The sequence below is a fragment of the Sceloporus undulatus genome, chromosome 1, assembly GCF_019175285.1.
Source record: "Sceloporus undulatus isolate JIND9_A2432 ecotype Alabama chromosome 1, SceUnd_v1.1, whole genome shotgun sequence".
Lineage (NCBI taxonomy): Eukaryota > Metazoa > Chordata > Lepidosauria > Squamata > Phrynosomatidae > Sceloporus > Sceloporus undulatus.
Window position 1 is genome coordinate 96,658,286 of NC_056522.1, and position 128,653 is coordinate 96,786,938.

Consider the following 128,653-nt stretch of genomic DNA (forward strand, 5'->3'; position numbering starts at 1 on the left):
GTGGATGTACTTTGGCATTTCATTCTATACATTTAGTTTAAATTGAAACTGAACATACATGTCTCATGTCCCCAAATAGTTAGAAGCCCAGTTTGGGCTGTTCCCTACTCATTGTGGACTGTACAGATGCCATTTTGGGGAACTGGCACAAGAACACTATTTCCAGCTACTTCTGTTCAGTTAGCTGAGTGACTGACAACAATTTTGGGCTAAAGAAATTCAAAACAGCATTCTAAAAAAGCATGTCCCTGTGGTCATTTTTCAGGCCAAACCTCAATATTTTTGCCCCCAAAACAAAATTATTAAATAGACAGGCACACTATTAAATAGCAAACATATATTTAATTCACCCTACCAGCTACCTAAAGGCACCAGGTCCCATCTGACCTTTAATTATCCCTGGTTATTACTGTGTGCCTGCGTCATACGCAGGCATCTCTTATGCGGCTTCCAACCAGAAAACGCAATGGTGTGCACGCTGCCGCGGGCTCAAGCCCCATTCACTTGAATGGGGCTTGAGCATCCGCATTTTTCTCTTATGCAAGGGTGTTCGGAATGGATCCCTTGCATAAGGGAAGGGCGGACTGTACTTGGATGGGAGACCGCCAATGAATACCAGGTGCTGTAGGCTATATTTCAGAGAAAGGAATTGGCAAAACCACTTCTGAGTATTCCCTAAGAAAACCCTATAAAATTCATGTAGTTGTCATAAATCTACAGATGACTTGAAGCCACATACACAAAGACCACTCCTTAACATCCAGCCATGTTCTGCAATCAGTGTTATACTTCTCACTGCCATATATAAAGCTATATGGTTATAATGCTTGGAACAAGATGTGAGGAAAAGGTATAAGTTGATGCTGTCAGGATAAGTTCTCCTAAATGCTGCAAGGATAACTGGATGTATTAAACAGGTAGGTAGTAGCAAAGATACATCTAAGTAAAAGTGTCATTCAGATAAAGTGAGAAAGAATGGCTAAGGAAAGCTTTCAACAACTGAAAAAGTTTGCAAATGTAAATAAAGATCCTTACATTATCATTCCAATCTATATTTACTACAATGCCTGTTGCTATGGTCTAGACCAGGGTGGGCACAGTATGACTCCAGGTACTGTTGGACTGCAACTCCCAGCATACTTCACCACAGGCTGTGATGACAAGATGTTGTAAGCTAGTAATTCAGTGAATTTACAAGTCTCATTCTACTGAATTACACAATGAAAGCAACTTTTTCCCCTTAAGAAATGAGTAAAAATCAGAAGTGAAAAGTAAAATGAGGCATGATCTGCATTTGGGAATTAAATCTTCCATGAAGAAAAAAACTGCTTATGCCTGATTTGTAGGAACAAGGAAATGCAAAGAAAACAAACAAAGTATTGTCTATATTGCTTCTCTGGAACACTGAATGCTGAAATAAGCTGAAAAGTCTACTGTTTTCAATGAAGGACAGAAATACCATAATCCTAAACGCAACAGGTCTAAAGTGAAATTTAATCAGCACTGGAGAAGCCACAGATCAGTTACAATTAGGGCTGCAGAATTAATGGAGTATGACACTGTTTTAACTGCCACTGCTCAATCGTATGGAATTCTGGGATCTGTAATTTTGTGAGTTATTTAGCCACCTCTGTCCGAGAGTTCTGATGCCACCGCAAACTACAAATCCCATGATTTCATGGGATGGACTCATGGCAAACTGCATTAATTCTACAGTGTGGCAAATGTAGTAAGCTCTTGCCTACTTTACAAATACAGAAAATAATCAGCCAGAGGAAGCTTGGGTACATGCATATTTCTGCAACCTCATTTTTATTCTACAGCTCAGCCAGTCAAGATTTAATGTTGTTTCTTTGTTCTAAGGCCTCCTCTCTTGGGCTCCAGAGAATGGAAACCATTTTTGGACTGAAAAAAGGTAAAGGCTTCCCCTTTGACCAGTTTGTCTAGTTGTGTCTGGCTGTAAAGGGCAGTGCTCATCTTGGTTACTAAGTTGAGGGAACCAGCATTGGTAGAGATGACTCTGGTAGTCATGTGGCCAGCATGACAGCACAGAACAGTGTTACCTTCCCACCGAAGTGGTACCTATTTCTCTGTTTGCACTTTTACATGCTTTCAAACTGTTAGGTTGGCAGAAGCTGGGAGTAGTGAAAGGAGCTAACTCCATCACACGTTGCTTGGGCCTTGAACTGCTAACCTGGTGACCTTGCGGTCATCAGAGTCAGCATCTTCACTGCTAAGCAAAAGGTTCCTGAAATGTTCCTGAGGCATGAAGGTGTGATAGCCGGTCATGGTTCTAAATCGTCATTGAGGCATCCTGCTTCACTCCCATTGTCAAAGCATTCACAGAGCAGCCATTTCTTGAATAATGGATAGAAATGGCTGCTCTGCAAGCGCTTTGACAACGGGAGAGAAGCAAGACGCCTCAATGACGATTAAGAAGCATGACCAGATATCACACTTTTGTACTTCAAGAACGCTTCAGGAACTTTTTCCCGAATGTAAGCCTCCATGTGATAAGTGCCACAGAGTTTTCTTGGTAAGATGTATTCAGAGGTTTACCATTGCTTTTCTCTGCGGCTGAGAGTATGACTTACCCAAGGTCACCCAGTGGTTTTCTATGGCTGAATGGAGATTTGAACCCTGGTTTCCAGCAGCCTGGTCCAACAGTCAAAAAATAAAAATAATCCTGTGAAAGGCACACTGAAATGTAGGGAAATGTGATATGATGGAGACAAGGATGGTCACACAGCAAAAGAATCATGTGTTTCACCTAGTTATAAACAGGTGAGTGCTTTCTTTATAATGGAAGAAGGATATATCAAAAACACTGAAGAAAAGCTAGAGGACAAAACTCACTGCATTTACAATTTGCCTGATTGTGGCAAGAATAAAAAAGCCAAAGACCCAAATGATTTGCTTAAAAATGGACAATGCCACGCTCCCTCTCTAATTGTCCCATATGAACAGTTTCACATTACCAGTGGATATAGCTCATCTTAATGAGTAGTCCCACAGTATCATCATGGTCAGTAGAAAGTCTGAATCTTTTCCTGTGGTTAAAAAGTCTTACAGAAATGACCACGTTACTGTGAAGCTGCACTGATTCATGTCATTCCCGGATCTTGTGCAAACCACACACAGGCAAGTTCACAATACCACAAACCTCAGAACAAAAATATTCTGATGTTTATAACAAGTTGGTCAAAGGTGATGAGGAGAGGCTTCAGAATCAGTGTGCAATGCCTTGAACTTGAAACAGAAAATCTACTGATAAAAGATAGGAGAATTCCACAGAATAAATAAAAGTAAAGAGGGATGTATTTCAGAATGTTTAGAACTATTCATTTTTTCAAGAGAATAAATATCAGTTAGTAAATATTCAATGAGTACCTGCTATGGCATTGCCGTCCTATTGGGAATTACAACTGTTAATGATAAGTGGCATTTCCTATAAGTGTAGTGGTGATATTCCTTTTTCTGCCAAAAATTAAAAAGAAGAATGGCAGTGCACATTGTGGAGGAGTCCAGGAGCTGCAAACTGGCCTTCATGGCCACATATGGCTCATGGCTCGTAATTCCCATTGGTGAAATATAATGTAAGACATTCTCCGGAGTGCAACTTGCTATCAGCTGAAAACTCACTCCAAAGGAGCATGTTTGGACTCCAGCATTCTGAGATGCAAAGAAAAGACAAAATGACATTACTTTGCACTTTATTTCCATATATTTCCATAAGACGTATGGAAGTATGAAAAAGAAGTAGCTCCTGGTACAAGGACTGCTTGCTTATCTCTACTAAGATGTGACAAAGAAAAGACTGCCATAAACAGTACACACTCCTAAAATGCACTGGTGACTGGTAGCTTACACATCAGTGGGGTGGTGAATCACCTCTGGGTTTTAGCCTGAATTTTAAAGAAGCTTTGCAAAGTGCTTAACTCTGTCCCCTAAATTAGGCTTAGCGCCTTGGACAGGTCCTTTTAAATTCAGACAAAAACTAGGAGCAATTTGAGTGCAATTCTTTGAGAATCCTCATTACCTCCTTGCCATTTTAACCAACTTGCCATCCCATCTTTGATAGAATCTTGCTATCCTCTCCCTAGAACTTGATAAGCAACATACAGTTGGCCCTCCCCTTATGCAGGGATCTCTCCCCATAAGGGGAAATCAACGTATGCTGGAACCCCATTGGAAGTAATGGGGCTCGCACCCACAGCGCACAACAGTACACGCGTCATTACGTTTTCTGAGACACGCAAGGGGCTTTTCCAGCGTGGCTTTCAGTGTATGCTGCACCCGCGTAAAATGCAGGTGCACTGTGTTTATAAACTGCCCACAGAAAAGGAAACTGGAAGTTGGAAGCACTTACTCCTCCTTTCCTGACCCCTCCCAACATGTATTTCCATATATTAAGGTACTCAGGCTATTTGTTGAACTTAATTAACAAGATTCAGTTTAGTTCTACTATCACTTTTTTGATTCCCTATAGCAGGGGTAGGCAACCTGCGGCCCGCGGGCCGGATGCGGCCCGGCAAGGCCTTGGGACCGGCCCCCACCCGGTCCTGCTGCTGATTGCCGCCGGAGCCTTTGGCCTTTCACATGAGGGCATGGGGCCTTTGGCCTATCAGGAGGAGGCGGACAAGGGGGGGGGCAAGCGGCAGGCAAGGGAGGCAATTGTCTATAGAAGCCTCCGAAACATGCATTTATATTAACATTTTTTTAAAAATCAGCAAATTTTTTGTGTGTCCTCCATTTGAAACTTTTGTCCTACATTTGTCCCGGTTTATTTATTTAATTAATTTTTTTTAAAAAATTATTTAATCATTTAATTTTTGGCTTCGGCCCCCCAGTTGTCTGAGGGACAGCAACCCGGCCCCTGGCTCAAAAAGCTTGCCTACCCCTGCCCTATAGGTTTAGGCTTGACTTCAGCATAAGAGGTAATCAACCAAATGACATGAGTGCAAAATTTGGCAAAGGCTTGATTTACATTGCATGGCCACTTCAGGTCAGACATCAAAAAATTGTTTTGTTTTTTTACAGTATCTTCAGCATACCTCATAAGGAAGCACTAATACTATCCAAAACCACAAAAGGCATCTACTTCTAGGTAAGAGCAATGCTTGGGAAATCTGCAACCCTAAAATAGTTTGAAATTGCTCCACTGGAATCTGTGGAGCTTTATTTCAGGTAAATGTGCTTCAAATTACATATTATCTTTCTTCCCTTAGCTTTTTGTCCAAGTCTGAATGGAAGGGGATGGGTAGAAAGAGACTTACTGTATTTTCCGGCGTATAAGACTGGGCGTATAAGACGGCCCCCAACTTTTCCAGTTAAAATATAGAGTTTGTGATATCCTCACCGTATAAGACTACCCCTCTTCCAGCACACACCAAATAAAAATTTAAAAAACCATCAGATTTGATTTCAATATGGTAATTTTATTTCAAATGACATGCAGGTACTTAGCAGGAAACCTTGTTGTATACAAAGCCTGCTTGGATTGGTCAGCTCTCCTTGCCTGTCCAGCCCTCCCTGTCTCCAAGACTATCAAAGTGGTAGCTGCTTTCATACGATCGTTGCATACGGTGGGGATGCAGCCGTGGCCGTTTTTGGCCTCCCCCCACCATATGCAGCAACCGCAGATTCTCCATTCTGGCTCAGAAGTTTCAGTACCTGCCCTATAATACAACACCCGGCGTATAAGACAACCCCCAACTTTTGAGAAGATTTTCCTGGGTTAAAAAGTAGTCTTATACGCCAGAAAATACAGTAACTCCTTGTCAGTCTTTTTTGTACAAAATCATCTTCCTCCTTTCTCTCTGTATACTGTGTTCTCCCTGCAGCTGACAAATCATTTCAGAGTGGATAATTCTGAGCTGAATAACAATGAAAATGGGGGAGAAAGCAAGTTTGCAACCTTAGTCCCCAAAGTTATACTTCCATTTAGATGTTCTGGGGTAGAAGTACAAAACTCTCTGTGACTTGTAGTTTGAGTCTGTGTTAAACCATTAGACTGTAGTTTTACTTACTGCCTGAAAAAAACAGACCTCAGATCAGCACACAAAAGAATTCTAGATAAACATTTTAAAAGGCATTTAAATAACAATGCCAAAGAAGAACCCACATTTGACACTTTAAAAGAGGCCATTTGACCATACTAAGCATGGTAGCTTTCAAGCATTCTTGATCAGGATGTCAGTACAGAATCACAATTCTACATAGCACTGGAACATATATTGTGGACTTGGTTTGTGAGCTTTGGAAGGAAAGAAGATAATGTTCTGTTTTACTGTGAAATGTATTTTTGTGCATGTTTGTATTGGAACAAAGTTCTGTATTCTAGGCATGAGTCCCTGTCCCCTTACTCCTTCCTCTCTATGTGGGAGGAAGACAAACAGTGTCAGACCGTAAAACAGTATGTCATAATTATTATGGGCAAAAAGATTACTGGGAAAACACTTTTCCATGCTACACAAAGAACACTTGGCTATTACTGCTAGACTGCTCTTTCAGATGAACACAAATTGAAGAACAAAACCATCTCAAATTTGGCCACAACTTTTTCACCCATGGTCATAATTAATGTTCCACACATAAGCATTTTCAAGGAGATCTTAAATAGCATATGAGCTGTGTATCTATACCTCCCAGGGACAGACTTATTACTAGGAAAGTAACCAGACTTCTTCAGGCAGCAGATGATATCAGCCTCCCAGCTGTTTCTCCTGAATTAACTGACTGTTCCTCTTGGTTGCAAGACAGAGTAATGTGTGCCATACAGACAGTCCTGAGGCCTTTAAACTAGCCTTTTGACTCAGGGGCTCGACAGACCGGCCATTAAGGTGGGTCTGGGAGCAGAGTCAGGGTGTGGCATCCACATGATGCACACCCTGATTCTGCCCCCAGACTGATGTGATGCTGCACACTGCTCCACGTGGCGTGTGGCATCACGGCACTCATCTGGCGCTGCATCTACATGACACAGTGCCAAAGGAGGATGGAAAAGCTGTCTGCCGACAGCTATTACACCCTTTCCAGGGTGCATAAGGAGCCACTTTTTTTTTTTTTTTTGCACCGCAAAAAGGAGAGATCGGGGCCTCAACATGCGGTTGCCATGGCCCCGATCCGGTGCAGATCAAGGCAGCTACAGGCCATCCCTTAGGGGCAGTCTGTACAGCCCCGGAGTCCCACAAATGAAAACTGAGACACATGTGGCAAACTACATCAGCATGCTATCAAGATGGCAAGGGTTATTACTAAGAAAGAATAGACCAACCAGGATAGGCTGCAACAGTTTGCTTTGCCCGAGCCTACTAAGAAGGATAAGATTCCACTGCCTCTTTTCTTTTCTACTCCCCAAAACTGCCCCCCCCATTGAGTTAATTGAATATTAATGGTTTTTTTCACATTGTTCAATGGGGAAGTAAAGAACTGCACCCTCATCATGTTGACAGCAGTCTCCCCCTACACAGACACACACAGAGACATACATGCATACATCCTGAAAGAGAAGGAGAAGAACTGCTTGTTTTCTCTATGCACTCTGCCCAACCTGAAAGAGGGAGGGGGCAGAGAAGAATGCTTGAACAGATCACGTGTGAAATCTCCCTGGAAACCAACATGAGGCCATCATACTTTGGCCCATCATGAGAAGGCACATTTTATTAGAAAAGACAATAATGCTAGGAAAGGTGGAGGGAAGTAGAAAGAGAGGAAGATTGCACACTAGACGGATAGACTCTATTAGGGAGGTCATGGGTATGAATTTACAGGACCTAAGCAAAGCAGGGGAGAACAGGAAATCTTGGAGATGTCTCATCCACAGGGTCACCATGAGTCAGGATCGACTTGAGGACTGTTAACAACAACTGGCAGAGCCCATGAAAGTAAGGATAAAGGTATAAATGACAAAGCTGGGGGTGCCAGCAGCACATTGAACCTATATCTCTGGTTTTAAAGAGCCCAGCTCTGTAGAAGCAGCACAGGTGCCTGAGGAAATCACCTATGTTATGGCTCAAATGATTTTCCAAGACACTCTGCTAATGCCATAGAGACTGGCTCTTAAAAGCAAGAGCCAGGGATTCAGAATGATTCTGACTCACAGAACTGGCTGCTGGCACTGGTGTGATGGCTTTGGCTGCTGACCTCTGTGCTTTTGCCTCCTGGGAGTTGGGTGGGCAGTGGTAGAGGAAGCCAAGACAAGTAATTTCTAGCTCTGGAGTGTTTTGTGGAGGTGGATTAGTGGCAGCTCTCCAGAGTGGTAACAGCCCTGCCAGAGTAGGAAGGGAGTGGCAAATTTGCTGACCCAAGTGCCTCATCACCTGAGGGAATTGTCTCACCAAAGCAAATGGCTCTCTGTGCTGCAGCAGCTTCCTGTTCTCCAGACTTCTGTAGCATTTGATCATTCATATCCCCTCTTTCCACTCAGTGCTATCATTGTTCTCTTTTTTCTGCTCACATCTTGCTTTTGGTCTTCATTCTTCTTCTCTTTCTTAATTTTAACATAATATCTACTTCAAGAGCAAACAGCATGGCTTAAGCAAAGCACAATCTTGACCATGGAGTTCTATATCAATGTGATTCTGTATAAACATATCATTCCCATGTCTAGGAAATTAGATGTTTGATGCATCATTCAGACCATTTGGATGAGTGATACTTTACTGTCCTAATCTGTTCAGATCTTCAGCTCTTTTGGCTACAAATCTTAATATTCAAAACCTCCCTAACCTTTTTAACTATTTCAAGGCTAATTTTGCCCTAATTTAGGAGTTCAGGCCTTCATATTTCTCCTACAGATTTCCCTAGATTATCACTTCTCATGAAGGCAAAAAATGGCATTCCATATTTCCAAAGAATTTGGTACAGCCACATATTTAAAATTCCACTGCATATGAAGGTCAAACATTAGCCAAGACTCTAGACAAGCTACTCAGTTATGTAATTACATTAGTTGCATAGCTGAATAGCATCTCCTGGTTGGATCTCCCCATTCTATCCCTTTAAGAACATTTCAGGCAACCAGTAGTTCTATAATACACAAAAAATGCAGCTATAAAGGGAAATACACCGTGAAAGGCACGCCCTGCATTCTTAGTACTTGCCTGCATGAAACATTTCCAGTAATATGTCAGTAAAATACCTACTTAAAGAAACAACCAGAAACAACATTAGTTGATTAGAAGCTCTGGAACAGCAGTGTCCACACTTGGATCTTCAAATATTGCTTAAATCTACCTCTCAGAATCCTGACCACTGCCCATGATGGCTGTGGTCTGTTGAAGCTGGAGTCTAGGAACCTAATCTTGGGAAGAATGCTCTGGAGTATTTGGAGATGTTCAACAATTGAAAAATATATCTGCATGGCCTACTGCTTTCGAATAAAAATGGAAACATCACTTAGAAAGAAGCAAAATACACTGAGAAATGGAGGTACCTAATTACATGAGTTTCTGAATATTTGTTTCTTCTGTGAACTGAGCACTGTATTGTGGAAATGAATACTCTAGGAGATTTTCACCCCTTCCTGTGGACAGCTATGTATACAGATGCCATGTAAAAGTTTCATGGATCTTGCATACTAACAAAACTAGAGGAGAGTTATGCTCTTTCCAAATCAAACCAGAAATGCTAGGCAGAAGTTCAGAACACACATTTTGGAATCAGTGAAATACATCCAATATCAAAAGTATTACATAGCTAAAAAGACTTTCAAAGAACTTTTGAAGTGGATTAAAACAAAGGTCTGGTTGGGTGACAAACGATTATCATTATGGCAATCACTTATGGTACATTATAAGTACTTATTCCTCATAAAATAATCTCTGCAATCTCCACCACATCCATACCCATCTTGCTTTCTATATGTTGTGTGGTCACAGAACATGTATAGTATGAAACTGGCTAGCATTTGGCAATTTTCTCCTAGCATTTATGACTGCTTATTAGGATGCATTGTGTATCCAAGATCAGAACTTACAAAGTTACTTTTTGGGTTACAATTCCCTGAATGCTCTACCTAGCATGCCAGTGGTCATGTTGGTTGAGGTATTCTGGGAACAGTAGTCCAAAAAAGTGACTTTGGGAAAGGGGCAGTCTGGAGCCACTCATTTTCCCTCTGGAGGGAGCCCACAGCAACCAAACTGCACGGGCTCCCTCTGCTCCAAAAAGAACTCACTAAAAGCGGGTTCTTTTGGGAGCGTGCAGACAGCGTCAATAGTGTGGCCATTGGCGCACTGTGTCACGTTAATGACCAAGCGTGGCACCCAACGTGCAGACGCGGCACCACACTTGCGTCATCATGGCGGCCTTGGTGTGAACCGGAGGCTGCCATGATGGCAGAGCCGCTCTGTATTAGGGTTCAGGAGCATGGGGTTGCTGCATGCCCCCAAACCCTAATTTTGGACCGAACATGGCGCTTCCCAGCCATCTGTCTTGGGCCTCAATCAAACTCTGATCCCAAGTTACTTTGACCTTTAAAAACTCAGTTTAGTTTCATCCAGAACAAAAGTATTGGGCCAAATCCAATTCTGTCCTTCTGTTGACAGAACTGAAAGGGGACAATTCTCTTTCCTCCTCTCATTCCTGTTCTGCACTCTAAGCTCCTCTGGAAAGTCAGAAAAGCCTCCAGTACAGAATCCTAGGAGTTGCAGAGGGCTGCAGAGGAGAGGAGAGATGGAGACAGTCCTTCCATGCTAGTGGATCTCTTCTATAACCACACTGGATTTAAACCAGTATTTCTGCTTCACAAAGCAATATTCCAAAGGGATAAGTCTTATTTTGAACTTCTAATTCTTGAACAGCAGTGTTCCATTCTATGTTGAAAACTGCTTTATAAATCAATGAGTGAACAAAAAGCACTACTAGAACTACAGTACTAGATAGTAAAGTAAAAATGAAAAAAAAATCAAGTTGACAAATGAGAACCTTGGAGCCCATCTCAGATACCTAATCTCATTTAGACCCCATCTGCAAGTATTTTGGCTAAGGACAAAAAAAAAATCCCTAGGGCATTTCTCCCTCAGAATATTATTCCCTAGGAAATAATTTACCATAGGGCATTGATGGTGAATCTTTCATAGACTAAGTGCCCAAACTCAAAGGCGTTCCCACTCTGGGTGTTACCCAGTGCTGGGGGTGGGACTTCTGGGGGGACAGGACTTCCAAGGGCAGGACCTCTACCTTCTAGGGGCAGGACTTCTGGGGCCGAGACTTCCCTGGAGACAACAGAAGGCCCGGGAGGGTGGGGGAAAAAGAGGAACATGCACTCACCTGTTCCTCCTCTTCCTCCGCCTTCCTGGCCTTCAGCTGCCTCTCTATGCACCTGTTCCTCTTCTTCTTGCTGCCCTCACATGCCTTTAGCTGTCTCCAGTGAGGGTAGGGGAAGAGGAGGAACAGGTGCATGCCTGTTCCTACTCTTCCCCCGCCCTCCCGTCTTTCCATATGCCCTCAGAAATGGCTTTGAGTGCCAGAGGACACGCATGCCATAGGTTCTCCACCATAGCCATAGGGGTTCTCAAGCAATTAGCGTTAGTTAGTCTTTTGTGGATATTTAGTTATCAGCAGACTTCTCTTATACTATGCTGTAATGGGCATTGCCATCTCCCCACTCAAGAGCACCTATAGATATTATTGTTTCCATGTATATAAATGAAAAGGTTGAGGGTTTTTTCTTTCTTTCTCTAGACTTGAATACATAGTTGGTGTCATCAAAGCTTTTATTTATATTGTACTTGAGCATTAAGGGTCATCAGACTACTACACTCAAGGTATTTTTCACTTTGAAGACTATTTGCATATTGGTGCCTATGAAACCAATGCCATTGTGCCCACTTTCAATTACGCCCAAGCTAATCTGATTCTCTGGAACTGAATTCAAGTTTAGAAAATATTTTGGTACCAGAACTCCCACAATCCAAAGGTTTGACTGCAAAGAGGACTATGTCACTATAGAAAAGGGATGGAAAATCTTGCAGTCCTCCATGTTATTCAATGCCAACTCCTAACATTCACCACCATTAGCTATCCTGTCAAGGGCGATTGGGACTTGCAGTCCAACAACATTTGGATTGCTGCAGAATTCTCACTCCTGCTAGGAGTGAGAATCCTGCAGTCCCTAAGAACTAAGAGCTAAGTCCCGGTGTATTCAAAAGGAATTTGTTCCACATATGCACAAAATAGCAGTAAGAAATACTTTATAATGTAGCTGTTTGGTCCAGAATAACCAATGAGTTTATTGGAAAGGTGAGATTATTCACAGAGTTGCAAAGATGCAGATGCACATTTGCAAACTTTCCATATTGAGAAATTAGCACAGAATTTTCTACTGCGATGAAGCATGTGCCTTTCAAATATATATTCTCAAGGCCATCACTTTCTGCTTAAATGTATACTCCCAGTTCTAAGAAACATGGGACTTTTCCTGCACGTCCTCCTAGTTATTTTCAGGGAAAGGCCCATGTTACTTAGAATTGGATGTATAAATTCTGATTAACTCAAGATGTTGAAGTGTCATTGTACAATGACAGAGCATTACTTCAAGTTTTATCTCTCCTACACAGCCAGCCAGTGTTCCCTAGCTCTAGTTTGCTACATTCTTTCATTCTTAATGACATTATCCTTTTTAAATTTATGATCATACTGTTATATAATACAGTACAACAAACTGATGCAAAACCTTGTCTATGTATACAAACCAGTTTTTTTCCCCATATGTGGAACCTCACAAACACACAGACTGAGTAGTGATGCATTGGTTGTTAGTGAGGAGTTCTTGATTCAGACAACCTTCAGATCTTCTTCCCAGCCATAATCATATGCTCATATTAGTACCACAAGGTGACATGTTGCATGTAAATAACAACCATTCCTGAAGCAATCCCTGGACAGAATCTTTAGTTCTTGCTCCTGGCTAGAATTCATGGATGACTAAACACTACATGATGTTTCCATTTGGAGATAATCATTTCATCACTTTTTCATATCATCTGTTTATAAGCATAAATTGTTGCATCAGAAGCAGCTGTGAAACAACTTTTGAACCTCAGACCTCCTATGATAGCTTCCAGAAGTCAAAATCTATCCTATTAAGGCGCTGTATGCAATAAACTGCATTGCACCAAAAACATATAAAGCTTCAATATAATCCCTTATATGTCCCCAGACTTTTATCTGTGTCCTGACAAATACTTGATATTTATAACAGATGATTGCAGATATTCTATACTGACTACTTAGTTATCTTTGTATAACTGTAACATTTAGCATTCTTCTATATCTATTTTTAAACATTTTTTCACATGTCCCTGTAGTTCAAATATATAGCATTCTCCTACATCTGTCTTTAAACATTTTTTCATATGTTTCTATCGTTTCAGTATCTCCCCTATACAGTACTATAGAACAGCAGTTCTCCCATGTCAAGATACTGAATGACTAATTTTACAGAGGTCACAGTCCAGACCTCATAAACGTCTTTACTGCTTACTGTACACAAAAAGAAAATGTAAGTACCATTGCTTCCCAGCTGTCAGTAGGGCCCTGAAGGTGAGTTCAGTGGTGTCACTACCACAATGCAGAAGATGCAGTGGGTGTGGATGACACCCATCAGATTGGATGGCACTGTTGAAGACATGACAGCAATGGGCCCAGCACCCCAAGGAAACTTTGTCAGTAGTGAATGCTGAGATGCCTCTATGTTAACCTCCGCCACCTCTGTCCCACTAGCTCCTACCATGGTTGTTCTTGTGTAAGATGAGGAGAAAGAGCAGGAGAATCTGTCACTCCCACCCTCCTAGAATGCATGGGTCAGCTATATATCCCCAAGGGTCACACCCAGTTAGTAGTGGTGCCCTGGCAAGCCAAGAATGGAGTGAGGGATTTTTTTTTTCCAGGAAGGGTCTTTTTTGCAGGCACTTTTGCATGTGGAGATGCCAAGCACTGGTAGCAGTGGAGTTGTGTGGTGGCATGTGCATGAGGACTCCCCAATTCCCACAACAGCTGCAGCCTGTTCTGGCTGGTAAAGGATGTGGTCATGGGGGTGACACCATGAGACACAATGGGGTGACACCAACCCTAGCAACACCACTAGGTGAGAGTTTATATTTTACTTATATAACTCAGAACAGAAAATAAAGACGAAGGCTTTCATGGCCAGCATCCATAGTTTTTTGTGGGTTTTTCGGGCTATGTGGCCATGTTCTATCAGAGTTTGTTCCTCACATTTCTCCAGCATCTGTGGCTAGCATCTTCAGAGAATGCTGATCACAGGCAGTAACATGGATATTTCAGAAGCTGTGGCTCAGCTGTTCACCTATCTATTGACATTCCCAAAGAATTTCAAATGGTTAACAAGAGTGAAATGACATTTGTAGAAACTCTGTTAATTCTTTTTCAGCAGGTCTCATCCTTCTGTATATATAACTATAATTTTATAATTATAATAACCATTACTTTAAATTCTTCTTGGAAACAGATTTCCAAGTGGAGCTCTTTCAGCAATGGATTATATGCTGCCTATCACCTGCCCCAGCTAACAACCCATCTGAACATTTTGGGCACACTGAAGATTCCAAAAAGTCTCCAAAGCCATTGCCATCTTGATTGTGTTACAATAATCCAAATGGGATGGAATCAAGACATGTGCCACTGTACATAGATTGGCACATTCAGGATCAAATCTGAGTCCAGAAGCACACCCAAGCTGTCACCCTGAGATTTCATGTGTAACCCCATCCAGCACAAGCTGAATCACTATTCATTGGCCTGCCTTTCGACTGACCAGGAGCACCTCTGTCTTCAATGGATTACGTTTCAATGTGTTTGCCCTCATCTAATCCATTACCAACAGCAGATCCTGGTTTAGTACAGAGACAGCTTCCTTGGAAAGAGTTGGAAAGGAGAAAGAGAATTGGCAGTCATCAGCATACTGGTAACACCCAATTGCAAAATTCTATATAACCTCTCCCAGTGGTTTCATGTAGATGTTAAACAGCATTGAGAGAAAGGTGGGATGTACATTAAATAAATAAATATTTCTTCAGCATTGCCCTCACTGTGAGCACACTTTGGCTACAGAATGAGTAAGAGGTAATCATCACTGAAACAGTTATAATGGCAGATGTTAAAGAGCCATGCAGGATGCAATGTCCTTCTAGAGCAGTGGTTTCCAACCTTCCTAATGCCACGACCCTTTAATACAGTTCCTCATGTTGTGGTGACCCAAATCCACAAAATTATTTTCGTTGCTACTTCATAAGTGTAATTAAATAGGTGTTTTCCAATGGTCTTAGGCGACCCCCAAAGGGGTCCCGACCCATAGGTTGGGGACCACTGTTCTAGAGCCTGATTTGTGTGAGAGGGAAAGTAGTTTACTTCCAGTTTGGTTTTGTGATAGACATCAGCAACCTCCTTTTATTTGCTCATCTGGTGTGACCATGGGAGGTTAAAAATAGGTAATTACACCCTTTAATTACACCAATTTTGTCTAAACTATCTGCAACCTATTTCAGATGCCAATGACTCTTTCAGACAGAATTCTTAGTTAGAAAGTATCAGAGTTTAGGAACCTTACTTTTGGGGACTACATGTCCCAGAACCTGGGATTCTGGGACTTGTAATCCAAAAAGCTCCTCCATGCTCTGGGCTAAATACTACCTAGCAAAAATTCTCCCAAGACTCTAATCCATCCATCCCTGCACCAGTGCACCAAATGGCTAATGTAACCATACACTTCCTTAAAATAGAGATGCTGAGATTAAGCCCCATCTGACAATCCCATCATCTCAATTGCAACCTCTGCTATTTGATGTCTCCCCTGTAAGAATAAGCTTTAATGGGAGCTGAGGACCTTGAGGTATTCAGAAGCCTGAGCGAAAAGCTCAAAAGTCACCTGCTTTTAAAATATTTATTGTTTCATACATTCCAGGGCACAGACGTGGTACTACTGGTACTCATGGCTGAAATCAAGCCTTTCCTAAGATTTCCAGCAGAACCAGCTCAGTGTAACAGTTTGAGTGTTGGACTACGATTCTGGAGATCAGGGTTCGATTCTCTGCTCAAGCATAAAACAGCACTGGGTGACCTGGACAAGTCACACACTCTCCACCTTCGAGGATGGCAATGGCAAACCCCCTCTGAAGAAACTTGCCCAGAAAAACCTATGGCCTTAGGGTCACCACAAGTCAAAAATAACTTGGAGGCACACAACAATGAAGGCTCCCAGCATGTGTCTGTATCAGCACTGGGGCTAATTTCAGCATTAAAAAAGAGATTAAAGAGCATTTAAAGTATCCCGCAAATAAAGTGAAAATGGCGAGTAATTGTGCGAATGATTATCACACACAATTGCGCAAATAAATTGATATCAGAAATGCATTGTCGCTGGAATTCCTAAAGTAAAAAGATGTGTGTTAATGCTTCTTTATAACCACTTTGCTGGTGGGTCTTGTGCGACGTTGTGTGAAATTGTAATTATGCAATTTTTCCGGGATATTCATGGGATAAACTCCAGATCTCCTTTGTGTGATAAACCCCTAAACTGCCAAAGGCCAGGAAAAGCTTTGTTCTGTCTAAACTCAGCTCCACCCAGTAACTCTTTCTAAATGGATGACCAGTCCTTCCCCAGGTACCTTGGGAAACCCATTGTGACTCCAATAAGATGCCAGCCCTGAGTGGAAATTGTGAGGCTTGCTTGAGCCAAAGAGTGGCTCCGTGGCCCTTAACAAGGTTGGTCAATTGAGTTTGTTTCCCTCTCTATTAAAAATTAAACAAATCAAAAAGAAGGATAATAGGATCCTTCTTTAAAGCCAGCTTCCAACTGAGCCAGTGTGGTGTAGTGGTGTGAACATTGGAGTGCAACTCTGGAGACCAGGATTCAATTCCTGGCTTGGCTATGAAACCCATTGGATAAGCTGGGGCAAGTCACACTCAATCTTAGAGGATAGTAATGGCAAACCTCCTCTGACGGAATCTTGTTACGATAGGCTTGCCTTAGGGTTGCCCAGAGTTGGAAATGACTTGCACACACACACACCCCTACTTTAAAGTGTCACCCTGCTTCCAGCGAGTGTCGAGACACACTCCCACTTTATCTTCACAGCAACCCTGTGTGGTAGACCCTTTCTAGGTCTTACAGGCAACCAGGTTGACCAGATGTCCTCACTGCCAAGGAGGCCAAGGCACTGTAAAATTTTGGAGGACATTACCAAATAAAAGCCCCAAACACTGACATGAGTATTAATGCATGCTTCTTAATGATCTCAGATAAATAATAATAAAAATAGCAAGGACATTTGGGAATTCCTCTTGGACCGAAGGTTGAAATGGAGGGCAGGTCCTAGGAAGGAGGACCCCTGGTCCCCCTCCACACACACACACCCCACTCCCAATCCAATCTCTCTCCTCCCCACAGATTATCTACACTGTCGAAAGAGTGGAGTTGCTTTAACTGCCACAGCTCCATCCTACAGAATCCTGATTGCAGAGAAGGCCAAAGGCCTTGCAAAACTACCCTACCGGCTATTTTCTCTAATAAATGAATGTAATGCAAAAACTACAAACCCCAGGATTCCATAGGATAGGGCTAGAGCACCTCAAGCTTGCATCCACACTGCAGAAATAATCCAGTTTGGCCCCACTTTCACTGCCACGGCTCCATGCTATGGCATTCTGGGAATGGTAGTTTGTTGTGTGACTCCAGAGCAGAGCTCTACACTCAGTCTCCAAAATCCCACAGTCTGGAGCCCTGACAGCTAAAGCGCTATCAAACCAAATCATTTCCGCAGTGTGGATGCAGTCAAAAAGTGCATTCTTTCTCCCCGGAAGAATTCTAGTACCACCACAAGACCTCATTCCCAGAATCCCATAGTCTGGGGCCATGGCAGTTAAAGCGGGTTATTTCCACAGTTGAAACGGTACCAAACCATTTCTGCAGTCTGGATGCAGCAAAAAAAAATGCATTCTTTCTAGGCAGCAGAACCCTGGTCTCACCAGAAGCTACGATTCCTAGAATCCCATCGCCTGGAGCCCTGGCGGCTAAAGCGGTGCCAAACCGGATTATTTCCCCAGTGTAGATGCAGCCACAAAAAATGTATTCCTTCTACACAGCGGAGCTCTGCTACCACCACAAACTATCATTCCCAGACTCTCATAACCTGGAGCCCTGGCCGTTAAAGTGGGGCCAAGCCGGATTATCTCCTCAGTGTGGAGGCAGCCAAAGTACCTTCCGTCTACATGTTTCTGTAAGTCAGGAGTGATGCTTTCCCCCTTCTTCTTCCCTCCCTTGCTTGCTTGCTTCCATCTTTCCACCCTCCCTCCCTCCGTCCCACCCGTTCTTTCTTTCTTTCTTTCTTTCTTTCTTTCCTTCCTTCCTTCCTTCCTTTTTCCCCCGCTCGCTCTCTCTCTTACCAGGGAGAGGCACTTGTAGCTGGGGTCCTTGGTGCCTGGGGCCCTGCTGGGGCCGCCCTTCTCCGGGTCCTCGGCCACCTCCATCCCGGCCAGCATGGGCGCTGCGGCGGAGCTGGGCGAGGGCTCGCTCTCCCCGGGGCCGCAGGGCCCTTTCTCCGGGCAGCTGTTCCCCTCCGGGGGGCTCCGGGGGCTGGGGCTGGGGCTCTTCCTCTCCATGGTCCCTGCAGCAACAGCAGTGGCAGCAGCAGTCGCCCCTGGCCCTCCGGAGGCCCTCCTGGGTTAAGAAGGGCACTCTCCTCCTCCTCCTCCTCTCCTCCTCCTCCTCCTCCGCTGCCCCCCGGAGGGACCCGCCTCCCTGGGCTTCCCACCCGCAGGAAGAAGCAGGAGGAGGAGGAGGAGGCCATGGGGTTCCATCCTGCCTTGCCCTCGCCTTCTCCAGCCCAGGGCTCCCTGGGGACTGGACACCACAGACACAGACACACAAGCCTTAGTTTAAAATACACACACACACACACATATATATTACTCATAAATTGTCATTCCCAGTTGTGTGCCATAAACAACTAGCACAATTAAAATGATCCTTTTAAATGGCAATACCACACACACAGCCTAAATGTATTTTGTGTGTGTGTCGTTTCATGTGCTCAGTGTGAAAATCTGGGCAAATGTCAGGTACTGAAAGATTTTTTTAATTATTATTATTATTATTATTATTATTATTATTAAATGTCAAAAATATTTTATTGAAATTTTAATTTTAAAAAATGAATAAAAATTAATAAAAAGAGGCCTCTCCTTCCTCCTCCCACTGAGCCTCCCCCCTCTCACCCCATCTCTTCAGATGAAAGACAATAGCAAAAGCAATAGCATGGGCATTTCTAGGCCGCTTATCAGTGAAGTAGCACTCTCTAAGCCAGTGGTTCTCAACCTTCCTAATGCTGCAATCTTTAAATACAGTTCCTCATGTTGTGGTGACCCCCCCCCCCCCACACACACACACATACCATAAAATGGTGGTGTCTCAGTTCCTAAGACCATTGGAAACATGTGTTTTCCGACTGTCTTAGGCAACCCCTATAAAAGGGTTGTTCGACCCCCAAAGGGGTCACGACCCACAGGTTGAGAACCACTGCTCTAAGCAAAGTTGAAAGCTTTCATGGCCAGCATCCATAGTTTGTTGTGGGTTTTTTCAGGCTATGAGGCCGTGTTCGAAAAGAGTTTATTCCTGGCGTTTCACTGGCAGCTGGGACTGGTATCTTCAGCTGCTGGTGAGACGTCAAGAATAAACTCTTCTATATAGAACATTATATAGAAGAGAACATTATTACTGTTATTATTATTAGTGATTATTTCAATACAGCAAAAATGCTAATAGTTTTATTTGAATGGGATAGCATCATCATCATCATTGCTGTTCTTGTTTGTCCAAAAAGGACCATCATTGTTTTGAATGAAATTCTCAGTCAAGGAAGCCACAGTTCTCAGTTTGTAGAACCTGAACAGGATAGTTAATGATAGGGGGCTTGGAGGTTTCTCATTCATGGGGTTACCATAAGTCAAAGTCTACTTGACTGCAGTTAACAAAAAAAAATTGGTCTCAGCCAAGTGAGAAGGTCTGTTTACAAGGGCGAGGGAGGTTTCCTTTGGGGTGTTTTTCTTTGTGGGGCTGTGGGAAGGGAAAGGGTGGCTAGAGGCTGGGTGGGGGAGAGAGATCCTGCTTGGCTTGCTGTTTACACAGCTTTTCTCAGAACTCCCGTCAAGCTCTCCAGGACAAATCGGAACAGGACACATTAAATGATGCCTGCATTAAAAGACATCACCATCCAAATATATTGGTTGTGGGAAGTATTGCTTTTCACAGACACTTAGGCAAATCTTTCTGAGACTGAAACATTGGTGATGATGCCACATCATCTTCTTTCTTTGCATTCAGCTGGAATCAGTCTTGAAAGACGGACTTGCATTTCTGCCACAATCTTAACACAGAGTTATTGAACCTTTATATATATACTACTGAGGAAACAGGCTGTATGGGTAAGATCAAGCTATTCCCTTCTTAAATATGCATAGTACCCAGATCCCTACCAGCATGTCCAAAGATAGCTTCTTTAAAATATTTCAAGCCCAAAAGAGTTGTTGTTTTAAACACATAAGGTTCCCATTTCATACTTGCTTTGGGTGTACACATCTAACAGGAAACTATTTACACTGCCTTCCTCTTTACTTTCTGTTCTTTTACTTCTTTTAATTGACTTTGGCTGCAAGTCTGTATACACTGCTCTGGGAAGAGGTTCATTGAACTGAGGGAAGATTATGTATGGAGCAAACTCACATAAAATTGCACTGTTTCCCATTTACTTATTCAATAATTACAATGTAAATAAGAAAAACTACTAAAAGTAAAGAGCAGTTCCCTTCCGCCTTCCAGTGTTCATATTTCTTCTATTCTTAAGCATCCCTGCTTACCCTGCACAGTATTTTAGAGTCCTCTTCTTTTGACATCTCATATCTGAAGATAGCATATTTTTGAGATAGCTATGACCTTTCAGGAACACTAGGTCAGGTTCCCAGGAAAAAGGGATCTTTTCCTCCCCACCATCACCACCCCAAGCATGTCTACGTTCAGGGAAACAAAACCATCAAATCTAAATTACTCCTTCCTTTCCCTAAATAATCCATATTTCCTCTTGAAACCTGAGACAAATGATCTTTGCACATCCAAAGCAATAAGCCAATCTCACTTTGTTGTATTCCCAGCCAAACATCTCCTCAGGGATATCCTGATCATTGTCTTTGTTAAAGTTTAAATCATCAACCAGTCCAGAATCTCCATTGTCAATTCCTAGGACAAGTTACTTGGCTAAATAGTGTATCACCTAAAGCTAGTTTTATAATATAGATACGGTTTCGAAACCTAACCTCTGCACACACAGCCCAGCCCGCATACACACATGCACTCTGTGTATGTTTGGGTCACCTTCAGATCTCTCGATCTGAACCATTCCAGCTCTCCATGGTCTTCTCATTGGACAAGTAATATAACTCCACTTCAGCCCCTAAAAATTCTACTATCCCCTTTCTGTATTTCCATTTTGGTTAGGTCTGTATGCTGTGTTGGTGTGAATTGCCACCTTGTATGTGTGTGATTATACTCTGCATTTTTCTAAATAAAATTATTATTGTTGAGATGATGTACTGGATTTTATTGATTGTATTTGTATGTTTTTATTGGGTTGTAACCCCACCTCGATCCACAGGGAGAGGCGAAGAAATATAAATTAAAATTATTATTATTATTATTTAAACCTTCTTAATTCACCCAAAATCTGGAGTCCTCAACTGAGAGGACTCCAGATTTGGGATGAATCAAGAATGTTTTATTCAGAAAAATTCTGGTATATTTTGGTGCACACAGTCCAAAATCAGCATCTCCCAGCTCTTTCCTTTTTCTACAGCTCTTCCCTTACATGGGGGATCCCTTTCAGACCCCTCCCCTCACACACACATAAGGGAAATTCCTCAAATGCTGTAGCCCCATTGAAAACAATGGAGCCTGTGCATGCGGCGTGGCACAGTGCACATGCCATTGCCTTTTCCAGCTTGCAGCTTTCAGCAAAGCTGAAAGCCGAGTATTACATGCCCGCATATGAGTGCTCTATAAGTTTTTTGTGTATTGTGCGTTCAGCTCTGGGAAGAGCCTGCTCAGTTAATTGTTCCAACTCTTCTGGTTCTGTTTGAACTAGAAAACTGGAGCAAGAAGACAGACACCTATGTTAGCTACTACTAAATGACTAGATAGAAAGGATGTGGCATACTGTATTCTCTGTGTTTCTAACACACTATCTGCAACCAGATACAGATATCCCTTTCCCACATGACTAAACTGATGCCAGAACGAAGCTGCCATTCTTTCTTTTCATTGCCTAATAATAGAAACACAAGTGAACAATGGGATTTAGCCCTAACCCCAATGGTACATAGCTCTGCAAATGTCGCTGGACTGCAATTGTCTTTACCTTTTGCTGTGGCCTAATAGCATCTGGAAAACCACAAGTTGCTATCCCCTCCTTAGACATAAAACAATAGGGACTAATTAAAGAATGCCTCTATCTAATCACATTTAGTGCCATAATCCTAATTTATTAGCTAATAAGAAACAATTGTTTTGTTATAACATGAACAGAGGTAATGAGGAAAATGGAAGTATTGCTATGGATATATATGCTAGATCCAAAGATCCAAAAAGACTCTAGTTTGGCTGACTGCTTTGTCCCTAATCTGGAATGTTTTAAATCAGAGGTGGACATAATACTATGCACCCCTGCATACCCCACACTGTATTTTGGGGTCATCATATTTGATATCTCATATTTGGAGACAGCATGTTTTTGAGAGATTAATGACCTTTCAAAAACACTAAAAAGGTCATAATCCCAGGAAAAGGCAATCACTTCCCCCAGGCATGTAGACATCCAGGTACACAAGACCATTAAAACAAATGTGCTTTTTCCTTTCTCAAATATTCTGTATTTCCTCTCAAAATCTGAGACAAAGGATCTCCTCACACCTAAAGCAGCAAGCCCATTTTTTCTGCCTTCCTCCTGTTGTGGTCCCAGCCAAATTTCTCCATCCACCCATTCAGGGGATATCCTGATCCAGTCACTGCTTTTGTAAAACCATCAACCAGTCTGGAATGCCAATGGCAATTTCCTGATCTTGGGTAGTCACATGTGGTAGGATCACCCTTAGGGTGGTTGTAGGTCAGTTATAACTTGAAGGCATACAACAGCAACAAAGTAGCACCTTAGGAGAGGAGGAAGTGTGCCAAATGGCAAACAAATAGGTGTAAAAATTTATATGCAGCAGCAACAGCAGCAGCAGACTTTTAGTTTCAGTGATATATAAAAAAGAGGTTCTTGTCCCTCTAGGTTCCCTGTGAAACATTGTTCTGAGAATGGCAGAGAACATGGCTGAGGATCTAAATTACAACAGACTCTTTCTAAAAAGAGACTGCATCTCAAGATGAATAAAAGTAGGTTTTATTCCTCATATAAAACCCTTTTTTGTACAGTCTGTCTTTCACATTGGATTTATTAGAAGCCTTCCTTCTGCTTTTGTTTTCTATTACCTGCAAAGTTTCTGAAGGAGAGAACAGCAGTTTAGGTCAAAAGGAAATCCTAATTTTGGGGGGAGGAGGGAAGGAACTTATTACTCACTTCCTCTTCTCTCTGTGTTTTTGTATGGTAAACTGTATGGAAAGTTGACATATCATGGACATTTCCCAAGGCAGAAAGACATGAGGTTTATTGGGGTGAATGTTTTATTTACAGTTGGCTTTCTACATTTGTGGCTTTGACTTTTGTTAATTTCATTATTCACAGATTTTATTAATATGTTCTGAGAATCTGTAGGTCCTTCAACAAGATTCTGTCAGAGGCTGAACACAAAGTCACACTGGAGGACCTAGACATTCCAAGAGAAAACACTTCTCTAGACATTTGTAGTTCCTCCAGTGCAGTTCTATGGTCAAGTTCTGCCAGATGTTGTCAACAGAGTTGGACTGGAGGTCCTATAGATTCCTAGAGATGTGTTCTCTCACACAAAAAGGTGGGTTTTTTATTTGCAGCTTATTCACTTTCACAGGGATCCTGCACCCCTAATCCTAGACAATGTGGAGGGCCCACTGTATTTAACTTTTGTATATTGTTTATATTGTTTTAACTGTGACCATTTTAATTGTTTTTAAAGTTATTGGTAGATTTGAATTGATTTTCTTCTGTATGCCACCTTGGGTCCCACTTCTGGAGTAAGGCTGCATATAATAATTAAATGAATAAATAAATAGGTTTAAGAAAAATAGGTACAAGGGCCAGGGATGGACAGCTATAGAAGATCCAGGAGTAGCTGCCATTATTTTTTCAGGGTTTGGGGAGGATTGGCAACTGTGGTAAGGAAGGTAAACCTCAGCATTTGTGGCCAGTTTTCAGTGGAGGTTTTTTCAGGAGAAGTAGTTTTCAGGCAAAAATTAATGTGAAAAAAAAATTGCTTGAGCCTGGGGGCTTTGAACAACTTGAGGGGGGGGGCTTCATGTACCACACTTTGGTCCCACATGCAGTCCATGGGTCACACTTTGTCAATTTCTGGGCTGGTGAGATATAACACCTAAAAACCAGTTTGAGTCTCTTTAATTAATGAAATGTGGTAGAACTATGGAAGAATGGCCTTCTCACAAGCCCATCCTTTCCCCACCTCATCTCATTTGCATTTGCCCAGCTGCCTAACTATTGTATTGTACCTACAGATCCACAAAATAACACCAGTCTTGCAAGAGAAGAACTGACAGCATATATAACTACTTATGCTCAAGGGGTTTTTACATACTGTATTTTTAGTTCAGCCAGGCAACGTACTTCAATGGACTACTACAACTACTGCTTTATTTTTTTCAAGAGGTATGCAAAAGTAGACATACTTTGTGTAACTTGAGTCATGGATTAGGAAAAGGCAACATGAAAAAGATGGCAGCAGAGATAGCTGCAATGAAAAATGTGTTACTATATAGATGGCCACTGGCCAGAAGTCAGAGACAAGCAAATGCTGGGAGCAGAGGTGAGTAAAGAGTGGCCCTTGGGCCACATCCATCTCTCAATGCTATTTTTTGTGGTCCTATGACCCCATAGGATTTGACTGTCTTGTGGGGGCCAAGAAAGGGAAGAATTGCTTCACTTTCACCCAGAAGCTTCCAGTCATGAAGATTCAGCTTTTTACAGGGGATACCCACACTTTTTCAAATTTTTATAAAAAAAAATCCCTCATTGTATGAACTTTCTGCCCTCTGGTTTTTATTTGATTTGTTAAGGGGCATTTGGTCAGCCCACTGGTATTCCAGGGACAGAAAACAGGTCCTAATTCACTCAAGTTGCCCACCTTTAGAATAGAAAAAGCAGATGAGGCTGGCTGACAGCTAACCAACAGCTCTCCAGATGGGGCAGAGCAGTCAGCAGACCAGTTGGAGGCAGAGTCTTCTACAACTGGCAGAAATGTTGTTCCACCAAACTCAGAAGCACAGGGCCACTCTTTCCAAGATTATTGCTCTTAAGGAATACTCAACATGCTGGTCATATCCTTCTCAACCCAGCCAGTCAGCGATGACTAGACGTACAAGGTGTCCCAACAATACCACAGAAACATTAACATTGCCCTCTGTTTCACAATGCTCTCAGTGTTTTGAAGAGCAAAAAAACCACTGTGACATAAGAAATCCTAGTTCTTCCAGATGTTGTTTTCCCCACTTCTCTAAAGTAAACCGAACACTGAATTTGTGGCATTCCTCCTGACTCAAATTGTCTTTTAGAAGACCCAGCCACCATCACTTCACTTGTCCCTACCTCAGTAGTAAAGAATACAGAGGTGTTTGTTCAACATCAGTCTATAATTTCAATAGCAAACTTGTTCTCTCGGATCTGATGAACAGCAGGTGAGGTGAATAGGCCTAAATCCCACGTGATGTTTGTACACATCATAAAATTCCCTTCGCTTCTTTTCACTCCTTACAGCCAATGGAACTCCCCCCAAATAAAGTCTGGATGGTTTCCTAGAACTCTGGATCAGGTTTTCAGGATGTTTAGAGCACAGCAGCAGGAATGGAGATCCTCTCCACCCCCTCTTAAACTGGATACTGTTGTTGAACATGTAGACAACCAGCATTGCATACAGCCCAAAATATACATGTCCATGCTACACATAAAGAGCATGGTAATATGTTTAGATCCCACATGTCTATAATATTTTGCAATGCCAGTTGGAAGTGGATTTGATGGCTACCATATCAGTAGGTTGGTGAATCTTGACTGGGTATTAAACTACACTTAGGATGCATCTGCACTGTAGAAATAGTGCAGTTTGATGCCACTTTATGTGCTGTAACTGCATCCTATGGAATCTTCTGATTTGTAATTTTATAATGTCTTTAACCTTCTCTGTCAGAGAGTGCTGGTGCCTCACAAAACCACAAATCCCAGGATTCTGTTAGAATCACAGAATCATAAAGTTGAAAGAGACCGCAAGGGCCATCCAGTCCCACCTCCTGCCATGCAGGAAATCCAAATCAAAGCATCCCCAACAGATGGCCATCCACCCTCTGTTTAAAGACCTCCAAGGAGGGAGATTCCACTACACTCCAAGGGAGTGTGTTCCACTGTTGGACAGCCCTTACTGTCAGGAAGTTCTTCGAACCATGACAGTTAAAGTGGTGTCAAACTGCATTATTCCTACAATGTAGCTGCACCCTTAGAGGGAGCTATTGACAGGGTTCAAACAACTTTGAAGGTAGCATTCAGTGCCTTGGACAGCTCCTTTAAATTTCAACATTGAAACACTGCCCACCTGATACGGAAACTACCAGTCACCACTGCTGGCAGGACTAATGGTAAGAAATGATGAGAAATAAAACCCAAAACATGTGAAGGGTATAGCATACCCATCTGAATTCCTTCTCTACCATTCATGCAATGCTTTTGTTCATGTAGACCAATTTGACTTGAGTTTTTAAAAATATGTTGACTTTTTTAATGTTTTTATTTTATTTTATTTTTGGCAAAAGCAACTATTTCTATTTTCTTGATCTGGTAGAGGTGGAAAATTATTTAGATGTGTATTACCAGTACTTCCTAGGGTGACACATATGGATTTCAGTGAAAGTACATTCAATCTTTGACATCTTTATTTAGAAGTAAATCCAATTGTGGTTAATGAGACTTACTCCCAGGTAAGTGAGTAGCCCATTCCTACTGATGTAAACCAATCAGAGCTAATATTGTAAGGCTCAACACAGTACTGTAACCATTAGATATATTTAGAGTCATTTTAAAATGTTCATACATTTCTAGAATATTAAATAATATTGAAGAGAATTATTAAATTCCTGGAGAATTTTATCCCATGATGCCAAGTTTAGAAACCTCATATTCATTCAAAGAAATTTAATAAGGAGGGTTTCCATATGTATTGCTTGGCCTTTGTACCAACAACTGTGGTTTTCCCCTTGGCCAGAAGTGCTCTTTTCTGAAACTAGCTAATTTAATTTTAGCTATGGCCAGTCAAATGGAACAACATCAGTTTTAAAAATACAGTTCAAAAGTTGAAAAGGACTCATGAAATGTCCAGTATCTCACATTATCATGAACATCTTGGCAATTACATGGCTTTTGTTTTGTTTTGAAACAATATTGTGTTGATATAAACTTCTCCCAGATGTGGGCTTACTTTTGTATTATGCCACTGCTTTTCTACTTTTAGTTTTTGTTATTGTTTTGTTTGCAGAGCTACAATGTAGCTAGGGCTGTGTCGTTGGTTTGGCTGAATCCCATGTGACACAGTGAACTGGGCCGATTTAGACCTCTTTGTACCAGTTTCAGAGCATGTTACTGGCCCAGTTCCCTTTCAGCTCTGTGCTTTGAATCAATCTGGAAATCTGGACATCAAAACTGAATGGAAAGAAGCCAGACAGTATGCCTGGAATTCTGCATCAGCTATTTAGCATACTTAGTATGGAAAGGGATCTTGTAGCACCTTTAATACTAAATGGGAAAAAAGAAGTTAGTAGCATGAGCTTTCAGAGACTTGTGGCTAATTTCTTAGATGTATGTTTACTATACTTTAAGTGTACAGTATTTGAGAGCCAGTGGAGTGGAGTGGTTTGAGCATTGGACTATGACTCTGGAGACTAAGATTTGGCATGGAAACCCACTGGATGACCTTGGGCAAGTTACATCCTCTCAGCAACCTCCTTCTGAACAAATCTTGCCACAAAAAATAAAAATAAAAAACCCCAAACCCTGTGATAGATTCACCTTAGGATGACCTAAGTTAGAAACAATTTGAAAACATACAACAACAACAACAACAACAACAACAACAACAGTACTTAACTAAGTAGAGATCCTGTATGGTGTAGTGGTTTGAACGTTAGACTATGACTCTGGAGACCAGGGTTCAGTTCACCACTCTGCCATGAAACCCACTGACTGGGTGAATCTGAGCAAGTCACAAGCTCTCAGCCTCAGGGGAAGACAAAGGCAAACCCCTTCTGAACAAATCTTGCCAAGAAAAACCCATGACAGGTTTGCCTTAGGGTTACCATAAGTCAGAAATGACTTGCAGGCACACATCATCAACAACAAACTTAACTAAGGGGCTATGCAAATGGGTGGCATGCAGCTGCCCCTTTACTGGCTGGGTCAGGACAGTGGCAACCTCACCTCATGGTCCCGATGCAGCCTCTGGAGACCACAAATCCCTTCCCTTTTCCAGCCCCCCAAAGCAAAGCATGAATCCTGCATCCTGGTTGCTGGAGTTTAAAAGCAAGGCCTCTTTCCCCTCTATCTGTCTGCTTCCACACTGCAGAATGAACGCAGTTTGACACTGTTTTAACAGTCATGGCTTCATTCTATTGAATCCTAGGATTTGTTGTTTATTGTGGCACCACAGCTTTCTGAAAGAGAAGGCTAAGTATCTGACAAAACTACAAATTCCAGAATCCATAGTATTGAGCCATGGCAGTGAAATTAGTGCCAAGCTATATTAATTCTGGAGTGTAGATGAAGCTTATGACTACTCCACAGCAGGTGAGTTCTCCAAACACTGTGTAGGTAACCTACTTCTAGAACTTGTGCTGCTTGTGAGCTGTGCTTACCTTTGCTGCCACGAGTTTGTCAGCTTCACCTTTTGCACATACATCCTCAAACTTCACCCTCCTACACATACACGCTCTTGGCTGAGCTGTTTGTACAACATGCACACAATCGTTTCTGGAACCAGTTGAGGAAGTGGAATGGAGGGTCAGGCCCTACTGCCTGATCAGCACAGGAGCTGCACATTTTGCTCTGTATCTCACCTCCTATAAGCAGCTATAAAAAAAAGAAAGAAAGAAAGCATGGAATCTATGCCAACTTATGGTACAAATGGGCACCAGGTGATATGCTTAGATTCCAGATAAAACCCGGTTTACCACATATTGTGGCAACCCTAAACTACCACCACCTGGTTTTCTGAGCAAAACAAAAGCATAATATCTGTATTCGGTAACATTTAGCTGTACCTCATTTAGCTAGCCAGCTAGCCTGCCTATTTGGCATTTCTCCAAACCTGGGCCTGGCAGCAGCTTGCAAAACTAAAACAAATACAGATAAAGACAACTACAGAAAGCACTCTCTCACAGAGAGCATACACATACATGCACACGGAGAGACAATTATCATTTTTAAAAAATCAGTTGAATTAAATTATTATTATTATTATTATTATTACACTAATGAATGAAAAACCAGTTCAGCACAAGTCTGTTGAAAAGCCTTTCATTAAAACAGTGTGATAGTGACACTGGGCAAATCACCCCACCCCCCCAACCTTAGAGTAAGGCTGCTACCACACTGCAGAATTAATACAGTTTGACACTGCTTTAATTGTCAGGGCTCCAACCTATGGAATCTTGGGGTTTGTAGTTTGCTGTGTCACCAGACTGCTGTGACAGAAAAAGCTACAGATCCCAGAATCCCATAGCATTGAGCCATGACAGTTAAAGTGGTGTCAAACTGCATTAGTTCTGCAGTGTAGAGTCATGGCAAAACTCTGAATAAATCTTGACAAGAAAACCCTATGATAGGGTCACTATACATTGGAGATGACTTAAAGACACACAAACAAGTTTATTATGTATGTATTTATTTATTTATTTCATTTATATGCTACCTTTCTCCCTGAAGGGATCGAAGGCAGCTCAAAGATTTAGAAAGCATTACAATAAAATATAAAACACTTAAAATCACCTAAAATATTATAAAATTACATTAAAAATACAGTGGAAGTTAAAAGGCAATACACATGTTCAATATAAAAACCATTGTGGCATGCTTATATTTTAAATGCTTGCTTAAATAAAAATGTCTTGGCTTGCCATTGAAAGTTCAGAAAGCAAAGTGGGAATGTGGTTAATAAACCTCTTCCTGCCATCAGAAGACCACAACCCAGCCACTCAAATAGCTTCATAAATTTGCCAGTCATCTGCAATTTGACTCAGGACTCAGACTTTCATCACTTGACATTGCAGAGGCATATTTCCAGCAAATATTATGTAGAACATGAACAAAATGAACAAATGTTAGTAGACAGATACTTTGCACAAATAGCTCCTTTGGGCACCATACCAGTCGATTCCAGATAACTGAAAGGGCAAATGAGTGAAATATAGTTTCTAAGTACAGTACTAACCTCCTTCGGGTGGGTGCCAGACAGTACTGCACTGCACTTCTATCAGCCAAGAGTGTTGACAGAGGGGTGTGTCAGGCCCAAATAGGGACCCAGTGCAAGCAGAAGAGCAGAAAGATGTCTGACTGAGGACCAATAGCACTGCTTGTTACCTGCTGGGGTTTGGTTCCAGGACCCCCCATGTATACCAAAATCCATGGATGCTCAAGTCCCATTAAATACAATGGGTATTCTTTATATGGCAAATAAAATGGTGTCCTTTATATGGCAAAACCAAAATGGTAATAGGAATGCCACAGTTTTTCACATTTCTAACATTCATTGCAATACTTCCTCGTGTTGTGTTCACTTTGATTTATGGTGACCCTTTAAATCTGATCCCAAGAACCCTGCTCAGGTCTTGCAAACTCAGGGCCATGGCTCAATTGAGTCTATCCACCTGTTTAATACAGTCTTCCTCTTTTCATGCAGCCATTTTATTCCGCATATATTCAAAGTATGTTAGCTTCAGTTCAGTCATTTTAGTGTCCAGTGAAATTTAGTCTTGATTTGTTCACAGACCCATTTATTTGTCTTTTTTGGCAATCTGTGGCAATTTTGCAATCCTCCAGCACCACTTTCCATTTGAGTTTCCTTTTTTCCTGTCTGTTTTCTTCACCATCCAGTTTTTACATCCACACATAGGCCCGGTCCAGATGGTTGCGATAGGACACCCTCGTCACATGCGAGGGGTGGTGCTTCTAGATGCCTCTCACCCCTCGCAGGTGTCAAGGGCATCAAAATAGTGGCGCCCTGTACAGATGGGCGCTGTCATCATTATGTGATGGATGTCTAGCATCCTCATGTCGCAGCACCATTATGATATCGCGAGTGCGCTACTGGCGCACTGCAACATCATAATCATGCCAGAAGAAGAACCCACTTTTTGCAGGTTCTTTTCGGTCCGTGGGGAAGTCCCACGGTCTGGAGGCTGCGGTTTCCCCACAGACCAAAGCTAAGCGCCGGGAGACCGTCCTTTTTGGACGGTCTGTCCCGTGCCATAGTAACTTGAAATATTATAGCACAGATTATTGTTAGTTTGATATTCATTGAGGCGGGTTACACACCGCTTCCGCACCTCCCTAACCCTAATACACGCTCTGCGCGTAAAAAATGACGGCAGCCGTTCCAGACGGCCGCCACCATGAGGACGTCATGGCCGTGCCGCCTCTATACGGGGCGGGGCAGACGTGACGTCCTCGCTCCACGCCAGGGCGCCTAGTGCGCCCTTAGCGGGGACCAGGAAGGAGCTCCTTCCTGGTTTGCGGCGCCGCTTTGCATCGCTGGGCGCAGCCTTCAGACGGCTGCACCCAGTGAAGCAAGGGAGAAAGGGGCCAAGCGGCCCCTTTCTCCTCCTCCCCACCACCGCGGGGTGTCCTTGGGGCTTGAAGCCCCAAGGAAACCCCTTTTCAGGCTGCGGGGAAGCGGCATTTTGCCGCTTCCCTGCAGCCTGAAAAGTGGCGGATCAGGGCCTCAGCGGCTGCCGTTCTGGCAGCTGAGGCCCCGATACACCGGGGAAAGGGGCGGGTACAGACCACCCCAAATGGGCGGTCTGTAACCCGCCTGAAATATTTTATATTTGAGGATCCTATCTAGTTCTTTCATTGGCTTATGGCCCTTCCACACTACACAATTATAGAGCTATATTCCACTTTAACTGGTCTGACAATATGGAATTCTGAGGTTTGGTGAGGCACTAGAACTCTTTGGCTGACAATTTTAAATACACAATTGTATACTACAGTGCACACTTCCCTTAAACGGGGGATCTTTCTGGACCCACCCACCCCTGTGTAAGGCAAATACGGTGTATGCTGGAGCCTCATTGAAAACAATGGTGCTTGTGCCCATGGTGCGCATGCCATTACCTCTTCCAGTGCGTGGCTTTCAGCATAAACTGAAAGCCGCATATGGCGTACCTGCATATGACATGGGTGCACTGTATAATTGTGTACTGTGAAAATGTCCTTAGTTTTCTGACATTTTGATTACATTCTCCATTCTGATTGATTAAATCATGGCTCCCTTTTATTTTGAAAACCCAAAGATGAGACATTCCAGAATGAAGCAATGTATCTGATTAGGGTTGTCATAATTTGCTAACACAAAACCGAGACAAAATGTAGAAAAAATGTAGGACAGAATGTAGGACAAATGTAAAAGAAAAATATAGGACATTCAAGAAAAACCAGCTGAAAGTAAAAAACATTAATAATTTTTTTAAAAAATTAATATAAATCTTTATTTACAGAAAGCATTCTTCCTAGACTGAGGGCACACAACAAGAAACATAATAAAATACATTTCAGGAAGTAGAATAAAGATAGAAATCTCATCTATGAGACTAAGTTGCGGCGGCCTCCCTCTATTTTCTTGGGGCCCAGCCAGTCTCCTTCTTTAAGATCCAGCTGGCCGGCTAGGCCCTGCGTGGCAGAGGAGCCACTGAAGGAGGTCTCGCCATGGCAAGGCCTCTTTCTTTGGGGCCCAGCCAGCCCGTTAGGCCCCACACGGCTCTGCTGCCGCCGGAGGAGGAGGCCTTGCCATGGTGGTGTCCTCCTCGGGGCCCAGCCAGCCAGCTCAGGCCCCATGCAGCAGAGACAGCGATGGAGGAGAGGCCTTGCCATGGTGCCAGCCTCCCTCCCGGGGCCCAGCAGGTGGCATTGTAGGCCCCACCCTGAACTTCCCTCAAGGCCAGCAAGGCCTAGCATGGCAGCTAGGCCTCGCATGCTGCCACTGCCGCGCTAAAAGTGCGGCACAGGACTCAGGTGGCAGGAGCTGGGACGAGCTCCTAACCCTTCACAAATGGCTAAAAACCGTGAATGACCCAGGAGAATCCGGGATATAGCAACCCTATATCTGATAATGTACACATCAGTTTTATCAAAAGAGATAGTTCATCTTGCTATTTGTCTCAAAATATTTTATAGAGAAATAAAATAGCCATGCTAGAAGCAGAGGACGTAAAATGTAGGACACTTAACACACTATTCAACTTCACTTAAAGAGAGAGAAAGAGATTATAATTGAGCAGCTGCCAGCCAGCTACAGCAATTGCCATTAATACATTGTAAACAAAGAGATAAGCAGTTCCTGTTTATTCCGGCTATAGTGGTCTCTGAGGACACAGATGTTAATTAATGGAAAATATTATGAAGTCCTGTTTAAAAACCTACACAGTTTTTCTTGGCACTTTCTTTGGGCCACAGAACTGAATGCTCAGAAGCAAACTCTTTACTCCATTGCAAGACAGACAGTGTCCACCTTTTCTTCCAGACAGATGGCTGCTTGCTTCTTAGATTGCTTTTATTCCACATTATTATTCTGCATCACCTGAAAAATTACAGAACATTAATGTATATCTACATTTAACTGTATGGTGTCAAATTTGCATACAGTTGATTAGATTTTTTTTAAAAAAACTCTTCTTCTCTCACTTCAGTATTTTCTTATTCAAAAATGTATTTTGGTTTCACCAGGTTTCTACACTAGGTCTTATGAGGTGTGGATGAGAATGTTATTCAACAGGTATTTGCAGTGTAGAAATACCTGGCAAAAAATACAGAGCAAAACTGAGGCTATAAAATGATGCCTGCTTGTGTGTGTATATGTCTTCAAGTTGCCTCCTGACTAATGGTAACCCCATGAATTTCATAGGGTTTTCTTAGGCAAGAAATACTCAGAGGTGTCTTGACAATTCCTTCCTCTGAAAAACAGCCAGCAGCCCTGGTATTCCTTGGCAGTCTTCCAAGTACTGAGCAGGACTGACCTTAGTTTGTTGCAGTATTTTAAATGGAGGCACCTTTTAAAATCTTTTAAAACTCATTTCCCCCCTAATCTGGGGCAATAAGGCCACATGACAGATGGCCCATCAACCCCAGATTTGGGGATCTGTTAACTTTTTGTGACATTTTTACACTCCAAATTTTTCTCTGGAGGTTGATCTGACAGGCAGCACCATTTAAATGTCCAAGCCAGTTCGAGGACATGAACATTGAGGTTCTTCTGCAGCACCAGTGCTGGTAGCTTGGAGCCACTTGCTTATTATTATTATTATTATTATTATTATTATTATTATTTACGTTATTTATACCTTGCCCTTCAGCCCTAATGGCTCTCAGAGCAGCTTACAATTATTATTTTTAATAAAACGGTTCCCTGCCCTCAGGCTTACAATCTGAAAGACACGACACAAAAGGAGAAGGGAATGGTGGAGGGAAAGGGGATGAGGTCCAGTGGTTCTTCTCTCCCTCTGATGCCTGGACCAAGGCAGATGGACTAGAGGGAGGGCTCTTCTTCTTCAGGCTAGCCCTGGTGGAGCTGGGCCAGCCTATTCACTCCCTCACAGGCCGGAGGATGACAGTTATGGAGGGAGGAGCCTCTGTCTTCAGGCTAGCCAGATAAGGTGCCCAGATCAGATGCCAAGTGCCTCATTTGCCTCAGAGCAAGTGACATGCATGCCACTGGAGATGGCAGTGCTGAGGGAGCAGGAGGGGGAAACCACATCATTGAGGCTGGGAACTGGCTAGGACATTAAATGGTGACATCTGAAAGAGTAAAATGAGGCAAAAACTCCAGAGCATAAAAAATAGTGGCACCTGCCAGGATCAGAAGTGTGCAGAGGTAGCAGTGGCAGGAGCAGGGGTGGCAGACCCAAAACTCCACAGGAACAGTGGGGTAGTGTAGACAATCTACCCAATGTCCCTGCAGGCTGGCTCCAGGGTGGTTGCAGAGGCATAAGTCCATTTGGAGTTTTGCCCCTTGTGTAGACAAGTGCTCAATGTCCCAAGGTTGCCCTGTTTTTGCAGAACTTGGTTAGTTTAGTGACTCCCAGAAACTTCCAGCCAGCATCAGATCCAGCATCAGAAATCCACAACCAGCATCACTGGAATGAACAAAAAATGAACGATAGATAGATAGATAGATAGATAGATAGATAGATAGATAGATAGTTTATTGCTTAATCCAAAGACCATTGCAAACAAAACATCCAAGCTTTCATACAATTACAATTACAGAATCAACATTAAAAATAACCAAATAAATAAAATACATACCTAAACGTAAGACATATGTCTTACTTTATAAAATAGATCACATTGTAATAACAAAGAAAGAGAGCTTATTAGCCATTGGTGTTATTACCAAAAGCATTTTATACATTCTTACCCTTAGATGGTCTCCGTGAACTTTGCTCTAAACCTGGAAACCTTTGCCGCAAACACTGCTACCCTTTGGATCACATATTGATTTGTTGATTGTAACAAGTAACAAAGTTTCTCTTTCACACCCAGTATTTCATTTTCTTCACAGGAAAGGATTATTGGTAATTGTAGTCTTAAAAAGCAGTTTTCTCAAGCTCTGAAACTGTGCAGCCAAGTTGGATTTGAATCCAACTTTCTCCAGTCAATACACAATAACATATTAGCTGTACAAAATTACAGGCAGATATTAATCCCTTAATTCTGCTTTAGCTCAGAGGAGGTGAACAATTTATACATGAATATAAACTCCATCCTGCTAATTCTCTAGAATCCCTATTACATCACTTCATTTCCAAAAAATAAATTAAAAAAAATGCCCCCAAATATCAGCAAACACCCTATAGCAGGCATGGGCTGGATTTCTGGGCCTGATTTGGCTCCTCTGGACCATTTTAAGCACAGAGGAGTATTTTTAACAAAAGGAAGTGAATGAAAATCCCTTCTAGTTCACTTTCTATTTTATTTTATTTTTAAAAGACCCTTTGTTATCCAAAGAACAAGTGGAGGCACTGGAAGGTCTGCACCAGCTGTTAGCAATACTTCAAATGGGAAAATTAGTTTTGCAAGAAGCTTGCATAGCTTTTGGACTGTGTGTACCAATATATACCAGTAGTAACTGGGAGGAGTCCAGGTTCAGGGTGAATTAAGGAGGTTTTATTTAAGGGGGGAAAATACATTACTAAAGCTAAAAATTATTTAGTTTCACAATAGTTCCTGCCTTACCTCCTATTTTCAACTTCAGTAGAGCACAGTGGTATAATCAGTGCGTATCCATCATTTCCCCTACCTTCTTTCTTTTATGCTCCCTTTCAATTTCCTGTGTAAATTCACTGTAACAGTGGCATACCCCTTTGCTTTTGTTGTCTGTCAGTCATATACCTTAATCAGCCAACATTCATAGTGACTGCAAGGAGATTAAATATGCAGTTTTTGCCGTCTTCCTTCCTTTACATTTATCAGCTGCATTATGCCCCCCCTTGCTACACACATACATCTATTTAAGGGCTTTTCTCCTGGAATTCCAGACTAATGATGTATTGACATATTGCTCCTCGTGCCACAGCCAGGCCACCATAAGTGGCCTGGGGCAGCACAAAGACGTCACACATGGGCCGCGTCATTTGGACACAGCAGGTGCGTGACATCATAATGGTGGCACCCATGTACACAGGACACTGACATTATCGTGCCACCAGCACGTATTAGGGTTAGGGAGCATGTACATGGTGCGTGCTCCCTAACCCTAATACCAGTGTTGGTACGCTGCTTATTGGTGGTCTGTACTGCACCTATATATCTTTTTGGTGCTGCCTAAGGAGCACAGCAATCACTGGCCAGAACAACATAGTACCTTTTAGTGGCAGCTGGTAAATTCAATGTCAGTAGGGTAATGGATCCACTCCAGACTTTTCTCTTAACTCTAAAGAGCTATTCAGAGTGAAGCATCCTATCCCCCATATAATTTCAATGGGTAAAACATGGAGTGGAATTATTGGCATGGGTGGAGCCTATTAGCTGCCATTGATGTCTTCAATTCTTCTTGATAATCAGCAGCATTCAATAGCAGAATACATGTTACACTGTGTAAATATATAGTCCAAAGATGAAGAGACTACAATTTTTCTAGCCTTCTGTACCCAATAAGCCTACCTGCAAGATAACATATGGATTTTTAGATATCCCAGTTTCCACAGATTCTTTTGAGAAATGGGAACCTTTTGTGTCCCAATTTAGGTTAACCTTGTAGGAAGTTCTCCTCTTGCTCCCAGCCTAGTTATATACTACCCATGTCACTCTCCAAATCCCAGATACATGCTGAGGGCTACAGGGTAGAGAGAGAGCATTGCTTGTGGTAGTCAGAAAGACCATTCACAAAGTTTCCATCCAGCTCATCTGAAATGCAGACATGTCTAGAGTAATTCAGCATGACTAGACAGACTTGTGGAATTTAGTGGGAAGGGAATTTTGACATGATGGTCAGTGACTGTGAATGTAGGAAAGCCCATGGTTTTCACAAAGCATATAGGCAACATTACCTGTGTCAGAATAGGAAAACTGTGTTCTCTAGATCTTTCAGTATTAACTCTCCCAATTCCTATTTGCCATGCTGGATGGGGCTGCTGGTAGTCAAAGTCCAAAATGTGGTGTTTCCCATCCCTTATATCTGTCTGTCTAGCTAGCTAGTTCAGGAAAGGCAAGTTTTCTAGGGCAAAGTATCAACAGATTTTATAATCCGGGCTCTCTTACTGGACACAGGCACTGTCCTACTCTTGTCCTTCTGAAGTACATGGCTTCTTCTGAAGTCCACTTGACATTCCACCAACAATGCTTTTAAAATCCACTGGTAAATGTTGATGGATGGTTTGAAAGAGACTTTGCTGCATGTTTGTTTGCTTTTAGGCCAGATGTTGGCCTGGAATATTTTTGTAGATCACATCACTGAACAGACATAACATTTTTGACCTTTAAAAAAAGGCAGGTGTGTTACTGTGGTTAGGACTGGGACTGGGACAACCATGTATGTGTGGAAAGACAAGATCTAAATGTAACTAATAAATATAATTATGTTCAAAAAATACCAGAAATACTTACATGGGATTATGACTATTGGGAGGTTCATGTTTTGGCAATGGTCAGGTTGTCAAGGTTAATTAATATAATATTCGAAATGTCATTGGAAGGACTGATTCTATAGCCCACTGCTATTGAATAAGAAAATGCATATTGAATTGAGGTATTTTCAGAAAGCAATTACAGTAATCCAAGTGTGTGAAGTTGTCAGTTGTTACCTAATTTTTCCTTTCGGGAAATTCAAATTTTATGAAAGATCCATATTCAATCACACTCCCAGAAAAAGAAGCCTTTTGCCAAACAGAATTCAGCCAAGTAGCTGGACAACTGTAGTCAAGTAAGGCAGTATTAAGTCCAGTTTTTGTGACTAAACAGTCCAGACTGAAACCTTATTAAGAAATTCCCAAATGTTTCCATTTGGGTTGGCAAGGTCAACTAAATGTCAACTGCTGTTATAAAGAGTAACTTCACATGAACAAACATATATACAAAAAGACTGTCAACTGGAAATTACCAGGTTTCAGTTTAAGGTTGCAACTCAGCCTGGAAGCAAGAACACAATGAAATATACTTTTGAGTAGGAAAGCATAAGATTAAATTGTAAATTTAATTGTGAAATTTTTATACTTTGTGATGTTTTTATGATATGTATTTTAGACATGATTGCCTGTATAGAGATTTTTTAATTGTAATCCCACTTCGATCCGTTGGGAGAAGGTGGAAAATACAAATAAACTTATTATTATTATTATTATTATTATTATTATTCACCAAAATTACAGTTTTTATGAGGGAGTTTTGTGTATGTGTGTACCTTGCAGACATTTCCAGCTTATAGTGACTATAAGGTGAACCTATAATGGCGTTTTCTTGCCAGTATTTGTTCAGAGGTGGGTTTGCTTTTGCCTTCCTCTAAGGCTGAGAGAGTGTGATTGACCCAGTGGGTCACCCAGTGGGTTTCCATGGATGAGTAGGATTTGAACTCTGGTCTCCTGAGTTGTATATATACAATATATATTCCAGTCACACACCAGCTATGCCATTCTTATTGTGAATTAAATTAAATATATTTGTTATTCAATGGCCATGAAGGTATTCAGGAAAATCTAACACTTTGTGGTTACACAGGTACATAGTTTATTTATGAAAAGAGATTGCTTGTTTGTGAAATTAGGATATGGTCCAAGCAATCGGTGGCTTTTGCCCAGGGATGGGAACTGTGCAGTCTTCAGATGTTACAATTACTTTAGCAATCCACAAATCAGTGGAGCCAAAAGTGATCCACAAAACAGCAGACACCATAAACCAAAGTATTTTTTTTTAAAAAAAACCAAAAAACCCTTAAATTGTATTATCTTAAATGTGACAGGCAACCTAATTTACTGAATCCCTATTGATCCAGAATGCTTCAGTCACCACACATCCTTTTTAAAAATCAGATAAAGAAGAAATGGGTGGCTTTTGCCCAGGAATGGGAACTGTGCAACCTTCAGATGTTGGAGTACAATTGCTAGCTTTCCTTACTCTCGGCTTTGCTGGCTATGGCTGATTGGATCTGTAGTCTGAGAATATCTGGAGGGCTGCATGAATCTATGCTTTTAGATTAAACAAAGAACAAGAGATTGGAGTTGAGATCCAATACACATATTGACAAAATGCAAGTTTAAGTCACCACACTTACACCATTGCTTAGGAAGTGGAGGCTGCTTCTTTTTCCCCCCAAATACTCTTTGGATGTGACAGAGAAGCTGGAGGGGGGCTCCTGGGTACATTTCCTTCACAGCCAATATTCAACTGCAAGGCTTTGCCTGGGCACATTCTAGTTGCCCTTACAAATCCCAGGAAGAAGAGAAGCTTCTTCCCCCAGTTTTCTCCTTACGTGTAACAACAACAACAATGCCAGAAGCTGTAAAAATTATACAAACATTTATTATTGTTTGTAATTCCAGCTGCCTTTATTATACATTATGCTTTTTTAAAAATGTACAACAGTCTTGCAATCTCTGTGTTATTTTGTATATGCTAATAGTTTCATGTGGTCAGAAGTCCTGGTCTTATGAAACATAAAGGGGAAGGAGGGGGAGGGGAAGGTGGGGGGGGGTGAGAGGAAACAAACTGGAGGATACATGCAGAAAATGGGATTTGGATGGTGAGGATTGGTGAACAATTTTTTCCTCTGTACTTCTTTTTCTGTCCTAATAAACTAATGATCAGAAATTGATTTATGAATCTAATGGATTCTTTGAGCTAACAAAAAGATACTTATTTTAATTCAGTGTGTTTTCAAGATTACGTTTTAATTGTGCAATTGCCTTGCACGTTCATTTCACAGATATCATTATCATCCACATGTAACCCTCCCATATCTGCTGACTACATCTTCCATCTTTTTTCTTTCCACAAAACACTATTAAAGAGGGAATGAAGGAATGGTTTAACAATGCCTTTGGACTGGTCCCACAAGATATTACTTTTCCTAGTAAATTCCACTTGCACGCACACCCATGCATACACACACATTCAGTAAATAAGAGTTTCAAAGGTGGGCAGAAATGTCTTCAGTTGCAGAATTTCAGGCAGAGGTTGATTTCTCCCTTGGTAAAAATCCAGACCTGTCAGCAGCTCTACATCACGGACCCGTGCTGCATGTGCCTGCATTCTCTCTTCTACCCACAGGTACTCAGGCAGGTTTTCCTGGTAAAACAAATAAACATGAAATTCAATGAAATAGTTTAAGAGTAGGAGTGTAAAGACGTTCAGCATTTAGCTGCCTTTCATTTCTTTCCTAGGAAATTACTATAACTCTGTAATGCAGCATCTGAGCACCAGACATTCATTGGTTGTAGACTTTATTCCCAGAGCTTGCTCGCTACTTTACCCTCATGGCAATGGATCTCTCCAAAGTCCTGAATCTCATTTGGGCACAGGTTTCAGCACTTTGGACAGCTTCTTTAAAGTTAAAACTAAATTCTAGAGTAGATTTACCACCACAATGTCATCTAGCTGTGCAATGTGCTAGTTAATTTTTTCTTTCAATGAACAGGGATGGTCAATCCTAGTTTTTCCAAGACCCAGTATATGTCAAGAACAATTAAACAGTTTTTCATCCCATACCTTGAAAAAGATGTGATAAGAAAATTAAAGAACACAATTTATATTTATCAGAAGAAGAGTTTTTAAATTGGCTACTTCAGAAGGCTTAAGGCTTTTTTATGTTATTTGCCACCAGACTTCATCTTATAGTAACCCTTTGAATGAGAGACCTCCATGACCTCCTAACCACCAGGTCTTGCAAACTCAGGGCTATGACTTCCTTGAATGAATTAATCTTACTGTAAAGTGGTCTTCCTCATCCTACTGCTATCCACTTTGCCAAGCATTATATCCATGTATTAAGAATAATGTGTCAGGTGCTTTACAAACCCACAAAACCAGAATCCCAGATACATTTTCAAGGGCTTTCAGTGACCATTCAAGATGCTTTCTCAGGTTTGATGACTGAACACTAAAGCAATAAAAATTATTTTTGCCAGTCCAGCAATCACCATACCCACTCCAAGGAGCATGGCAGATAACATTTCCCCACACATACCCACATATCAGCATCTTATATTGTCCTGCAACCAAACTTAGAGGTGCATGATGTCAAGGAAGTGCTTAAGCTCCTCTTTGTGTTACCTGTCCATCCCCCTGCCATTTCCCCCCAACATCCTCCATAAAGATATGTAAAAGCTATTTAAACATCTATACCACTCTGGGCAGAACATGAGGCCTGGCATGCATCTCAGGTAAGATAAGACCTGTTAACAGGTAACACAAGTAACAAAGAAATGTTGATTTGTGTCTAATCTCACCATCTGTTCTTCCCTCATGATCATGAATGAAATTTAAAACCTGATTATGTGCGCACTGAAAATTATGTTTCTGACTTTCACACATCAACACTAACGGCAGGAGAGAATTTTGAACTGATGTATGCAGTATAAATTAAATTGGCCTTATTGATAGTGCTCAGTCCTTACAGCCATCTAGCAAGGTCAATATTATTAGTTGCAGATGGAGAGAAATGTCTAGGAAACGCTTTGCCAAAGGCTATTTGCTGGGTTCTGGAAAAGGTGAGATTTGAATCAGGGAATTCTGGTTTGTAGCTTAGTATCTTGTTCACTATGTTACAACAGCTACCAATTGTTGTTGCTCCATGCTTTCAAGTTATTTCTGACTTATGGCAATCCTAAGGTGATCCATAAATTATTTCTGGCTTATGGTGAACCTATCACAGAGCTTTCTTGACAAAATTTGTTCAGAGGGTTTTTTCTTTTGCCTCCTTCTGAGACTGAAAAAGTGTGACTTGCCCACAGTCATCCAGTGGGTTTCCATGGCTGGGTGGGGATTTGAACCCTGGTCTCCAGAGTTGTAGTCCAGCACTCAAACCACTATACCACACTGGCTCTCAGCTACCAGTTACCGTCTTTTAAAATTAAAACTGAGTAATAGAATTCAATTCTATGGGAGCTTTTCCCCCATCACCATTCAAAATATCTCTCTTTCAAAGCACTTCAGCTAAATATAACAGACCTTGAATTAAAAAAAGTCATTAAGTGAAACAACCTATTGTGTGATCTAAATAATAATATTTCTGTGGCCTTTCTCAGTAGTCAGATCCGTAAAAACTGTATCATATGTAACAGATTGTTTTTCTAACAGAAATGATGCCATACTTACAGCACAGCTTTCAGAGTTGTCAGGACGATGAGGAAGAATAAAAGACAAGACTTGCAATGTGCCTGAGCAATTCAGTGGTGTGTTGGTTTGATTCTCACAGCTTGTCAACACAATAAAGTAATGGGTTGGGATGGGAATCTGCATGTCAGTCATGTGCCTGCAAAAGAATATTGTTGTGGATTTTAAAAAATTAAGTTCACTTAGGTCAGGACAGCTCAATGAAATGACCAACTTCTGCCCCATGGAAAGAATTCAAATTAGTAGCTTGGATTCAAAGATTCCACCTAGGATTCTACTACTGGCAGGAGGGGGCAAGAAGACTTGCCTTCTTTCCCTGCTGTTCTCTATTCCAACCCAAAAAGGGATAGAAGGGCAGATGGATGGACAAATAGGAAACAAGAAACTCCCCATTAGCTTGAACTGAAAAAATATCATCAATATCCATGACAAAAGCATCCTATCCCATAATGCCCAGGGTCATTCCTCATTGAACTGTCCATTGGACAAGGTTATCTTGCCATGACTAAGCTTGTACAGATTTTGACATGTTTATAAAAGCTTGTAAACAACACATTGTGGTTAACAGGATATTAAAGCCCTGTGACTGGAAGGAAGCTCTAGTCTGTCATCTCATTCATCCTCCTACATTGTGGCAGAAATTCTTTCTCTCTGTCCAAACCATCCTTGAAAAATGTGGCATCAAGTCTGGCCAAGAAGACAGCAAATCCAGGAATGCCAGTATCACAAACCTTTGAGCTTATTATTTTCAAAGGCAAACTGTTCGAAACTCACAATGCTTCTTCCTTTCTTTATTGGATTTGTGTCTGCTACTACTGTCTGTGATTAATTCACTGCCCACTTCATTTCTTCAGTCATCCCGGACAGTATCATCAGTTCATTATTCATCATTCAAAACATACAGTTGATTATTTCTGTGAGGTTATAGATTTATTTCATTCATTTATTTTTATGTAGAAGACTGACACTATATAACATGGGGAGGGGAGTTAATATATCTTTAAGGATGATCTCGTTTTAATACATCCCTAAGATCCACCAGCTTGAGAGGGAGTCAGACCTGGAGTTCCCCCACCCCCGCCCCAAGCACCAACAAGGGCCAGCTGTGTGACACTGAGGGAAGCCGAGGCCAGGTCTTAAAAGCCTTGGCTTTCTCCTCTAGACCATCCTCCACCAGCTTGAGAGGGAGTCAGACTTGGAGTTTTGCCCCCCCCCGGCCCCAGCACCAACAAGGGCCAGCTGCGTGACGCTGAAGGACGCAGCCTCCCTGGAACTTGTTGAGAAGGAGGCAGAGGTGGAGAGCAGCGCTCTACAAATGCTAACTCCAATTACCATCACTCCGGCACATCTACAGCTCCATGAAAGTCTACTGAGAAGGAGGCAGATGCGGAGACAGAGTGCGGCATCTGACTGGATTTTAAACTGTTTTAATCATTTATTTTAAATTGATAGGAATGTTATTATTTGTTAATGCTGGTGGAAGTATAAGGGACTAATGTCCCATTACTATTGTATTATTGTTGTCCTGTGTTTTATATTGTATTGTATATTCTTTTTTGATTACGAGGGGAGAGTCAGAAATTGTTATTTAGATTAATATGTTATGTTATACTTTATTTATTATTAAGCTATGTATTTTGGATTTTGTGCTTTGCATTGCTATTCTTTGAATTTTGGATTATGTTTGCTGTATTTTTTTATATTTATTCTGCAATCTTGTATTTTATTTGACCTTTAATTGATTTGTATTGTATTGTAGTTTCCTATTGTTGTATTTCTTTATTGTTGCAACCCGCCCTGATTCTATGTGATTGGGCAGGCTATAAATTAATCCTTATTATTATTGTTGTTGTTGTTACTTTCATGATCTATGCAAAGGCTTTGCTGTAGTGAATAAAGCATATGCAGATTTTCTTCTGAAATTCCCTCGTGCCCCTCCATTATCCATTATATGTTTGCAATGTGATCCCTAGTACGTCTTCCTTTTCTGAAACCAGCTTGCACCTCTGGGATTTCACACTCCATATATGACAGGAGTCTTTGCTGCAGAATTTTGAGCAAGATTTTGTTTGCATGAGAAATTAGTGCAATAGTTCTGTAATTACAGTAATTACAGTCTTTACCAGACCACCACCCATGCATAAGGCAAATTCCACCTATGATGAAGCCCCGTTCATTTGAATGGGGTGCGTCCCTGCAGCGTGTGGTGTGGGTACATGCCCCATTCACCTTATGAGGGCTTGCTGTCCGCGTAACCTCAAATCCACATATGGCAAGCCTGCATACAACACGGGCATGCTGTACTGCAAATTTTTGTGTCTCCTTTTTTTGTGGATAGGAATGTATATCAATTGCTTCCAATCTGGGCCACTGCTTTGTTTTCCCTATTTTTTGACAGAACTAAATCTTTTGTTAGAACTAAACTTGATCCTGTCTCTGTGGATTGTAGCAGTTCTATTGGTATGTTGTTTCTTCCTGGTGATTTGTTCTTTCAACTGAGTGCGACTTTCACTTCACTTTCCATAATTGGGGTTTGTACATTTCTTCTTTCCATGTGTCATTCAGCCTTTTGAATTTTTATATAGCTCTTCTGTGTATTGTCTCTATTTATAAAAAAATTCATCATGACTATGTATTATGCTTCTATTCTGATCGTAGCATATCCCCACCCTTGGTATAAATTTCTCTTTGAATCCCCATATCTTGTGGAAGAGGTCTCTTGTTCTTCCTTTTTGTTGTTGTCAGCTTCTACTTCTCTTTGGATAGTAACATTCATGGTTCTGATTGTAATGATTTATAAGCATTAGAACCCTATCATTTTACAACCCTTGAATTAACCTCTGTCACTGAAATTGGTCTGATATTAATACTTCTTCTGCTCTACTCAATTGCCAACTGCAATTCCACTGTTAACTGCAACTGCTCTGGATCACTGGTGATTTTGCTGGTGCAAGGAAAAAAGGAAGCAAATTCTGGTATGTGTGTGCATGTATGTGTGTGTATTTGTGTTACCTCATACCTCTTCTCTTTTTCTGTTCCTATTGCCTTTCCCAACACCTATGAGACTGGAAAATTTCATTTTCCTATTGTGCCCAATGACATCATAAACCATTGAGAAAGCTTTTCTGCCCAACATCCCAGTTACCAGGAACTGAGGAAGAAGTGGCAGACAGAGGGAAAAAGAAAATTCCTTACTACTGTAGCCATAGCAGTCTGTGTAAAGGAGAAAAAGGAGTGGGGAGACAGACATGCAGCAGCTATATCCACTGCAGCAGCCACAAGGTAATGTGAGAGCAAATTTTATATTAATGGGGATGGATTGATGTTCCAACCCCCAGTTAGTTTCTACATTTGCTCATAACTGTTGATCTGAATCAAGTCTGCCAGTGCCTAAATCAGTGTTTGAATATCCAATCTGGAAAGGGGGGCTAAGCAGAGAGATAAGAGTAAAATAGCTTTAAACAATAAATTAGCATTGGTCCTATAAACTGACTAGAAGGGGCAGTGGCATCACTAGAATTAGTGTCATCCATTGTAGTAAGTCATGGTGTCACCTCCATGGACCTCCTCCCATACCATAAATGCTACATTTCTGACTTATGGTAACTTTAATCATTGAGTTTTCTTAGCAGAAATTGTTCAGAGGGCGTTTCCCCTTGCCTTCCTATGGGGCTGAGAGAGTGTGATTTGCCCAGAGATCACCCAGTGGGTTTACATGGGCAAGCAGAGATTCAAACCCTGGTTTCCACCTCAGACCACTACACCAGACAGGATTGCCTCAAAGGGCTGGTGCAGTAGCATGGGTTTGAGCACCTATTATGATTGAGGGGAGTGTCTGCCTGGCTAGTTAAAACAGTTATAATCTCAAATGAAGTAGATCTCAGCTTCTTCCCAAAAGAAGCTCAAATCACTTTGAAACCACTGCACAAAAAGATGGATATAGTGATTTTGGTGTCCCTCTAATAGTGTCACCTGGTGCTATCCACACTGCTCAAGTGATGCCACTGGGAAGGGGGACTGATGGAGAATCATTTGGAAGTCACTCAGAGTTCACTGGCAGAAATGAAAAGAAACAAAATTAAGAAACACATATTTTCTTGGGTCCCTTCTGGGAGAAAGGTGGCATACAAATGAAATAAATAAACAAAAACAAAAAAATTTCCCACCACCTTACTTACTGTGTAATAATATCCAATGAATCAAAGTGTCCATCAGAATCATAATCGAAAATAGGCCCACTGATCACATTCAGTCCATTCCTCTCCGTAATGTATTTTTGAAGAAGAGTATTATGGAAATAATCCCATATTCCTGTGGTTAAGAGAAAGGAGCAACACGCAATCAGCTACAGGTGACCAGTTCCTGCTTGGTACATTGTCCAGTGATGAAAATATTACTCAGCATCTTTTTACAGAAAGAAAGTTTCTTCTTCTTCTACTTTAACCCTTGAGCACCTTGAATAATACTTTGCAAATCTCTGATCTCCCCAGTGCAGACTGTAACTGTTCCATTTGTAACTACTGCAGCCAAATCATGACCAGTGACACACAGCCCCAACTCTCTAGTCACCTCATGTGGGAAGAGAAGCCCCTCTCCCCACTGGCCACATCTCTTTTCCCACTCATGGGCAAGGAACTGGCAAGAAGCTTGTTGACCAGAGAGAGGCTAAACTCCTACAGCCAGTTGGGCTCAGTCAGTTTCCTGCTGGCCAAAAGTTTCCAACTTTTTAATATTAAAAAAGAGATGTTACTAAAGATTTTTTTAAAGGGTGCTTAGTACTAATCAAGCAGATAAAAGAAAGGGAAATAATAATAATAATAATAATAATAATAATAATAATAATAATAATAATTCATTTATATCCCGCCTCTCCAATTGGATTGAAATCACACACTTTCTCCTACATGGCAGTTTTTTAAAGCATTTTTTTCTACCAATTCTAAAGGGCCCATGCATGTCAGCTAAAACAACGAGTCTCTAAGCAGCCACTCCTGTTCCTCCTCTTTCCTGCAAATGAAGTTCTCAGTTTGAGAATTCAGCAGGCTTCATGTTCTATTGCCAGGATTTTCTTTCTTTTTCTTTTCCTCTCCACTTGCCCCTCGTCAGGTTATCTGGAAAGAGACCATTGTTGGGAAGGGCAATTTCCCCCTAAAGATAAGTAAGACAATGAGATCACTTTGGAAAGCAAGAATGGAGGCAGCCCTTTACTGAACAGAAAGTCAAAAGCTATTCCATAGGAAGATAGGGAGAAGGTGGCTTCCGCCCTACTGGAAAAACCAGCTCTATGCAGAGTCAGCTATGTGTTCAACACGTAGCTCTGAGGTGTCCTTAGAGTCAAGGCACTGTGGCACATAGCACAGGCAGTTTTCCTGGTCCCCCATCCCAGCTGACATGACTTGAAGTATTTCTCAGATCAAGCACCTATGAAATTGCCAATACTGTATAGAGGTAGTGTCTGAAGAAACAGACAAAGTGTTTGCCCTGTCATATCTGTAATTCTACGTAAGCTCCATATGGGGTGCGGTGGGATGGGTAAGGGAGATGCAAATTTGCGAATCTCATCACAACACTGCCTGAAACCACTTCATGGTGACCCTCTTTATGGTGATGAGTACTTAAAGGTACTTAGATCTTGGATGACAGAGACACGCCACTTCCAGGAAAATACCTGAACCTCTTACCAGCCTGGTAGAAACTGCTAGAGCTTACTATCCCCTGGAACAGCCTTTCAGAGTTCAGGGTCCACATCTCAATTACTTGGCAGAGTAGGACTTTGTGGACTTTATTTAACCAAAAGGTACTAGGCTTGATGACATCATCTAGCTCTTGTCCAGGGCCAGTCCTGCCATTAGGCAGAGTGATGAAGGGGACAGCAATGACAGCCTCCTGGCTGTTCCTTGAGCTCTCTCTAGTTGTTACCCTCTGCTGGTGCAAAGAGCTGGGTCTGCTATACAAATTGTCCTGGATGTTAAGCTATTGTCTCAGATGTGGTGGAAAACGCTTTCCCATTGCCTGTGTTAATGTAAGATTTGGCTGCTAGCTCAGTCAGCTTCTGGGAGTGGAATGGGGAGGCAGACATCATCTTGTCCTTTACTTTAGACAGTAAAATATGATGGCCAGGGAATTATTGGATTAACAGGAAGACCACAGAAAGGTTTATTTGTGTCTTTAACCCTTTAAAGGAGATTTCCTAACCCTGTCTCATGAAGGAATTGCCCCATTTATATTTTTTTCCAAGTCAGAACAGGCTTCGGGGTGAAGGCAACATTTTCCCCTCATCCAAGACGTGCACCACCAGGGGGACAGGGTGGTCATATGTCTTCCCTTACAAAGATAGGCCAGCCAAGGGTGCCATTAAAGCCCAGATGGAGAACTAACTATTCCTGCTATGGGTACACTGGTTTAAGGCTGATGGGAGTTGCAGTCCAGAAACATCTGGAGGGTCACATGTTCCCCTGTCTTGAATTCTAGAAATGAAACAATGTGGTTTCTTTATCCCTTAGCCATATAGGTCAAAAGATGTGGATGCAACACTCCGATGGCTGGTGGCTGCTGTCTGCTGGCTTTCATATCATCTCCAAAATAGGTTCAGAATTTTGGATACCTCTTTCAGAATTCATACTAAAACTCAGAGTGGATTCACCACCCCAATCACATAGACATCACTAGCCACCACAATCTCTATGCATGAGAAGAGAAAGCAAGAAATATTTCATTAACAATTCATATCAAAGTGTAGATCAACATGACCAGAACTTACTTTTGAATTCTTTATACATGGGGACAATATTGCTGGTAAGCAAAGCATCATATTGTTCAAAATCAGATGAATTCAAGTCTGTGATGAAAAAGAGATATTTCCAAATAACATATTAATTTAAGTTGTGCTCCCATTCCAAACATCTTTTTCTCAACCCTGATGTACATTTTGTCCTGAACTCTCAATTTCTTACAGGTGTGGAATCTTGGGAAAGGTAACACATGTTTCAAACCAGAAAAATAGGTGCCACACTGGCATGAAACATGTGATGGTACATCATGCCTTCTGTTTTCTTGGACCAGCTCCTGCAATTTTAGTCCACTAAAATGCGGTCACAGGAAGCTTCCTGGCTTCATCAAGATGGGAGATGGGAGCGTTGTATCACATGGTTCTGGTTCTGTGGACAAACCACGATTATGAACAGTTTCTCTATCCTCCAATATGTCCCAGTTATGCCACAATGGCAAAACATTGGGATAAATATCCATTTAGCAAGATGGGCAAGATGGGCCCTAAGCACAACAGGACAGGCTTAGCACATGCTGTAGTAAATATAGTAATACACATTAATATAACAGGAGTCATGCAGAGGAGAATTGAGTCTAACTTCTAACTTTCCTAATGACAACACTAGCCAAATGAATCAAGAGGTAATGCTGAAACATCCTAAAAATTAAATCAAAGCTTTGGAATATACTTTTTATGAAGTACAACTCTATTCCCCAAACTACATTTATATATATTTAATGATGGTTGGTTAAAGTAAATTGTACAATCTGTAAACTAAATATACCACTACCCAAGTTTTTGACTTGTGTCTTTTGTGTAGCATTTTCATATATCCCTACTCAATATACATCTAAATCTGACAAATAAAACTATTTGAGCATGGCCTCAAGGACCCCATGGTCTGGTGTTACAAAATGCAGCAACTGTTACAGAGCAATGCTGTTCTTTTCAGACAAGAAATACCACTGAAATCCTCTCTTCCCCCTTCCCTTGAATGCTGCCACACTTATCCCAAGTGGGCTGTTCTAGTGCTGTATATATGTTTAAACACTCGACCACATCCAGCTGATTAAAACGTTATGCTCTTTCTATATAAAGAGTGCTACGAACTGGGAGGGTAGAGGAAACCGTGGGTGATGTTGTTCAGGTCTGGCTGGTAGTTGGAGCAGTTTTGGCTCTGAGCTGCAGGGATTCGAACATCAAGCCGCAGACAGTCTGGAGCAGTGGGAGGGAGAGAAGGTGCATCTCCCGGCTAGAGGAGAAAAGGAGAGAAGAAACAGGGAGAGTAGCATTACGCCCACAGCTGTGGCTAACCTAACATTTTGCAACTTCCTAGTTGAGCTTTCACTGATTCTTTCTTTTCCTATTTTGATAATGAATCATTACACGATCAAAAATAGAAATGGACATTGCCACCTCCACCCCCATCCCAGCCTGTTTATTCCTTCAGTCTTCAACATTTCTAAAATGCACAGCTAAAACAGGGGTAGGGGGGAATCTCACCCCAAAACAAGGTTACAGTGGCACGATCAAAGCAGCTTCCCTTGAGATCAAACAATACTTGCTCCTTCTGGTTTTGTCAAAATTAAACCATGTCAAAGGGTAACTAACAAGTTAAGATGTGTGACTCATGTCAGGACTTCACAGAGATTACTCATTTTTTGCAATGTATGTGTTTGTGTTATATGCCTTCAAGTAGTTTCCGATTTTATAGTGATCCTAAGCTGAATCTATCATTGGGTTTTCTTAGCAAGACTTGTTCAGAGGGGGGCTTGCCAATGCTGTCCCGACGCTGAGAGACCGTGACTTGCCCAAAGTCACCCAGTGGGTTTTATAGCCAAGCTGGGGATTGAACCCTGGTCTTCAGAGTCATAGTCCAACACTCAAACCACTATGCCATGCTGGCTCTCTTTTGTAATGCATATATGCACATTACTTTCTGAAGGAGGCTGATTCTATTAAGAAAGAAATGGAGGTGAATTATAGGGATGAATGACCGTACTGAGCCTCCCCTTTTCCTAGCAGTGTTTAAAAATGGAAGTGTTTCTGGAAATGGGAATAGGCCAGTGGCAGCTAGTATATCAGAAGGCTGGTGAATCCTCTCTGAGTTTCAATCTTAATTTTCAAACAGCTATCCAAGGTCCTGAACCCCATCAGAAGGTATGATTCAGCTACTTGGACAGTTCTTTTAAAGCCTGAACCAATATCCAAAATGGATTCACTATTCCATTGACACAGAAGCTATCAGCTGCCATTGGACTGGAGAAGAGAGTGGTTAAAAATCCAGATCAACCATCGGCATCACTGTGCAAGGAATGGATGCTCTTCAGATAGAGCAGGTGCCACAGGCAGCCATGACATGGCACTTTCTTTTCACCTTCTGACTGCTTTGATTGCTAGTCAACCGCACTCTCTAGACCAGAGGTAGGCAAATGTGGCCTGTGAGACCACTACAAGGCACCCTCCAGATCTTTTTTAAAAATTCAGGTTGATTTTGGGGTGATACTTGCCCCCAAACCACCACAAATCCCCACAAATCACCTTAAAAGACAAGTTTTATCCCCTAACCATTTGCTCCCCAAACCTCCCCAAAACATATCAAAAGAGAGAGAAAATGGCTGAAAATCACCCCAAATCTGTCAAAATGTTGGTCAGAAGAAACATCATATTCCCTCTAGTGCACTTAAATGCACTACTACAGACTGCCAGGTGGGCAAAGGAAGGGAAAATGGCCCATATCCTGGTTGTAGTTGCTCAACCCTGCTCTATGTAGTACTTTCGATTCTCCCACACACACCAGCTCTGCATATAAGGATGGTTCAGTACACCCAGGAGTCCATATTAGCATATACACTACAGTGCTCTCACTGTCAAAGCACCTGTGTCAATATATCCTTTCAGTCTGCATCCATGCATTCACAGTTTGCTAACTGATATCCTCTTTTTACCTCTACCAGTTTGCACCAGTCATCATAAATAAGAGCCTTTTTCATCTTCCCTTTTGTTTGGTTTTCATGAAGTTGTTTTATATTTCTTTGGGACAATGATTAACCCTTTCACACTGGTGCATTAAAACAGTCTACACTGTATTATACCAGCATTGTCTGTGTGCGCGCACACACACACACACACACACAACCACCACCAGCATCCGCATAGCTAAGATACAAAAAGAAATCAACAATGCAAGGGCCATACACAGCAATTAATTATTTAATTATGCTTCAGTTGGCAAGGGAGGTGTTTCCAGGTGGTTAAAAATGTATTTCAGGCAACAACCTAGTTATTTATCTTTTATCACTTATTGTTCTTATTGTCAAGATGACTGCATCTTATGGTAACCCTATACTGTGGTTTTCTTAGTAAGAATTCTTCAAATGGGGTTAATTATTGCCTTCCTCTGAAGCTGAGAGAGTGTGACTTGTCCAAGACCACCCAGTGAGTTTGTATGACTAAGCTGGAAACTGAATAATTGTCTCCCAGAGCCATGGCCCAACACCATTACACTACACTGATTCTATAATTGTAATGTTTATGCTCTATTTCAAACCAGGGATCTTTTGAATTTCGGGTGACCATCATAGCCTTCACACTACAGAAACTAACATTTTATCAATTAGTAATATTTATAAACACCCTAAAGGTTAAGCAGGATCAGCCCAGGTTAGTACTTGGATGAGAGACTACTGACAAACACCAAGAGCTGTAGGTTGTATTTCAGAGGAAGGAACTGGAAAAAAAACACATTTGTGAATTCTTTGCTTAAGAAAACCCTATGAAATTCAGGGGGTCACCATAAGTTGATTGCAACTTGAAGGTGCACGTGCACACATTTACTGTTCCACGAGAGGAAGGAGATTTAAATGAGTCTTCCTACTACCAGCAACCCTCTGTGGCAATTCCAATGGTGAGGGCAAAGTAGCCAATAAGTTTCATAGCTCACTGCAAATTTGAAATAAGCTCGTCTAAATTCCAGACCAACGGTATAACACTATCTCACTAGCAAGGGATGAAGCCTCCTTGAACTCAGTGACACCTACTTTTGAATAGATATGTGTATACCATGCACAGGAACTGGGCTTCCACTTGGCAGTGCTGCCAGACACACAGAACTGCTTCTGTTTTGTTTCTCCTCCTCAATCCCAAGCTTTTTTTTAAAACTTATATGTCATTAAAACTGGGGATTGGCTTTGCCTTGTCCGCCCTGCACAGCCAACAACTAATGCTAGGAGGCACAGATTGGCAAACTGAGCCAGACCCACAGCAGCTCAGTGTCTCTTATAATGTTTAGTTCAACCTGCAGAGTTGGTTAAGCTCAGAGGAAAACTGTAGTCACTGGCTGCTATTGACAACAAGAAGTTACTTTAAAAGGGAAGCCATAATCAAAGTGTCAAGAGATATAATTTATTTGTGTTTTGTGGGGCCTTAACTACAGCTTTTGGAAGGAGTTGCTTTGGTTTTTGGGGTCATCTCTTACCCACTTCCAGGGTTGTTGTTGATGGTAGTAGTATTTTTAAAAGTGATATAAGTAAATAAAATATATGTATATATAAATAGGCCATAAAAAGAAAAGGTCCCACAAACTCATTGAACCTGAAATGAGACAATTACATTTACAAATTCTATTAAAGCATCATGCCTTTCTCATTTTTGCACAACATTGACTACACTATTAGCAGCACCAGTTTCAATACCTCAGGCTCAATTGTTGAATACAGGTCCAGGCTTCATGCATAAATGACCCATCATATGAGTAGCTGCATTTATGAAAAACTATGCTTGCCTCACATGGGAATATGCCAATCAAGTGAAGGGTTGCATTTGCACAGCAGAGAAAATGCTCACTTCAGAACCAATGGCACATGCAGTGCATTTCCAATGCTCACTTCTCAGTTCCAACTACCAGTTTTGAAGGAATGAGAACCCAGGCATAAGAAAGGGCATACATAACTGGGCCCTTGACAGCTCCAGTCTAGAGCTCTACTTGTGAATAGCAGACTGTGCATGGGAACAATTGGATCATCAATATTGTGGGATTGTCACAGGCACTCCCAAAATATTGATGCAAAACCTTTCTGCCTCACAGTAAGCATGAGCTTACATATGAACAGAACTCAGAGGGTAGCCTGTGTATGAAAAGTGGTGTCTTCATATGGGTCACCCATCCTTTGACAGAGCATGAGGTTTCCTTATGTTTCAGCCTGATTTCTAGTCCAAACAAAATGTAGCAAATTCAGAAAAGCCAGCAGAATTTAAAACATATGGAAAGAAAGGAACCAATCACCAAGCAACATGCCTGAACTGAGCTCCACTGGGACCTTTCTGCATTTCTTCCTGCTAGTAACAGAGGAACAGGAAACAGCAAAAATCCAACTATGTGCCCTGCTGACCTTCATAACTGAGAATCTAGCACCTGGGTTTGCTCCTCCACTTCACCCCAGTTGTGTCAAGTCTTTTCAGCTGAAATCCTACAGGCAGGGTCTGTCCCATTTCTGATAGTTTGACATTTTTGTGACATTTCTTGCTGTTATCTGACATCAAGTCAACTTTGACTTGTAGCAACACTGTGAATGAGATCCTCGATGAGAGCTTACAAATTCAGAGCCAGAGTCTTCCTTTTCTCCTACTCCTTTCCACTTTACCAAACATTATTGTCTTTTCCAATGAGTCATGCTGTCTCAAATGAGATTAAAAAGTAAGTTAAATAAATGAACGGAATTAACTGCATACTGTTTGTGCGAAGAAATTCTGTTGTTGTTTTTTTCTGGACAGGACAATTTAACAGTGTAGCAGTACCAGCAGAAGAAGGCCAGGGCAAACATACATCTGGAAGGGTGAATAAGTAAAGATCCAGGTTCCATGCCCTACTGAACCATAAATGCACTGGATGACCTTGGGCCAACTGCTCTCTCTCAGATTAACCTGCCTCACAGGGTTATTCTGAAAATAAAATGGGAAGAGGGAGCCATGAATACCACCTTGACCTTATTGGAGCAAAGGAAAGATTTACATAATAAACAAACTACAAAACTTCTTTTGGGAACAATCTGGAGCAGATAAATGGTGGATGGGCAAACTGTGAGGTCCATCCCCTCTTGAGACAAACATCTCAACTCTCAATTTCCTTCCCCCAAAGTGGATTTTCATTATAAAGGGGGGGGGAGTATATAGGTCCACAATTACAGTCAGTTCCTTACCATCATAAATTCCATGATACTATAAAAATTCAGCAGTACAGTGATGTTAACGGTACAGATGTTTACATTGTTTTTCACCAGCAGCAGGATATGTTTCTATAAGTCTTGTGTGTGAAAGAGAGTGAGAGAGTGCAGGAGCATGTGTTGGTCTCTGTGTGGGAGGAATCAGTGGCTTTGTGCAATCAAATCCTTCCTCTCCAGGAGATGAGTGTTTTTCCTCATAAAATTTCCCCCACAGCCAGAGGTGTGATTTAGTTTTCCCTCTAAATCACAGTTGAATGCTTTAGGAAACTGGCTACTGTTGCTATGTTTCTTTCTGACTCATTTTACAGTGCTTGAGGCCATCCTTTTTTTTTTAATTTTGAAGACTAATTCAAGATATTTCTGATTTTACAAAATACAATTACACAGCAGACCACTTGGCAATTTATTTATTTTTTCACCCGTGCTAGATGTTCGGTGCCATTTTTGCTTAGATGATGAGCCAAACATGCTATGAAACCTGTCTAGGCAGCCACCTGTGGGTCACTCTGCTCAGTTTTCATATGTATAGAAGAATGTAATCCACAAAGTCCCACCCTGCCACTTTATGGTACCATGGAAGTGAACCTAGGCTCTCAAAACTGTTAAGGGTCTGAATGTAGCTCTGACAGCAGACTGTGCATCTCCCAGCTAACTAAATATGGAAAGGCCCGTTACCAAAAGTCTGACACCCTTCCACATTACACAACTGTAACATTGTGAGTCTGGTGGGAATAATGTGGTGAAATTGCCCCTAAACCATCAGGAGGCAATGGGGTGGGAATGGGGATTTGGAGGGGAAAACATTTTAAAAACCTTTTTTCCAGGGGTGGGAAGTACAAGGCAAGGGCCAGCTCTGCTATATAAGAACAAGAAGTGACGTACAAATAACAGGGAAAGGCTGGCTTGTGTTGACCCCCACCCCCCAATACTAATAGATTGTAAAAATAACCATTAGGTAGTTCAGCTTTGATCTATTACGAGCTCATTTGGGCCATCTGAATAGTTTTGACTGCCTTATCAGGTGTAAGCCAAAATAAAGCTGCTTCGGGTCACTTCGGAGGTATGCTGTTTAAATGATGCATGTGTCCTAAGAGGCTGGACCGGAGCCTAGCTTTAGCTCAGCTTCTGGCCTCTTAAGATGCATGTGTCATTTAAACAGCATTCCTCTAAAGTGACCCAAAGCAGCTTTATTTTGGTCTGTCTCTTTGGGCCCATAGTCTCCTTTTAAGTATTTTAATTTCACTTCCTAAATAAATAAATAAAAATATAGCAGGAGCCACAAATATTAGCAGGTACCCCTCCATAATAATGAAAACTGATGCTATATCTGTATCAATCTTCTAAACTTAAAAAATGGTGAAGAGAAATAGCAGGCTTTCCAGCATCATACCAGCTGGATCAGCTCAAACATTTCTCTATCCTGCATTATGTTTCCACAATGACCAACAAGATTCCAACAGTAAGATAATAAGGAAAATGTAATCCCAGTCACAGCTTCCTGTTCATCTTTCCCAGGAACTGGTATTGAGAGACAGGAAAGATGTTCTTGTGCTGGGCTAGACTCACATGAGCCTGTATACAACAGGGCTCTTCTTATATTAACAGTTTGCTCAAATGATGCTGTCCGACTTTTTCTGCATCAGTTCAGCTTTTCCATTGAGTGTCCACATTCCCACTGTCGTCTCCCTAGAATAAGACAATGGTTGCTTTATGCTGTAGTGCTGCTCTCCTGTCTGCACACTCCCTGACATCAGAAAAGCTTCTCTGAAATGAAATCATTCTCTTTGGGGATGAAAAAAAATACAGACTTCAAGAAATGCTACCAGAGATGAGAAGCCACAGAAACTGACATAGCTTCAACCAGCTGAGCCATATGAAAAAATAATCAGAATAATTAAAACAATAAAAAATAGTTTATTTTAAAATGACAAAGAAGGCATAACATGTAACAGTTATTCCCTTTATATAGGTTCTATAGAAACACACACTATCCCTGCTTGGGAGAGGGGGGAGAGGAGGAGAATCATGCCCCCTCATTCCACATGAGTGCTGTCATATTGTTAATGCAGCAGAAGGGTCCTATCACACCAAGGGTACTAACAGATTAGCAGTGATATTGGGACCCATTGATGGGTTTTACCTGTTGATGGAAAGGTATGCTCCACCAATGACTTAAATGCAAAGCACCAACAGGAGAGACATGAAGTTGCAATAAGTTCTGTCCAACGACATTTTTATACTGAAGTTCTGCTTTACTAGCATTGTATGACACAATCCTATGAGTCTATAATTCTGTCATTCTAGTATTCAGTGATATACGCTGTATACCAGCCCTTCCCAGCCCTGACTTGTCCATGGAGCTTATCGCTTTACACTCTTAAAACAGGGCTTGGTTGTTTTAAATGCATTCCCTTCCTACTGCTGCATTTTGGAGTTTGGAGTTCAGTGAGGCTTAAGAGCTCACTGGCTGAATATTCTAAACGCCTCTTCTTAATCTACAAACCTCAAAATGCAACAGGAGGCAGAGACCACATTTAAAGCGACCTAGCCCCATTTTAGGAATGTAAAGCGATAAACTCACGTCTGTATAGGGTGGGCTACAGCTTCCATCAACCCCAGGCAACTTGTTTTCTGTGATGATAGGAGCTGTAGTTCAAGCCATCCAGACAGCTCCAGATTAGAGAAGGCCATTCAGTATCAATATCATTGCCAATGGTCACTACTAGTCCCATTTTCCAGGAATTTCTAAAACCATCTAATCTTATGATCTTCAGCAAACAAGTTGCACACATTAAGTGCACACTGTGTGAGTGCATTCTTGTCCTTCCTAAATCTCCTGATGATTAGCATCAGCAGAGATTTAAAACAGTTTGCCTTCTAGAAAAGCCACTTCTGTTCCCTGAGACCTTCAATCCTTTTTATTTTATTTGCAGCCCAGTCACTCCAGACCACTACTACTGATTATCAGGGAAGCTGGCAAGTAGATTGGAGCAGAGTTATTTCTCTTTGGTATCTTCATATCTCAGTTTCAACCGTAATGGTAAAGCACTCCCTCTACTGGAACATAACCCAAAAGACAAAGCCCACAGCAACATGAAGGTTCATGTAAGTTCATCGTCTAGAATGCTCACATGAAATCTGTTCTTTCCCTTGTCTGTACTTCTACTATAATGAATAAATTTGAGCTTTTCCCTGGCAGTGATATTTTGAAATACTAACTTATGATAACTTTAAAATCCCATCTCAAGCTTCCTGAAAGCTTAAAAAGTACTGGAAGAGAAGGTGACAGAATACCTATTACCCCCTACATTATGCATCTAAAACCACTCCAGTGCATCCAACATAGTCGGTGTAAGAAGGAAGGCCAGGGGTGTGGGAAGAGCAACCCACATATACTGTATTGAGCTCTACAGAAGAAAGGAAGGATATAAATGTATCTTCAGAACTTAGGAAAGTTCCTTTTTATTGTTATTCTAACTCCTAGAATGCTCCAGTTAATATGGCCACTGGCTATGTCCAATGAGGGTTCTGGGAAATGAAGACCAAAAAGAACTTTTCCAACCTAAGGGTAAGACAGATATAAATAAAAGCCTACATAAAAATTACTAGTGAACTACAGCCCTTATTCATCAATGATGTCAACTGGTAACAGCCTTGGCTGGTAGGCCAACCCTTACCCATGGATAGATGCAGATAATCTATAATAGTGACTTACCACAAACAACAGACCACATAATAAAAACAGAAATTGGGGACCAGACTCTGCACCCAAACCACTGCCAGGGTTGTCCCTATATTTATCTATGCAGGCAACAGTTATGGTTATTTACAAGACTCACTCCCTCTCTCCATAAGTGATAAACTGCAGCTCCCACAACTCCCAGTCAGGCACGAGGTTAAGGGACTTCTAGTGCAACACATTTGAAGATATATACAGTCACTTGCCAACAATAGCAATCTGTTGCCTATTTAGGACACACATTTCAGTCTCTGTCCAAAATAAATAAGTGACAAGATAGATGTCACTTTACTTTTAAAAGGAGCATCCAGAAACTAGAGGGAGAGTTTTCCAGAACATTCCACTACTAATCTTAAAGTTCAGAAATATAGCTATGTAAATCTAGAACAGAAGTTCCCAACCTTTGCTCGGTGGAGCCATTAGGGGTCCGCATGCACTTCCCAGGTGCTCTGCGGCTGCTCCAGGAAAATGAAAGAAATAAAAATTTAATGAAATTAAAAAATAAGAACCAAAATTAACACTACTCCTAAATACTATTAACTTGTAAAACACAGGAGATTATTGCACAGGCAAATAAAGTGCCCTTTCTTCTACAGGATAAGGTCTTACAGGTTGCTAATGGGTGTTATCGCATGCTAAAATGCTGACTTTGTTGCAGGGTGATTACAATCTGTCCCCCAGCCATGCTTAGCCCACAGATTTTTAGAAATAGGGAGCTCCTCAAACACCTACCTTTTGGCATTCATCTGCTTCCCTTTTAAATGCTTTAAGAGATTATGGGAGTGGGGTGAAGCTCAGTAGGAGGAGAAAGGAGAGGCCCCAGAATTTTTTTAAATTAAAATTTTGAATGTCAACATTTTATTTAAATATATACGTATCGATATATAGGGTGGGAATATTTTCATAACTAAAATAGATAGATAGATAGGCAGGCAGGCAGGCAGGCAGGCATCTCTGTTGCTATTGGAAATGGTCACAGTTCAAGTCTTCCTATATAAGTTTGGCAACCCTCACTGTCTTCCTCAAAGAACTCTTGATAATCTCCCAACAGACTAGGCTTCCCCCAACACAGTTTGAAAATACTTCAGAGAAGCAAAAAGTGATCTTTGCAATGTTCACCCATCAGTAGCCTGTATCTGTAAACATTCACATATGTTTTTCCTTAGAAAGCTGGAGGCAGCAAAGAAACTTCAGCCGAATAAACAGTGTCGAAGATTTGTGTATAAAGAATGGAACTAATGTTAACAGGATAAAATAATGTGGCCTGGATCTCAAACCAGCACATGAAAGAGAACTATGCCTGCAGCTGGAGTTTCACTTCTGTTCTTTATCATAACAAAAATGTCAAAAAGGCAAACTGTTGCCTGGGTTTAAATTGAGGTTTGTATTGTCAGCAGTAGGAACTGGGGCAGCAAAAATAGCAACAAAGGGTACAGACTGCCTGCCCTACAAACTTTCCCTTTTTGGGAACCAAAAGCACCTTAACAAAATATTAAATTATGACATGATCATGGACACAGCTGCAGAAAGTTATTTTTGGACTACAATCCCCAGAATCCCCCAACAGCATAGCCACTGACAATGCTAACTAGGACTGGCTGTGGACTTTAGGGAGTTGTAATCCAATTTTTTCCAAGGTCTGGTCACAGGGCTACTCAGAAAGAGGTTTTAGTCTGGCTGCACTGAGCCCTGACTATTAAACAACATTTCATTCAACAACATACTTGCAGCATTGCTTATCTCCTTAAACGTCTCCATGTGTAAACCCTTTGTTTAGTTTTTTTTTAATTATTACATATACTGTTGTCTCTTCTGCATAATACAAAATAAAATTACTATTGCTAATGTTGTCATCTTCATTGCTTTTGGGTTCTGCACACAGAATTATCTTCATAGCAGTAAGAGCAATAAGGTATGACATTATCCTGAGATCACTTTAAAATCTCGTTAGAATCAAACCCATGTCAAAGCAGACTTTCAGGACAAGGCACAGACAAAATGCAATTATTTTTTTTAAATTTTACTTGGGAGGGGATAGGTTTTGTCATGTTGATACAGCGAATGATTTTGTTAACAATCTAGGGTGCATTTGCCCTGTAGAAAAAATGCAGCTTGTCATGACCTTAAGTGCTGTAGCTGCATCCTATGGAATTCTGAAATCTGTAGTTTTACAAGGTTTGGGGTTTTTGTTTGTTTGTTTGTTTTTTGCTTTCTCTGCCAAAGGGTGCTGGTATCTCACAAAACTACAAACCCCAAGATTCTGTAGGATGGAGCCATGGCAGTTAAAATGATGTAAAACTGCATTATTTCTACACCCCTAGATACAGGTTCTCCACTATGTTTGGATCATGTTCATCACATTCATTCATTCAGTTGTTACATGTCTTCCATTGAGGGGATACATTGCAGCTCAGGTTAATCACCACTATTGTGTGCCTGCTCCTTCCACATAGAAAACTGTATAAATGCCATGAGCAATATGTGAAGCTTCATATATCCATTTTCTGTGCATCAAAATATTCTCACTTCTCATGGATCTGGCTCATGTAGTTCAAATCAGCTCATGCACAGAGACTCACTTGATTCCCCTTGGGGCATGAAAGGTGCTCCAAACGTAACACTGGCCTGAATTGAAGTGACCAGAAGAAGCAAGACACAGCAAAACTGAGGTCAGACGTCTGGCTCTATAGAAGGAAGCACTTGCTAATGGCAAACACATGAAGAATCGTAGTCCAACACAGAGTTAACTGGGCAAAAATAAAATGTAATGAAAAGACCCAAAAAAGAAAGAGAAGGAAATGGCATTTTTATTTTTAAAGAGCTGTGGAGTTTAAGGGCATTCAAATTCCTTCTCCTCCTCTTCCTCCTGCCCCCCCTCCCCCAGCCAGGGCTTCTTGAAACCACAGTGCAACATTCTGGTTAACTATAAAACTACTGTGGGACTATAGACAACTGATAAATAGGGCAAGCAGAGCTTGCATCTGGCCCTGAGCTTGCATCTCTAAGCAGACATGAATGCAAATTCTCTAGTTTTCCTGGGCTGGGCTCTGTTTCAGGCAAGAGGGAAGGACTTTGTGCATACTTCCAACTCAGAGAGTAGAACAGCGGCTTGCTACAACTGGCAAGGATTAACTGATTTGTTGCTGCAACATGCAACAACACTCCAAAGAATGTCTATGTATTTACTTAGGGTGAATCTACACTGCAGAAATAATGTAGTTTGACATCCTTTTAAGTGTCATACCTCCATCCTATGGAATCCTGGAATCTGTATTTTCATAAGCTCTTTGGCCTTCTCTACCAAAGAGTGCTGGTGTCTCACAAAACTACAAACCCCAGGATTCTGTAGGATGGAGCCATGACAGTTAAAGTGGTGTCCAACTGCATTATTTCTACAATGTAAATGCACCCTAGCTAACATTATCCTTCCCTCCTAGCTGTCATGGTGTCATGGCACGCTCTCTGCTCTGCTCTGTATCCACCTTCTAACTAGAAGCAAATAGTTGATATTAAAGGTTCCTTATCTCATGTCTCTCAGTAAGTGAGAAAGAATAATCACCCCATTTTATCTTGATCTTAGAGCAACTAGTATGGTTAAAAAATTTCTGTCTTAATTTCCAGTCAGAAACACAGGAACATAAGTCCCCTCTTTCTCTCTGTTGTGCACAATAATCAAAGACATCACCAAGATTGGCCCAGAAACCTCAATACCTGGGATGATCCTGAACTGGCAGCCCTACTGGTAAATTCCCATGGCCAAAGCAGAGTATCAGTAGACTACAGAACCTAGGACCTTCTAGGTGTGTTGGACCACAACTCCCATAAGCCCTAATCAATGGCCATCTTGGGCATTCTGGATATTGAAGTCCAAGGGCTCCCAAATTCTTTAACAGACAATCCAGGATTTATAATTCTAATCACCACACATTGCTTCCAGCTTTATGCAGTAGATCTGCACAATTTTTGGCTTGCTACATTGAACAGAACCCATCAGTCAGTTATCATAGCTAACTATAGGCTTGATAAATCCCTGTTGTATGGTATCTGATACATAGAGCAAAAAGGGTGAATGAAGTGTAAGAGTGTATTTAAGGCATGTTAACTGAGAAACAGTGTGTGCATAAGCAATGGGCAGACTGAAATCTGTGGCTCAGAAACAGTGACATCAGATATACAGGCTATTTTTGTAAATGTCCTGCTTCCTCTTGTGACTTTTTCCAGGACTCACCTTTTCTTAATTTAGAGGCAATATAGAGAATGCAGTAGACACTGGAAAACATCAGCTTTGCTTTTAAACAAAAACTCTGTGTAGCTTTTCATTCTAGAACAAAAAAGTAATTTATCCTAGAAACTTACTGATTTGCTAACAGTATATGAACTCCATAGTGGCATCAGGATATTTTGACTGTAGCCATTCACATATTTATGCTGGTAAAGGAGGCAATGGGTACTCTGCTGCTGTAGAACACGGGGTCTACCATAAGGCAAATTATAAGATTCGGAGTCTGTTTCTAGAATATAAATAAAACCATAATTAATGACTTTCACGTTCATATGATCACTTTGGGAAGAAGAGATGCAGTCACTGAATAGTATCTTTTACCATTAAAAATAAATAAATCTATGTACTTATTAAATATTTTTTTGCTTTTAAACAATACATTAAAAAGAACAGAACAAGATTTTATACTGTAATGGCAAGATCTTCAGCCATTTACTATGATAGTTTCTACAGAAACTCTTTGAAAGATTTCCTCAAATATAGGGCCAGCCCTGCAATTTGGCAAAGTCACACAGGTTTCTCAGCCAGGTGATGGAAGACAGCAGCAGCAGAAGCCTCCATCTATCAGTGGTTCCCAAACTTTGGACTTCCAGATGTTTTGGACTTTAGCTCCCAGAATTCCTGGCTGTTGGCCAAGCTGGCTGGGGCTTCTGGGAGTTGAAGTCCAAACACCTAGAAGTCAAAAGTTTTGGAATTACTGCATCTAGATGTTCTTCCTGAGGTTCACTAGTATTTGCCACTATTTGAGGAAACTGTTATCTATGTCACGGCCTGATTTGACTTCCCCGAAACTAGACTTCTGTCCCAAGTATACCATACACTCCAACTGCCTAGGTCTGGCAAGGAAAGTCCCAATTAATCCTTTGCTGTCCCACTTTTCCCATTGCTTTTAAAACGTTCTAGTTTCTCTACCCCCTTTTCCCACATTCCTTTTTTGTCTGCAGCTTATTTTATTTGCTTCAACTGAACTGAAAGTGCAAAAGAAGTTTGCACTCAATGAACACAGTGAAGGAGAGAAAGAAGGAAAGAGAGCAGAACCTTGCCATTCCCTATAGACTCTGGCAAAGCAAACTGCCACAACCTCACTCAGCCTGTCCAATATTCTTTGTTATTAAGTTTGGCCAGCATGACCACACTCTGATGTTGCTTTTTCATCAGTGAAATGTTGGAGATTATGGTATACCAGAGGATAGTATATCCATCTCAGTGCTGAAGTGATCAAGCAAGCTTCTGCAAATGCAATGGGTAGGAGTATCATCTTGTATTTTGCTTCAAGTGAAAAAATGTCTTGATCCAGGGCTGCAGTAATTACACATATATATTCAAATATTCTTCATATTTCCCACAAAATTGCTATTAAGGGTCTATTTTAAAGGGATTCTTATCCCTCTTCTTTTCATGTCCTATACTCACGTGCTTTATCGTCAAGGTTTAGCCTTTGATTCACTGCATCTAAATCTTGTATCTACAAGCAAATAGACAGAAGATAGACAAGAGAATGATCAGGCACAAATAATACAAATTGAAATAAATTGGATTTTTTAAATATATATATATATATCTGAAGGTGCTGGGCTTACAGAGTCACAGCTGCATCCTGAAGCTTGTGAAGATGAAGAGGTGGCAAAAGGACACAAAGATGGAGGTGACACCTCTTTTTCATGTGATGGATTATAGAAAGGAACTTTTAGAAGGTGGTTCAGGCTTCCATGTGTTCCATTGTTCGGGGCCGGTTTAATCTTAAGCAAATCTATGGGGATGGGAAAATAATTATTTTTCACAGTAAAGATTTATATGTAGTAAGTCCAAGGCTTAACTGGAAAGGCCTTTTCATGCTGATCTGGTAACTCAATAAGTATATATCATGCTTTTAGAAACTGTTTGGGATGGGCTTTTAATGGTGTAATGTTCTGGTTTATGATTTGTATATGAATTAATGAATGTTTTTAACTTTATAAATAGTTTAATTTATAAATGTATACATTTAAATGTAATTGTTTAAAATAACCTTTATATGTATACTTTATTGAGGTTTTTGTGTACCTTGGGTGTGTCTACACTGCAGAATTAATGCAGTTTGACACCACTATAATTGCCATTTCAAATGAGTTTATTTTCTTCCTATCAGCTTTTTTCACTGTCCATCTTTCCCAACATAAATAGAAACTGGAAATATGGTGGCATAGATCATACTAAATTTATAATTGTATATCCTTATATCCAGTGATACAGCCTTATACCCAAGGATCCTATCTAGTTCTTTCATAGATGTTCTTCCAAGTCCTTGTCTTCTGATTTCTTGACTGCAGTCTCCATTCTGATTAATGACTGATCCAAGGTATGGAAAATCTTAAAATATTTCAATGTCTTAATTGTCTACTTTAAAGTTATGTAAATAATTTGTGGACATTGTTTTTCTTTTCTTAATGCTGAACTGTGAACCTCTACTGCCAAGATCCTGGTCCATGCCCTAGTGATCTCACGACTGGATTACTGTAATGTCCTCCTGGCTGGGCTTCCTTTTTCTCACCTCCGTCCTTTAATCTCTGTCCAGCATTCAGCTGCACGCATTATCACTTCCACCCACCGCTCTGACCACATCTCTCCTGTGTTGGCATCCCTTCACTGGCTCCCCCTCCCTTTCCGCATTCAGTATAAGCTCCTGCTGTCGACATTTAAAGCCCTCCATGGACTGGCCCCTCCTTACTTATCAGACCTTCTTTCTCCTCACCTTCCCACCAGGGCCCTCCGTTCTGGTAGTCAAGGTTTCCTGTCTCAGCCCAGGATTTCCTCTGCCCCATCCCGGATTCGCCCCTTTTCACTTGCTGCCCCTCACTCCTGGAACCTTCTTCCTCCACAAGCAAGAGCCATCACTTCTTTAACCAGCTTCAAAACGGAGCTGAAAACCATCCTATTCAGAGAAGCCTTCCCAGGCATCGCATAATTGTCGCTTACTATCTGATGTTCTGTTGTTGGCTGTTTATCGATCCATTTCCTGTATTCCTATGTACTGTATATGTATTATCCTACTTGTGATTATGTATTTTCCCTGGATAATGATTAACCATCCATTATGAAGCCTTGCCCTCCCTCCAGTCCATCTGCCTTGGTCCAGGCCTCGGAGGTTGAGAGGAACTGCTGGACCTCTTACCCTTTCTCGTCACCACTCCCTTCTCCTTCTGTATCATGTCTTTTTTAGATTGTAAGCCTGAGGGCAGGGAACCGTCTAACTAAAAAGATTGCATGTACAGCGCTGTGTAAATTTACAGCGCTTCATAAATAAAGGTTAATAATAATAATAATAATAATAATAACTTTCCCTACCTAGTTTGTCTCCCAAAAGCTAACATGGATACTCTGTTTCGTGACTTAGGTAGAAGCATTGTCTCTATACATAGTATTGGCCGCCAGTGGTATAGTATGGTAGTTTCAGTTGTGTGGTAGCCTCCATGGCATAGATTCTACATGTCTCTTGCAATGTAAGCTCCATCATGCTGCTGCTGACAAAAATCTAGCTCCAAGATAGTGGTAAAACTGGAACCTACAACAGCATAGGATATCATGCCTTATACATATTGCCTACATACAGTATTTGTTAAGTTTGTGGGCCTTAATACTAGCAATGTCCTGGCACCTTAGAGGTTGAGTGAGCATGGGAAGCCCTTAGAATATATTTGTTAAATGAACTACAGCATAAATAAAGTCAATTCACTATGCTATAAGGGTGACATGATTGAACTCTTCAAAGACCTCAAAGGCTGTCACAGAGAGGAGATGACAGGCTTGTTCTCTACTACTCCAGAAGGTAGGACCAGGTCTTATGGCCTGAAGTTACAGGAGAGTAGATTTCAATTGAACATTAGAAGGGATGTATTGACCGTCAGTGTGGTTTGGCAATGAAACCAACTCCCTAGAGTCATGGTGGCATCTTCCTCTCTAAACATCTTTTAAAAGAGGTTGCGGCAGCAGTCTAAGTGTATAGAATCCTTACCTTTCACAGAATTGGAAAGCACCAGGAAAGCCATTTAATCTAACCTTTGTCAGTGCAGGAATCCACTAAAACAGTACTGAGAAATAAACATTTCTCCTCTGTTCCTCTGCTGAACAGCTCCTGCAGTCACCAAGTTATTTCTAATGTTTAGTCAGAATCTGCAGTTTTGTACTTTGAATCTATTTCAGTCATGCCCTTTGGAGCTCATTCCATCTTCTACATGACAACCTTTTGGATAGTTAATGATGATAATTATATCACCTCTCAAGCTTTTCTTTTCCAGGCTTCCTTACTGGGCTTGGTTTCCTGACCTTTTACTATCCAGGTCACCCTCTAGACATGTCCTAGATTGAGGTGGAGCCTGGGATAAATCCTCCGTTCAAAATCATATTATCTTTTTCCCAATTGTTACTCTAAAAGCATATTGTAAGGCTGAGACCCACGTTACATTGGAAAAGTTTACCCATATTTTTGATAAGGAAGTAGACATCCCTTCAGACTTTGGAACTCAGCACAACAAGCTATAAACTATGAGAGCTAGGATCAGCATGTCCTGGGATATAAGAGATAAGATTTGCTTATGTACATGGGTATTATTATGACGTGGTCTGAGGACATGTGATGCAGGTATCTTACAACAGCTTATTAGGTCTGGCCTGAACAATCTGGCCTCAGTGGAAATCCCACGGATATTACTTTGAGTTTCATGAACCAAGAACACAATACAAATGTTCTAAGTAAATGCAATAAATTAATATAATTAATCCACTGTGTTCCAAATGCAGAGTGTCAGTTCAACTGATCAGAACCCCAATTATGTAAGGATGAGGATTAGGATGATTAGGATGATCTTTATTTACTGTTGTTGTGTGCCTATTATTGTTTCAATAACAGAACAAGAAGGGAGCCATTCTAGCCTAATTAGAGAGGGAGTTTCAGAGTCTGGGGCAGCCACTAAGGAGGCCCTATCTCATGTTCCCACCAACCAGGCCTTCTTGCCATGAACCAGTTTACCCAGTTAACACTTTTCAAAGGCAGCCACATGTAGAGAATATTACAGTAGTCCAAATGGATGTAATAAGATGTAACTGTGACACTATGGCAAGATTAGGCATCTCCAATAACAGGCACATTTGGTGTACTAGCTTTGGATGCCAAAGCATTCCACCACAGAAATGTGTCCAGGGCTTAGTCCAGGACTTAGAGACTGGGACAACTGTATTTCATAAGTTTGTATAATATCCTTAACTGAAAATGTCTACACTCTTAGACTTTAGTTTTCCTTGCTCCAAAATTTAGAAATATTAGGTGCAAAACAAACAAGGTGTTCTTTGTACTCACCACACATTAAATTGTAAACCTCAATATTTTCAAAAGGCTGTACTTCAGTCTCTTCTTTAAATCCTGGCCCATGGGCTACAAAGATTGCCTAGATGGTTGTCATAAAGTGGTTTCAGAAGGTTTCTTGTTTTAAAACAAAGCCAGCTCAGAGATATCTTACTACAAGCAATATATGTGGACAGGGAACATTGATTGTTAGTGATTTGAGTCAGTGGGTTTGTTCTTTGGGAGGAATAATAATTTACAAAATTCTGGATATTTAAACCACATGAGATCTAATTATTAAACATCAGTCATCAATTAATTCTTCTGTTTTTTTCCTCTCAAATAGAAGCCTTTTCTGGTTTGAAAAAGACTATTTTGAGCTAAAAGTGCTTGGGAATGGAAATCTGGCAAAAGTGTCCCCCAGGTAGGGTCTCCTCACTAAACATTAGGCAGGGTATTAGGCACTAATCCATTAGTGGTATACACTTCCATCCATTCAATTTGAGGAGTTTCCCTCCCCAACTATTAATGAACATCACCTTTATTTTAAAAAATCTTTATTTAAATAAACATCACCTTTTTAAAAAACAAGGTTTTTTTCTAGTTTGCCAAACACACACAAAAATGGGTCTCCCTGGCCATTCTTGAGGTTTGAAGGTAATTCAAGAAGAACAATGGAGATACCACAGAGATCTCAATAAAGTGTATACTGTATAGGATGCCTTCCAGTTCTGTAATTCTTGCATGTACAGTTCTTGCACGTAAAGCTGGAAATACTATTTCAGACCTGGGAGAGCTGATTACAAGTCATATTTCAGTGATCAGTTCCAGTGATATATAAGATGGCATAGGCCAGGGTAGGAAATGTGCACATTTTGTTGAAATGCAACCCCCAGCATTACTCACCATTGCCAACTAGGACTTCTGGAAGTTGCAGTTCAACAACATCTAGAGGACCACACAAACCCCGACCATAGTATGGCTTTTGAGATGAGATGACTCATCCTGCTATCTTGTCCTCATTAGATTAAGGGTCATTGGGGTCTGTGAGAATAGTAAGAGCTCAGTCTATTCTGAAGTTGAGAAGGAAAGGTAAAAGGGGGATTTTTTCTCTCCACATGAAAACCTATACCATGTGATTCTCCTACAAGTCTGGTGCAGAGGGGCCATGGCTCTGTTAGGGTGTTAATGCTGTGAACCAAAATCTAATGCTGCACCTGTAATATATGTTTAAATAAAACTTATATCACAGAAATACCAAAAGTCTCCACTCCAGTAACCTCTTTTGAAGCACATATAAGAATCATATGGCTTTATGAGGCTAATGTTGTTGGACTACAGCTCCCAGTATTCTTCACCATTGACTATGCTCATTAAGCCTGGTGAAACTTGCAGGAAACAAAATTTGCAGGTCTGCATGATTCCCACTCATGTTTGAAAGAAACTGAATACTCTCAAACCCCTTAAACATCCAGAAATGGGATGCTCTGTCTGTCTGCCTCTATCTATCTATCTATCTATCTATCTATCTATCTATCTATCTATTCACCCAACCCCCCAATATATTCATTCCAAGGCTTATCACTTACCTCCATACTTTTGAATTCATTGTCATAGCCATGGTTTCCACCACCACAAAATGTATAACTTTTAGACCTAAAAAAACCCAAGTATCCCATTATTCATATGTAACCTTCAACAAGCAATGTTAATTTCTCAGAATTGGGACAGAATAAAAAGAGGGACTATTTCTTGCAATCAGTGTCAAGGTCATCTGGCAATTTTGGAGTGTTGCTTCAAAGCAAGAAATGCACAAAACATTCCATATACGAGAAACTGCATCAGCCCTCTGGCTGATAAGATTTCATCAGCGTGTAGTTCAGAAATGTGGAACATGTAGCCCTCTGGGTTTTGCCAAACTGCAGGTCCCAGCATTCCTTATCATCAGTAAAGGGAGCTGCATTCCAGTAACACGACAGGAGCAAGATATTGTCCACACCCAACATGATGTGAACCAGTCTTTTCAGGCAATCAACATACCTTCCAACATATCACAGATTAAAACCAGGATACATCTTATTAATCAACATCAGAGTGTGCTCAGGATGACAAAAATTATTAATAAGGAAGAACGCATAAGATAGGAAGAGCTGCAGCAGTTTACTTTCACTTGAATCTACTGGAAAGGGTAAGACATGTCTTCCTCTCCCCAATCTCTGCTGAGTTAATTGGATCTGAGCTACTTTTGCACTTTGAATTTAGTTTGCAATAACTGAAGTTAGCTGAGGACAAAGGAGAAAGGGAGAGAGAGGGAAACGGGTGTTCCCACTTGGCAGATAAAACGGATTATATTGGCGCGATTCTGATTCGGATTACGTTCCGGGAATAATTCGAATTTTTTCCATCGTTTCCATTATGAAAAGAGGCAAATTACCTCGATTCATTTAGACCCTGTTTTCGTTCTCATTTATTTTAAATTGCTTTATTTTAAAGCAGATTAATTTGCTCCCCATTCCCATTTGTGTCTGCAAGCTGTCAATCAAGCGCCTAGGCTTCAGACGTCACAAGTCTTGGGTTTGTTGGGTTTTTTTTTTGTGGGGCAGCCACTGAAAATCGGCTGCATCCAAGACTCTTCTGTTGTGTCTCCCCAGACTAGAAGGAGCCTCTATTCATCCTAAACCCCTTGCTCCTCTGTGTCTCCCCATATTAACTGCCATAACTCAGTGCTAGGGAATCCTGGGAATGGTAGTTTATTACCAGCACTCTCTGGCAGAGGAGGATAAATGTCTCACAAACACAACAGTTCCCATAATTCCTTAGTACTGAGCCAGGGCAGGTTAAGGGGTCTCAAACTGTTTTATTTCTACAGTGGGTTTGGAACTACAGATGAGGGTGTTTTTTTTTCGTAAATTAAAAAAGTTGTTACTTTATAATTTACTTTAGAAATACACACACACACACACACACACAAATATAAAACCTACTGTTTCAGTGGAGAGAGACTCTGCATCCAAAGTCCAGGATTGGAAATATATATATACATATACACACATACACACACACACACACACATACACAAACAAATATAAAACCTACTGTTTCAGTGGAGAGAGACTCTGCATTCAAAGCTTGGCAAATCGGATCAAGGGGGAAAGGCAGTGGGCTTCAGTGGGGAGAGACTCTTTGGGGAAGAGAGAAGAGGAGGTTCAATCCCCCCCCTCAGATCCCTGGGTGTCCAGGCCCTTCTGTGTCTTCCCATAGTCCCTCTGGGAACGAGAGAAGGAGCCTCTAATCACCCCAAATCCCTTTGCCTGCCCCATTGCTCCCTGGGCTGTCTGGGGGGCGATCAAGCAGGCATGTACTGCAAAGCCCATCTGCTGCTCAGGCAGAGGCGAAAAAAGAAAAAATAATAGTTTAAAATGGCGTTCAATGGCTCTCCTCACACATCGGTCTATGAGTGTGGAGCAGAGGGGAGGTTGTAATCCACCGGGGGAAAGTCTATGCGAATGGAAGAAAATGGCACTGGCGATGCAGAAAGAGAACAAAGAGGGTGACACCCCCAGGCCAGGCCCTTGAGCACTGCTCCTCCCATCTCCAAGTTCCCGAATCAGACATCCTTGTCATTCCCATTCGGATACCGCGAATTGGACCCCAGGAGCAAAAATAATCCGCTTTAAAACCTACTGTTTTTTAAAGCGGTTTATAGGCATATAATCCTGATTATACAATAAAACCCGAATCAGATTCGAAACTGAATGGGAACGATTCCAGGGCAATGGGGATCAGGTTTGGGGTTAAATGAGAACGATGCCCCCTTAATTCGCATCCTAATCCACATTTTAGGCCAGTGGGAACGCCACCTGGGACATTTAGAAGCAACTGAAAAAGTGAGGCAATTGAGGATTAATCAGGACTGTCCCTACCAAATCAGGACAATTGGAGAGGATGAGTTGGTTAAGTGTGTTATGAAGGAACTGCAAATTGCTAACTTATCTTTATTTAGTACTGTAGTATTTTAACTCCCAGAGAAAGGACTGTATGGAATTTCCTACCACAGGTGCAAAAATAGCTCACTATTAACCAGAATTACTCTACACCTGACTCCAGGGTTTCTTGTTCTGCTTCATGCAGTGAAATGCCTTTGACTAGTCATAGAATCATAGAGTTGGAAGAGACCACAAGGGCCATCCAGTCCAATCCCTCCTGCCATGCAGGAACTCTCAATCAAAGCATCCCTGACAGATGGCCATCCAGCCTCTGCTTAAAGACCTCTAAGGAAGTAGACACCCCTACACTCCGAGGGAGTGTGTTCAACTGTCGAACATCCCTTACTGTCAGGAAGTTCCTCCTAATGTTGAGGTGCAATCTCTTTTTCCTGTAGCTTGCATGTATTGCTCCGGGTCCTAGTCTCTGGAGCAGCAGAAAACAAGCTTGCTCCCTCCTCTGATAATAATAATAATAATTTGTTTTATTTATATACCGCTATTCCAAAGATCATAGCAGTGAACAGCAAGTAAGCTAATTAGCAAGCTAATTTGCCCCCAATAGTCTGGGTACTCATTTTAGCGACCTTGGAAGGATGCAAGCCTGAGTCGAGCTTGGGCCCTTTTGCTGGTCTTGAATTCGCAACCTTGTGGTTTTGAGTGAATGGCTGCAGTACAGGCATTTAACCACTGCGCCACCAGGGCTCCATACAGCTCCTCTGTATGGCATCCCTTTAAGTATTTAAGCAGGGCTGTCATATCACCTCTTAACCTTCTCTTCTCTAGGCTAAACATCCCCAGCTCCCTAAGTCGTTCCTCATAGGGCATGGTTTCCAGACCCTTCACCATTTTAGTGGCCTCCTTTGGACACACTCCAGTTTCTCAATGTCCTTTTTGTATTGTGGTGCCCAGAAATGGACACAGTATTCCAGGTAGGGCCTGACCAGAGCAGAATATAGTGGCATTATTACTTCCCTTGATCTAGACACTATACTTCTATTGATGCAGCCAAAAATCACATTGGATGTTTTAGCTGCCGCATCGCACTGTTGACTCATGTTCAACTTATGGCCTACTTGAACTCCCAGATCCCTTTAATAGAAGTTTATCACACCGGGGTTAAAACGTTCCCCGGTATGTTCTCACGTGCATGCGTGGGGACGCGCATGGAACGTGACGGAAACGCGATGGGGCCCAGAACCCCATTTTAGCGCACAGCGGAACTCCGGCTTTGCTGCCGGGCGTTCCCATCGTGTTCCCGTTGCGTTCCAGGGGTCGCCATTTCTGGGGACGCTTTGAAACAGTTCCCAGAAACGACGCTCTCTGGAACACAACGGGAATGCGATTGGAACGCCCGGCGGCAAAGGTGGCATTCCAGTGTGCGGTAAAATGGGGTTCTGGGCCCCATTGCGTTCCCATCACATTCCGTGCACGCCCCTGCGCATGCACGTTAGAACGCACCGGGGAATGTTTTAACTCCGGTGCAATAAACTTCATACATAGTCTCATTCAGCCAGGTGTCCCCCATCCTATATCTGTGCATTCCATTTTTCCGCCCTAAGTGTAGTACCTTACATTTCTCCAGGTTGAAATTCATTTTGTTAGCTTTGGCCAAGCTTTCTAGTCTATTCAGGTCATTTTGAATTTTGATTCTGTCCTCTGGGGTATTAGCCCTGTCCCTGGAGCTGATTTAGAGGAAGTATGAGAGGGGGAGAAGAAAAGGAAATCTGCTTGCACTAAAATGGGTATTGTCCATCATTCCTGATTATGTGATTTCACTATTGTAAGAAGAAATTAATTTTAAATGGAGGGAGGAGTAGAGAGAATGATGCTAAAGCAACAAAAAATGATTTTTAAAAAAGGAACACCCTATTGCAAAAGGCTTCAATCACGCCATATTTATTTTATATGTAAGATATCTAAAATTCCAGGGAGAGAGTGTGCCATCAACATCACCACTCCTCAAAGAAGAGAAGTTGGAGCTGTGTCCATCATCCCTCTCTTCTCTAACTGCTGCCTCTCACTCTGCCTGCTGACTGGGAGGAGAACAACCACTTACTTGCAGGAGAAGGCTTCAGGCTTCCCAGGGGGACATGAGCCAGTTATTCTATCAGGTTACTTCCACTGTATGTTATTAATAGGTGTTATTGGTCCTAAACAGTTTAGTTTTAAAGTTTTGGTTTTTATAAGAAATCAATTGATAAGGGAATATTTTAAGTATTCTCTTTACTTCTTCCCTTTCTTATAACTGTAGGTGTGTGTGTTTTTTTATTTTTAAATGATGTGTTAGTTATCATTTTATTAATATACTTTTTTATACTAATCACAGTGGTTTTTACCAGACAAGGTTACAGACATTTAAGCATTTCCCCTACTTCTATAGATTCTTTTCCAACAACAACAACAAAAAACAAAACCAAAAAAACCCAAAAAAACCCCAAAATCCATGCACACTTTATCCAGTATCAAATAAAAATGCAGTAGAGATTGGACCTTCCTCGGACCTGGTCCTAGTCTGGTCTTTGGAACGTAGACAGATTCTGTTTGAAACCCAGACTGAGGGACTTGTAGATCTAGCAGCAGAAATTGCTTTTGCTGAAAATGTCATCTTAACAGGAAAACCAAATAATTCTGGATAACCCAATCAATAAAGAAACAGAGGATTCTACACAACATTTCAGAATTGCACATGGGGTAAAGGATGAGAAATTAACAAGATATGTCAGCAGTATAATTAAGGACCTAGATTCAATTAACTTTCCTCTTAAAGTGTAACGGTTCATTAAGTGTAATTGTGGAATTCCTAGTAAAGATGGAGTCTGTGCATGAAATCAGGGCATCTGCTTCAAAGGCTGACCCACTTCACCCTTCTAGTACAAGAAAGAAATCCAATAAGAAACAGAACCTCCATCAGAAGGAAACAATTGGATTAAAGAAAAGCAAAAATATTAAAAGATTCAGGAAAAGGCAGAGGCTAACACAGAAACATTAGAAGATGAATTTTCAGGAACGGTTTAAACTGATGGGAGAGAACCCAAAGAAACTATTAAAAAATCACAAAATGTAGATAGTGCATTCTGAGTAGCAGAAGCTGCCAACAGATAATTCTGTTGACCTCTCATCAGCTCCTTCAAATAATAGTGGAGAGAAAAATACCCAGGACCCAATGGGAATGTGTCCTTTAAAAAAAGTCCTAGATGTACAGATAGATCATCAGTTCCTTCTACTAATTCCCAGTCCTCAACTGGTCAATACAATATTAGAAGCAAGGGCTGGAATCGGATATTGATTAAGCACAAATTGGATTTTAGTAACTATCCAAAACCATAGGGTTTGTTGACTCAATTAGATCATACAAGATTTCTCCTTTTAGTTGTCTATTCTTTGTCACCCTTTTTAAATATTTGACTTTGAACACTGCTGGTTTTCAAAGCAAAGCACCATGGTATTTATTATTTTGTAGCTGTTTGTATCTTTGTAAATTCTAATTTTTTTACTTGTAAGGTGCCTTGGAAATTGTAGAACTGAAAAGTGGCGTTATTTAAAAGAATACAGAAAGTAAGTTAATCTTATGCAGAAGTGCAACCCACTTTCAGACATACTTTCAGACAATTAGTAAGTGTGTCAGGGTGCTGCTATTTGAAGTTAGCTATGCACTTTGTTTCATTAGAAGTGAAGAAAACAAAACAGGCTGTCATACTTTGGACATATAATGAGATGATGTGACTTGCTGCAAAAACAATAATGCTTAGTAAAGTTGAAGATAGTAAGAAAAAACTGCATTACAGGTGAATTCAATCAAGGAAGTCACAACCCTGAGTTTGCAAGACCTGAGCTGGACAGTTGATGACTGACATTCTTGAAGGGCTCTTATTCATAAGGACGGAGTATGATGAAGTCAACTGGATGGTGGGTAACAACAACATACTTTGTGTGAAAATAATGCTTGTTCCCCAGAGTCATGACAGCATTTTCTGCACTGTCAAGTGCGTACCAAAGGCCCGTTCCGCACGGGCGCAAAGAGCGTCCTGGGGACGTACTAGGGTTAGAGAAAGTGTGTGCCTTAAGCACGCACCTAACCCTAGTACATCCCCAGGACGTAAAAAATGGCAGTGCCCGTTCCACACGGGGGCCGCCATGACTACATCACGACCGCGCCGCCTCCAAACAGGGTGGCGCAGAAGTGACGTAGTAGGGCCACACGAGGACGCCTGGGGAACCTTTTCTGCGGCCCCAGAAGGAGCTCCATTTCAGATCTCCTTCCACGATTTGTGTCGCTGGCGCAGCCTCTAGACGGCTGCGCGAGCGGCCCCTTTCTCCACATCCCCACCGCTGTCAGGTGTCCTTGGGGCATGAAGCCCCAAGGACACCCCTTTCCAGGCCACAGGGAAGTGGCCTTTTGCCACTTCCCTGCGGCTTGGAAAGCGGCGGATCAAGGCTTCAGAGGCTGCCGCTGTGGCAGCTGAGGCCCCGATCCAGCGAGGAAAGGGCCAGTTACAGGCCGCCCCAAATGGGCGGTCTGTAACACGCCAAAGTTGCACATCTTTGCACCCTATTGACTAGAATTAGGTACATATGTTTCTGCCAATCACTATGATTGGAAATACTACTGGGAAAATGGCACAATGTATAGAAACATGACAGGCACACAATGCATACAATTGTTCATAGTCTTCTTGGAACATATATTTCAAACATGGCATAGGTTAAAACAGGAAGTTCATATACATGTTTTACAACTAATGCCTTGTCCAGATAGTCATTGTTTTAATGCACTGCCTTGCCTTTCAGCAATAGTTCCTAATACTTGGACTAACTGACTGCATTTGCCTGGAAATTTTAGCTTACCGTAGTCACTGCTGCAGTTTTTGGACACATGGATGGAACAGAGATGACTGCCAACCTAAACATTTTTTGAAATTATTTAATGTTTATGCAACTATCTTGGAAACCAGACTGGAAACTAACACTGCCCCCATATTGTGGAATTCCTTAAGGAGATAAATTGAGCCAGTTCCTTCCGTGATGTCCATTCAATAACAGGCCATGACCTTTTCATTCAGGCAGGTCTTTGGCAGTTTAACTGGGCTGCAGTAAATGGAGCTTTTCATCTGGAAGGATGCATATTATGTCCGTGCACACACACACTTACTGGTGTGTTTTAATCACTTCTAAAATTTATATTTATTTAATTGGTTTAATATTTTTTAACTATTCTTGTTTTATTTTATTTTTTCTTAGGTAATCTGAACTTGATGAGAAAGGAATACCAATTTAATAAATAAAATGATAAATAAATCATAATAATTTCCCTCAGGGTCCAGAAGTTATTGTTTTGAACTACGACTCTCAGGTTTCTCAAATCAACATAGAAGACAAGGTGTCTAGGGAATTCCGGTATGCAAACGGATGCACCTTTGAGCCTCTTAACTGTATGAAAGAAATTTTAGCATAAGCTTTTGTAGACCTAGAGCCTTATCACATTAAAAGCAAACTTGGCAGGCAAATGGAGAGAAGCATGTTTCTCTGCATGATATTGAAGCACTTTCATTCTCTTCCAGTTGTAAAAGCATGGAGAGGGTCATGAAAATGTCATAAAAGTGTCCCTTTTGCCAAGCTGAGACATTTTTACCACCCTCTCCCACACTTTTATGACTGGAAGAGAATGAAAATTCTTCAATGTCATGCAGAGGCAGAAAAAGAAATGAGCTTCTCTCTGTTGGCCTTCCAGGTTTATTTTTTATGCAATAAGGCTACTTCCTGAGATGCATGGTGTGAACTGGTACATCTGAGGAAGGAGACCAAGGGCCAGAATAGACCAGCTCTAAAAGCCAGCTTCCCAGAGACTTGGTGGCATGGCATTTAGATGCCACATGCCCCCAAGACGTCTTAAAAGTGCTCAGCTGCCCAGATGTTGGTAGCTTCCTGACACTTTAGTGGCACAGCATTTACCACACTGCACACCAGTGGAACATCATGAAGCCACCGTGGGGTTGCAGCAGGACAGGAAACGCCAGCTTTTTGCCAGCTGAAAAAGAAGCAGATCTTTGCCATTCCTTTTTCAGCCTGCTTCAAGGCAGATTGGGGCCGCAACAAGTTTTTGCCATTGTCCAAATCCATCTTTGGAAGGGGCAGCTTCAAGCTGCCCCTTCTGTCCGTCTGTTTCATGCCCAGCCTGGAGGATGACTCAGAGGATGAGCAGGAGCCCCTGGGACCTGAACCTGTAAGTGGGGAGCCTGAGGCTGGCCCTAGCTCTGCTGGAGCAGAGTCTGTGGATCCTCCAGAAGTTCAGCAAACAAGACTGCCTGGGGCCAAGGCTGTGGACATAGAGGAGGATCTGGGAAGTGTGCCTACCTTGAGGGACCATCGGACCGAAAGAGGGGGCTTTCAAAGGTCACTGAGCCTTTATCAGAAACACATTTGTAATCAGACACACCTGAAGGCCTGCTGCCTGCCTATCTAGGCAGCTGGAGCATGTGTTACTCTTTGCCAGTGATTATCTGACCTTTCTGTAGGAAAGACTCTGTATCTGGATCCTGTGGTTTCTTGGAACAAATCCTTGCTTCTTAGACTACTGACTATCTTGATTATCCGGAAAACTTGACCTTGGACTGTCTTATTAACTTGCCTATCTGATACCTTGAATCTTGGTCTGTTAGACAACTCTTTTGGTAATCCTTCTGCTGATACTGCTTTGAATCTCCAAAACTGTGTTGCTTGCACTGACTCTGCTATATGGGGATTTGTTTGTTTAAGAACTAGCTGGCTTATCAGCCATTTGGCTGCTTTCCTGGACAGTTTTGCTCCCAAATCTAGGAAAGGTTATCCTACAACCTCTTCCACACAGTTAAGTCTCAAAGGTTCTACAACATCTCTTTGCATACTGATATTCCAGACAAAAGAGATTATTGTGCCAACAATTCACCCACAGAATAGAGACGGGATTTAACAGTCAAAGGCAGATTCTATCGCACTGGCCCAGAGCCAGGCAGTATGAAATCCCTATACCATCTGTGCTTCTCTGGGCTTCTCACACAGTTTTTCAAACATGAGAAAATCCAGATTGCGTATGTCTGTCCCCTGGGTGAATTGTGATGCGATAATCTCCTAAACTTTGGCCTGTTACAGACAGCCAAAATCAAGCTGCTTCGAGTCACAGTGGACGTATGGTGTTTCAATGATGCATGCGTCCTAAGAGTTCAGAAGTTGCACCAAAGCCACGCTCCAGCCCTAAGGACTGGAGCATGGCTTTGGTGTGGCTTCTGGACTCTTAGGACGTATGCATCATTGAAACACCATACCTCCACTGTGACTCAAAGCAACTTTATTTTGGTTGTCTGTAACAGGCCCATGTCTCTGAATTCTACCCCAGGGGATTCCAGGAATTCCAGGGAAATCAAATTTTATATCAGGGATGAACAACTGTCAAAGGGTAGCAGATAACATTGGCTCCCTGGGCTACACTCCTTGCTCTGCCTTTCCACAGTTTTTTAAAATGGAATGAGATGGAGTATTTTGAATTCTCAGACCCTGATCATTCCCTTCTAGAATACACTGTTTATACATTGGTTAGCTATACTACAAGAAAAAAGAAGATGAAAAAGAAGAAACAGCAATTTTCCTGTACCTGCAATGTTAGGGGAAAGACACTCTGGTATTCATCACCAGCCAAAGACAAAGGATAGCTGATAACTTTGTATCCCACCCATTCCTTCAAGAATGTGCTAAGAAAGCAACTTCTTTGGGAAGTCTCCCCTCCTACCTGCTTTAATGTTAAATGTAAAATATTAATATTAAGACTTTCAGAGCATTGGCAGTAGAGTGGAGTACACAGTGAAATTAATAAATGAATATATCTGATTATTTTTTCTCCTTTAATTGGAACCCCCAAATCTGAGCAAACCCACCCTAACTATCCTATAAAACCAACCCTGGTGGTATGTCCACATACTAGTCTCATACTTCTTGTATCCACCCATAAGTGTCATACCTCACAGCCAACCATTGCCGATCCACCATAAGATGAACTTTGTCAATACGAATGTTGTTGACATAATGCAATCGCTTTGGTAAATTCTGAGTCAAGTAGGGTTTGAAGTGCTGATACGGCTTTCGGCACTGAAAATGACAAAGTGAATGTATGGGATTTGCACATTTGCAGAATGATTTTTAATCCTTCCAACTGAGAAATGCCCCTTGGTCTTATTTTCTATCCTATTTTTACAGGAGAAAGCCAGCTAAGTTTCACAAGCCAAGGTTAAGATACTTAATACATATAAGCTGCAGTCATCCCACTGAAGCTCAAGTGGGTTTATGTGACTGAGGCTGGTGTCAGTTGCCCTGTGGTAGTTCTAATCAAAGCTAAACTCCAGACAGAGAGTACTATAGAAAGGAAGGGCTTTAAACAATATAATAAAGAGCAAATATGAGTTCCTCCATCCTCCAAATATTTAAACGTGGCTAACATGTCACCTCTTAACCTTTTCTTCTCCAAGTTAAACATACCCAGCTGCCTAACCCACTCCTCACAGGGCATGGTTTCCAGACATTTCATTATTTTGTTCATCCTCCTCTGGATACACTCCATAATCCTTTTTGAATTGTGGTGCCCAGAACTGGCCACAATATTTCAGATGTCTGTTCAAAGCAGAATAGAGTGGCACCATTACTTCCCTCAGTCTAGACATTATACTCCTGTTGATGTGGCCTAGAAACACATTGGCTTTTTTAGCTGCCATATCAGACTGTTGACTTTTTGACTCCATATAATTATACAATTTTTCAATATAATTATTTGGATTAATAAGTATTTTAGTCACTGACTACAGTTACCAGAATTTAAATAGAAGAAATTGTAGACACTCTCACAACCTCAGAGGAGGGAGCTAGCTTGTTTTCTGCTGCTCCAAAGACTAGTACCCGGAGCAATGGATACAAGCTCCAGGGAAAGAGATTCCACCTCAACATTAGGAGGAACTTCCTGACAGTAAGGGCTGTTCGTCAGTGGAACACACTCCCTTGGAGTGGAGTCTCCTTCTTTGGAGGACTTTAAGCAGAGGCTGGATGGCCATCTGTCGGGGATGCTTTGATTGTGATTTCCTGCATGGCAGGGGGTTGGACTGGATGGCCCTTGTGGTCTCTTCCAACTCTATGATTCTAGACACCTGCAGTATTCACTGGATCTACTTGTTCAGGTTTTAGAAAAACTCTAGAGGTAAATTCTTCATTATAGTCTTTTCACTTCATAATCAGAATGTTCATCTATGCAAGTTGGATTTCTCTAATTTTAATCTACATAATGATAAGCATTATATATGGATAGAAGCCAGTAGAGTGTTGTGCTTTGGTTCAGATCTCTGTTCAGCTATGAAACCCACTGGGTGACCCTGGGCAAGTCACACTCTCACAGCCTCAGAGAGTGGCAATGGCAAGCCTCCTCTGAACAAATCTTACCAGCAAAACCACATGATAGGTTCACTTGATGGTTGCCATGAGTAGGAAATGACTTGAAAGGCAACAAATTATATATGGATATATATAACTGTAGCTCAATTTCCTCTGCCTTAACTGAAACTTCCAGAAAGTTTTATCTACTTGGAATGAACTCCACGGGCATTATTCATACATAAAGTACAGCAGGCAACTTTTCCTTCCTTAACTATAAGGCCATGGTGCTAGAACATTCCAACATTTTCTCCTAAATCCACTTAAAAGTATGGTCTAAGTATTTGCAAAGGCTATATGGAGTATATAGCACATCTCCCAAGGAAAGCAATGTGTGTACTCACTGCAGAAATTACACCATGGAAGTAATCACTAAGCAATGCTATGCTTGCTGCTAACACACTATAATTAAGGGAAAGGGAAGAGATATTTTTTAAAAGTTACTTACTGTAAGGTTTTTAACAATTCCTTCTGAATCAACTGTTTGGAAAAAAAGAAAAATAGGTTAGATTCATGGTAACACCAGGCACCGATTTTACATAGCCATTTATATGCTAAATCTATACCAGCTCCATCAATGAGACTCAGCTCTTTATAGACTCAGCCACTTAAACACAAGCCAAAACTGACACTGGAACGGCATTTATTTACATATACACTCATCCCTCCACATTTGCTGGGGTTAGGGGCACAGGACCCCTCCCCTCCATAAATGTGGAAAAATTGCAAATAACAAAAACAGTATGTTTTTACCTGAGAGAGCACCTCTCTAGAAATCTCGATGGTGTTGTGCTTTGAGCGCTGGACAATGACTCTGGAGAACAGGGTTCAAATTTCTGTTCAGCTATGAAACCCACTGGGTGACCTTGGGCAAGTCACACTCTCACAGCCTCAGAGTGTGGCAATGGCAACTCTTTGGTGCAACTCCTACGGTGGAACTTTTTGGTCAACATCTGGCAGACATTGACCATAGAATTGCACTGGAAGAGCTACAAATGCCTAGTGCGTGTTCTGTCTAGGAATCTCTAGGTCATTCGATGCGACTTTTGGTTAAAGTGCTAGAGGACCTAGAGATTCCTAGAGAAAGCATATTAATACAATCCATGAATAATCAAATCTGCAAAAGTCAAAGCCACAAATGTGGAGGGACAAGTGTATTTAAAAAAAAAAAGTCAGGTTTAACCTGGATCAGCCATGGGGAGAAGGGTGATATTATTATTATTATTATTATTATTATTATTATTATTATTAGCTTTTTCATGGTTTAGGTTTCAAGGCAGATTGAACAGTTAAGAAATAAAACTAAAAAAATATGCCAATTACAAACATTTAAAATATAATTAAACAATTCATAAAATTAAAACGTTTTAAAAACATAACTATTAAAAATGACAAACAGAATAATAGAATTGGAAGAGGCCACAAGCGCCATCCAGTCCAACCCCTCTGCCATGCAGGAATACACAATCAAAGCATTCCGACAGATGCCTATCCAGCCTTTGTTAAAAAATAAAAATAAAACACTGACAATACATTCATGTGCCATTGACATAAAACATGTGTTGCTGTGTTTATACATACACACACACACACACACACACACACACACACACATATATACACACACACACACACACACACACACACACACACACATATATATGGGAAATATATATATTTTCCACAGCTAATTGAAGCTTTGGAGGAATAGGGAAAGAGCAATTCGCTCCCAAGAATCAGTGCAGAAGGAAAAGATTATACTATCTCCTTCTGTGGCATGGCCTTGATCCAAAGTTTCCTGTTGCAGTTTTGGTAATAAGGAAAACAGACTTGGATGCACGCACATATTTCTGACATCACATCTACCTTGGTCCTTCCTAGGCTTGTATTTAACATGAATAGTAAAATGCTATACAGTCTATGGGCTGGATCCAGGATCTGCTTTACATTATTGGCAAGGTTCTGCTGATGGAAAGTATATCAGCCCAATTCAGAAATATCCCTCCTCCCCTACATTATACTACACAATGTTTTGCAGGTTCCTACAACTCTCTCTGCAGCTGTCATGGGGAGGAAGAGGCAAGGACTGTGCCTTGTCAGCACAGTCACATAAGCCAAAATCAGGATTCAGCCTTGTATCTCAGGGCAAGCACACTTGTAGTTGCACTTCCAACAAAAATGACAAGTACAAAGTGGAATAAGCGCCAGTTCAATTCCTATTAAAATGTTTTTCTGCCTGACACAGCAGCTGCTCACCCCCCTCATCACTGTGGGAAAGGAAGCAGCAGCAATGTTCTATGGCTACAAAACAGGCAGTCAGTCTTTGTGTTGCACCTATTGACCACCATCTTCAGCTGGATAAGCAAGACAGATTATGGAATGCTAGCCAACTTACTGCAAAGTCATCATTATCCAGACTTCCAGAACCTAACAGAGTATACCCAGTGGAATCACGAAGGTCAATGGCAGAGATTGTACAGATGTGTTGGATCAGTGTTCCATGATTCCAGTTACCAAAGACCTCTCAAGCCAGACATCTCTGATCCAGAACAGGAATTCTCAAGCTAGGTATGACTGTGAAACCAATATCATCTCTTTCTCACAAATACACACATATATGCACCTCTAATTCCATTGTGTAGAAGAAGACTAGATCTAATGGACTCATGTAACAGAAAGTAGATTTCCAGCTGAATATTAGGAGAAAAGTCTTAATTGCTAGAACAGCTCCACAAAGGAATCAATTGTCTAAAGAAGTGGTACCTTGCCCACAACAGAGATCTGTCTGCAGAGGCTTGATAACCATCTGCTGAAGTTGCTCCAGCAATATATTTCCTACATGAAGTAAGAAGATGGACTAAATAGAATCAAAGAACCTTAGAACTGGAAGGGTGCACAAGGGGCATCTAAGTACAGCTGCCTGTCATGCAGGAATAGACAACTACAGCACTCCTGAAAGATGCAAAGTCATCATTCAACCTCTCTTTAAAGACCTCCAAAGGAGAGTTTACCCCTCACACACACCTCTGAGGCAGTCTATTCCACAGTCAAATAGTTCTTACAGTAGATGTTCTTCCTAATGTTTTCGTAGAGCCACTCTTCTTGTAATTTAAATCCATTCTTTTGTGTTCTAGTCTCTGGAAAAGTAGAAAACTCACTCCATCTTCTATATGACATCTCTTCAGATATTTTAAGGGCTTCTTGTCTTCTCCAGGCTTAAAATGCCCAACACACTAATAAGGCTTGGTTTCAAGACCTTCAACCAACTTAGGGGCTAAACAGACTGGCACTAAATGCCGGGATCGAGCTGGAGTAGGGGCATGGTGACAGCATACCGGCTGCCCTGACTTGTCCCGATGCTGGCATCATGCCACATGCCTGACTTGCATGGCAGGTGGTGTCATACCATTTCTTTGGCACAGTGTTTAGATGACCTGTGCCAAAGAATGGGCAAAAAGCCTCTGCTGTGGTGGCAAGGGCAGCTTTTTGCCGTTTCAAAAAGGAGCAGAAAATTGCTGGATTGGGGCAGCAGCTGCAGCCCCAAACCAGCACTAAAAGGGAGGGCAGGATGCTGCTCCTTTGGGGCTGTCTGTACAGCCCCTTTGGACACGTTCCAGCTTGTTAATAGCCTTCATGAACTGTGGTGCCAAGAACTGGACACATGAGGTCTGACCAAAGCAGAATACAAAGCAGTGGCACTACTACTTCTGTTGATCTGGACACTGTGCTCCTAGAACTGCTTTGGTCTACAACTTAGTTGTACAGTGTTCCCATGCCATGCACGGATGCATTTTACACAGCTTCCAGCTTACCCAAGCCGCTTGGGGAGGCAAACAATGGCGCGTGTGTGCGCGGTGCACACGCGCCACTCCACTGCATGCACGTGCCCCATTATTTTTTTATGGGGCTTGAGCATAGGTGGATTTTCCCTTATGCGGGGGGATCTGGAATCCCCCATGTAAGGAGAGGGCCCACTGTACTACATGGTCTACAACAGTACTATTCAAAGTGGCAGTCTGTGGATTGAAGCAGGCCCCTGACACACTGAAGGAAAAGACTGATAATCCCTAAAGCATATAGTTTTATGTGCTCTAGTTTACAAAACTGTCTCCCTCTGTAAGAATCCATGATCTGCCTTACAGGTATAGAAATCCTTTGGAATATTTCTTGCTCGGATTCGAGGTGCTGGTCCTTCATACATATAAAAATTAATTTTATCAAAATAATCTGTCATATATTCCATCTGGTTGCAGAATGTCTTATCCATGCCTAAAGAAAGGAGGAGAGAATATTACATGGGTAAATATTGAACTTGTAAAATCAACAGAAAGTTTTTGAGATACAAAACAACAAAATATTTATACCATGATCAGCCAGAACTATGAGGTTGACACAATTGTGTAAGTTTCTCTGCTTTAGGCCTTCCATTAACATTCCCAGGGTCCGGTCTGCCAATTGCAAGGCCTTAATTGTCTACACAGAAGAAGAAAAGAGATCATTCACATTTCCCCCCATCAACAGAGCATGGGGTGGGGAATTTTCTGATGCCCAGGGGCTGCACTGGACTCCCCCACCCAACCTACTAGGGTCTGAACCATCACTGCAAAAAATCAGTCACAGCCATAGTTCTGCTGCCCTACAGCTACAGTCAAAATTTGATGACAACTTCAGTGGCTCACATGGACAATTTTGTTTGCAAATTCTTCACCTTCATACCCCAGTGCCCTACTTCTGCATTCCTAGTGTGCAAAGCCTGCCATACTCACGTCCCAGTGCTTTTATTATGGCTCCATGTGGGTAAGGGACTGTAAGAAAATCCCACAAGAGACAAGACAGGCCTAGTAAGACTTCATGGCCTGCTTTTGATCTCCTCAACCCGCTCAAATTGCAGACTAGGACTTTCTAAATTGTAGCTATTTTCAGGCATTACTCTGTTATTTTGGGGGAATCCAAAACTTTTTCCAGTAGGCAGCACTTCTGTTACTGGGATATGATCTTTCCTTATCATTTGAATGTCAGTATTCCAACACTAGGAACATTAGACTTAGTCCTTTCCCCTTGTACCAGACAACACAGAGAACAAAATTATAAAATAAATAACTTAACATGATATCACTATGTAATTAAATAAAATTAAAACAAAACAAAAAGAAAGGCTTACTCCACCACTAACTGGTCCAAATGAGTGTCCAGCTTTATCAGGTTCCTCAATATACAGTGTATAGAAATCAGGCCTAGGGTTCAAATGGGAAGAGCACTATGAGCACATGAGAAGGGAAATATGCCAGCTGTCATGCAAAGGAAGCTGCAAAAATGTGCATTACTGAATAAAGTTCATTATTTAGTTTCAGTTTTTCAGAAACAGTAGTCACCAGCAGGAGATTAACTTTCTGGAGCAGAGGTCCTCTTATGTCAGTGGAGGCTGTCAGTCTGATCTGGACAAATTCAACATAGGAGATTCTTTGTTTTTTAGAAAGTTATCTTCTCCGTGTAAGAAGGTGACAGAGACATAGAAGGAAGGGGTGGTCTTAGGGTTCTCCCTTTCCTTATGCATTTATTCTAGTTGACTTCAGAATACCCAGGCCCTGTTTGCATGGGACAAATAAAACCTCCCAGTGCTTGGAATGGAGTCCAGACAAGGCAGGGTCCAATCCCCAGGTCTGGTGCAAACCATCCAGATGACATCCAACCCATTCAGCACCAAACCTAGGGTATACCTCTCCTAAAATGGAGTAAAAACATTACCATTTGCTCTGGATTTTTTGCGGTTCCCTTTTGCCTGAGCCTACTTGGAAAGACAGGATTCCATCCCTTCCTCTGCTCTCCCACTACTGTGTTAACTGAATTCAAACTACTTGTGCACTCTTAACTCAGGAGATTACAACATGTAGCTTTTAAACCATGATTTCACTCACAAGGAAGCAGCTTTGATACTATTGATTGCATGATGCCCCTTTTCATTCCCGGAGGTGTTGGCATATAGCAACTTCGCATGCTAAGACTTTCTAGCAATACATATCGATGGTTTGCATGTTAAGACTTTCTAGTAATGCGTGTCAATGGTAGTTTTATTGCTTATTAACAACCCCTCCTCACTTCCCCTCCTAATTTCCTGTTTACCATGAGGCCACCTAATTACCTTTGTTCTTGGGGTGAAGAAGCAGCAGAGATGAGACTCCATTACTAAACTTGCTTACCAACTAATCAGCATGCCTATGCCTGGAGCTGAGAAGATGCTGGGATACCATCTTTCTTAAGATGCATGGAGACTACCTTTTCTACCTCATTTTTCTTGCAACATGAAGCTAGACCTGTGTATCTCTTCATACACATGATTTTGTAAGTAAACTTATTTTCTTTTTCACTTTTAACCAAGTGAGTGTGTGTTTTTATTGGGGACACGTGGCTGGGAGTGGAGTGAGTTAGATAAAGTTTTATTCCTGCTTGCCCCATCATCATTTTTTTCTGCTGAGTAAGCTTTGCTAGTGAGATTAAACAATCTTGCTTACTTTCTGAGTTTCTAACGATCCTCAAGAAAGAACTACATTTCCCAACAGGAGGAAACCTGTGAATGATCTGGCAATTGCACAAAGGCCCAGGTGCAAAAAGTCATTCCCAGAGCCCTTGTGTCATTGTTAGTCACGTGGTGTCAATGTCCCTTCTTCTTCCCTCCCCTCACTATTTGGTGGTATTTTTTTCCAGTTTTTCTGCACAGTTTGAAAACTCTGCAGCCTCAATTGAACTTCTTTTTTAAAAAAACTTTTAAAAGATTAAATTGTGACTGCAGAACTCTGGGATTCCCAAAAAAAGTTTTAACTTTGTTTTAAAACCCTAAAGGCATGATGGGTGGGGTATAAGGGAGGGATATAGTGTTAAAGGAGAGGGCAGGAAGAGAACATAATGGAGGTGGCAACCCTAGGGTTGCCATAATTCTGGACCTCGAAACTGGGACAAATGTAGGACACAATTTTCAAATGTAGGACATATTTTGTAAAAATGGAGGACACGCCAAAAAAATGATGCTTTTTTAAAAGTGTTAATATAAATGCATGTTTCTTAGGCATGATCAAAATGGAGGACATTTTGACATTGTTCCTAGACAGATGGCAGAAATGGACTTCCCTTTCTGGCCAACCTGCCTCCCCCATTCCAAACAGCACATTTGGGCATTGAAGAGGAGGAAGAGTGGAAAAGGCAGAGGAGGAGGAAGAGGAGAAGAAGGAGGAGGAAGAAGAGGAGGAAGTAGAGAGGAAGAAGAAGGGGAGGAAGAGGGGAAGAAGAGGAGGAGGAGAAGAAGAGGAGGAGGAGGAAGATGAAGAAGAAGGGGAGGAAAAGGAGGAAGAAGGGGAGGAAGGAGCAGAGGAGGAAAAAGATGAAGAAGAAGGGGAGGAAGAGGAGGAGGAAGAGGAGAAGAAGAAGAGGAGGAGGAAGAAGAAGAGGAAGTAGAGAGGAAGAAGAAGGGAAGGAAGAGGGGAAGAGGAGGAGGAGGAGGAGAAGAGATGGAGAAGAAGAGGAGGAGGAAGAAGAAGATGAAGAAGGGGAGGAAAAGAAGGAAGAAGGAAGAGGAAGAAGGGGAGGAAGAAAAGGAGGAGGAGAGGAGGAAGAAGAAGAGGAGGAAAAAGATGAAGAAGAAAGGAAGAGGAGGAGGAAGAAGAAGAGGAAGAAGAGGGGAGGAAGAAAAGGAGGAGGAGAGGAGGCAGAAGGAGTAGGAGAAAGAGGAAAGGCTCTTTCCCCTGCCTGGCTTTCTCCGCCAGCGACGGAAGAAGCCAGGGAAGGGAGTGGGGCCTCGCTGAAGGGAAGCCCCAAACCTCTGCCTGGCTTTCTCCACCGGCGACGGAGGAAGCCAGGGAAGGGAATGGGGCCTCGCTTTCCCTGTCCCACTTCCCTCCGCGCGCGTGCGCGCGTGCCTGCCACTGGCCCCTACTGAGGCCTGGGCTGGGCAGTGTTCAAGCCCTCGCCTTGGAGGCGAGGAAGGCGAGCTGGAGGAGGAGGTGGGTTGGCGCCGCAGCAGCCGCATTAGCGGCAGCGGCAATGGCCGGAGCGGGCCCCCAAACAGGGGACCAGGCACGGGTGGGGGCCCAAACCAGACCGGCGGGGGGGGGGCCCCCCCAAAACCGTGCTGGTCAGGGGGGGGGGGGGCGTGCTATGGCAACCCTAGGCAACCCCAGTCATGAAAATGAGAAGAAATGCAGTGATGGCTGTTGTACAAGTGATATGCTATCATTTTAATTTAATAGTGTGACTGCAGTGAGAAAGGGACTGGTGTGATAATCAGTGGTGTCCCCACCCCTGGTGTAACCCAGGACAGGGTGTGGAGCTTCCTGGGGTTAGGGGCAAGGCTTCCAGAGACAGCAGTGGCAACGAGGTGTGGGGGGACCTAACTGGGTGTCACCCTTCTTCTTGGATGTCACCTGGTGTGGACTGTACCCCCACACCTCCCTAATGATTCCACTGGTGATAATGTCCTTAGTTTGCAGCAGTTGAAGCAAGCTGTGGACAAAGAAGAGAAAGAAACTGGGAAATATTAAAAGTAGCTGAAAATGTGAGATGACATGGGATTACTGAGGAATGCTACTGCCATATCAGGATAGTTGGAGGGTATATGAAATTTGGTGTAGCTCTAGTTCTGCTTTTGTATGTTACATTACTACATGAAATCTGTTATCATTCTCTTTGTTAATAAACAGAGTTTGTGTTAATAATCTATCTGCATATTGAATGCTGATTTGAAGGGCAGTGTACCTAGGAGCTGGAAAATTATGCGTGTCTTGCCCATTGGAAGGAAATATTTTATACCTAGACCCACTACCCTTGCTTTATAGGTAAATGGGGAAGATACAGCCCTGTCCTGTCTAGCATGAACCACAGTAGGAAAAGTATGCTACAGGGCAGGGGTTCCAGCTGGCTTCCTGTACTTAGCACAATAATATTGTGCCCTCCTCTGGAAAGGTTCAGCAGGTGCCTTATATTTCCCATAAAGTGTAACACCTACCCTGAAGATATCTGAAAACAAAAGAGGACCCAAAAAACAAAAGAACCAATCAAGATGAAAAAATGATTTAAAATGAAAAAAGATAATATATGTTGGCAACAATTTGTTGTTCTTGTTCTTCTGGCCTTTCAAGTCATTTCCCACATATGGCAGCCCTAAGGCAAACCTATCACAGGGTTTTCTTGGCAAGATTTTTTTGGGGGGAATGGGTCTCCCTTTGACTTCCTCTGTGGATGAGAGAGTGTGGCTTGCCCCAGTGAGTTTCCATGGCTGAATGAGGATTAAGCCCTGGTCTCCAGAATCTTAGTCCAACACTCAAACCACTGCACCATGCTGGCTCCAGCAAGAAGCAAGTATGATCCTAAAGAAAGGCAGGTGAACATGAGAGATCAGGCTGAGAGACAAAGCAGGAAGAAAAAAAGAAGAGAAAATGAGGGGAAATGCACTTTTCAGTTTTCAATAGATTGGACTTGATGAGCATCTTAGAAGAACAGAAGCAGAACTCTGAGCCTGATTTCTTAAATTACCTCTCAGATTTGGGGCGGTCAAGCCAGTTCAGCAGCTCTGAAACTCTTGCTTCAAATGCAGTTTTTCTATAAGAAAGAAAATTAACAATTAGGCATTTTAAAAAAATTAACACAGTAGAACAATGGTGCAGGTAAAAAAGCTTTGGTTTCCATGAGCAGATTAATAAAATAAATTTGTTTTTATATTAAGCAAGATTATTTTGACTTTTTAATGAATATTTGGTGCCAATTCATCTCACTGTAAAAAAAAGTGAGCTAATCATTAAATGTTGTTTGTACACATATGCCATTCTACTCAATGTAGGTAATCTGGAATTTATTTACAGTGTACACAAATTAATACTGCAATCATAAACACACTTAACTGTGAAGCCCATTGAATAAAGTGGCATTTACTTCCGCAAAAGCACATATAGCATTGTTTTTCCAAGACCATTATGATGCACTGACCCTGTCATTTCTGTCACTTTATATATTTGTGTGTTATTCTTTTTTTTCCTTGCAAAAATGCAAGGAAATATTTTTTTTCCCAATAAAAACATTATTAACAAGACAAGAATTGTGTGATATAACATTATTTAATATTAAAGTTATTGTTAGTAGCAATATTTATTGAAAGTTAAGAGCAAAATATTACGTTAACATGAACAGTAACATTTTTAAAAGAGAGAGAAATCACCAATTTAGTGTATGTATATGTGGGTGCTTGCAAACAAGACATTTTTCTTCCTGTTACCCTTGCCAATTTGTAGAATTTTAAAGGAGGTCCTCATGGTGGTCATGTTTTACTTGTAACCCTCCCAAGTTTTCTCACTGCTACTTCCACCTTTGTCTTTCCACAGGGGGGGGAAGCTGTAAAGGAGGGAAGGGTGATATAGGAAGAGGATGGCTGGGATCCTGTTATTAGTCCTCATTAAAGTAGACCCATTGATTCAAATGCTAACATAGGTTAATCCAACAGATTCAAAGGCTCTAATCTAGCTGGGATTAATGATAGGATTTAAGACCATGTTTTTCAACAGGTAATATTGGGAGATATGCATATAGAATAACTCTATGTTTATGTATTTAGTCTAGACGTGATAGGAATGAGTGGACAGAACTAAAGCAAATTTTCAAACCAATGAGATTCTGCTTGCCAAACAGTAGTTTGTAAGGGATAGGATTAGAAGAAACAATTTATCCTGCCAATGTAGCTCTGTGATATCAGAAACTGAAATTCATCTGTTATCATCCTACCACAAATGATCTCCCTAATATGAACCCATTAGAAGGTAGATTCTTTAGTCCTGGCACTAGGAAATCAGCAAAGGCCATAGTTCTCATTAACTACCTTTTAGATCTTGGAAACGTTTCTCTTTTTTTTAGACTCTACTTCCCCAAATCTTCTAAATAACATGTTCATGCTATTTTAGGGATTCTGGATGCTGTATTCCTGAAGGGCAAATCTTTTTGTTTAGTGTTGACACACAATCTAGGACAGGCTGCAGCAGTTTGCTTTCGCCTGAGCCTACTGGGAAGGACAGAATCATGCTCCCTCTCCCTCCGCCCCACTGAGTTAATTGAGTGCAAACTACCTTTGCACTTTGAACTCACTTGGTAGCACTTGAACGAAGCTGAAGACAAAGAGAGGAAGTGGAAGGAGGAAAGAAAAACCTAGGTGTTTTAAAAACAGTTGAACAGTGGAAAAACAGGATTAATTGAGACAGGTCCTGCCAAATCAAGACAGTTGGAAGGTTATGTAATTATTGAGGCTGCTGCCACACTGCAGAATTAATACAGTTTGATGCTGCTTTAATGGTCATCACTCCATCCTATGGAATCCTGGGATTTGTAGTTTGTTGTAACACCAGAGGAAGGCTAAATATCTCACAAAACGATAAGTCTCATAATTCCATAGAAATGAGCCATTCCAGTTAAAGCTGTGTCAAACTGCATTAATTCTGCAATATATATGCAGCTTTAGTCATGTCTTTTTAGACTGTAAGCCTGAGGGCAGGGAACTTCAGATTAACAGTCTGTAAATTGCTCTGAGAGCCTTTGTGGCTGAAGAGTGGGGTATAAATACTCTAAACAAATAAATAAATTATTGAATGAAAGTCTTCAGCACCATCATTCCAAAAAGGTGATAAAAACTTCTGTATTTCAGAAATATTATTAATAAAAATGATATTCATGTATAGTTATATGTATCCAATTAAAGCACCCACATAAATTCTTTTTCAGACAAAGACTTCATATTCAACTTACCCATTATACATCATATATATATTTGGGAATGTACCATTGATTTTAACATCAGATCCAGGCCAAAAGTAAGTGCCAGCTCTCAAACCTTGATACATCGCTGTATGCCAGATCTGCAAGGATCATAAATAGATTCTGTATTATAAAATACACATTTCAGTAGGACAAGCCCATATGAACATATAAACCTGAGGTCTTCATGGGACACTGTTTGATATAATCAATTTTGAGTGTTGGACTATGACTCTGGAGACCAGGGTTCAAATCCTGGCTCAACCATGTAAACCCACTGGGTGGCTTTGGATAGGTCAAACTCCCTCTGCCTCAGAGGATGGCAATGTCAAACCCCCTCTGAAGGAACTTACCAAGAAAACTTTGGACTATGACTGGAGATAAGGATCTGAATCCCTTCTCAGCCATAGAAAGCCACTGGGTTGCCTTGAGCAAATCACATTCTCTCAATGTGAGAGAATGCAATGGCAAAAAAAAAACCAACCCTCTGAACAAGTCTTTTGAAGAAAACCTTGTGATAGCATTACCTTAGGATCGCCACAAGTCAGAAATAACTTGAGGCAAACAACAAAGCTAGAGGCAAATTTTAGCACATGAACAACAGTTCCATAAATGGCCATCTTCCCACACACACCTCAACTACTAGTACCAGAGATGAGTTAACAGTGGTTGCTAAAATCATTTCTCTGAAGCTGAAGCCTTCATTACTCTGAAGCCACATACCCTCCAAGTACGCCAATTTGGCAGGAAAATTCACAGATGTATCACTTTTTCAGTTGCTCTTGGTATCTCTCTCCTTCTCCCACTTTGCCCTCAGCTTGATTTTTTTGTTACAACTTGGTTCAAAGTGTCAAAGTACTAATTCAATGGTGGGGAGAGGAGTGGAGACAGGCAGAATCTTGCCCTTCCTAGTAGGCTCAGGCAACAGCAAACTGCTGCAGCCTCCTCTTGCTTGTTTGTTGTTTTTCATTAATTTTTGTCATCCTGCCCACACTCTGAATCATGTTGTTTGACCACATGTGACCCAGTTTTCATTTGTGAAATCTATGAGAGTATGTAGCCATTTTACCAAAAACAAGACAAAACACTGTTTGATGCTCAATGTCACATTTCCAACTTCCTCCACCCCTACCAAAATGTATTCAGTGGCCAAATGTGCTTTATGTGTGCCAAATTAGATGGGATGAAACACAGAATCAGAGTTGGAAGAGACCACAAAGGTCATCCAGTCCAACCCCCTGCCATACACAAACTCAAAATCAAAGCATCTCTGACAGATGGGGATGGAGGACACTATATTTATTCACATGTAAATCTTATTTGCATCTAAAGCAAGAAGCATATCTTGAGATCACTTACAGGCTGTCCACTCCACCAGGCAGGATTTGACTTGGATGTCCCAGAAAGTGAGAAGTTCTGGTTTAAATTTACATCATACATACTGTTGTCAATGATACCATGGGATTCTGCATATAAACCCTGTACAGTGGGAGAAAGGACACACATTGGGTTAAGGTGAAACATTTATGCTAACCTTTAAGTAAATGTGTACTCTAAGACCTGTTACATTCAATGCTATGTTGACATGCATCATTATAAATGTCAACACTGCCCATAATATAGGAAGTTAAATCTAGATTTCTTCTCCATCCATACATCTGATAAGATGGTATAGTAAGGAAATAACTTTTATTATAATAACCATTAAATAACTATCTCATATCTGCCAGTGCCAACCCATTTGTAGTCAATACAGAATACAGAATATTGTGAATATTGTCCACATACAGAATATTGTGAGCTATTTCTGTAGGTGACTGGGTCCTGGATGGGTAATTAAGAGTCGCTAGTTTTACCACTACCACATCTCATATACAAAGAAAACTATGTACTATAAATGATTTGTTGATATGGATTAACAGGGCTGCCTGCAAGTTAGGGTTCACCTTGGGTCACTTCTGTCCCCATTTTTGATTCTACACACAAGGCTATAGGACCAGTCATGGTGAGTGACTCTACTTCAGAATTTAGCACCACACCACTGCACCTGTTACAGGAATGCTTTCTCCGACTCATTTCCTCTTTACTATCACTTGACAGTATGCAAAGGGATTTTGTAGCACCTTTGAGACTAAGGGCCCGAACAGACTGGCCAAAATAAAGCTGCTTCACTTTGGAGGTATGCTGTTTAAATGGTACATGCGTCCTAATAGGACGGAAGCTGCACCAAAGCCACGGTCCAATCCTAAAGACTGGAGTGCAGCTTTGGCGCAGCTTCTGGCCTCTAAAGACGTGTATGTCATTTAAACAGCATACCTCCAAAGTGACCCAAAGCAGCTTTATTTTGGCATGTCTGTTCAGGCCCTAAGATAGGCCAAATGAAGCGGCTCCATGGCAGTTAAAGTGGTGTCAAATTGAATTATTTCTACAGTGTAGATGCACCCCCAGAAAGGCCAGGAAGGAGTGTCTGGTCATCTCTTCTAACATCAGGGTATCACTGAAGACCTGAGAGACAGATCCTCACCTTCCTATAAAGGGACACAAGGTCTTTCTGGAATCAGAGGATTGCAACCATAACAACTCAACTATACAGGCAAAGATGTTTAAAAGTATTACTAATGACTAATTATCACTTTGTTCTTGTGTGTTTCTTGAACTGTGTTATCCTATAACCTTTCATTTCTATGAATTGTTTTTGTGTTTTAACTTGGGGAAGGGCACCAAGTTGTAAAAGGTGTTTGTTTTCAGCTGAATGACAGACCACAGATGGCATGCCCAGCTACCTGGAATCATACTAGTAACTGGTATACATATTACCGTAAGCAATAGAATGTTTCCAATAGCACTTCTTACCAAACAGGATTTTGAAATAAAATAAAGTTGCAGTAAGATTGACATTGTCACTCCTTTCTGTCCATCTGGCAATCATCTAAAATACTACTGCTGCTGCTACTACTACTGGTGGTGGTGGTAGTAGTAATAGTAGTAGTAAATAATTGTAGTAGTAAAGGCAAAATATAGACTTAAATTTTTGATTGTGAAGTTTGGATTATGAAATAGCTGGTAGTTTAACTAGTTTTCCTTTGCTGCTATTTCTTGTTTGAATGCTATTAGATCGGGAGGAGATTTTATGTTGTTTCTTTTTAATTTGTTCATTTTATGGTACAAAGGTGGAAAATCAGGATGGATGGAAGGCAAGCAGGCAGGCAGGCCATCAAACATTTTAAATAATAGCAACAGCAAAGTTTATAGTACTAAAACAACTACTTACTGTAACTATAGTATAGTGATTTGTGAAAGTTTTGGTCGGATAAACAGCTCTCATGTACTTTGAATATGTCCCACATTTTTCTGCAAGAGAATATGCTTAATGGTTATAAAACTACTACTAGCGAATTGTTTAGTTTTTTTAAAGGAGTACTTTTCAATACTTTCCACAAATCTTGACCCCTGGGAAAGATACAATTTGTCCTTGGAGACTTCCCCACAAGTTACACAAGAAACATCTGCAGTTTGTAAGGACTTACAATTAGAGATGTAAATTCAGCTGGTTTGTCCTTTGGTTTTGTCTTCACTGCAGGAATAAATTAATATTCCTGTCCAACTTTAATCCAGTCACATACCCTGAAGTGTTTCAAGAGATTATTCTACACAGAAAGATACACTGGGTTTTGCGTAAAAATAGTGGGTTTTCCACACAAAAAAGGCAGTTGTGCAAAAAGGCATGACTTGCAGAAACACACATGGTAGGGTTGCCATAATTGTCCACTAAAACTTGGGACAAAATGTAGGACAAATTCTAGACCAAACTGTAGGACAACTGCAGGACAAAACTCAGCCCAAAATGTAGGACATTTAATGTCCTCAATTTTTCTTAAATGTCCTACATTTTGAGCTGAGTTTTGTCCTGCAGTTGTCCTACAGTTTGGTCTAGATTTTGTTCCACATTTTGTCCCGGGTTTTAGTGGACAATTATGGCAACCGTAACACATGGTTTTGTACAAACTAGTTTTTTCAGTGTGATTTTTCTGTATCTAAATCCAAAATTTTGGAAACTAATGTTAAAATATTTTTGCACAGAACACAATTTTCACAACAAAACATACAATTTGTGCAAAAATCATGCTTTTGTGGAAAAGATACAAATTTGCACAGACAAAAAGTACGTTTATAGAAACAACAGTTTCCAGAAACACATATGAACATTTGTGCACTAAAATGTGTTTCTGTACAGAAAAAATTCCCCAAACATTTCAGGATATACAAATATGTGCTGAAAACTGTGCAAAATTCTTACCCCTGTGTTATTCTATGTGGCCAGATTTCCCATAAATGGGAGCCCTGCTTTTTGCCAAGAAATGAATAATCATAAATATTCAAATCCAGTGGAAGCTGCAGATTGCATTTTGTGCAACATTTGGACATTACAATCTAAAAAAGTTGTACATAAATTTCAACTATCACTGGCTGTGACGGGGAGATAAAGTCAAAGGAAATAAGAAACTACCTCTTGCTTGTCTTCACCCTGGAGAAAGAGGAGAGAATGAACAACAACAGGCAACCTTTTGCCCTCCAGATGATTGGATTTCATCTCCCATAATCCCATGCTAGATGGACCTGACTGGAGGTGAAATTTATAAAATGCCCACTGGAGGGCCAAGAGTTTCCTTATCTATTATAGGATATGCACCCTTGGGTGTGCCTTGTCTAGTTTCAAATCTTCACCCACAGGCTCTTTTAAAACTGGGAGGAACAATGCCCTGTGCAATTTAAAGCCTGTGATAGGGGGCAGATTGATCCTAGCGTTTGTTCTTGGCTTTAGCAGATGAGCCACTGTATCAGCAGCCATTCCCAGAGCCAACAGTGTGGGAATAATATTCCTGGCTGCTCCCAGAGTATTCTGGCCCATCCAAACTCAACCTGAATGGGTCTAGTCTGTTCTTTTTCTTCCTTTCCCCTCCATCCTGGCTAAAAATTATTTGCAAGCAATCCCAAGACTCTTGATTAAAAACTTATTATTCATCCTAAAACATTATAGCAGAGGTGGGAGTCATGCAGCTGTTCAGATGTTGCAGGACTGCAAGTCCCAGAATCCCTACCTAGCACAGACAATGGTGAGGAATTCCAGGAGCAGCAGTTTAGCAGCTTCTGAAAGGGTATGTAATTCCCACCCCAATTTAAAGGAATATGATTACTTACTGAGTTTTTCAAGGTTTGGCAGTAAAGCGCTCCATGTTTCCAAATATTCTGCCCTAAAGCCATCCATGGAAAAAAGAATAAGTGGCGACCGATCAAACCTGAAAGTAAACATCACACAAGCCTATATGTTATGAATCAACAAAAGATCTTGCAGAAAATTATCCAAATGAAGAAAACACAGATTATTACATGATAAACAAAACCTAAAAACAGAGTTTTTAACCATAATAGTTAAACTCAGGGGTAGGCAACCTTTTTGTGCCGGGGGCCGGGTTGCTGTCCCTCAGACAACTGGGGGGGCCGAAGCCAAAAAATAAATAATTAAATATTTTTTTAAAAAATTAAATATATAAATAAACCAGGACAAATGTAGGACAAAATTTTCAAATGGAAGACACTTTTCAAAAAAAAAAAAAAACTGAGGACACGCGAAAAAATTTGCTGATTTTTAAAAAAATGTTAGTATAAATGCATGTTTCTGAGGCTTCTATAGATAATTGCCCCCCAAAGGCCCCGGCGGCAATCGGCGGCAGGACCGGGCTGGGGACGGTCCCAAGGCCTTGCCGGGCCGCAGGTTGCCTACCCCTGGTTAAACTGGTGTCAAATTGTTTTATTTCTGTAGTTCGAACAGTCTGAAAGATGGCTTTAAAAGCATGGAGGGACTTCGAGAGAGAAGAAGGTGACATTGTTTAGCATTGGATAATCTGTGTATGTAACGACAGAATCTGAAGACTATCAGACCATTCTTCAGTGGCCCTGAGCTCACTGAGAACAATAAAGGCAATAAAAGAAGACCAATAAAGGCTGGTTCTGAATTTGAGAAAACATCCCTCCTTGAAAACTCAAACCTGTGTATATCCAGTACAAAGTTCACTTTAGAAGAAAGAGAATTATGGATTCTTCTGAAGGTGCCTATATCAGCAGGGCTAGAGATATTTTTTAACCATCTTTTCAAAAAAAGTTTTCAAACAATCATAGAGACTTTTATGTCTTTTTGGTTAAACTACTAAAATGTCACTGTAATACAAATTATGGAATAGTCATTGGTGTTCATTAGTTTATAAAAATCATAACATATCTATGAAAGTAGTATATTCAGGTGATTTAAACATGTGAGAGATGAGCAATCAGTACTTTTGTATCACAAATGGCTATAATCCAGAAAGAAATACAATCTCTTGACAAGTTGGACTATGATATATATACTTCTAGTTTGTCTTTTCATAATTCATTAACGTGTTTAGAAACTGTAATTACAAGTTGGGTATCGATGTAAAATGTGACCATTGAATTGTGACCTCTGGTTAAGGGGCAACAGAGATAACATATGAACATTCAACATTCAAACTTCATGAGATATATGTGTGTGTGTGTGTGTGTGTGTGTACTTCAACTCATCTCCCTATTTACTTCTCCTTGGTTCTTTTATAATGAATTTTCCATTGAATTCCATCTAACTTCTCTCACCATCACTAAAGATGACAAAAAAACTCACATGTTGGAATGGTGTTTATTTTTCCATACATGCACATGTGGATTGTTTGGACTAGAATATAAGAGTGCAATCCTAGTTGGTCAAAATGGCCAAAGGGCTAGACCCACCTGAAGCTACATCATCTGATGCTCAAAAATAGCCCCCCCCCCCCCCAAAAATAAGGTCCTTCACATCAAACAGGCTGTATCAGCTGTCTGTTCTTCTATTATAGGCTCAGACCATGCATTACATGCAAACCCTTGTACAAACCCCTGTCAGATCCTTTTAAGGAAAAGTAGTTACAGCGATGAGCAATTTAGAATAGGGAAGTGGCAAGATGGCAGGAAAGCCAGCCTGGCATAATGGTTTGAGTGCTGGAGTATGGCCCTATACAGACAGGAGCTTTGCGCTGGCCTGGGGCCAAAATTGAGGTTAGGTAGAGCTGGGCATTCACATGCGCCCAAGCCTACTATCGGCATGCAGGGGCCATCTTGCCACGCCCCTGTCCACATGGTGCATGCAATGATGATATGCATAAGATGCAGTGCCCAAATAGTGCCACGTCACACAGACATCATGATTGCATGCGAATGCACCAATGGCACCCCATGCATGGCATAAAAAGAACCCGAACCCACCATTTGTCTGATGCAGCCCCTATCTGGGGCAGAAAGGGGCGGTGTCTCGCCACCCCTTTCTTCCAGTCTGCAAGTCTGTATCCCCCCCCATGACTCTGGAGACCATGGTTTGATACTTTGGGTAAGTCACATACTCTCAGCCTCAGAGTAAGGCAATGGCAAACCTCCTCTGAACAGATCTTGCCAAGAAAAGCTCATGATAGATTCACCTTAGGGTCATCATAAATCAGAAATGACTTGAAGGTACATAACAACAATAGGTCAGGCCTGCTTAATCCATTCCTGGTGCATTACTTTCCTGCTGCAGTTCCTCTTCCACACACTTTTCCCTCCACAAGCTTCCTAACCAAGAAACACCATGAAATGTTGCAGCAGAGATGGAAATACAATAGAAAATCATTGGCTAGAATATCATATACACCAGGGGTAGGCAACCTGCGGCCCGTGGGCCGGATGCGGCCCGGCAAGGCCTTGGGACCGGCCCCAGCCCAGTCCTGCTGCTGATTGCCACCGAAGCCTTTGCCCTCATGCGTGAGGGCGTGGGGCCTTTGGCCTATCAGGAGGAGGCGGGCAAGGGGGGGCAAGTGGCAGGCAAGGGGGGCAATTGTCTATAGAAGCCTCCAAAATATGCATTTATATTAACATTTTTTTAAAAAGCAGCAATTTTTTTGTGTGTCCTCCATTTTTAAAAAAGTGTCCTCCATTTGAAAATTTTGTCCCACGTTTGTCCCGGTTTATTTATTTATTTAATTTTTTTTTAAATTGTTTAATTATTTATTTTTTGGCTTCGGCCCTCCAGTTGTCTGAGGGACAGCAACCCGGCCCCCGGCTCAAAAAGGTTGCCTACCCCTGATATACACTCTTAGGAAGAAAATATGGAAATCCATTTTCAGAGTATCTTTCAGACTTCAGGGAGCCCTGGTGGCACAGTGGTTAAATGCCTGTACTGCAGCCATTCACTCGAAACCACAAGGTTGTGAGTTCAAGACCAGAAAAAGGGCCCAAGCTGGACTCAGGCTTGCATCCTTCTGAGGTCGCTAAAATGAGTACCCCAGTCTGTTGGGGGCAAATTAGCTTACTTGCTAATTAGCTTACTTGCTGTTCACCGCTATGATCTTTGGAATAGCGGTATATAAATAAAACAAATTATTATTATTATTTACAAAAACGAAGTAGTGGAGGAAGCATGACTGCTTCCTTTTTTAACATTTACTCTGGAACATGAAGATGTTATTTAGGATCTTTGGCCAATATTTCCTCACAACCTACCCCATCTCACTAGGTTGTTGCCACAATAAAAGAAAGAGATGGGAACCATGTATTGTCCAGAGGTGGTTCCTGAGCTGAAAATAGTAAGACTATAAATGTTTTCAATAAAGAAATATATTGGATGAGGAAATCACGCATGTCCAGATTTGATTAATTGAGTAGAATTATTGAGTATTTGAGCAACTGAGTAAATATGTGGGCAAATGAATCAATAACATTTTCAGGAAACTGGAAGTAATACCACATGACTTCTGCTTATGCTTAAGTCTGACTTTTAACCTTCTTGCAGATAGGTTAATGAGGCTGGAGCCACCTAAATACTCTGAAGGCACCAGATCCCATCTGATCTTGGAAGATAAGCAGGGTCAGGCCTGGTTGGTACTTGGATGCAGGACCACCAATGAATCCCAGATGCTGTAGGCTATATTTCAGAGGAAGGCAATGGCAAACCACCTCTGAATATTCCTTGATTCAGAAAACCCTTTGGAATTCATGATATCTCTGTGAGTCAACAGGTGACTTGAAGGCACATATATTACATTAAGGAGTCATGGAGGTGAGCAGGACCAGACTTCCACTGCTTTGGGGTGGCTGGGGGGCATTTAAAATTATTTTTGGGTTAAAAGCATCCAGAATTAGGTTTGGCAAGCTATGGGGTCTTTTAGAGTGCTTGAGGGGCTACAAAAAAGAGAATGAAACTTATGGGATGCATTTTATTCATCCTGCTCTAGATTAATGAAAAGCTGATTGGTTCTTTCATAAAGAGAATGAAGAGATTACATAACTTCCTAGTTTGTAGAGGAAGCACCCATAACAACAACAAGCAGATAAAACAACAGCACTAGTTCAAGGCACTTGCTTTTATCCAACCATGTGGAAATGCAAATTATCCAAAGACTAGTCCAGGTATTTTTGGCATCTAAGGTTAAAAAACGCCACATACTTGGCAGTGAAAACCTAATAAAAAGAATGTGAATAATTAGCAATGTGGTGCCCTTTCAAGACCATCCCCACCCCCAAGCTTGTTGCCTGAGGTAGCTGCTTCACTCTGTCTCATGATAGAGCTGGCTATTGAAAACAGATTATCATGATGGTAGAGCAAGGGCAATTCTGTGCTGAGAAAAAAGAAACTCACACATAGTTAAGAAAAAGCTGTAAACTCTCATCACTGTAATGGTTTATTGACTTGAACTGGACCACATATGGCCCTCTATACAGTTATAGTGTGACTTGGATTGCTGTTTCTTGTTTGTTGTGTAATAAAACAATAAAGATCACATCCTTCTTTTATAACTTGTATGTTAAGCTAACCAATTGTCAAAATCTTACCCTGGTGGGCACTGAGCAGCATTTAAAGAAGTGCATGCCTCATTTTGCCAGGGTATTTCTCCTGAAAGACACATAAAAATTACATTGTAAATGCAAACATTTAAATTAGGTGGAGAACATCCAGGGATATAGGAGGCTCCCATTGCAGTCAGTTTACCGCTACTATGGAGAATGATACGATTAGTGAGGCAGGTAATTAGGAACATGATAGATATTTAGGGGAAAAATAGCCTGTGATATGTAAGGCTATTTTGCAATAATTTGTTAAAGGTCTCACATGTACTGCACTTGTTTATTAATATTTCCTCAGCCTAGCCTTAAGGTAACCTTTACTTAATTCAGCCAATATGCTTTCCTGGAAGTATATTTAGTAATAAACAAAAAAATCCTTTGAACCCTTATTCCCCTCACCTTTACAAACACTTTTGTAGTCCGTGCAACAATCTGTTTTATCCAAGCAGTCATCAGAACAGGAGCAGAAACTTCTGGACATCCGTGTCTCGCCACAGCGTGCTTTAGTGCAAGACCAACTCTGAGCTAAAAAAGGGGGGGGGAGGAAGCATGTAGGGATTAATTAGGCATGACTGAAGGTATTCAGTATTTTTCTGATGGGAAATTAGCTTTTATGGGAATAGAATCCACAGTGGGAAAATAGAAATACCTAGAGAAGCATTTTCCTACATGCAAGCCAAAACCGTGTATGTTTCATATATGTTGAATGCACACATGTCCTTAAACATTTTTTGTACAAAGGTCTTACAGGTAGTAATCATGAAAATGTGATGAAATTTCTCTCCATAATAATAGAGGCTTGTGGCATTTAAGGACTAGTAAGTTTTATGTGGCACAGTCTTTACACACTTAAGTGGCCATTTTTCCAAGTTAAGAGCTTTCTGGCTTTGAATAATGGCTGCCAAAGCGCATTAAGGGAAATGGACTGCAGCTGAACTGTACTCAGATGGAAGACAGGGAGACAAAAGCCATGAGATAGAACCAGGATGCATCCCAAATTAGGCTTCAATTCAGGAGCGATAAGTCACGTTATAAAAGCTGTGCGATAAACTCCATAATCTACATCTACACTCTTTAATAATTTTACAAAATCTTAAATTGAGGCCTAAATGACCTATGATATATCCCCCCTCCAAAATGATATATCGTTGGAAACAGGGATTTAAATGTTATTGTATTATTCTGCAATCTGTATTATTCCTTACAGACAGGGATGAAAATTATCTTCTCAGGGCAGCAAAACCCTGGGAGCCATAACAATTTCTGGTTTCACCCATAACCTTTGTAAATACACATCATGTAATTTACATTTGTCATGGTGTTATATGTTATGTAGTATAGACAGATCTGTGAAGCATTAAAGTGGAGTCATACAGTGGCTCTGTTTGAATTATCATATCTCAGTTTTAAGTCAAATACGAATGAAGCATGGTTCTTGCCCATAAATGTAATTGCTTTTCTCCTTCCTTCTTGGTATATAATACAGAAGTCACTGATTAACCAGGATCCCCCTTCCTCTTTCATCCAAATTAGGAAATAATCATTATTTAAAAGCATCCATCTTGTTGTGAAATTATGAAGCATAATCTCCCAGTTTGAAGTTAAGAAGCACAATCTCCCAGCATGCATCTGCACGAGCAAAATAAAACAGTCTCGCATAGTTTTCACAGAAAGCTGTCCAAATGACATACAAGATGACTGGGGCCTTTTCATTGCTTTCGGGCTTTAATCCAGAGGGGAAAAGTGGAATTTATCCTGGCTTTGAGTGGAAAATCTGGATAACCATGTGTGCATGCTAATTGCACTCCACAGTGACATCAGTGTGGGGTGGGGTACATACATTCACATGGATAGGAGGGGGGAACCTGGAGTGGCCACAGCAATGTGGCTGTACATACTGTGATTTATCAGACCAAGGTGAGTTCAAAAGGGAAAACTGTGTAGCGAGTGCTTCTGAATGTGCTTCAATGTGGTGACTATGAGGACAAGCATGAGATTGCTGTGGATCAGCATACTCCAAAGGCAAGTTGATTTTTCCTATTGGTGTAAACAGGACTTAAGTCTTAGGGAAGCCACTGGTCCAAGTCTGGTTTGTTTTTAGTGAATGGTTGCTTGGATTACTTGATGGAACTAACAATTTAAACCAACAGGACTACTAAACCAACAGATTTAGGCCAACGGTACTAAAACAGGGCTTCCTCTTGGGATGGCTTGGCATGCTTTCTCTTTTGAGAACTTAGTTCAGTCTAGAATGAAATCATCTGAGTAAAACAGTCACACCTACTTGGCATAACACAGGTCTCCTCATAATCCCAGCAGCAGTCTTGACGTTCTTTACACCTGTCATCACAGCTACAGCCAGCAGTTGATTTACTTAATGTCTCATTGCATCTGTATCTACAGCTCACTGGAAGTAAAACCAAAGATAATTAACTATGAAACAAACATGTACAAATACTTCCATATTAGGAATGTGCACATTAGTATAGGTCTCAAATATGTATACAATACTTTATTCTGTTTTAAGAGAATGGGTAGCTCCTGTACCACAGGTGTGAAAACTCCCACTCTCTAGATATTGCTGGGATGCATCTCCTATGGGCCCTCAACATTGGCTCCAAGGGCTAGGGAAGTTAGATGCTATGTACAACAATTGGAGATTCACAGAGTTTCATGCTGCAAAACCAAACTGGCTTCCACTCCCTCCAACACATAAATACACTCCTGGTTTATTTTTCCTTTTCAGCTGATACTAAGTATTGCTTAACTACTGAGCAAGCTCAGGCATGGAGAGAGAGCTCTTGTAAATTCCTCATTTGCTTTGGAGACAATTTCATTGTCCAAATGGTGGAAGAGGCAACAAGGGGATCAGCTATTTTGGATCTGATCTTAACCAGCAGGGATGACCTAGTTAATGGAGTGCAAGTAGTGGGATCCTTAGGTGGGAGTGATCATGTACTCCTGGAGTTTGTTATACAATGGAAAGGAGAAGCCAGGCATAGTCAGACATGCATTCTAGACTTTAGGAAAGCTGATTTTAGTAAACTTAAAGAAATACTGGGGATGATCCCATGGTCAGCAATACTAAAAAAGAAGGGAGTTCAAGATGGATGGGAGTTTCTCAAAAGGGAGATACTGAAGGAACAATTTCAAACAGTTCCAGTGAGGAAGAAAAATGGGAGTTGTCTCAAGAAACCAGGATGGATGACTAAGGAACTTTCAACTGAACTAACTTTTAAACAGAGCATGTATAAGAAATGGAAAAATGGGGAAATCACCAAAGATGAATTCAAAGAAATAGCAAGCACATGTAGGGGTAAAGTCAGAAATGCTAAAGCACAGAATGAACTCAGACTTGCTAGAGAGGTTAAGAACAATAAAAAGGACTTTTTTGGATATGTCCACAGCAAAAGGAAAAAGAAGGAAACGGTAGGACCGCTGCATGCAGAAGATGGCAAAATGCTAACAGAAGACAGAGAAAAGGTAGAATTACTCAACGCCTTCTTTGCCTCAGTCTTCTCAGAAAAGGAAAAGGGGGCTCAACCTGAGGATAAAGGAGCAGAGGACAGAATAGGGGAATTTCAGCACATAATAAGTAAAGAGATAGTACAGGAATATCTTGTTAATCTAAATGAATTTAAGTCTCCAGGACCAGATGAACTACATCCAAAACTACATCCAAGGGTATTAAAAGAACTGGCAAATATAATATCGGAGCCATTGGCAATAATCTTTGAGAACTCCTGGAGAACAGGAGAACTCCCAGCAGACTGGAGGAAGGCAAACGTTGTCCCCATCTTCAAAAATGGGGGAAAAGAGGATCCAAACAATAATCGTCCATTTAGTCTGACATCAATACCAGGAAAGATTCTGGAGCAGATCATTAAACAGAGAGTCTGTGAACATTTAGAAGGCAATTCCATAATCACAAAGAGTCAACATGGGTTTCAGAGAAACAAATCATGCCAGACAAATCTAATCTCTTTCTTTGATAAAATTAGCAGCTTGGTAGATGAAGGGAATGCTGTGGATTTCAGTAAGGCCTTTGACAGGGTTACCCATGGCATTCTTGCAAACAAGCTTGTAAAATGTGGGCTAGACAAGGTAACTGTTACATGGATTTGTAATTGGTAGACTGGCCAATTCAAAAAAGATGTGGAGAAACTGGAGCGTGTCTAAAGGAGGACAACTAAAATGGTGAAGGGTCTGGAAACCATGCCCTATGAGGAAAACCTTAGGGAGCTGGCTATGTTTAGCCTGGAGAAGAGAAGGTTAAGAGGTGATATGGTAGCCCTGTTTAAATATTTGAAGGGATGTCATATTGAGGAGGGAGCAAGCTTGTTTTCTGCTGCTCCAGAGACTAGAACGTGGAACAATGGATGCAAACTGCAGGAAAAGAGATTCCACCTCAACATTAGGAAATATTTCCTGACAGTAAGGGCTGTTTGACAGTGGAACAAACTCCTTCGGAGTGGAATGGGGTCTCCCTCCTTGGAGGTCTTCAGACAGAGGCTGGATGGCCATCTGTCGGGGATGCTTTAATTTAGATTTCCTGCATGGCAGGGGGTTGGACTGGATGGCCCTTGTGGTCTCTTCCAACTCTATGATTCTATGAGAGAGTTTCCTCCTCAGCAATTTCTTGTCTGTTTTAAATTTTAATCTCTGGAAACCTCTCTTGTTTCTTGATGGCTTCCATTTTAGTTCTACTCCTGCTGGTATTTTCTACCCGAGTTTGCTATTCAATGGAACAATGCAATTTTTAATCCCAAAACATACCTCTGAGAATGTTAAAAGGTCATTTAAGATCAGTCAAGACTGAAAATTCAGAGATGCTATTTTTGTACCAGAGGAGACTCGGTCACCCAAGGGTAATGAAATGTTCTTAGTCATAATATCTGGCAATGTGAGAATACTGGCATTTCAAGGCTTATTTCGTTTCATTTCACCTACACATTTACTTTGGCAGAAAGTATTATGAACAGAACATTCTATGATTATTTTGTGTAGGCTTCCATTTATTAGTAGTACTTTACTGTGAGATTTTCAATCACTGTTGGGTGGAAATGTGAAATGCATGAAGGGTTTTTTTATGTGTTTCATTGCCTTATCTCCTTGCCTCTGGCAACATGAGTTTTCTGAACAGGGTCAGGATATTCTTGCTGAGATTTAGATTTCAGATCATTCTGAACTATGGACGCTTTATACGCTTTCTTGCTAGTATAATACATCACATATTTTAACCCAGGCAGAATAATGAACAAGTACAGGATCATATTCTTCCCTTAATCATGTATAATATAGTAAAACATCTTCACCACAATAAGTTATAAAATATGGCTTGTTATTGTTATAATGGGCTTTCAAGTAAAATCTGAGTTATGGTGACCCTATCACAGGGTTTTCTTGGCAAGATTTCTTCATAGGAGATTAACTATTGCCTTCCTCTAAAACGGAGAGTGTCTGACTTGCCCAAGGGTAACCCAGTGGGTTTCCATACCTGAGAAATCTGGTCTCCTGGATTCCTAGTCCAGCACTCAAACCACTACACCACACTACCTCCCATAAAATATGTTTAGCAGTAGCATGGCATAGTGGCTTGAGTGTTGAATTATGACTTTGGAGACCAGGGTTTTATTTCCAGCTTGGCCATAAAGCCCACTGGTCACATGCTCTCAGCCTCAGGGGTAGGCAATGACAATCCTCTAAACAACTGTTGCCAAGAAACCCCATGATAAGTTTGCTTTAGGGTCATAATAAGCCAGAAACTACTTGAAGGTATACAACAACAACAAGAAGCAAATACTGAGGGGGTCCTTGGATTTCTAGTCCAAATAAGGACTTTCCTAAACTCTAGCCCCAATCTCTTTTCCGTTGTACCAACAAAAGGTCAAGGAAAAGTTAAGTAGGTCTGCATTCAGTTTCAATAAACTCTTCACAAAACTAACTATTGGTGAAGGATGCAGCAGGGTCACTGATCACCAGGGTCCGGTACATACCGGCCCTTTGTAACATCCTCGTCATATGCTAGGATTGCCATGGGGAGCTCCGCCCACACACCACTCAACCCTAGCACATGACAAGGCCGTAAAATGACAGCGCCCTGTATACATGTGGTGCACTGGTTACGCCGCCGCCACAACTTGAAAAGAACCTGCTTTTCGTGAGTTCTTTTTCTGCCGGTGGGAAGCTGCACAGTTTGGTGGCTGTGGCTTCCCTCTGGTGGAAAAACATGCGCCGGGAGGCCACCCTTTTTGGGTGGTCTATACTGCTCCCAGGTTACCTAATCAGGTGTATATTACTGTAGTGTTGCAGAAACTGCAACTGCTTTACATTAGTCACCAATCATCTTCAGGATCTTGTTATTAATATATACAGTCAGCCCTTGGTATCTGCTGGGGTTTGATTCCAGGGCCCCCTATGGATGCCAAAATCAAAATGTGGATGCCATTAAATACAATGCCATAGTATAATTGTGTCCCTTATATAAAATGGCAAAATCAAGGTTTGCTTTTTTTGGAATTTATATATTAAAATATTTTCAAGCATTAGATGGTTGAATCTGTGGGTAAAGAATCTGTGGATACAGAGGGCCAACTATAAAACCCTACCCAACTCTGGACAACTTGCCATGCTGGTTGGGGGATTCTGGAAGTTGTACTCCAAACAAAGTAATTATTTCAAGCTCTGGCTTCCACCAGGTTACCTGAGAGACTATGTTCTGCCTTACAAACCTATAAGAACAGGAGATTCATCTGAGGAGATCTCATTAAGGGTACTTTGTCCAAGTGATCCTTTAGCATTGTCCTAAAATAAAGATGTGTAAAGGGACCTTGCAGCACCTTTGAAGCTATCTGAAAGATAGAAGTTGGTTGCATGAGCTTTCATAGACTTGAGCCTAATTCCTCAGATGCATGTGAAGAAAGGTGGTTGTGGTTTTTTTCCCCTATAGTCCCTGTACTTTGGACACTCCATATTATTATTCATGACACAGAATCTGTCATTTGGTTTAGGCACCTCCAGAAAATGTACTTCCTTACTTAAGCCCTTTTCTTAGTTCTCCCCCCCCCCCCCTCTGGATTTATACTTCTTGGAAATTATTTGCTCTTTTATTAGTTCAAGTTTAGTATCAATCTGTTGTTACATACCGTTTTATGATATTGTTTTATGATATTGTTTTCTGAAAAGCAGACAAGAAATGTTACATAATAAATAAATATAAATTGGTGCCTAATTCAGTTTATGTAAGGTGTCCCATGCCTCTTATATGATAGATAATTCTGTAATAATTCTGTTATTTGAGGGCATGCTAATCAGAAGGGTTATCCAGGCCATATCTAGTTTCAAAGATAAATACTTATAAGAATGAAAGTTGTGATCTTGAGGTTCCTTATCTAGCACCTGGATGGCAGGCACAAAAATTAGGTGACCGCATTTATTCTCTACTATGGGGAGCCGTAATATGTTTCTATTTACTCTTTAGTAATATTCTTTTCTATATTTGCATCTGTACATATAAATTAGCCTGTGCCAAATCCTTATCTTTTTAGGCTGTATGTTTTCTCATATTTGGTGAAATGTAAGTGGCACCTGTAATCTGAAATGTGATGACTCATGCCCATATTTACCCCGTATTCAACAGTTTTGACCTGTTTTGTATGATACTGAAGCTATTGTAAAGGTACCTTGCACAGTTTTCTTCAGTCCAAATCCCAAACCTAGTCCAAGAGCCACAATCACAAGACAAGCCAAAAGAACCTGTAGCACAAAAAAAAAAGGGAGTAAAAATGGCATATTCCACATATGCAAGATGTGGTCTTCACCCAAAAATGGAAGCAATGTATCTTCTAAAGTGAGGAAATCCTATAATAGCAGAAGAAAGAACCTCAGTTAAATTTCCAGTCCAGTACTCACTCAGTAATTAGGGCATACTTCAGAAAAGTTACATTCAGGATTGCACTGTTGATACATCAGTGCTGTGTTTTAAATGAAAAGCTGCTACAAAAATGTTTCCTTTATGGACATTTATTTTATTGTTTAGAACTCTGATTGGTAAAGAAGAATGAAGGAAATAAGACAGGCTTTCCTAACCCAACACCTTCCAGATGTGTTATCCTACAGATCTCATTACTCCCAGCCACTATAGCCAGTACATGTAATAATCCAGTACATCTAGAGGAGAAGATATCTGAGTAATTAATATACGTTCTGTTTGGTAAACTAACTGTTGGCAAAATGTCATTAGAAGCACCATAACTAAAGTAGCCACTTGTTGTGGTGGGCTTCTAAGTCAACTTTAAGTTATGGTGACCCTATCATAGGGTTGTTGTTTTTTTAATCAAGATGTATTCTGAGGAGATTTCCCATTAACTTCCTCTTAGGTTTAGTGCAACTTGCCCATGCATACTCGGTGGGTTTTGTGACTGAATGGGCATTTGAACCCTGACCTCCCAGAGACTTAGTCCAGCACTCAAACCGCAATACCACAATGACTCCTTAAGCACTGATAATTTATTGTGCATTGCTAATTTATTAGCAGAAAATTATTAGAATTGATCACTATAAAAAAAATACAAATACAGTCAGCCCACCGTATCCACAAATTCTGCATCCATAGATTCAACCAATCATGGTTCAAAAATATTCATCCATAAAAAAACCTCCAAAAATCTTGATTTTATCATTTTGTATAAGGGATACCATTTTACTATCCCATTGTATATAATGGAACTTAAGCATTCATCTGGATGTCCTGGAACCAAATCCCACAGATATTGAGGACTCATTAAACAATATATTTTCCCATTGAGAATAATCTGACCAGTTCACATCTGAAGCTACTTAGTATACTATCTAGCTGTAGACTTAAGGCCCCTGCTCTCCTTTTTGTACATTTCTTTCTCATTGAGCCAAGTTTAGACTGGACAGCCCTGCAAATAGAGGACTGTTATCTGACAGTCATTCAATCCAAAGGCTGTCCACAGAAATGTAGACCACATGGTCACACCCTAATTAATATACCCAGGGAATCTGTCCACAAAAACAGTTTTATCACAGGGTAACAAACTTATAAACCGTTCCTCTGATCATATCTTAAGTGGTTATTTTTCATGTAAATACTCGTCATCTTATCCACTGAGTTCAGTAAACCTCTCTCCTAGGTGACAGAATTGCAGCCTTGCTGTAGTACATTTAAATGTCTTTTAAGGGAAGGTGGGTTGTTCTGACAGTAAATACTCTGCGCCTTCTTCTTATTCTGCATTATCAAGCTCAGAATCTTGGGAAACCTGGGATTTCTCAATTATCATTTTTGCTGGATCAAGATTGTAGTATTTCTGCCCATGTCTTGCCTTCTGCAGGAACAATATGTTATTTAGGGGAAAGAATGGAAACTGGCAAAGGAGTGTCTCAGTCCATCATCCTTAGCTAGAGTTTGTAGGGACAAATACCATATGTGTGATACAAATAACCACTTGAGGAGGTTTCCTATATACCAACTGCACATTTATTTTCACTCCAAAACTGTTTACAGGAACATTCCTCATGTGCAAGTCCTTTATGTATCATGGTGGAAGCATAGATAAAGGCTATGTGTCCAAAAATATTCAGAAAGTGATAGCACATTTACAAGTAAACTAAACAGGTAACAATGGTTTGGACATATTGGGCATCACAAGTGGGGAAATGTGCAACCAGTTTATAGAAGTGACATTGTGTCACTAAAGGACAATAGTGGTATACGTAACTAGCTAGAGTTCCCTGGTGTACTCCCTTCTTTGTATTTTCTGCTCTGTAGATTCCTCATCCATAGAAGCTGAGGCTCAAACTAGACATTAAGGAGAATGTGTAGTCTCAAGAATTGATACATTTTTTCCTCCAGAGCTCCTCCCTACAAAGAGCTATAGTTCAATAGTAAGACTTAAACATTAAGCCTATGTTTAATAGATACTATGAGAAACAGATGTCTTTTACTACTTGAAGAAGTATCTCTCCTAAAATCATACTAAATATATCAACTAGCTTGACTTTGATACTTTTGATTTCACTTCTTGCCACACACCTCTCCTTTTCTTATGTAGCCAATGGTAGCAGGTAGCAGATCCATTTTTCTTGCTCACAGATAATGCAGATCACTTTAATAAGACTGTCCTTCTCCTCACTGAATACAGTGACAAATGCTGATGATTCCAAACACCAGTTTTCATACAGGCGAACACTGAGAAACTATGGTTTTCCACTATGTGAGGGAGCTGTAGAGAGTTTTGGACCTGTGCATTTGCTATTCTCTACTTTTCATGGCTGCAAGAAGGCTAGATCTGTCTGCTTCTTTCTTCTTCTTTTTTAAAGAAAGACTGGGGTACTATTTAATCTGGGAGAATTGGTGTATTTAAACACTATTTAATGAGAAGTTGGGCTGAGAAAATATAAATACATACAAATAGAAGTGCATACAAATTGTGAATAAGTGAAAAATGAAAACAATCCAGTCCTGAACTTTGCATTCAGATCTAACAGGGCTTAACAATCAGCAGCTGTCTGAATTCAAACTGTGGTTTGTTTACAAGTAATATGGATGGTCCCAGTGTCCTTGTGAAGCAAAGGTGGGGGAATCACATATTTGTCGGTGATGACTATGCCAGGCAGATTCAGAAACAATGCCTTTTCTTAAAAGAATAGAATTGTTGTTCACCAAATTCCACCTTCATGCAAAACAAGGAAACTCTGTATCATATAAATATTTATCTTGGCTATATTTTTATATTAAAGCACAGAGGGAACTTTTGACTCCTACATCCAAAAGGCAAATAAGGCGTTTTACACTCACTAGATAACTATATAATTTTTAAAAGCATTTGTTTTGCAACTTTCCTTCTCCTATGATGATGGTGATTATTGTTTTGTTTTTTTCTCTTTATCAGAAACAGGATCTGTCTCTGTGGTTCTCATTCCCTATCCTAATACCTCAGCCTTACCTGATGCAGCATCACCCCCGGTACAAGTGCTGTATTTGCCCTTGCTGCCAAAAAGACCAGGAAGAAATACTTAGCAGAGATAGCTATTCCTTGTAACAGGGATAATTTTAGTTAAAAGGGTTTAGCTGTGAATTTTAATGTATTACTGTTATATATGTTATATATAACCACTTATGTTGAATTTTTGCTATTTGGTAAAATTTATTGTATAATGGTTTTATGGAAATTTTATGTATATTCTTTTATGGATATTTTATGTGTATTGTTTTATTGTTTTGGCGTTTTGCAATGGCCATTGGCCAAAAGTAATAAAGAATGATGGTGATGATGCCTACATGTGGCTATTGTCTCATCTTCTCCTCTTGCAGATCATTAGGGTGTAACAAAATTGCCTAAATATTTGTATTCTACTTACAGAGTTTGCTGTTGGCCTTGAAGAGAGAGTTCCGTGAAGTAAAATTCTACTCTCTTGAAATTAGGTATCATTTCTTCATTCCATTTGTTACAGTAATGTAAACTCAAGAATAGGTGTGGTTCAAATATAACAAAGAAACCATGTATTTCTGTTACAACAGGGAAATAGTTTGGGGGCTACACTACAGGAGGAGAAGTACAAAATATTTTCACTTTAAAACAAGCCATTTGGCAAGGACACATCTTATTTCAAAGTCAAATAATGCTTCTGGGAACATGATTTTAGATTCAAAACAAGATCCATGCTCCTGTGCACCTTGTTTTAGAACAAAAATACATTGTGAGCTTGGAGATAATTTATTAAAAATGCAGATATCCATACTTCATTAGCATTTTCAACTCCAGAGAAAACATCAATTATCCATACTTCATTAACATTATCAATAATACATTTACTCTCCACAGAAAAATTCAGTTATCTTTACTTCATTAACATTTTCAACAATAAATTTACATTTCAGAGGCATAATTGTGTTAGTCTGGAATATCAGTATGCAAAGGGATTTTGCAGCACACTGCATATTTAGCATATCTCCCTTCTGGTTTCCAGGCTGTAGCCACCACATTCCAAAACTCCTTCCACCATTCCAGTGGGCATCCACTCACTTTGGTCTTTGTCCCTCAATGACCATAAATTAAACCGAAGTTGTCATCTCATCACCATACCCACAAGTTTTGTAGGTCCATGGGTATTCATAATCTATAAAGAGGAAGTAGACCAAGCCTACAAAATCTCATGCTACAACTCCTTTTGCACAGTTAGTCTCAAAGGTTCTGTAAGATCCTTTGCAGTAAATTATTTGAATCCTTAAATGCCCACAACAGTAGGCAATAATGGGCTGGGTGATTTGATTCAGTATAATTTTGCTTCATATGTGCCACAGGAACATTTTCAACCAGTTGGCTAGTGTCATCAGTACCACTGTACTGATTCCCTTCCTGCCTTTTTCCTACAAATGAATAAACTGTAAAACTAACCATGCCATTCCTCTGGAGAGAATTATCTGTTCAGACTTGTATTTAAGATAAATTATTATTTCTCAAAAGCACTTGTATAAAGGGTGTTATAATGAGTTATAAGGAAACTGTAAGGATCACGCTTAGAATGTACCACATTAAGAGTCTGCTCAGGATGATGTAAAGGATGATGCCCATGTACAGAGGCTGACCAGACCGGTAGTTGAAACTTGCTTACTTTAATTTTGTTGGTCTCTACTGCATCTGAGAGCAGAAGGCTATTTTATAGGATACAGGACATGTCATGCAATGTAGTGATGTAAAGGAATCAGGATTCACAGGTCAAAGACCCAGGACATTTTGAATAGCAGGGTTTATAACATCAAATGTCACTGCTCTTGGACACTCCTTTTCTCTCAGGGTTTAGCTACAATCTCCACATCAAGCCAACAGTGGCTTGATTATCAATCCATAGTATTTGGGGGTGGTTTGGTTCTCGGCAGGCAAGACTCACTGGAGATTATCACACTCAGATGGGATAGGGATGGGATTGCTTTTCCATCCTTATCCCATCTGGGGGGGGGGGATTGCACAAAAACCTTTCATATCATACCCGCTGATCCTGTCTTTATCCTGTCATCAAAGTGGCATTGCATTAATGTGAAGACCTGTTAATGCAAAATGCCAGGGCAATGCCACTTCAGTGATGGGACAATGACAGGAGCAGTGCAACATCATTTGAAAGGCTTTTGCGCAATCACTGTCACTCGTGCTTTCCAGGTGGGAAAATGTCTGGATAAGCACGACATTGTATGAAAGTCCTTTTTGCAATCACACAGGAAGGATGGGACAGGGATGGGACAATGATGTCCCATCCCCCGTATGATAATCTCTGTTGGCTTCACAAAAGACGTGTTCCTGCTATAGATAAAAACTGATAGACATTCATTCTTTTTATATACTGTAAATCAAAATAGCTGTGTGTGTTCTAGGACTGTCCCAAACTAGTGGTGGTGCTGTTGAAATTGTCATGAGGGGGGCCTGAATTTCAAGCTCTGCTACTAAACTGAACCAATGTGCCCCACTGCACATATAGCTCTGTCCATCAGGGTTTGAGTACCATTCCTGTCTCACAAGCTCTGACACATAAGCCAGCTGCTTCTTATTGCCTAATGCTACAGCTGAACCTACTACATTATGCTATATTCATCTCAAATATATATCTCTGACATACATATCTCTCAAATATATATCCCTGATATTTCTGAACATCACTATGAATCTTGACCCTCTTCCCAAAGCTTTTTGTCATCACTTTTCCTCCTCACTACTGCTAGCTGAATGATGCTTTTATGGAAGATCCTCTCACAAAGCAGTATTTCGGAAATGGTGCCAATGGTGCTAATGGCTTCCCTATTAACACAATTTTAATATCAGCACATTATAATATGAAGATGGCTGTGGGTCAGGACATGCTAGAGTGGTTTGGCATTACACGAGTTAGCCTCAAACATAAACATTTTCTTCTGTCATCATTTGCTTTGCTTAATTTGTTAAATCCAGGTTGGTTTACCATGGTTTGTACATATATTGCAGATCAAGATAGCATACAAGCTTTAAAATGTGGTTTGCAATCCTGACTGGGAGGGCAAATCCAAACCGTTGTTTGCCATTTGGGATCTGATAAACCATGGTTAGTCACAAAGTTAAAGCACCAGCATGGTTTGAGCATTGGGCTACAACTCTGGGGACCAGGGTTCGATTCCCAACTTGAGCATAAAAACCCACTGGGTCATGGTGCGTAAATCACATTCTCTCAGCCTCAGAGGACAGCAATGGCAAACCCCCTCAGAAGAAACTTGACGGAGGATAAATTAAGAGGGGGATGTAATCTACCAAACCTTAAGTTATATTATTATGCGGTATGTATTAAGTGGTTGGAAGAATGGTTTAAATTGGATAATAAGAATTTGCTGAACATTGAAAAAGATAACTTAAATCTGGGATTACACGCGTATATGTGGTATACGAAACCTAAAAACAACAGTACATTTAACCATCATGTGATAAGAAAATCCCTGCTTAAGGTTTGGAATAGAATAAGATTTCAATTTTATAAGAACATCCCTCCCTGGGTATCTATACAAGAAGCTTACTTTGATAGAACTAAAGATAAAGAAGCTTCGTGGACAAGATATGGAGATATAATAAACAAAACATCAGAAGGTATATACAATATGAAACCCATAGAAGAACTGAAAGAGAAAGGGAAAATTAAAGATTGGTTTCTATATAATCAAATAAATAGCCGCTTTAAAGCAGACATTAAAACTTTTGGATTAACAATGGATAATAATGAGATAGACAAAATAATGTTGGATAAGAAAGGTAAACATATATCAAAATATTACAAATTACTAAAAGAAAGAGATCTGGAGGATGAAACCATCAAAAGTAGTATGGTAAGATGGGCACAGGATATTAAGAAAACAATAACAACAGAAGAGTGGGAAAAATCATGGAAAGAAACAAATAAGTTTACCCTGTGTCAAAATTATAAAGAGAATTATATCAAGATGCTATATAGATGGTATTTAACTCCCCAAAAAATACATTACATATACAAAACAGGAGATACTAAATGTTGGAAATGCGGTAAACCAGAGGGAGATTTTTTCCATATGTGGTGGACATGTACTAAGGCAAAAGAATATTGGCAAAAAATCCACGGAATTATCCAAGGTATCTTAGACATTAATTTTCCATATGATGCAAAATTATATTTATTAAATATAACACACAATCTTAAATCTTTAAAAAACAACAATAGGATCATTCTATATATGGTCACATGCGCAAGAATTTTATATGCTCAACACTGGAAAAAGGCTGTTAATCCATTGATAGAAGATTGGTTGATTAAAATATATGAGGCAAAAAATATGGACATAATATCAGCTACAATAAGAGGAAAAGATAAAAATCAAACAGAAGAGGAATGGAAATGTCTTAAGAATATTGAATTTTGAAGGAAGAGATGATAATAATAATAAAGAAAAAATACATAATAAATGAAGGCTATATGATAAGGCTATGTCAACACAGGAACAGATAAAGATAGAATATAAATATTAGGAGTAAACAAAAAAAATTTTTCAAGATGTGGGAATACTCAAATGTAAAGGAAGTATGACTAGAAAGACGATGATTTCAAATATCCTTTGTAAATAGTTTATATTTGTTGTTATTAGAAGGTATATAAGGTATTGTAAACTTGTTTGTATGTGTGTTTGTATGTTGTTTTTTATTTTTATTTTTATTATTTTTTCTTTCACTTTTGTGTAATGTTTATACTAAATAAAATTTAAAAAAACAAAAAAAAAAAAACAAAAAGAAAAAGAAAAAGAAAAAGAAGAAACTTGCCAAGAAAATTCCTGTGATATGTTCGCCTTAATGTTGCCATAAGTCAAAAATGACTTGGAGGTGCACAACAACAAAAACAGGAAACAAAATGCCATAACAGGAGCTCAGGAGAAGAAACAGATTATTCCTGTAATACTAAACTGTGCACTATTTGTGAATTGATTCCTATCCTAGATGCAGCCCAAGTAACACTGGGAGCCTTTAGAAAACACTAACCCATTTATTGACAAACCTCTCAGCCATTAGGATACAGCGGACTCTGAATGAAATAAATAGCACCTTTGAGCACTATTTCTAGCAGAAAGGCATGCATAAATAAATAAATAAATAAATAACTCACAGCAGCCATATGCTTTTTGTTTCTAAGATCCAAAAAAGGGTACACACTGCATTGCCTACATATTAATTCACAATGAGGTTGGGAGATGAGGGGTTAATATCTGCAACTTTCTGCAACTTTGAAAGTTCCAGTATCAGTTATTTAATAGACTATAAGCAGAAAACATTAATAATAGCTGTTGTACAGTTAAAGCTGCTATTTATTTATGCTCTCATACCTTCAAAACTTGCCAGGAAACTTCCAGATGGTTCGTGGAAAATACCATGTCGAGGGGATACATGCAACAAAGTTAGCATTTCAAGTTAAAAAGTAAGCAAGGGATAATACTTACAGCACATAGTATCTTATATTTCTTAAGGGTACTCCTTTTGACAATCTCTTCTGTTTGTAAACCCATACGCTCCATCTGGCTGTTTCACTTCAAGTTTGTTTCACTAACAGAAAGGATTCAGCTTTTCTAGTTACACTTTACTCTCTTCTTCTTGGCCTCTGCCCTTTCGGCTCTGCTTCAGCCCAATGGAGCGATTATCTTTCTGAGTCTCAGCATATATATGAGAGCATAGTCCTTGATGATTGGATATGACGAAATGATAAAACACTTCTGTCAACAAGTTCAAAGGGTGGGAAGCCGTTTTTTAGCATGCTTTCCAAAGCATTCTGTGAGGGTTCTTTAAAGGAAATTCAAGGGAAAAATCAGAAAACCAGAATGTTCTTTGGTGGCAAGCCACGCACACACATATGCCAGTGATGAATAATGCTAAAAATATGTTGTGAAATCCAAGTAAGCAAATGAAGTATGTTCATTATTTTCAAAGCAATATTCTAAAACAAACAATCCTTACTCCCCCTTCATTCTAAATGTTAAACTATGTTTAATATAATTCTTCTGATTCAGGGGGAACAGGTAAATTGTACTGGAGACAACAAGAGATCTGCCCAAAGTAGGTAGAGCTCATTTTATACAAAAAGAAGAACATAATAGCATCAATGTAGAAACAAAATACAGTTGGCTCTCCATATGCATGGATTCTTTGTCCACAGATTCAACCATCCACACCTTGAAAATATTTTTTAAAAATATAAATTTCAAAAAGCAAACCTGGATTTTACCATTTTATATAAGGGGCAGCATTTTACTAGACCATTGTCTCTAATGGGACTTAACTACATTTTTTTTTAAAAAAATGGAGAAACAACTACCAAAGTCTTAGGAGAGGTCATGTTCCTACAAGATGATCATATCCTGTAAATGTGTTTAGAGGTATTCCACAGCTGGTGTGCCATCACCCAGAAGGTCTTTTTTCTGGAAATACTGTGTTACAGTACTCTGTGCTGAACCTCAAGCAAGAGTGCCCTAGTGGAGGGAACAGCAGGCAGTGGGTGTCCCAAGTTATGAGGGTGTTGTTAGAGAATTAAGCATCGTATTAAACAATTGAACAATTTCAAACAGTTACAATAATTTAAAATCATGCATACATTTGGATAAAATCACTGTTACAAAGAATTTAATAAAAAGCCATGTTTTTGCTTGTCACAGGGATGAAACCACGATTGGCACCAAGTGGGCCTCCAAAGGAAGGGCATTTTCAACGATGCCAAAATGACAAAGAAGGCCTTCTCCAATAGCTTCCTTTAAAACACATATTATATGGCTTCTGTAAGATGTTCCTATCAGAAATTCAGCCACTAGCTGAAGTTTCTCAGCCATCTTCAGAACAGCTCCATTGCAACAGCCTGACTGGGAGGTTTTCAGTGCATGAACTAATTTGTCCAGGAAAGGCCATAGCTGGTGGACCATGCAAAGATGACCCAAGGCACCCTCAGATAGAATCCACTTCAGCCTTCAGTGATAGGGACAGATCTAGGAGTGCTCACAAGCTGTGCACCTGCTTTTTCAGGAAGAGTGCACCTGTATTTGGCGTGGACTGATTACTCAATCCTTAGACTGAGGAAACAATTCAAATAACTTTTGTCTGAGAAAGTCAAATTCAGCATATTGGCCTGCAGTCAGCCCATTAAAGCATCTGAGGGGTACTATTCCTCCACAGCCCCAAATGACTCCAGCAATAAAGAGAAGTTTTGCTGAGCACCATCAGCATTAGGACAGGGTCCAGTTCCAAATTCCTAATAGCCTAATAGCAGTTTTATATAGATATTAAAGGGCATGGTGGGTCTTTTTGTCAGACTGCCCCTGTAAATAGCAGTGGGACCACTCTAACACAGTAGTCAAAAATCTGTTCATGTCTTGGGTAAGTATAACATCCAAACAGAAGCAATCAGACGTTTTTGCCTAATGCACATCCACATTCACATCAAGGTCAGGGAAACCAAGCTTCTCATGTAGTGTCATTCTTGGTTGATGGATGTCAATCTGTCTCTGCTGAAATACTCCTTTATTGAAATACTACTTTAGTTACACACTCACTTGTGCACTCAATTGTACAACACTGTCATTCAAAAATTATAATAATTATTATATTTATATCCTGTCTTTACCCCCAATTGAGACTAAAGACCATTTACCATTTAAATCAAGAACAATACAGCTAAGAACATACAGAAAGTGAACATTAAAATGGAATTTTAAAATGGAAAACTATTCACAATGTTAAAACAATTTAATATACACTTCAGTTTTTAACAAGATAAAAAAGACTGTCTTAAAAGTCCATTCTCTAACAACCTTTTGGAATTTTTAAAAGAAGTAAGAGGTAATTTATTTTAATGTGTCTTAAGGGAGTTATATCCCAGTTCTGGTCTTGAACATGCCAGACATCATTTGGACTGCTTGCACCAGAACCGGGGTTTTGGGCCCTGTGTCCTGATGCCAGGAGAAAGGGGAAAGCTTTTAGCCTGTGCTGACAAGGCCTAGGTCTGTTTTGGTACCAAATCCTGTTCTGAAAGCAGACTGAAATAAGTTCAGATAATGTTTACTCCACAAATGTCTTTAGTTGCCCAGCCACCATATACTCAACCATTTTGCATATTCAGTATTATGAAACAAATGGTGAATATGAATACTATATTGAACTTCATATAGTCCTAGTGCTTCTTTCTTTACCTGCAGTTTGGAGAGGATGGTAGGAGAGGTAGAGAATGAATGCATCACAGAATGGGGTGTGTGTTTAGAGTCCATAACTGTATTCCTTCTTTCTTTTCTCTGGTGATCAGGGTTGGATTCCCCACTTGGCCATGGAAACCCACTAGGTGACCTTGGGTGAGGCACAATTTCTCAACCCAGAAAACCCCATGATAGGTTCACCTTCAGGTCAGACTAAGTCTCAAATGACTTGAAAATACAAAGCAACAACAAAGTAATGTAGTTACCCGAACTAGTTATGTTTTTATGTAACCAGACTGGAATGAAGTCATATTTTAAAAGCAGAGCAGTGAGTAAAAGTGAAGTTATTTTACTGGGGCAATGTATAATGATTTTTACTTATTTTCAAATGTTATATTTTGGGGACATTTTAGAGGCATCTTAAGAGGCATACTTCAAGTTTTAGGTCATTCTCTTGTTAATTCTAAAATTGTTTTTTCCTTTCCAAAAGGCAACAGGAAGTAATAGAACAGCAATGACTAGCACACAGTAATACAATAATTTTATTTGTTTGTTTGTTTGTTTATTTACCATCCTGTCTTTCTTCTGACATGGTATCCCAGCTGGTTTACAACAAGGCTAAACAAGATTGACCTAACAATCTGATTACAAAAGCAATTAAACAAGCTATCATATTAAAGCACGCTTAGTTTTAGAAACTATAAAATCCAGGGGGGTGGGGGGTGGAGATGATTCATTCACAGTGTTGCCATGAGTTGGGTTTGACTCAAGTTGGGGTAGTTAACAACAAAATCATTTAAAAGCATAATGATAAAAATACAGCATCTGATCCCAGAAAAAGACTTGTGCACAACCTATTAATAATCAAATAAATCCCTGTTTAAATAGAAGGATTTTAACCTATGAGTAAAAGAAGGGAAGAGAGGAGGCCAGCTTAAACTCCTGTGGAATGGAATTCTACAACCTGGGAGCAACTATCAAGAAGGCCTCCTAGTAAAAAATTTTCAAGGACGACAACAAAAAACAGGAAGAAGCAGCTTCTTAAAAGTCCTGCCTATATACTGTTATCTGAAGAAGCTTTACTTCTAAACAACAGTACTGTAGAGGACTACACTGTCTGTTCTTCCTCAAACAGCCTCTCCCAGCCGACCCTATGCGTGTGCCTTCACGTCATCTGTCATCTTACAGTGAACGACGTAATGAATTTCCTAGGGTTTTCTTAGGCAAGGATTACTCAGAGGTGGTTTGCAAATTCCTTCCTCTGAAATATAGCCTAGAGCACCTCATAGGCACTGGCAATCTCCCATTATCCAGGGCTGACCCTGCTTCATTTCAAAGATGAGTTAGAAACTGGTGCCTTTAGGCTATTTAGACCACCTCCCATCCTTTACCACATGAAAAAATTGCTTTTGAATTAATATAGCATGGAAGAAAGGCTGTAGCTAAATTGAAAAGCATACTTTTCATACAAAAGGCCCATGATTCAAAGCCTGGCACCCCCAGACAGACCTGCAGAAAACCCCTAGCGAGTTTCTGACACTCAGTGGAAACATATACTGAGCAGATAGAACAATTGCTAGGTTCACTGTAAAGCAGATATGTCAAATAAACCACAAATTTATAATATATATTTCATACTAACCTGTTCAGAAGCAGGCTGTATTTTCCATCCAGATGGCAAAAATGCTGGGAATGTTGTTGTACTCTCTTCACCTATGTTCACCTTCAGGAGTAAGAGGATATTTGTAAAAAAATTTAAAAATGCTATTTACTTTTCCCACACTTTTTCTGACTTGTGCAACACTAGTTTAGGGTAATTTGCTTTTTCTCTTGGCATTTGTGCATCACAGTTTACCAGGGAATTTAAAATTCTCCCTTCTGCCCATGATTTCTTATGTATCTTGTAAGGTTTCTTTTTTATTCTTGTGTGCCTTCAAGTCTTTTCAATTTATGGTGACCCTAAGGCGAAACTATCATGGGATTTTCTGAGGCTGAGAGTGTGTGACTTCTCCATGCTATCTTAATTCAAGGTCACCAGGGGTTATTCAGACGGTGAAAGTAGTTCAGGTAGAATCTGGGTTGATTCTTTGTTGCTGACATGCATTTTGAATGCATTTGATTAAGTTTGGGGGAGGTGCCAAAAAAACCACTTAACCCAGGATAATCGGGTATTTTCCCGAGATTTTCTAAAAGATTAACATCATCATCAGCCATGTGAATAACTGATACCAATAGACCTGGGACAACCAGCATAAAACTCTGTATGCCTTGAATGTGCTTTGAATACGTTTGCATCATTGACTCCATCTTTATTTGAGTGCTGACACATGTGAGCAACCAAACTTGCACAGATGCAGGTTACCCTGATCTCCAGAGTTATAGTCCAACACTCAAACCACTACTGGTTCTTGATTTCTTAGTTGCCACCAAAACTCAGAATATTTATTTCACTGCTCCTTTGTCAAAGCCCTTGATAATTTGGTGAGATACATAGAAATTTATTAAATCACACATAAAATAAGATGACATAAAACAACAAGTGCATTCACTGAAGTTAGCAGTTACAATTTACTTATATTTATACTTGCATGTTTCAACAACTTTCCTCAGATTTAACACTAATGCCTGCCAGCCTATTCTACTCTCCACTCCTAACCCTCCTCTGACAACAACCACCTTCAATCCAGATCTTCAATCCCAAGTCATTTCTCACCTTCCTGTTTCAGAGACCACATTTTCTGCCTCCAGCCAGTCAGCATCCAGCATATCCCACTTTGTTCACTCCCCCTCTTACTCTCCTATGTTATTTATTCCAAAACACAAATGTAATAAAGAGTTAACAATATGTAACCAAACAAACGTTGAAAAATGTCAAACATCAGATTCTTAAAAGGGGAAAGCTAAACAAATAGATATCTGCTTGGATGTGTTTCTCTTGTGTTAAGTATGGTTTTATATAAATTTTGGGTGCCATGCGATCTGAATCTATGACCCCTGACTGACCCCATCACTAGCCACCATTACCCTAAGAGCAAGCTGACCACGTAGCCAGCAACCTTGCTAGGCTTGGTCACAGAAAAAAGGTAGATTCTAAACCTTTCAGCAAGCAGTTTAGGAGTTGCTATACTAGTTTCACAAGCTGCCCAAAGCAGGAAGACAATAGCAGTAGCTTCCTCCTTTTGAGAGCCAGTGATTGACTTAATGGCTCGGCCATCAAGATATTTGTCCCCTCCTGAAAAGTGCCAGACCTCAATTTGTGTATCTATTGTGTAAGTTTCAGCTTCGACAAGCCTTTGTTCCCCAAGTTGCCATAGCCTGAGGTTATGTTTAGGGGTATAAAAGGACCCCACTTCCAACCCTCCAGTGGGCTTGTTGAGCTTTGAGTTCCAAACCTGAAACCTTGCTTGTAGAGCATCTCGCTTCAAGCTTGAGTTCCTGGAGCCTTGTGCTCTGCTGAAATCACTTGAGCGAAGCCAAGCTCACTGTCATTCGGGCCTCTAGTTAGCTTTGCCTGGCAGAACTCTGCTCCTAGCCACCACGGTCGCCGCTTCCCTTTTTGTTCCCACCATCCACCATCCCTCGCATCCATCGCTTTGGAGAAGACTCCTAAGGTAAATATCCCAACGGTGCCTCTATCCTTTCTCCTTTACTCCCGAACTCACCCCTCCCTCGCTTTAACATTGAATGTGTGTGTGCGTGTGTGATCCCCTTTGTTGTGTGGCTTTAATAAATGTTTTATATTTTAATTGCATCTCATTGGCATCCGAGTCTCTGTTTCTTGGGGTTGGATTAGATGACCTCTGGTATACACATGCCAAAACTTGGAGTTAACCTGAAGACACATAACAACTAACACCAATAAGCCAAAGGTACACATATAGCATTCTTTATTATATTATAGTATCATGTAAACAAGATCCCTGACAAGCGTGAAATCATAGGGCGTGCTGCAGTTGTCTGCATAGCCACAAAACAGTAGGTAGCTAACGAGATCCAGTTCATTTTTAACATTAAGTGAGAAAAATTTAACTTCAATGCACAAATACTAATTCCTCCATATGGGTATATGGCTGGAACTGACGGTGATTCTGTTGATGCCCTGACTAATATCTGGAATACTGATCTCTCCAGGGCTATACACAGTATTGCTCCCAAGCGTCCTCTTAGGCCTGCTTCCAAAAAACAGCCCTGGTATACGGAAGACCTCAGGGAAAGGAAGCGGGTTCTGCGACGTCTAGAGCGCAACTGGCGAAGACATCAGGACTTAGCCGACAAGGCACTCCTGGACTCTCTTGGGAAGGCCTATGGAGTGGCAATAAGTGCAGCAAAGAATTTGTTCTATGCTGCACGTATTGCATCCGCGGAGTCGCGTCCGGCAGAGCTGTTCAGGGTAGTGAGGGAGCTGACACAACTGCCCCACTCCCTGAACCCTATTTTAGAACCATCTAAAGCCTGCTGTGACAAATTTAACAACTTCTTCGTGGATAAAATCTCTTGGATAAGGGCTGATCTCGACGCCGGTATTTCTTCAGAATCTATTACAGAGGTGTCCAGAGCTTCCGTGGCCCCTGTTATACTGGATCACTTTGAGTTTGTCAGTACCGAGGAAGTGGACAAGATCCTTCGAAGCGTTAGGAGGACAACATGCTCTCTCGATCCCTGTCCCTCATGGCTGGCGGCTCAGGGGGGGG

At 40.8% G+C, this 128,653-nt stretch overlaps 2 protein-coding genes across 6 annotated transcripts in view; both read right to left on the minus strand.

Moving 5' to 3' along the window:
• The window catches only part of ENPP1 (ectonucleotide pyrophosphatase/phosphodiesterase 1), a 70,317-nt gene extending 51,607 nt beyond the window's left edge, over positions 1-18,710 (minus strand). The window contains 1 exon segment of the mRNA XM_042447264.1: positions 18,406-18,710. Coding sequence (XP_042303198.1) covers positions 18,406-18,621 — 216 coding nt within the window. The 5' untranslated portion in view covers positions 18,622-18,710.
• Positions 18,711-40,450: 21,740 nt separating this feature from the next.
• Positions 40,451-121,453, minus strand: ENPP3 (ectonucleotide pyrophosphatase/phosphodiesterase 3). 5 transcript variants are annotated; one of them, XM_042447275.1, is made up of 25 exons: positions 121,233-121,451; positions 112,420-112,492; positions 107,022-107,144; positions 105,137-105,262; positions 104,726-104,786; positions 100,016-100,113; positions 98,088-98,167; positions 96,176-96,295; positions 94,808-94,917; positions 92,558-92,623; positions 88,200-88,272; positions 87,403-87,511; positions 87,179-87,307; positions 83,487-83,518; positions 81,585-81,712; positions 71,201-71,267; positions 69,627-69,714; positions 65,875-66,044; positions 65,708-65,759; positions 64,369-64,523; positions 51,163-51,304; positions 50,044-50,121; positions 47,462-47,594; positions 43,266-43,422; positions 40,451-41,237 (listed from the first exon to the last, which is right to left on the minus strand). In XM_042447275.1, exons 1-25 carry the CDS (start codon positions 121,305-121,307, stop codon positions 41,064-41,066), a joined length of 2,619 nt encoding a protein of 872 aa, XP_042303209.1. In that variant the 5' UTR covers positions 121,308-121,451; the 3' UTR covers positions 40,451-41,063. The 5 variants fall into 5 exon arrangements, with proteins under 5 accessions (XP_042303209.1, XP_042303217.1, XP_042303223.1 ...); XM_042447283.1 differs by lacking the exon at positions 112,420-112,492 and having other exon boundaries at positions 121,233-121,398; XM_042447289.1 differs by lacking the exons at positions 98,088-98,167; positions 104,726-104,786 and having other exon boundaries at positions 121,233-121,453.
• Positions 121,454-128,653: the final 7,200 nt, after the last annotated feature.

What these genes read in the sequence shown, in the direction of transcription:
- ENPP3 (XM_042447275.1), bottom strand. Translation starts at nt 121,307, where the DNA reads ATGGAGCGTATGGGTTTACAAACAGAAGAGATTGTCAAAAGGAGTACC. An exon ending in ATCACTATACTATAGTTACA is followed by an intron (nt 96,296 to 98,087) that starts GTAAGTAGTTGT and finishes CCCACTGTACAG; the next exon opens with GGTTTATATGCAGAATCCCA. An exon ending in CATAGTTCTGGCTGATCATG is followed by an intron (nt 87,308 to 87,402) that starts GTATAAATATTT and finishes TCCTTTCTTTAG; the next exon opens with GCATGGATAAGACATTCTGC.